Raw genomic sequence first — 101,512 nt, 5'->3', positions numbered from 1 at the left:
GATCTTGTTCATTCCATGTGATTCATTCTTATTTTACTCAGTATGTCCATGTGCTGTACAAACGGCCTTATAGTTGCATTTCAGCTCAAAACACTGGTCATACCTGGACAGAGATAAGGGTAGCCTCTGTACCTGAAGTATATGTAGCTATTTAATATATTGATGGGTGGTGTTGACAGTTACTATTTAAAGTTAAGCTTTCATTTGACAACACAAATGAATAGCCACTTTCATGAACATGCAATAAACATGTTTCCAGGAAACCCCAAAATCTGGGGGCACTGCTAAACTGTAGCTAAAAAATAGAAATGTATTTCACATACAGTAACATAACTACTTGAACCTCATATCATCCTCCTTTGCCTGGGAGAGGGAGGGGTAACACTTAGGGCTTTATTATTTTGCATAGGAGGGAAAAGTAGATGACCTTATAATTGTCCTTATGATACTTCAATGTGCAATAACAGGCTTGGGCAGGTCCTGAAACAAACTGCATTGCTTAAAGTGATCCTGCCACTATACTAATCTCCCTAAGACATAACTTACCTGCCACCTGTGCCACCAAACGAAGCATTGTTCAGTAGAAAATGGTCCCCCGAAGTCTACAGGAAAACCTACATTTCAATTAGTGACAATCTCCTGGGTTCCTTGTAGCTCTCATAGGTTCCTCCTGCTGACCTCCATGTCACTACAGAAGTCAGTAATGACATAGAGGTCAGCAGGAGAAACCAGTGGGAGCAGCTGGAACCCAGGAGATTGACACTCCTGGAAATGTTGTGTTTGTTCCCATATGGATTTCAGGGAACAGAACCGTGTTTGGTGGAACAGGCAGCAGCAAAGTTAGATATGTACTATCCTCATTTACAGAGATATCTTCCTAGGTATTTTAGTATAGCAATAAGGTCACTGTAACTGAATTGTTGTCTGTATATAGATTACGGTCTTGGCTGTGCAGACTGGCAGGGGTGTCTAAATCACAAGACTGACCGAAAATAATTATAAATCATGTAGCAGGTAAAGCAGTTAGCATATACACAACATGTGTATTGCACTGTTTGCCCGGTTCCAGCTTTAACATTCATCCCATCCAAGCTTGGTTAGAGCACCAGGGGATTGATTTACTAAAGGCATATAGACTGTTAACTTTGTAAGAGAAGCTCCACTTTGCAAAGGAATTTTCCCCAGAGCTTAGTGATTGTGGGGAAATCTCACTTTGCAAAGAATACCAAATAACATGCAACGCAAATCAAAAATAGCACATGATTGGATGATGGTAGCCAGCAGGGCTTCACCTCATTTACTAAGCTCTGGGGAAATGTAATTAAGAAAGTGCAACTTCCCTGGCAAAGTGAACAGTCTATTTGGCTTTAGTAAATCAGCCCTTAGACAAGCAAAATATATCCGACCATGCAGAATGGATTTGTGCTAACCATCCCTGCTCTGCCCTTCTTTACAATTCATCTGTCAGTGCCAACATTTCAAGGACATGCCTGATTTGAAATTTCAGCTCATGTGCAGGGAAAGGTGGGACTTATGCCTAGTACACACAAAGTACTGGTAATAATACTGGTTTTGGAGCGATCATCTGATAATCTGAACATTAGCACGCAGCTTTCGAAAGCCAATCACAACAGTTCATATGAAATTATCCGAGGGTACAAGCATGACATTTTTTCTCGTACCATACTAGAACTAACTATTTTTGCTTAATCGGCACAATACAATACATTACATCATTGCGGAAAGTTGTATTCTGTTTTACGAGAATTTTCGTAACTTCAGTGATCTATTTGTTTTCGATATGAGACCGGCATGCAAAAAAAAAACTATTATTCGTCCGATACTCTCATCATGTGTACGAGGCGTAGATACAAATACGAATAACCGAAAACTGCAGAAAGTGATTGTTCTATGAATATTCAGAATACTTTAATACAGAATATAAGAACTAAATGGAGGTTTGTATCTTTGCCTGGAGCTTTCATAATGGAAAAAAACTGAACTCTGTGTAAATAATGGTAACACAGGAGATAACCTGTGAAGCAATGACATCCTTTTTTCTGGGGAAATATATTTACCTATATTGTAAAAGGAAGATATGTTCGTTTTGCATGCATAATTCTAACCTTGTGCAATGTGACTGATTTGGAAGGTTAGGAATGCCTGCTTTCCAAAATACTCGATGGAATCCCTGCAGATCCTTGACCGGCTCTGTTACGTCAGCCGACAGTGGGCTTTAGCCCTCTGTTGGATGAATCCAAGTCACAGGAATGCAGAAATAAGTAAACTCCTGTGACCCAGATGAGATGTATCAGCAAAAGGCTATACTTCTCTTTTAACCTCCCTGGCGGTATGATTATTTCAGATTTTAGGTGCTGAAAGCGGTACAATTATTTTGCACAGAAATATGGCGTTTCATATTGTAGGCCTGTAATTCTTAGGAATAGTTCACTTAAATCTGTCCAAACAAGAGTCTAGTAGACATCCCGGGTATGATAAAGTTTGAAAAACGAAATAAAAAATTATAATATAATAAATAACTATAAATAATTAAAACACATAATAATATAATAATAATAAAAATTATATAATAATGTAATCAAATCAAAAACACTGAAATTTGCACAGTTGCAGAATTTTAGCTTTTATTACTTTTAGTGTTTGATGACGGATCTCCCCACAAATCACTATCGCTCAATTCTGCAAGTGATTATAATTTATTATCGCTTTTTTCTAGCTGGTCTAAAACCACTTTTGATGTAAAGGGACAGTTTTGGTTGCTATGGACAATCTCCAGTTTCCTGGCAGAAAGAACAGTTTTATATATATAAAACTGCATGCAGGACACTGGGCAGACCACTAGGGACAAAGGGGATGTGTAGTTATTTGATACAGTACTGTAATCTGTAAGATTACAGTATGCTGTATCTATACTATGTGTTTCACTTTTGAATTTACCGCCAAACTCCGTCCCCGTGCGTCGCAACGCTCGCAGGGAACGGAGCTCGGCACTGTGAATCGAGCGAGACACAGCGGCTCGCCGATCACAGCGGGGAGACATCGCAGGAACCAGGGGACAAGGTAAGTAATCTCTTCCTGGATCCTGCGATGCAAGCCCGAGTCTGGCTCGGGGATACCGCTTTTGGTATGTAAAATCCACCCCGAGCCAGACTCGGGAATACCGCCAGGGGGGTTAAGGTATTCTACCTTGCCAGTCCTTCAAATACGTTTACAATAAAGAGTTTAAAACTCTTTACTGTAAAGGAATACCTTAAAAAAGAAGTATGGCCAAAGCTTTTTTGGTCATACGTCTCAACTGGGTCACAGGAGTTCACTTATTTCTGCACTCCTGTGACTTGGATTCAAGAATGGGCTTACATTCATTTTCAAGAAGAAATAGTTTGGATACCTGGGACGAAAGTACTCCTAAATAGAGGCCCCACTTGAATTCAGGCCCTTTTAGATGGGGCACAAAAGAGTTAGGAATACATGTAAGTTATCCCATTTATCACTTAGTGGTAGCTAAGTATCTCCTAATTACCCTGTTGCTGCTGAGGAGTGGATGAAAGGGCTGCAAGGAAAGAACCATCTCACCTGACCTCCCCTCCCTGAAACCAACATAAAAACAATGAATTTGCTCACTATGGTAATCTCTTCTGGCCATGCAGCCTCCTGTCGCTGAGATCAGCACAATGTTGGATAAAATCTGCAGCTCCACTTCTTTGAAAGCAGCAACTACGGAGCACCAAGGCCACAACTATTTCCCACTGTGAAAAAATGCCTCCAAGTCAAAGGGTTTGAATCACCACTAGAGCAGGTGCTTTTGACTGGGGGTGAAGGTTGGCATATAGACTCTAGTAAGATGCCAAAATACGCAGCAGGGACTGCACATCATCTACCTGGCTGCATCTAAACTTGAAAGAAAAAACTCAATGCTGGGCGTGTGCGGTTAGTTTCGTTCAGAATTAACATTCAGACAAATTTTTCATTATTCTGAGATTCAGATGTATCCGAATACCCAAATTACAATATAAATTAATTTTACTGAATGTTCCGAATAATGTAATGAAATTCGTCCGAATTTTGGACTGAAATTCGAATCCAATTTTACATTGAACTCCAGTCGAATTCTAACTACACATATTGCTGAAATCAAAGACTGTGTGTGTTATTAGTGTACCATTTCAAAATAATGCTGTTTTTGTTAAGCCAATGGTGATTTAAAGAGTCATTGTAATCATTTGTTGAAGATTTTTCTTTTGTTTGTTCACTTTGCTGCATTTGAATCAAAAACAATATAATATTTTCTCAGACTGAGACAGAAGTACAGTAAAATCTCATTGGTTTAATAATAATAATAAAGGTAAACAGAGTAAACGTAGTCAAAACATAGCCAGAGTTCAGGAACCATAACGGATAGTCAGACAAGGCAAAAAGTCAGGGAGCCAGAGATGAGCGTAGTAGAACAGCAAGCAGGATCTGGAGCTAGAAGGGATGTCAGACAAGCAAGTCTTTAAAAGGAACACAGGAGAGCGTCTCTAGAGATGTGACCAAGGCGAAGGCAGAGATCATCTGGGCTGGACGGCTTAAGTAGGCAGTCACTGTGGAGAGATAGGAGCTGGCAATTAGCTGACAGCTGAGCGGCCAGCTCAGAGAAGGAAGGGCTGAGCCAAGCCCTGACAGTACCCCCTCCTCAATGACCCCACCCTCTTGGAGGACCACCAGGCTTGAGGGGAAAACGTCTATGGAAATCACGGATGAGGACAGGGGCATACGTCCGAGGATGAGACCCAAGAGCGTTCTTCCGGACCGTACCCTTTCCAATGCACCAGGTACTATATGCGCCCACGGAACCTACGGGAGTCAACAATGGACTGCACTTCATACTCCTCATGGTTCTCAACCTGTACAGGGTGAGCACGAGGCCCCCGAGGTGGTAAAGTGGCTGCAGACCAAAGGTTTTAATAAGGAGACATTAAATACATTAGAGATACGCATATTAGAAGGAAGGTCTAATGCGTAAGCCACTGGGTTAATCCTGCTCCGCTGACCACACGGGTGGCCGGTGCTTGCACTGGGAGGAATCCCCGGCGAAGGTGGAGCTTATCTGGCGGGGACTGTAGTTCTGTATCCCCCCCTGGTCCTGCCAGCATGTCGTGGGAGGCAGGATCATGCGGCCGTCTGCCCTGGTGAGGCACCTTCCAGATGGGCGGCCCGTCGAGGGTGAGGTCATTCCTCCAGCGCCGGCCAGTCGGGCAGAGCATCCTGCGGCCCCACACCCACCCACCATGATGGTCGGACACTTAGGTCAGGAGGCAGGGCCAGGCGGGTGCCCCCTTCCCAGGCTACAGCAACTCTGCAAAAGTGGTCTATGAGAGGTTCTGATGGCATTGCTGGCGCGGGAGCGAGGCACGGCCCGGGGGGCTGGGACCAGCACTTCCGGACGCAGTGCCGGGGCTTCTTCGCTGAGCATCCCTTCCGTTGTAAGTCAGACAGATGCGGCCTTCCTCCGGTCTGAGGGTGAGCTGTCCAGCTCGGAGGATGAAGTGCCAGTTTGGGCGGTGGCAGTGGATGCTGGTAGTGCGGCTGTGGGTCCTCTTCCTGTGCATCCTGGTGAGTCCATTACTAATGCTTTTTCATCCTTACAGGCAGTGTTGGGTGGGCTTTTAAGCTCAGGGGTGGGGGGTAGTGGGGAACATCCCCCTGCCGATATTGCCTAATTCACCTTCACCTCATGCAGTGGCCCACGTGGCTGCTGCATCAGAAGTGGGATCTGATTTGCAGCAATTTTTAAAGGGTTTAAAATCGCTGGTCCAGCGCCTTGAGGTAAGTAGCAGTACTCCTTCCCCAGTGTCTGGGTGAGTCCCCTCTCAGTTAGGGTCGGGCTCGTTGTCCGCAGAGGTTACAGGCCCGGGGGCGGTCAGTGGTGTGGTTACAACGGGGGGGGGGGGAGGGGGCGACGAGGGCTACCGTTGCTGACAAATCTGTGGGTAAAGAAGCGACTAAGGTGGTGGACACTGCGTTTGCAGATGCTGCCAAATGTGAGGTGTATGTTTGTTTTGAGGGCCCTTTAGGAGCACATCTCAAGCCCGAAGTAAGGGAAAAAATATGGAAGGATGAGTATGTGGAGATTTTTTCCTTATTGCCACTGGAGAAGTTTAATCTGGACAGGGTGAAACCGGACGAGTCCAAAAAGGGGATGAGGAAAAGCGGCGTTATGGCCTTATTCCCCGCTCCTTTGTGAACTGGCTTCAGGCATTTGCGATTCTGGCAAGTGTGATTGGCGAAAAACAACCAGAGTGCTGCTTGGTGCTTTTTTGCTACTTGGATGCCATTGTGGAAGCGCAATGGGTGTATGGGGGCAGGCGCGGCTCAGATATGATAAACTATTTCATCAGAGAAAAGCTATACGCCAATCCTTATGCTGGGACCATAAGGACATCAGCTTATGGATCAAGCTTATATCCTCGGTGCGGGCACCCACAAAGTTTTTTCCCAACAGGGTCGGTGGTTCAGAAACAACAGGACAGCCGGCCCTAAAACGTAAAGGGGTGTGTTGGCAGTTTAATGAAGGAGTGTGTAGGTTTGGAAACGGTTGCCGTTTCAAACATGAATGTTCCGGCTGCGGGGGTAGTCACACCTTGCCACAGTGTTTTAAGCAGGGAACCCTTTTCTGGGGATTCTTCAGGAAAGAGGGACGACTCTGCTGAGAGTGGAAAGGATGCTTCCTTTTCTAAGTACCCTGTTTCCCCTGAAAATAAGACCTAGCGTGATTGTCGGTGATGGCTGCAATATAAGCCCTACCCCCCAAATAAGCCCTAGTTAAAGTCCTTGTAGGTCTTATTTTCAGGGTAGGGCTTATTTTCAGGGAAACAGGGTAGGGCTTATTTGGGGGGTAGGGCTTATATTGCAGCCATCACTGACAATCAAGCTAGGTCTTATTTTCGGGGAAACAGGGTAGATATCCAGACCGGACGGCTGCCCGACTTTTGGAATCAGGTTTTAGGAAAGGTTTTCGCATTCCATGTTCATTACAGTGCACCCCCCCTGTCTAGAAATTTACGGTCAGCACTGCAACATCCTTCTGTAGTAGCGGAGAAGTTGGAAAAGGGGGTGCCATTGGGCCACTTGAGTGGCCCCTTTTCAACTCCTCCGCTGGCAAACTTAGTGGTTTCTCTATTGGGTGTAGTACCCAAAAAGGAGCCGGGTAAATTTTGTTTGATCCAACACTTGTCCTTTCCTAAAGAGGGTTCTGTTAATGACACCATTGATCCGGAGGCATGCTCAGTATCAAATACTTCATTTGATGCTGTGGTGTGTTGGGTCCGGCGCAATGGTCAGGGTGCCCTTATGGCAAGAACGGACATGGAGGCTGCATTCCGGTTGCTGCCAGTTTATCCGGACAGTTTTTACCTGTTGGGGTGTCAGTGGCTGGACATGTTTTACGTCGATCGGTGTTTAACTATGGGCTGTTCAATCCCATGCTTTCTGTCTGAGACCTTCAGTTCATTTGTAGAATGGGTGGTTAGGGATGTGTCAGGCATAAACTCTATCATCCATTATTTGGATGATTTTTTATGTGTGGGCCCTCCTGCTTCCAGATCGTGCGGGATTTTGCTAGCTACGCTGCAGCATATTGCGGAACGTTTTGGTATACCGCTGATGCCAGATAAAACAGTTGGCCCGATGGTTGAGATCAGTTTTTTGGGTATAATAATTGATTCACTGGCTATGGGGTGTCGATTACCAGAGGACAAGTTACATGGGCTACAGGCGGAGATCGACTTAGTGGTGGAAAACAGTAAAATTCAACTTAGGCAGCTGCAGTCCCTGTTAGGGAAGTTGAATTTTGTGTGCAAAATCATGCCCATGGGGTGGGTATTTTGCCACGGCTTGTCGGCTGTGACTGCGGGCGCTTCTTCTCCCAAGCATTTCATTACTCTGACGCGAGACCACCGGGAGAACCTGCTAGTTGGGCAGATCTTCCTGGACTATTATAATGGTCGCTCTTTATGGATGGAGGGGCCGGTCAGCAACTTTGATCTTGATTTTTATACCAATGCGGCCGGGTCGACCAGTTTTGGGGCTTATGTTGGGGGGGCGGTGGTGTGCGGAGAAGTGGCATGAGTCTTGGCGAGTGGCGGGTTCCTTAAGAACCTGGTATTGCTGGAACTGTTTCCGGTGATTGTGGCAGTGCAGATTTGGGGGTCCATCTTCTGGGACAGGAAGATAAGGCTTCATTATGATAACATGGGGGTAGTTAAGGTCATCAATCACATGACCCTCCTCGGCGCCAGTGGTGCGATTGTAGCGTCATCTGGTGTTGCGTTGTTTGCAATTAAATATTTTTATGTATGCAGTGCACATTACCAGGAATGACTAACGCAATGGCTGATGCTTTGGCTCGGTTTCAGTGGGGCAAAGTAGCTGGTTTACACCGGAAGCGGAGCAACACGGGAGTCCTTGTCCCCAACAGCTGTGGCAAGTCGCATTGGATCTTTTCTTACCTTCTGAAGCTATCGATGTAAAAGCATTTACCTGAATGTTAGCTCACTCCTAGCGCTTCCCGAGAAGCATAAGAGCTTTGGAACACCAACACTACAACAGTTTCATCTTTATGAACCCGCACTTTGTACACTAATATGGACTCTAAATGCTAAATATCATTTCCGTGTGATATTATTTATGTTTTTGACATATATTATCTTGATCATGTGCTGTTTATACTAGCATTTATCTATCCTTGTGCGTCCATTTGGCATTTGGTGATTTTTAAGATTATCCATTTACAGTGAGCTGACCCCCATTTTCTTCTTTTTTACTTAATTTGTATTTTATTGAAGATTTGATACTCACTGAGACCTGGAGAAGTATTATTAAAATACTTTTTTTTGCACATTTGATTTTGAATATTTGCTCCTATATATCACGGTGATTTGTGCGACTTTGTTGTATTGTCACATGAGTGTTTATTGATATATGTTTCACTACATATTTTTTTGTTTTTTCGAGTGTCACATTAATGCTATAGGCACCCTTTCATTTACAGATATTTTGATCATTTTTAGTACAACTGTATTGTTATACTTTATTGGTTTGAATTTTGAACAAGGAACGTCAGTATCATTAATTAACCGTAAGATGGTGGGGTTTGCCTCTTGGTTTAAGTTGACAGGGAGCAGGGATGTTACAAAAGAATTCATGGTCAGGCAGGCCTTGAAGGGTTACAGGACCGGCAATAAGAGACGTGGCAGCGGGCGCCCAGTCACTTTTGCCATATTGTGAGAGTTGATGTTACAGGTGAGTACGGTGTGTACTTCCAGTTACGAGGCCAGGTTATTTAAGGCGGCGTTCCCATTGACGTTTTATGGGGCCTTCAGGTTGGGGAAACTGGTCAATCCAGCTAGGAATGCTACGGGGAATATCCAGGTGTCTGATGTGCATTGTAGCAGTTTTTCGGTGGCCATATTCCTCCGCCGGTCAAAAACGGACCGGTGGGGAAAAGGTAAGTACATACATTTGTACGGAATCTCGGGGGAGGTGGTTTGTCCAGTGGCAGCTGTTCAGGACTTCTTGGTTGTCCGACCATCAAGTGGGGGTTCATTTTTGGTTCATCAGGATGGGATGTCATTGTCAGTATTTCAATTTCGTTCTGTTTTTCATAAGTGTTTGATGGCGGCGGGCTATGATCCATCTGGTTACTCATCTCATTCCTTCCGCATTGGGGCTGCTACTGAGGCAGCCAGATGGGGATTGGATACAGCGGTAATCAAGCGCATAGGGCGGTGGGAATCGGACAGGTTTAGGCTTTATGTTCATCCCCATTTGGTGTAAAGAATGAGTGTAATGTGTTATGCCTTTATGTTGGTTATTGGAGTTATTTGTGCTTTGTGCTGCATTTTTTCTTTGATGTGGCTGGTCTTGTGTGGATCATGGGACACTCTTTTGTCTTTTGGGGGGCAAAGCGGGCTGATGTACGGCTGAACGGCTGTCAGTTAGGTATTCCCAGGGACACAGCTATGGTCCGGTGGATTGGAGTGCCGGGCATGCTGTGGAGCAGGTTGTTGCCTGAAATTCATAAATATAGCCGTTTGGATCATGCCCCTGATGTTCTTCTTTTACATGTTAGGGGTAATGACTTGGGGGTTAGGTTCATGAGGCACTTGATCAGGGACATCAAGTTTGACTTTCTGGGAATTTGCACAGAATTTCCACAAACCGTGGTCGTGTGGTCTGATATAGTTGGCCGCACGTCTTGGCGATGGGCCAGGTCGGTAGAAAAAATCAACAAGACCCGAATAAAAGTGAACAAGGAGGTGGGCAGATTTATTGTCCGGAATGGAGGTTTAGTGGTACGTCACCGGGAGTTGGAGGTTGAGACTAGCCGGTATCTCAGAGGGGATGGCGTTCATCTTAATGCGGTGGGCATAGATATGTGGTGCTTGGGACTGCAGGATGGCATTCAGAGAGCATTGCGTTGTTTGGGGCATCCTCAGGTGTAAGGTGTCACACCAGTGGTCTGTGGCAGTTGGGGATCTTTGGAGGCAATAAAAAGTAAGTACAAGATGGCATATGTGGGGAACCATCATGGTATGGGATCCTCGGGTGATGCCAGTTAACCAAGGTCTAACTGTCATTGGGAGATGGGTGTCAGCGTTGTAAGGTGCAGAGTGGTTTTGTCTTTGAGTGGGCGAGCTGCGACTGGGGGCCTTGTGTGGACACGAAGAAAATTTGGTCTGGGCCTCCAATGATCCTCAACAAAGTTAATATATATATATATATATATATATATGGGAGAGTATGGTTAAATAAAGGTTATGTTGCTATGTTAATAAAATGGCCGTTGATGCCAATTTACTCCAAAATGGGTGTCGTCTGATTATTTAAGAGGTATGCAGTAAGTAATGGTATTTTAGGTAATATGCAGTTTGCATCTGCTTTACCATAGTCATGGACTTGTACTCAAGTTTAACGAAGACCACGGAGATGCTCCTCTAAAGCAGGAATACTCTGCGGAAAACAAATGAGTCAAGCAACATGGAAGGTTGGAAACCATAGTTCGCCATAAACAGTGACTATCGGGAAGCAGAATTCAAGGCACTATTGTGAGCAAACTCCATCCATGGTAAGAGGTCTGACAAGTTGTTATGATGGTCAGAAATATAGCAACATAGGAATTGCTCCAAGGACTTATTGGCTCGTTCTGTGGCCCCATTAGACTGTAGGTGATTTGCAGAGGAGAAAGCAAGCCAAATTCCCAACTGTGCACAAAAGGCTTGCCAGAACTAAGACACAAACTGACTACTCCTGTCCGAGACAATCACCTTGGGTAGCCCATGTAAGCAAAAGATCTCCCGAGCAAAAATGGAAGCCAGTTCCTTAGAAGTGGGAAACTTCTTAAGTGGAATACAATGAGATTTTCGAGAACCGGTCAACCACCATAAGGATAACAGTGTTGCCCTGGGAGTTGGGTAACTCCACAATGAAATTCATAGACAGGTGGGTCCAGGGCCTCTCTCCATTCGGTATGGGTTGTAAGAGGCCCATTGGAAGGTGTCGTGGAGTCTTACTCCGAGCACACATGGAACAGGCAGCTACGAAGGCGGTTACATCAGCACGTAGACTAGGCCACCAGAATTTTTGGGAAATGGCCCAAAAGAGTTGATTCTTCCCAGGGTGGCCAGCAGCTTTGGGAGAATGGTAAGTTTGGAGCATGGCAGTATGGAGACTCTCTGGAACAAAGCAGCAGTCACAAGGTTTCTCAGGAGGAGCATGAACCTGAGCAGCAAGAATTTTGTCACCCAAAGGAGAAGTGAGACTGGTGCGAACCGTAGCCAGAATATGATCAGAAGGAATCACAGAAACTGGAACGGACTCCATCTTGGAAGTGGAGGAAAGTTGTTGTGACAAAGCGTCAGCCCTTACATTCTTCGTACCGGGTAAGAATGAGACAATGTAATTGAAACTAGACAAGAAAAGAGCCCATTGCGCCCTTCTGGGAGAGAGGCATTTAGCCTCAGACAAGAATGTGAGATCTTATGGTTAGTAAGAATGAGAACCGGCACAGTGGTACCTTCAAGGAGATGTCTCCATTCTTTCAGGGCTAAAATGATCGCTAACAGCTCTCTGTCACCAATCTTGTAATTGCACTCCGCAGGTGACAATTTCTTGGAAAAGTAGCCACAAGGAAGCATAGCGCTCTCAGATGTAGGACTTTGAGACAGAAGGGCACCAACTCCAGTCTCAGAAGCATCAACCTCAAGGATAAAAGGTAACGTAGGATCAGGATGTGCCAACACAGGAGCAGAAACAAAGGCAGCCTTGAGATTATCAAAGGCCTTAATGGACTCCGGAGGCCAACACTGTGGGTTACCGTCCTTTCTGGTCATATCAGTCAGGTGCTTGACCAGAGACAAGAAGTTAAGAATAAACTTTCGATAATAGTTGGCAAAGCCAAGAAATGCTGCAAAGGACATAAACCTACAGGTCGGAGCCACTCTAGGACTGCCAAAAGTTTCTCTGGGTCCATCGAAAAACCAGCAGTGGAAATTACATAACCCAGGAATTTACCTTTCATGATGGAATTCACACTTCTCCAATTTACAATAGAGATTGTTTTCTCTTAGTTTCTGAAGCACAGAACAGACATCTGTGTGGTGGCTCTCCAGGGACTTGGAAAATATGAGGATATCGTCGAGATAAACCACCACACATAACTGCAACAAATCTCGGAGGACATCGTTAATAAATTCCTAGAAAACTGCCGGGGTGTTACAAAGGCCAAAAGGCATTACGAGGTACTCATAATGGCCTGTCATACAAAAATATACAGGAGGCTTCCACAAGTGCTCCTTAAAAGAGAGTCTTGGCTGCTCCTTAATATCTTTATAAATGATATTGGGTCTGGGATTAAAAGTAACATTTCTGTCTTTGCAGATGACACTAAGCTATGCAGTGGAATAATATCCTTACAGGATGTCTCCAATTTACAAACCGACCTCAATGCATTGTCTAATTGGGCAACTATGTGGCAGATGAGGTTTAATGTTGATAAATGTAAAGATATGCACTTGGGGGCTAAGATTATGCATGCATCATACATACTAGGGGGAGTACAACTGGGGGAATCGATGGTGGAAAAAGATCTGGGGGTTTTGGTAGATCATAAGCTCAATAATAGCATGCAGTGCCAAGCTGTGGTTTCCAAAGCGAGCAAAGTCCTTTCTTGTATTAAGAGAGGTATGGACTCCAGAGAGAGAGAGATATAATTTTGCCCCTGTACAAATCATTAGTAAGACCTTATCTAGAATATTCAGTTCAGTTTTGGGCACCAGTTCTCAAAAAGGATATCGGGAACTGGAGAAAGTGCAGAGAAGGGCAACAAAACTGATAAGAGGCATGGAGGAGCTCAGCTATGAGGAAAGATTAGAGGAACTGAATGTATTCACTCTTGAGAAGAGGGGATTAGGGGGGATATGATCACCATGTATAAATATATAAGGGGTCCATATAGTGAACTTGGTGTTGAGTTATTCACTTTACGGTCAACACTGAGAACAAGGGGGCACTCTTTACGTCTAGAGGAAAAGAGATTTCATCTCCAAATACGGAAAGGTTTCTTCACAGTAAGAGCTGTGAAAATGTGGAATAGACTCCCTCCAGAGGTGGTTCTGGTCAGCTCAATAGATTGCTTTGAGGAAGGCCTGGATTCTTTCCTAAATGTACATAATATAACTGGGTACTAACATTTATAGGTAAAGTTGATCCAGGGAAAATCCGATTGCTTCTCTGGGATCAGGAAGGAATTTTTTTCCCTTGCTGTAGCAAATAGGATCCTGCTTTTCTAGGGGTTTTTTCGCCTTCCTCTGGATCAACTGTGGGTATAGGATTGGGTATATGGGATTGTATAATATTTTTTATTTATTTTTTTATTTTATTTTTTATGGTTGAACTAGATGGACTTGTGTCTTTTTTCAACCTGACTATGTAACTATGTTGAACTTCCAGTGACCAGTATGAGAGAGTGAGAGCGATAACACAAAATTTAACACACCTGCTCCCCATTCACACCTGAGACCTTGTAACACTAATGAGTCACATGACAACGGGGATGGAAAATGGCTAATTGGGCCCAGTTTGGACATTTTCACTTAGGGGTGTACTCACTTTTGTTGCCAGTGGTTTAGACATGAATGGCAAATTTACACTGTTATACAAGCTGTACACTCACTACTTTACATTGTAGCAAAGTGTCATTTCTGCAGTGTTGTCACATGAAAAGATATAATAAAATATTTACAAAAATGTGAGGGGTGTACTCACTTTTGTGAGATACTGTACAATAATGTGCAAACATGTCTTAGACAGGTGTGAAAAAATGCTGTAAATGAAGAATGCTTTCAGAAATAGTGTGAAGTGTGAATAGATAATTTTTATCATTTAACAATTAAATGAACAAAAGAAAAAGACAAATCAAATCAGTATTCGGGGTGACAACCCTTTGCCTTTAAGACAGCATCAATTCTTCTAGGTAGACTTGCACACAGATTTTGAAGGAATTCAGCAGGTAGTTGGTTTCAAATATCTTGGAGCATTAACCACAGATCTTCTTTGGATGTAGGCTGCGTCAAATCCTTCTGTCTCTTCATGTAATCTCAGACAGACTCATTGATGTTGAGATCAGGGCATGGATTTAGGACATGGAAACAAGGCAATGCAGGAAAACATAGGCAGTGGCACTGGGCTGCAGAATATTAACAGCAGGTGCCGATGAGACAAAATGTGAAATATTTGGTTGTTGTTGGAGGCAGTTTGTTTGCAAAGAGCTGGAGAGCAGTGCATTTCACTTGCAAGGGAGGAAACATCATCTAGCGACATCTTAACATGCAGACAGATCTAAATACAAAATGTGATTTAATACAAAAAAAGTGAATCAAAATATTGCAAATTAAAAAACAAACTCATGTCAAATCGATTTGAGGTTCTCTAAAGTCATCATGTTTGGTGAAATGGATGCTATAAAGGGAATCTAATAGGGGACCAATGCCATCTCAAATCTGGGGGCCCTTTTTCCAAGTCCACTGTATTCTGGCGAGAGATCGATCTCATCAGGGGATTTATCAGAGCGGATGTCAAATTTCTGAAGGATAGACGTGAGGTAGAGGAAAAGCTCCATACGTGCTAAGCCTTCTCCAGGACAAGCCCTCTTTCCTAAACAAGGATGACAAAGACAGTAAGAGATTAAAAGTAATCTTTTTGCCTCATACAATCAGTTCAGACCTGCCTTATTTTAAAATTACCTTAGAAACGCATAATGTATTTTTGCCGTAGTTGTCCTCCTTTTGAAAATGCTAGTCTGATATGAAATCTTCTAACTGAAATAAATTAAAGCCTAACTATGTTTACTGTGACTTTTGGGCCAAGCTGGTTTTCCTTCACTAATAGATGCACCTGATGTCAGCAGTGTATAAACAATACATTGTATGTAGCCTCAGCAACATACACTATACAGTGATGTGTTCCTGCAGTGGGACAGGGACTTTCCGTCCAGCTCCCTGAACAAAGTCGAGTCGGGATGGGTGTTGCTTGTATAGGACCTGGATTGGGCGGCTGTTCATGCCAAGCTTTTCCAGTTTCCACCCCGTTTTTTCCCCAGATAGGATAGTCACATACCTGCCTTTAGGGAGAAGCTCCTCCAATTTGTGTCACTCACTGTTTATGCCTGAAGCCCAATTACTCACATATTCCCGCCCTGAGGCCTGTTAATAAAGTACATCCAGCCTCGATGCTTTTTAATGCATCACGGTTAGCTCATAGCAATACACTTTCTTCACAATACACAATCTCAGTGCAGAATGCTTAGTGCAATTTTACAATACCATCCCGTTCAGCCTTCTTTGCAGTTGTTATCTATCAGTCCCCACCAATTGTTCCACAAAAAAGGTGTTCCTCACTTAGGCCCTGAGGTCATTCTGAACCAAGCCACAGGGCCTGCTAAACAAAGGTCAGAGTGGCAAGGTTCCTCTACCTCCTATGCGTCCTCCTCTAGTCACCCTGGCAGTTCAACCCTGCAGAGGGCTCTCTCTCCAGCCATGGTTCCAAATGCTGCTGGTGAAGGGTATCTTATTCCCATACCCCAAATTTACACAGGCCCCACAGCTGGTATTACAGGGGCATTACCTCTACCCACTGCATCACCACGGGGGGGGGCTACAATTAACGGGCGCTACACCTGCCAACATGTTTAGCCATTTGCAGGAAGCTTTTTTATTTTCTGAATGAATACAAGGGTTCCTTTGATTGATTGAGATGGGGAGGTGAGCAAATGACGTTCCAATTGCTGGAAGCCTTGCATTCATTCAGAAAATACCACATTTCCTATGAATGGCTGAGCCTGATTTTGTTCCAGGAGCAGAACAGGCAGACCCTTTACGGGAACACAGCGCTGATGCTACAAACAGTTTATACAGTGCCGACAGCGAGTGCATCTGTTAGTGATGGAAATAGTTTGGATACCCTTACCTGTAGATGCAACAGGAAACAATAGGAATTCAATTAAAATCTTAGAGTTGTCACAGAAACAGTTGTCTCTATTGGAGGATTTTCTATCACTTCTTGTTCTGGTGACAGTTCAAATTTTGTAGATTTCCCCTTACATTCAATCTCAGTACTAATGGTCACCAGTAGGACAGCAGAAATTGTGGGGACCCTTAGACAGCCTTAGTCGTGGCAACCCCCCCCCCCCCCCCCCCCCGGACCTGAGCCGAGACTGTGAGCTAGGCCTTCATCAGTGCCTGATCTCACAAATGCTCTTCTTGAAGAATGGTCAAACATTCCCATAGACACACTCCTAAACCTTGTGGACAGCCTTACCAGAAGAGTTGAAGCTGTTAAAGCTGCAGAGGGTGGGCCAACTCAATATTGTATCCTACGGACTAAGACTGGGATGCCAATAAAGTTCATGTGTGTGTAAAGGCAGTCCCGATACTTTTGGTAATATAGTATATATACCTGAAATAAGGTAATGCCGAGCAAAGGTTTTGCATACTAATGGTAAAAAAATAAAAAAATAAAAATTATGAAGAAAAAGTTTAGAGAAGGGGATGGAGGTTAGCCAAGGTTTAATAGTAAGCTGTAATGTTGTTTTAAATCTATAAAATGATTGTAAAGGCAGAAGGTTTTTTATCGTAATGCATTCTATGCATTAAGATAAAAAGCCTTCTGTGTGCAGCAGCCCCCCTCAGCCCCCCTAATTCTTACATGAGCCCCATCTATATCCAGCAATGTTGTAGGATTGTCTTGGCTGCCCAGGACTCTCCTCGTCATTGGCTGAGACAGCAGTGTGGCACCATTGACTCTCGCTGGTGTCAATCAAAGTCAGTCAGCCAATGAAGAGAGAAAGGGGTGGGGTCAGGCCATGGCTCTGTGTCTGAATGAACACAGGGAGCTGTGGCTCGACTCTGGTGCCCCCATAGCAAGCTGCTTGCTGTGGGGGCACTCAACAGGAGCACCAAAGAGGGACCCGAGAAGAGGAGGATTATTGGGGCTGACCTGTGCAAATCCACTGCACTGCACAGAGCAGGTAAGTATAACATGTTTTTTTTTTTTTTTTTTTTTAGTTAAAAATAACAAACAAGACTTTACAATCTTTTTAAGACTACAACAGCAGCTTTAATTTCCATATTAACTGGGCAATTTGACAGCTGAGACCTCTGTACTGCATGAGACAGTCAGGATGATGCAGACGCATGAGAAGTTCAGGCCCATCTGCTCATTCTCCACCCAAGACGGATGACTCTTCTGCCTCTGATTTGTCTGAGCCATGAAGACATTTACAAAAATGTTAACGTATATGCTCTGCATGCAATTCTTTTTTCACAAGTCTTGTTCTCCTTAATGTATATGGCTCACTTCACACTCCGTTGCAGGCATGGAGAACTCACCCTATAAAATTGATTAAAATCTAACTTCAATTTGTCAAAAAATGCTTATCCATAAACCAATTTTACTTCTTTACCCTTTCTTTTACTTCCATTTAGATAATGATCCCAAAATGTATGCAGAATAAACACATACTATAGACATATCTTCCATAGTGCAGCAGCAAAATGTATTAAAATTCAGTAAAATTCTTAATATGCAACTACATTACAACTACAGGAGAGAAGTCTCCGCATTTCAGGTGTATGCACTTGGACATTTAGTACCATAAATGATGAGGACATCACCTTTTACGCTCTGTGTTTTTTATCACTCAGGGCTTTTCCATTGGTTTTGAACTACATTTTTATCATTTGTTGATATAGATGGGGCACTATCCTATATACATTAATGGTTAATGCTCTGTCTATATTACTTTCAGAATCATTAACCTGGAACAAAAGTGCAGATCAGGATGATGACTTCTCTCTGACTCCATCTACTCCACCCTCTTTCCTCCGAAACGCTTCAAATGCCAAATGGGGGACAAATAAAGTGGTACCTTTCATAAGGTGTGTTTACTGTCCTTGTATAACCTTTTTTTTTTTTTTTTTTTTTTTAAACAAAACTATGACCTGAAAGCGGAACTACACTGAATCTGATCACCAGAACCCAAAAAGACCATTTAATTCATTTTTAATATTCAGAGCAAACTCACCCATTCATTCATGTCTCTATGCTTTATTTTGCTGAGAAATCACTTTGAAAACACCCCCCTAGCACCACCCCCAACCTACTACTGGCCTTTACAGTAAGGAGCGCATGGAAGGGTGACACATGTCAAAAAACAACAAAGAAAAATTCCCAGCTCACTTACCAGCCAAACCGGCAACATGAACTGTTATGCCGCATACACACGATCGGACTTTCCGCCAACAAAACCGTGTTTTTTTTTCCGAAGTACACTGGCTCAAACTTGTCTTGCATACACACGGTCACACAAATGTTAGCCCAAAATTCCAAACGTGAGAACGTGGTGACATACAAGACGTACGACGAGCCGAGAAAAAGGAAGTTCAATAGCCAGCGCGGCTCCTTCTGCTTGATCCTGAGCATGCGTGAACTTTTGTGAGACGAGCTTGTGTACACACGATCGGAATTTCCGACAACAAAGTGAATTTGAGAACCTGCTCTCAAACATTTGTGGGCGGAAATTCCGACAGCAAATGTTCGATGGAGCATACACACGGTCGGACTTTCCGACAACAAGCTCACATCGAACGTTTCCTGTCGGAAAGTCCGACCATGGGTACGCGGCATAAGACAGGACAAATTGGTTTATTCCGGCTGGCTGGTAAGTGAGCTGGGAATTTTGTTTTGTTGTTTTTTGAAATGCGTCGCCCTTCCATGTGCTCTTTGCTATAAAGGCCAGGTATAGGTTGGAGTGGTTGCCATTTGTTTGTACTGTTGGAGAATTGGTGAGGGGGAAGCACTGGATACCTTCACTGCCATTGTGCTCTTGCTGAGTGTCCAGTGTGTCCCTGTACCTTTAAGGAGGGATGGGCTCCCTCCAGGCATATTTGCTGTTAATCTATCCATTATTATATATGTGCTCCTACTATAGAGGCTTTATAGCATTAGGACTGGAGTGCAGAGAATTGGCCCTTACTTATTGCCAAAAGTATTGTGACTTGTGCATAAACTAACATATTCAATAAAGTGCAAGTGTGTAAAGCAGTAATAAATGTTGCATCAAACATAAATGCTATGCTCACATAGGTGTGTGCAAGAGGTGTGCCAAGTGTGCCTGGGCACACCCTAATCCTGGGCTTGGCAACCTTTCAATTGCAATCTCTCCAGTGATCGTAGGCAGGTGACAGGTAGACTGCAGTCCTTCCTTGCTGACTCCCAGAACCTTGACAGGAGGGGCGGCGGGGAGGGGGGAGTAATTTAGGGGAACCGATCTGTATTTTCCTCCTGCAGGAGATGAAAGTAGGCTTCTCCTCCTCTCCCTCTCGCCAACATTCATCCGCCACAGGAGGAAAATACAGGGGATCTGTACCAATATATGTCACCCCTCCTGTCCCTTCTGCTGCCCGGGTCCCCCTGTGAGCTCCCTTGCCGCCCCCCCCCCCCCCATTGTTTCTGTATGAAGAGCTGGGAAGAGGCTGGTAAATATGCCACACACTTGTGTTGGAGCTTTGAGGTGCACCCCCTAATGCAACAGGCTGCGCACACCTATGTATGTGCAATAAAGTGACATATGAAAATATTCCTTTAAAAACTTTGTGGATAAATATACAACATGACTGCGCACCAGCGCACAAAGCAAGGTCCATAAAAACATAATTCGGTAATATAGTGTATTTGCAAATGAGTACAAACTAAAGCCCTGTTTTTAACATGAATTGTTAGACAGAACAATTCAGTTTGTTGCAGGCTGGCTGGTAAGTGAGCTGGAAATTTTGCTTTGCTGTTTTTTGACTGCAAACCAGGAAGTAAGTGAAGAAATGTAAAAAAAAATAGTGTTAAACAAGTAAATACAATATACTGTAATTTTCTATCTATTTAATAATACTAGCAGCAAGAGGATTAAAAATAGTCAATGTCGATTGAGAGAATGAAGTTCTGCAACTTGCTTGTTACATCATTAACCCTTTCGCTGCCAGGTTTTTATGTTGTACAGACCTGACAGTGGGGGGGGTTACACACACTCCGAAGGCTGCTCCCCTTGCCCCCGTTTCCCCCCTAGAACATCTTGCGAGACAGACATAGTAGGTGCCATAGTAGGGGGGGAGGGAGCTGAATCTGCTTTCCTCCCTTTCTTGTTGCTGACCCTGAAGTGACATGTAAAAGGTCACTTCCGGGTCCCCCTGTCAGTTTCCATGGCCAGGAAAAAATGTACTGCAGAGGGATCTGTACTGCATTACATTTGGTGGAGCACAGGGGAGACATCCAGAGTCTTTTGTACACAGGATATCTCATTAATGAGAATCTGTCATCAAAAATGTATCACATAGGGGACTTTTTTGTTTGACGGGCCTGTAGCTTACACATGTATTTGCAAATGTGTGCAGACGAAACCCCTGTTTTAACGCATACTTTTAGACAAAATAATTTGGCTGTCCGCACGCTGGTCGGTAAGTGAGCTTGGAATTTTCCTTGGCCTTTTTCTAACATATGCTCCTTGCTGCAATGGACAGTTATAGGTGGGGGCAATGGCTTACCTTTTTGTACCATTGATATACTGGTCAGGAAACAGACTGATACTTTTGCAGCCATTGTGCTGTGTGCTGGGTGTTCAGTGTGCCTTTAAGAAGGGGTGGGCTCCATTCAGTCCATCTGCCCGCTATCTATCCATCAGAATGCATGTGCTTCCACTTAAATGTTAGTGGTAGGACTACAGATACCAGGGTACCTTGGCGGGGCCTGTAGCTTACGCATGTATTTGTAAATATGTGCAGACTAAACCCCTTGCTTTTAACGCATACTCTAATGCCACATACACACAACCATTTTTTCCGTCAGATTAAATTCTGACAGTTTTTCCGACGGAGTTCCGCTGAAATGGACTTGCCTACACATGATCACACCAAAGTCTGATCGTTTAGAACACGATGATGTACGACGGGACTAGAAAAAGGAAGTTCAATAGCCAGTAGCCAATAGCTGCCCTTGCGTCATTTTTGGTCCGTCGGAATAGCATAGAGACGAACGGTTTTCCCGACAGGAATTGATTCCGTTGGAAAGATTTAAAACATGTTCTATTTCTAGGTCTGTCAGAATTTTCGAAAGAAGAAGTCCGATGAAGCCCACACATGATCGGAATATACGATGGAATGATTCCGTCAGACCTTTACTGCCAGAAAGTCTGGTCGTGTGTACGCAGCATTAGACAGGTTAATTTGGTTGTCTGCAGGCTGGTCAGTAAGTGAGCTATCCTTGAATTTTTCCTGGGTCTTTTTTATAACTTTAGTAAATCAACCTTATTGGGTTCACAATGCAATTAGGACTTTTATAAGTTCACTGAATATTCACTTATAGATAAAATAAACAGAGAGCTAAACTTCAACTAGCTAAAAAATACACTTCTCTGGCTGACACAAAGGATGACCAGGTACAGCCTGTCCTACGGTGATAGGAAGGGGTGGGGGCGGGGGGGGGGACTGCCCTTAATGCTTAGACTGTGCGTCATTCAGTTTATTAGCATTCCTGACCTAACATCAGATGCTGGGTCTAGAGTGCCAAAATCATTGCATCTACTTTACCAATATACCTGAATCCAGGGAGACAGAGGATATGGATATACACCTGCAATACTAATAGGCAACTTGCCTCTCCATGTGACATCTAAGAATCTGGCAAGAAACTAGGCATGTTGGAAAGGTCCATAGGACCCTACATTTAAATACAGGGTAGGTTCTTTATCACAGCAGGGTCACTTTTCAATTAAGCACATCCCTGAAAAGAAGATTATCTATACCTAACTTTTCAGCTGCCTGTACCTATAAACTCTGGTGATTTGCTGCTACCTGGCTGCTGCAGGTATTTGAGTAAGAGTCAATGGGTGTAGAAGCCACAGGCAATGGCTTTACTGACAGTCTACTGACTGGAATGGTACCAGGTGATTGGAGAAAAGCCAATGTAGTGCCAATATTTAAAAAGGGCCCAAAATACATCCCTGATTTTAGTAATGAGAACGGTATCATTACCAGTAATCAGTATGGATTCATGAAGAATCATTCTTACCAAACAATCTATTAACCTTCTATGAGGAGGTGAATTGCCATCTACATAAACGAAGGCCCGTAGACGTGGTGTATCTGGATTTTGCAAAAGCATTTGACACAGTTCCCCATAAACGTTTACTGTACAAAATTAGGTCCGTTGACATGAGCCATAGGGGGAGTACATGGATTGAAAACTGGCTACAAGTGCGAGTTCAGTGGGTGGTGATAAATGGAGAGTACTCAGAATGGTCAGAGGTGGGTAGTGGGGTCCCCCAGGGTTCTGTGCTGGGACCAATCCTATTTATTTTGTTCATAAACGACCTGGAGGATGGGGTAAACAGTTCAATCTCTGTATTTGCCGACAATATAACTTTTCCACAGGATGTGGAAAACTTGCAAAAAGATCTGAACAAATTAATGGGGTGGGCAACTACATGACAAATGAGGTTTAATGTAGAAAATGTAAAATAATGCATTTGGTTGGCAAAAATATGAATGCAATCTATACATTGGGGGGAGAACCTCTGGGGGAATCTAGGATGGAAAAGGACCTGGGGGTCCTAGTAGATGATAGGCTCAGCAATGGCATGCAATGCCAAGCTGCTGCTAACAAAGCAAACAGAATATTGGCATGCATTAAAAAGGGGATCAACTCCAGAGATAAAATGATAATTCTCCCACTCTACAAGACTCTGGTCCAGCTGCACCTAGAGTATGCTGTCCAGTTCTGGGCACCAGTCCTCAGGAAGGATGTACTGGAAATGGGGTGAGTACAAAGAAGGGCAACTAAGCTAATAAAGGGTCTGGACGATATTAGTTATGAGGAAAGGTTGCGAGCACGGAACTTATTCTCTCTGGAGAAGAGACGCTTGAGAGGGGATATGATTTCAATTTATAAATACTTTACTGGTGACCCCACAATAAGGATAAAACTTTTTTCGACGGAAGGGAGTTTAACAAGACACGTGACCACTCATTAAAATTAGAAGAAAAGAGGTTTAACCTTAAACTACGTAGAGGGTTCTTTACTGTAAGAGAGGCAAGGATTTAGAATTCCCTTCCACAGGCGGTAGTCTCAGCGGAGAGCATCGATAGTTTCAAAAAACTATTAGATAAGCACCTTAACGACCGCAACATACAGGGATATACAATGTAATACTGACATATAATCACACACATAGGTTGGACTTGATGGACTTATGTCTTTTTTCAACCTCACCTACTATATAACTATAATAAAGGATGCATGCACTGTACCTGCACCCTTTGTGGAGGTCACAAGAATGGTGAGCTGTGACAATGCATACATCAGTGACGCAATCCCTGTTGTGGTCTGGAGCAGACTCTGCGTGGTATTATGGACAAAGCACTCGAGGCAGAGCAGCAGGAGGAAGAGAAGGACTTCCTTTCCTCTCAAGGCCACTTTATGCAGATACCATTCTTGCATCGCCACATAACACACAAAAGGAGAGGGAGGAGGAGGAGGATTCTGGCAGTTTTGGAGGCCTTGAAGCAGAAGGATGATGAAATATCTTGAGGACACCTTAAAGAGGAGTTTATGTAATGCCTTTCCATACTCTGCCAGCTTACAGTCTCATGAAAAAAGCTAGTTTTAAGGCTTCTGTTGGTCAAAGGAGGAACGCTGGGGATGGGAAGGGGGCCGCCTCAGTGATGCCTTTCAAAATGTTAGTCCTTCGTGCCTAGGGCTGTCAGCTTCCACATCCCTTTGGAAATGTCTGTATCATATGGTGGAAGAAGTTCTAGGGGTGAAAACCGACATGGAGAGCTTTCCAGTTGACGATCCACTGGTTTACTGGGTCATGAGAACAGACCACTGGCCAGAACTTGCCCTGTATGCAATTGAGCTGCTGGGCTGCCCTACATCCAGTATGCTTTCTGATCAGGCATTCAGTGCTACTGGAGGTTTTGTGACAGATAAAAAAGAGTGCGTCTGTCCACAGACTCCATTGACCGACTGACATTTATCAAAATTAATCATTCCTGGATTAGCAGCAGCTATCAAGCCCCTGATGCCGATGTCCCCGATTAAGTGTTTTTGGGATGTCGAATCTGTGCAAGACTGTTTAGGCTGCCTAGCTTTGTGGGTATTGATTTTATTGGGAAGACATTTTTTGGTATAGGTTTCATGGTCACAATTAACACCCAAGGACTATTTTTTCCGCACCTCTTTGACAGGTGCATCAAATTTCAATTTTTTACAGCAAGGCCAAGTCTTGCTTTCATCAAGAGTACCTCTATAGGGTTACGGTGTGAGGGCACCACCAACACCCAAAGCCCAATTTCTCTGCCACTGTTTGACAGGGGCATATAATTTACATTTTTTACAGCAAGGCCAATTCTTGCTTTCATAAACAGTACCTCTATAAGGTTATGGTGTGAAGGCATTGTGCCTGTAATAAATCTTTTAACCACTGCACTTAGAGGTGCCTTTCTCTTTCCTTTGTGAAGGCACCACCAACACCCAAAGTCATTTTTTCACACCTGTTACTGCTATCCAAAGTCTGCGAAACAGACACCAGACTTTACCCAAAAAATGTCTAATCTTGTTCCCGAGTGCACTAAATTGTGGCTTCATCATACAGATTGGCTCCCCAAGACGTTGTTTGCAAAATAAAGAAAATGTCTTTTTTTTCTTGATAAATGTCATTTTTGCTGCAGCGGGTTCTATACACAGTACAGACGCCTCACTTTACAGGCAGACTAAGGGGACCCCTGGGCACTATATTTAAATACATTTTTCATTTTTATTATTTCACTTTAAGCATCAGTAAATTACTACTCATTTAAAAACGTTTTTTGCATTGATACATGTCCCCCAGGGCAGTATCCGGACCCCCATACCCTTTGTATGCCAAAGGAAATGAATGGTGTAGCGGCACACGAATTGGGACACATAGGAAAAGAAAAAGACAAAGTTTCCGGCAATTCCCTAGTCTATTCAATGCAGGGGCTTAATGGTTATCACCTCTGCCTTGCAGCACTAGGATCCAACCAGGACACTCCCTGAGTGAAGTTTGCATGATCTGCATTTGCTTCCGTGGGTTTCCTCCCCCACTATAAAGATTTGCTAGTACGTTAATTGGCTTCTGTCTAAATTGGCTCTAGTGTATGTATGTATGTATGTATGTATGTATGTATGCATGCATGCACGTAAGGTAGGAATCTTAGACTGTTATGCCCCGTACACACGAGCAGAATTTCCGTCGGAAAAACCATCCAAGATTTTTCCGACTGGAAATCCGCTCAAGCTTGGCTTGCATACACACGGTCACACAAAAGTTCTCTGAACTTTCAACCGTCAAGAACGTGGTGATGTACAACACTACGACGAGCCGAGAAAATTAAGTTCAATGCTTCCGAGCATGCGTCGAATTGTTTCCGAGCATGCGTGTTTTTTTATGCGTTGGAATTGCATACAGCACAAACAGAATTTCCGCCAAGAACTTTTTCCATCGGAAAAATAGAGAACCAGCTCTCAATCTTTTGCTGGAGGAAATTCAGACAGAAAAAGTTGGATGAAGCATACACACGGTCGGAATATCCGAGCAAAAGCTCCCATCACATTTTTTTTGATGGAAATTCCGACCGTGTGTATGCAGCATTAGTGTAACAAATAATCTCACATTCCGCTTGAGTGCTTTCGTCATATACCGCTTCCTCCAGTTTAAATATAGATATCAGATATTCCAAACTGCTGACAACCAAGAACTAGACAGCACTTGTTTTGGCTGCTAAACATGAACTGTTTATTTGAACACAGGCACACAGAGATATTCAAACTTCTCACCAGTAAACTGTCCAATCAGCAGGGAGAGCTGTTGGAGGAATTCCCCCCCTCCCCTCTCACAGCTAATCTACATAGACATGTACATCCCATAATAGGTTGCTCCTAAGGCAGACAGACACAATAGAACTATGGGATACAACCACACCTAACAAACACATAGCAACCCCCACCCCACCTCAAACCATCTAGCAATGGTCTCTGATGAACGGTGGACTTTATCTTCATATATTCTTGAGGTCAGACTAAGATTCTTGGTCACCCTGTGCCCCTAATAGACACAGGGTCACTTACACATAGGAGGGGCTGGGGGAGCTGAACATGGAGCTTCCAGTGCTCTCTAAGGTAACCTGGGTTCCCCAAGCCCCCCACCCAAAGTGACTCCCATCACAGTAAGCTCCTTGAGGGGGCTGATATGAATATACAAAATGAAAAGCACTGCCCAAAATTATTAGCACTATATAAATACCTGTAACATATTAATAACAAATAAAGCTGTCTGTAGATAAATTTTAATGTGCTGGGGCGGACTGGGCCAGGGTGGCAATCACCCCCCCTCCCGCCGGGTTGCTCTGATGCCTGGTGAAAAGGCCACACACAGGGCTGGAATAAAGTAGGGGCCAGATACTATGTATAGCTATCTCCTGCTGCTACACAGTGTTTTGCTTGCAGAGCTGCAGCTGAGCGGTACAAATGTGCCAAGTGCGCTCCTGCATCCAGCCAGCAAGTGTACCTCCAACAAAGTCTCTTCCCTGTCAAGGATCTCCGCCTGACAGGAGCCTCCTAGGACCTGCACGGCGTTACATCATTCAGAGGTCGGGAGGCGGGATGGAAGAGGAGGAGTGCTGCTGCTGTGACATGTGGGGAGAGTCCACTACCATGAGCAAGTGAGTGAGCAGAGGCTGATACACATTGCTGCACTGCTTTGTCTTATCTGTGCGATTTTACTGAAGTGTGTTTTTTTTTTTTTTTTTTTTTTTTTAGGAGGCGAGGGGGTTAATCACTCTACAATGCTATTTGTGCTGTTATATGTAGCATGGAGGGGGGTTAAGGTTTTGCCATTGGTCACTGATGCATTAGTGACCAGTGGCAATTAATAAACCCCTTTGTGCTGCAGTAGTGGCAGTGGCACCAATGGTAGTGATAATTAACTCCTTTATGGTGCTGCAGTTCTTCCACCTAATACTTACCTGATGTATACGGAAAGAGGTCAGCACCAAACAAAAAACATATTATACAAATGTACCAACATCCCTAAAAAATGGTGAAGAAAGGATTTGTTGAGAATGGGACTTTAAAGGTACTTCATATATGAAGCAAAACAATTAATGGGTCCCGGAGTGAGCACAGCCAAGGGGGGGAGGGCACAACCCCCCGCTGCCTGGACCCCAAACTAGTCCCTATAGTGTCAGACTTCCCATAGGGGGGTGTAGTTTTCGATTGGATCAAGCAGGTAAGAAGTGCAGCAGTGTCACACTCTCATATCTCTATAAATATATTAGTGTACACGCCCAGAGCTCATGTGGACAGGGCAACCATTAACGGCATTGGTGAGTTCACTCCATGTGGTAAACTTCACCTTATCTACACAATCTCAAAATGACTAATGCTTGAACTAAACCCATCCTTATCAAGCGCATAAACTGAGAAGATGCATAGGAGTGGCAGAGAGGCACAAAGCCAAATTGCCAAAAGGGAAAAATGGCTGAAGGCGATCTCTTACAAAACCCCGCCGTGTAGTGTCATGAGCTCCTGGGCTGTGCTCACTCCGGGACCCACCAATGTTCTATACAATTCATTGGTTTTAATACTTAGTACCTGAATACCTTCTTCCTTTTCCTGATGAAGCCGTGTCGGCGAAACATGTCAAAATTTTAGGACGCAGGAACTATGTATATACAACTCCAGTTTTCTCATTAGGTCAGGGTTTAGATGATAGGTGTGCATACCCAGGACCATGAATGTAACTGTAGTTGCATATTTTTATTGTGTCTTAAATGTATTTTTTTGAATAAATTATTCATATTTTTATTCAATTAATTGTTTTCCTTCATATATGAAGTACCTTTAAAATCCCATTCTCAACAAATCCTTTCTTCACTAATACTTACCTGAGCCCCATCTTGATCCAGCAATGTGCTTAAGAGACTCGGCTGTCCTGGGACTCCTCATTAGCTGTGACACAACAGTAGGAGCCATAGGAGCCATTGGCTCCCACTGCTGTCAATTACAGCCAGTGAGGAGAGAGTGGGGGGACAGGGGTGAGTATACAGAAGTGCCCCCATAGCAGTCAACTTGTTATTGGGGGCACTGGTCAGGGGGAAGGAGCCAATAACATTGGCAGTGAACTTGGCAGGGGCACTTCTGCTCTTGCACTTCAGCGATTGGCACAAAGCAAACTACAACAGACAGCAGATGACCTCTATTCCAAAATATCTCACCTTCCTCTCTGAAACATGCTCTCTTTACCTCTCCTCCTTTTCACAATTGCTGCCTCTCTCCTCAAACTTTTCTTCACCCCTCTGCTCCACCCCACAATTTGTACATATCACCCTCACTTCTCCCCTCCCCCTATTACTGCACTCATCACCTCTTTCTAACTCTAAGCCCACTTGCTAACATACCCCCCAGGATACTGAAGCATTACCCCTCATACAAATCGTATTCTCATATTACCTCCCTTACTCTTCTGCTTCTCCTAAGAGATATTTCCCCAAACCCTGGGCCTCCCTTATTTAACTGTGCCCAACACACCCATCACCCTACACCCTCTGGCAGTAGTCGCAATCTACACAATTTAGTCTCCAATCCTATTCTTCCCAACGCCAGCCTCCCTCTCTCCTGCGCCCTCTGGAACGCCCGCTCTGTCTGCAACAAACTCACTGCTGTTCATGACCTCTTTCTCACTAATTCCTTCAATCTACTTGCTCTCACCGAAACCTGGCTCCACGAATATGACACCCTTTCTCCTGCTTCCCTATCCCAGGGTGGCCTTTACTGGACTCACTCCCCTAGGCCTAATGGACGCAAGGGAGGTGGAGTGGGATTCCTCCTATCCCTCCAATGCACCTTCCAGGTTATTCACTCTCCTCCCTCTTTTTCTCACTCATCATTTGAAGCCCACTGTATACGTCTATTCTCTCCTACTTCTCTAAGAATTGCTGTGATCTACCGGCCCCCTGGACCATTATCAACTTTCCTTGATGAGTTTTCTGCCTGGCTACCCTACTTTCTCTCTTCAGAAATTCCCACAATCCTTCTCGGTGATTTCAACATCCCTGCTAATACAAACACTCCTGCTACTTCTAAACTTCTTAGTCTAACCTCTTCATTTGACCTAAAACAATGGGTACAGGCTTCTACTCACTCTGATGGCAACACCCTTGACCTTGTATTCTCCTACCTATGCACTCCATGCAACTTCTCAAACAGTCCTTTTCCTCTCTCCGACCATCACCTTATAAGTTTCTCCCTCCCCCTGTCTTCCACCACCTTTCCCTCCAATCGATTAAACCATCACCCGTAGAAATTTTCGCAACTTCAGCTCCTCTCTCCTCTATTCTGCTACTGACCACCTCTATGACAAAATCTCTCCCCTGTCCTGCCCCAACCAAGCCACGTCCATCTACAATAAATCCCTGTCCTCCACCCTGGACAAGCTCGCTCCCCTCACTACACCCAGAATCAGGCCTCGACCCTTACAACCCTGGCAAACAGATGACACTAAAATTCTGAAAAAACGTAGTCGCGCTCTTGAGCGTCTGTGGCATAAGACTAAGTCTCTCAAAGACTTCAACCAATACAAATCTGCCCTTCAAAAATACTATTCTTTCCTCCACACTGCCAAGCAAACCTATTTTACAGCTCTTATTAACACCTTCTCATCTAGTCCCCGTAAACTCTTCTCTACCTTCAACTCTCTACTTTCTCCTCCACCGCCTCCACCCACTGACTCACTCACTGCCCAGGAGATCACTAATCACTTCAAAAACAAGATTGATACAATCCGCGATGAAATCTCCGCTCTACAGGTATCTCCCTCAGCTAAGACCCCATGTCAACAGGTACAACTGACACTTCCCCTATTCAAATTTGCTACTACAGACGAAGTTGCTAAACTCCTTTCTATCGCCCACCTAACCACCTGTCCCCTGGACCCTATTCCCTCTCATATGCTACGGTCGCCCTCTGACTCCATCCTACACTGTCTAACCTACATCTTCAATCTCTCCCTCACCTCTGGCATCTTCCCCGATGCTCTAAAACATGCACTGGTCACCCCCATACTTAAAAAACCGTCCTTGGACCCTACCAATCTTAACAACCTATGCCCTATCTCCTTGCTCCCCTTTTCCTCTAAACTCCTTGAACGCCTGGTTTACAACCAACTGAGTGACCACGTCATTAAAAACAACCTTCTTGATCCCCTTCAATCTGGATTTCGCCCTCAAAACTCCACAGAAACTGCTCTTTTAAAACTCACAAATGACCTACTAACTGCAAAAACCAACGGCCACTATTCTGTACTCCTACTTCTGGATCTTTCAGCTGCCTTTGACATGGTTGACCACCCCCTCCTCCTCGAAAAACTTTACTCCCTCGGTCTCCGTGACTGTGCTCTTCAGTGGCTCTCATCCTACCTATCCCAACGCACCTTCAGTGTCACTTACAATTCTACTTCCTCCACTCCTCTTCCCTTCTCTGTCGGGGTCCCCCAAGGTTCTATTCTTGGACGTCTTTTATTTTCAATCTACACCTCTTCCCTGGGTCAGCTGATAGCCTCTCACGGCTTTCAATATCATTTCTACGCTGACAACACACAAATCTATCTCTCCATCCCTCAACTCACTCCATCAGTCTCCTCACGCATCACTAACTTACTAACCGACATATCTATATGCATGTAACACCACTTCCTCAAACTCAACTTGTCCAAAACCGAGCTTATAATATTTCCTCCCTCACGCGCCTCTCCCCCTGACTTGTCTGTCAAGAGCAATGGCACAACCATCCACCCGTCCCCACATGTCAGGGTACTAGGTGTTATCCTGGATTATGAACTCTCCTTTTGGCCCCACATCCAATCACTTTCCAAAGCTTGCCGTCTCAAACTCTGCAACATCTCTAAACTACGTCCCTTTCTAACCAACAAAACCACAAAGCTCCTGATTCACTCCCTGGTTATCTCTCGCCTCGACTACTGCAACTCCCTCCTCATTGGCTTACCTTTAAATAGACTATCCCCCCTTCAGTCCATCATGAATGCTGCTGCCAGACTCATCCACCTTACAAACCGCTCAGTGTCTGCTACCCCTCTCTGCCAATCCCTCCATTGGCTGCCACTCGCCCAACGAATTAAATTCAAAATACTAACAATAAGTTACAAAGCCATCCACAACTCTGCCCCCAGCTACATCACTAGTCTAGTCTCAAAATACCAACCTAATCACCCTCTCCATTCCTTCCAGGACCTCCTGCTCTCTAGCTCCCTCATCACCTCCTCCCATATCCGCCTCCAGGACTTCTCCCGAGCCTCGCCCATCCTCTGGAATTCCCTACCCCAATCTGTCAGACTGTCTCCAAATTTATCCACATTTAGGCAATCCCTGAAAACTTTCCTCTTCAGAGAAGCCTATCCTGCCTCCATCTAACTGCATTATTTCCTCCATTAGCTCATCCCCACAGCTATTACCCTTTTATATAACTTGACCCTCCCTCCTAGATTGTAAGCTCTAAGGAGCAGGGCCCTCTGATTCCTCCTGTATTGAAGTGTATTGTACTTGTACTGTCCTCCCTAATGTTGTAAAGCGCTGCGTAAACTGTTGGCGCTATATAAATCCTGTATAATAATAATAACCCAGGAAGAGGAGAACTCTTAGTTGCCAAATTTTATAACAGAAACAAAGAAAAAAATTTTTATTATTCAAAAATGTTTTTTATTTGTTTACCAAAAAATAAAACCCCAGTAGTGAATAAATACATACAAAAGAAGGCTTTATCTGTCTCAAAAAATTATAAGAATTTTATTTGGGTACAGTGTTTCAAGACGGCGCAATTGTCATTTAAAGTGTGAGAGCGGTGAAAGCTGAAAATTTGCCTGGGCGGGAAGGGGTTAAAAGTGCACGGTATTGAAGCGGTTTAGAAAAAAATAACAGAATCTTTAACCACTTGGGCCTCTGGGTTGTACTTGCCCCCTGGGCCAAAGGTTGCCTGTCCTCCACTACCTATCAGCCTCTTCTTGATAAACCATACTTCCTCATGACCTGGTGAACATCCTCTCCATGGTGTTGCAGTGGGTGCTGCAAGCTGTGCCACTGTATTACACATGGATCAAGTGTATGACCCCTCATTACTGATACTATAAAGAACACATTACACATTTTATACGGTGCTATACAGCATCTTACCTGTAGAGAATGCAATGAAGGCTTCGTTTCTTTTGAACAATCCTTGCTGGTCTAGAAAATGTTCAGGATAAAACTCCTGGGGCCTTTTAAAGAATGAGGCATCATACAGCACAGAGTGCAGAACAGCGAAAACGATGGTCCCCTGCAAAGAACAGAAAGTAAGTAGGAAGATTGATAAAATTATATCTGAACAGCCAGCAATACATTTGGTTGGTCGGGAGTTTGTGAGTACCTTGGGCAGATAATATCCTCTGAAGACAGTGTCCTCCGTCACTGAATGAGGGGCTCCAAGTGGTAAGAAGTCAGTAAATCGCATGACCTCATGCAATACAGCTTCAGTATATGGCATCTTGGTATGGTCCTCCATACATGGCCTACGGGTTCGGCCAATGACAGTCTCAATCTCTGCCTGGATCTTTTCTGGTAAGATAAAAAAAAATTGCTGTAGAACACAAGGCATGTTCAAAAATTGGTACAGTATACCCCCACAGTGTCAATTTAGAAATTAAACAAAGACATACATTTTATTTAAAGATAATGTTTCTCTTATCTGTTATTTTATGATTTATCTACAGTTCAATGATTTTAGTATTACAAGAGGTGGGCTGCATCGTCATAACACTTTTGTAGTGCAACACACTACGCACAAGGGTCATGTATGATTTATATAATATTGGGGTGCATTGGCAGCCCATTTATTATTAATGGACTGCCTTAACGCACTGCACGTTAAAGCAGTAGTAAACTGCCAAAAAAATAAATAAAACAATGGGCCCCCTTGCAGGTTTAATTCGTAATGTACTAGTATGCACTGCAAACTAGCACATTATGAGAGAATTACCTGTACACAGAGTCCTGCAGACTAGCACTGTCATGGCTCCCCGGCACTGCCACCTTCACCCAGGCTCTGGCTGTAAGAATGGCCAGGGCCACGATGGCGTCACTCCCGCGCATGTGTGTGGGAGCCCTCGGCTCCGGCACAGAGCTCTTTTTTTTTTTTTTTTAATCGCATAAAAAAACCCTAAGGAAAGAACACATTTCTTTCATCTGTCATCTCTGATTAAATAAAAAATAATTCGCAGCTGCTTGGTGTTTGCTCCAGTGTTTCTGGCTGTGATTTTCAGTAACCAGCCTGCAGTATCTCTGAAGTCTGGACATTGGCTTTTTGTTATTGTGCAAGAGAAGCCAGAGCCAATGACACTGATATGTACGTGGTGGACTATACACCTACGCATTGGGTATCAACATTGCAAAAAGTTTGGTATAAATAGGTTGCATCACTTCAGAAGCGATTTAACCCTTTTTTGCGTTTATTGCATACATGTTCTAGGCCTCAAGATTAGCTATAAACCTCAAAACATTATATATTTTCTAAAAGCAGGGACCCTGGAGAATAAACTAATGGTCGTTACAATTTTTTTATGTCACAAGATATTAGCGCATTGGTTTATCAAGTGCAAATTTTCAGAAATAAAATACAATAAAGTTCATTTTCGGGCACAAAAACAATATATTACCCATTTTTTTGGTAAAATATAAAAGATGAGGTTAGGCTGAGTAAATAAATACTGGATGCGCCAGTGAAATGGCAACAAACTTCAGTACCCTAAATTTTCCATAGGCGAAGCTTTAAAACCCCCTATAGGTCAACAGTTTAGAGTTAACCGTAATAATTGTAACAACGTGTGTATGATCTAATACAGTACATATGGATTCTGGCTTATATCTATAACAGGAGGTCTGCTCTGTTAGCAGAGGGTAACAATGGATATTGTCTAGAGGGTATTAGTGATGTACACATCTTACAACTAGGATTTTGGCTTTATCAGATTGGATTTAAACTTGTGTGCAATAAAATGTTAATATTTTTAATAGTGTTGTTGTGAGTCCAGTTCATGAGGTTTGGGGCACCTAAAAAAATCCATTTTTGTTTTTTCTTTTTGTCTTTTGGTATTGTAGATGCCTTGCTTCTGAAAATATACAGTGGTGTAAAAAAATACTTGCCTCTTTCCTGATTTTATATATTTTTTGCATATTTGTCACACTTAAATTATTCAAATCAACAAACAAATTTTAATATTACACAAAGATAACCCGAGTAAATGCAAAATGCGGATTTAATTTAATAATGGAAAAAAAAGCTGTCCAAACCTGCCTGGCCCTATGTGAAAAAGTAATTGCTGCCTGAACCTAATAACTGGTTGTGCCACCCTTGGCGACAACAACTGCAATCAAGCGTTTGCAATAACTAGCAATGAGTCTGTCACATCACTGTGGAGGAATTTTGGTTCATTCTTCTTTGCAGAATTGTTTTAATTCAGCCACATTGAAGGGTTTTTGAGCACGAGCGACCTGTTAAAGGTCATGCCACAGCATCTCAATCAGATTTCTGTCCGGACTTTGACTAATGTCACTTTTTTGAGCCATTCAGAAGTGGACTTGCTGATGTGTTTGTGATCATTGTCCTGCTGCATAACACAAGTGCACTTGAGCTTGAGGTCAGGAACTGATGGCCAAACATTCTCCTTCAGGATTTTCTGGTAGGGCACAGAATTCATGGTTCCATCAATTATGGCAAGTCGTCCAGTCCCTGAAGCTGCAAAGCAGCCCCAGACCATCACACTAGCACCACCATGTTTGACTGTTAATATGATGTTTTTAATGAAATGCTGAGTTAGTTTTACGCCAAATGTAACAGGATGCATAGCTTACAAAAAGTTTTAAATTTGTCTCATTAGACCACAAAATATTTGCCAAAAAGTCTTGTGGATAATCAAGATATTTTTTTAGCAAATGTGAGATGAGCCTTTGTGTTCTTTTTGGTCAACAGTGGCTTTCGCCTTGGAACTCTCCCATGGATGCCATTTTTCTTACTGTTGAATCATGAACACTGACCTTAACTGAGTAAAGTGAGGCCTGCAGTTCTTTAGATGTTCTGGGTGTTTTTTTGACCTCCTGGAAGAGTCGTTGTGCTCTTGGAGTAATTTTGGTAGGCCGTTCACTGCTGGTAAGGTTCACCAATGTTCCAAGTTTTCTCTATTTGTGGATAATGGCTCTCATTGTGGTTCACTGGAGTCCCAAAGCCTTAGAAATGGCTTTGTAACCCTTTCCAGAGAAATACATGTCAATTACTTTGTTTCTCATCTGTTCTATCTTGAATTTCTTTAGATAGCGGCATGAAGTTTTGCTTTTTTAGATATAGAGTGCCTTGCAAAAGTATTCACCTCCTTGCCTTTTTACCTATTTTGTTGTATTACAGCCTTTAGTTCAATGTTTTTTTTAATCTGAATTATATGTGATGAATCAGAACACAATAGTCTAAGTTGGGGAAGTAAGATTAGAAAAATATATACATAAAGCTATTTTTCATAAATAAAAAACTGATAATTGACACGTGCGTATGTATTCACCCCCTTTGTTATGAAGCCCATAAAAAGCTCTGGTGCAACCAATTACCTTCAGAAGTCACATAATTAGTGAAATTATGTCCACCTGTGTGCAATCTAAGTGTCACATGATCTGTCATTACATATACACACCTTTTTGAAAGGCCCCAGAGGCTGCAACACTTAAGCAAGAGGCACCACTAACTAGGGATGAGCTTCGAGTTCGAGTCGAACTCATGTTCGACTCGAACATTGGCTGTTCGCAAGTTCACCGAACAGCGAACAATTTGGGGTGTTCGCGGCAAATTCGAATGCCGCGGAACACCCTTTAAAAGTCTATGGGAGAAATCAAAAGTGCTAATTTTAAAGGCTAATATGCAAGTTATTGTCATAAAAAGTGTTTGGGGACCTGGGTCCTGCCCCAGGGGACATGGATCAATGCAAAAAAAAGTTTTAAAAACGGCCGTTTTTTCAGGAGCAGTGATTTTAATAATACTTAAAGTCAATCAATAAAAGTGTAATATCCCTTTAAATTTCGTACCTGGGGGGTGTCTATAGTGTGCCTGTAAAGGGGCGCATGTTTCCTGTGTTTAGAACAGTCTGACAGCAAAATGACATTTTGAAGGAAAAAACTCATTTAAAACTACCCGCGGCTATTGCATTGCCGACAATACACATAGAAGTTCATTGATAAAAACGGCATGGGAATTCCCCAAAGGGGAACCCCGAACCAAAATTAAAAAAAAATGACGTGGGGGTCCCCCTAAATTCCATACCAGGCCCTTCAGGTCTGGTATGGATATTAAGGGGAACCCCACCCAAAATTTAAAAAAAAAAATGACGTGGGGTTCCCCCTAAATTCCATACCAGACCCTTCAGGTCTGGTATGGATTTTAAGGGGAACCCCGCGCCAAAAAAAAAAAAAACGGCGTGGGGTCCCCCCAAAAATCCATACCAGACCCTTATCCGAGCACGCAACCTGGCAGGCCGCAGGAAAAGAGGGGGGGACAAGAGTGCGGCCCCCCCTCCCTCCTGAACCGTACCAGGCCACATGCCCTCAACATTGGGAGGGTGCTTTGGGGTAGCCCCCCAAAACACCTTGTCCCCATGTTGATGAGGACAAGGGCCTCATCCCCACAACCCTGGCCGGTGGTTGTGGGGGTCTGCGGGCGGGGGGCTTATCGGAATCTGGAAGCCCCCTTTAACAAGGTGACCCCCAGATCCCGGCCCCCCCCCTGTGTGAAATGGTAAGGGGGTACATAAGTACCCCTACCATTTCACGAAAAAAGTGTCAAAAATGTTAAAAATGACAAGAGACAGTTTTTGACAATTCCTTTATTTAAATGCTTCTTCTTTCTTCTATCTTGCTTCATCTTCTGGTTCTTCTGGCTCTTCTGGTTCTTCTGGTTCTTCCTCCGGCGTTCTCGTCCAGCATCTCCTCCGCGGCGTCTTCTGTCTTCTTCTCCTCGGGCCGCTCCGCACCCATGGCATGGGGGGGAGGCTCCCGCTCTTCTCTTCTTCTCTTCTTCTCTTCTTCTCTTCTTCTCTTCTTCTCTTCTTCTCTTCTTCTCTTCTTCTCTTCTTCTTCATTTTCTTCTCCGGGCCGCTCCGCAATCCATGCTGACATGGAGGGAGGCTCCCGCTGTGTGACGGCGCTCCTCGTCTGACAGTTCTTAAATAACGGGGGGGGGGCGGGGCCACCCGGTGACCCCGCCCCCCTCTGACGCACGGTGACTTGACGGGACTTCCCTGTGGCATTCCCCGTGACGTCACAGGGAAGTCCCGTCAAGTCACCGTGCGTCAGAGGGGGGCGGGGTCACCGGGTGGCCCCGCCCCCCCGTTATTTAAGAACTGTCAGACGAGGAGCGCCGTCACACAGCGGGAGCCTCCCTCCATGCCAGCATGGATTGCGGAGCGGCCCGGAGAAGAAAATGAAGAAGAAGAGAAGAAGAGAAGAAGAGAAGAAAAGAAGAAGAGAAGAAGAGAAGAGCGGGAGCCTCCCCCCCATGCCATGGGTGCGGAGCGGCCCGAGGAGAAGAAGACAGAAGACGCCGCGGAGGAGATGCTGGACGAGAACGCCGGAGGAAGAACCAGAAGAACCAGAAGAGCCAGAAGAACCAGAAGATGAAGCAAGATAGAAGAAAGAAGAAGCATTTAAATAAAGGAATTGTCAAAAACTGTCTCTTGTCATTTTTAACATTTTTGACACTTTTTTCGTGAAATGGTAGGGGTACTTATGTACCCCCTTACCATTTCACACAGGGGGGGGGCCGGGATCTGGGGGTCACCTTGTTAAAGGGGGCTTCCAGATTCCGATAAGCCCCCCGCCCGCAGACCCCCACAACCACCGGCCAGGGTTGTGGGGATGAGGCCCTTGTCCTCATCAACATGGGGACAAGGTGTTTTGGGGGGCTACCCCAAAGCACCCTCCCAATGTTGAGGGCATGTGGCCTGGTACGGTTCAGGAGGGAGGGGGGGCCGCACTCTTGTCCCCCCCTCTTTTCCTGCGGCCTGCCAGGTTGCGTGCTCGGATAAGGGTCTGGTATGGATTTTTGGGGGGACCCCACGCCGTTTTTTTTTTTTTTTTTGGCGCGGGGTTCCCCTTAAAATCCATACCAGACCTGAAGGGTCTGGTATGGAATTTAGGGGGAACCCCACGTCATTTTTTTTTTTAATTTTGGCCGGGGTTCCCCTTAATATCCATACCAGACCTGAAGGGCCTGGTATGGAATTTAGGGGGACCCCCACGTCATTTTTTTTTTTTAATTTTGGTTCGGGGTTCCCCTTTGGGGAATTCCCATGCCGTTTTTATCAATGAACTTCTATGTGTATTGTCGGCAATGCAATAGCCGCGGGTAGTTTTAAATGAGTTTTTTCCTTCAAAATGTCATTTTGCTGTCAGACTGTTCTAAACACAGGAAACATGCGCCCCTTTACAGGCACACTATAGACACCCCCCAGGTACGAAATTTAAAGGGATATTACACTTTTATTGTTTGACTTTAAGCATTATTAAAATCACTGCTCCTGAAAAAACGGCCGTTTTTAAAACTTTTTTTTGCATTGATCCATGTCCCCTGGGGCAGGACCCAGGTCCCCAAACACTTTTTATGACAATAACTTGCATATAAGCCTTGAAAATTAGCACTTTTGATTATTCATGTTCGTGTCCCATAGACTTTAACGGTGTTCGCATGTTCGAACGAACTTTTTTCCTGTTCGCATGTTCTGGTGCGAACCGAACAGGGGGGTGTTCGGCTCATCCCTACCACTAACCAAACACTGCCATGAAGACCAAGGAACTCTCCAAACAAGTAAGGGGCAAGGTTGTTGAGTACAAGTCAGGGTTAGGTTATTAAAAAAATATCCAAATCTTTGTTGATCCCTAGGAGCATCATCAAATCTATCATAACCAAATGGAAAGAACATGGCACAACAGCAAACCTGCCAAGAGACGGCCGCACACCAAAACTCACTCACTGGGCAAGGAGGGCATTAAACAGAGAGGCAACACAGAGACCTAAGGTAACCCTGGAGGAGCTGCAGAGTTTCACAGCAGAGACTGGAGTATCTGTACATAGAACGACAATAAGCCGTACGCTCCATAGAGTTGTGCTTTATGGCAGGGTGGCCAGAAGAAAGCCATTACTTTCAGCAAAAAACAAAATGGCACGTTTGGCAAAATCTGTGGTCAGACTTAAAGATTGCTGTTCACAAGCGCAAACCATCCAACTTGAAGCAGCTGGAGCAGTTTTACAAGGAGGAATGGGCAAAAATCCCAGTGGTAAGATGTGGCAAGCTCATAGAGACTTATCCAAAGCGACTTGGAGCTGTGATAGCCACAAAAGAGGGCTCTACAAAGTATTGACTTTATGGGGTGAGGTGTTATGCACATTGACTTTTTCTGTTATTTGGTCCTATTTGTTGTTTGCTTTACAATAAAAAAAAAAAAACATCTTCAAAGTTTTGGGCATGTTCTGTAAATTAAATGATGCAAATCTTCAAACAATCCATGTTAATTCCAGGTTGTAAGGCAACAAAACACGAAAAATGCCAAGGGGGTGAATACTTATGCAGGGCACTGTATTAGCATGCTTCACTTTGTCACACAGCTTCTATTTAGGTGATTTCTTGAATTACCAAGTCTGGCAGTAATCAGGCCTGGGTGTGGTAAGTGAAATTTAACTCAGCTTTCCAAAAAATGGGGTTAATCACAGCTCATTCATGATTTTGGCAAGGGGTTGGGGGGAAATTACTTTTTCACAGCACTGTATGTTCCAGGGCCATCAACCTTATCCTTCCTTCACTACTTCACAATTTTGTTTACCATTTATTCCAAACAAACCTGTACCCAGCGGCAGGTTTGGAGATTTGAAATGCACATGCTTGTTATAAGTCATTTAATGCCCAAATAAAAAAGAAAGGACATCACCTCTGGAACTTTCTCCTTTTAAAACAAGTAAGCAGTGGCAACTTCTAACCCAACAGGTGTCCTTTAAGGCATCCTGAAGGCCTTCCTGTTTTCGGCTTTGCTACTGGGATACAAATCTATATCTTGAGGAGAATTTCTGTTTCATTTACTTAGGTAAAATATTGTAAAGAAAATGATCAAACTGGGTCTCATTCTTATGGGATCAGCAGACCAATTCATTGTTCTCTAACAATCACAATTACTGCCCTGAATCTGGTGGAAATTACACAAAAGTTTGATTCATGTTCTAAGAAAGCTACCTTTACCTTTAATATGAGGGTACTTCAAAAGAATGAGCAGCGTGCTAGACAACGTGCTGGTGGTTGTCTCCTGTCCTGCAAAAAATATGTCCAGTGCACAGGAGAGAAGATTTGGTAGATTGTATTGTGTGTGTGGATCCTTGCTTTCCTGAAAAAAAAAATGGTGAAATAAAGAAAATATCTCATTGATTGATGTAGAAAATTAGTAACTTCCTTCAATAAAGCACTGTCAACTTTGAAACTCTAAAATAAGCCCCACACCTGAAACCCACACCATAATCACACAAATAGAGATACTCAAACATAGAACGGCCCATCTATCTTATTACTTTACTAACATAAATATAGCTACCAAAAATGTTTTTTTTTTTAGTTCTGGGCAAGGTAGAGGACATAAGAGGCTCTAAATCTCTTGTTGCTAGTGTCCAATAACGTAAGTGACCTTCTTCTGGTTTCCTATTGATTAAGCTGAATCACTTTGGTGAGGCTGCTCCCATATACCAAAGTGACCCCTCAGGGAAATTTAAGTATATAGAGAACAATAAGGGTGGCACACCAATGGTTTTTGAGTCTTGAGAGGTCTTCCAGTAAATCATCATTATGACCAACAGTTGCACAGCTTACACATACCAGGGTTAAGATTCTGTTGGTTTGTTCTTAAGCTGAATTTGTATGTAAGTTGGAACTGGTACATTTTTTAAGTGTAGCTCCAGCCAAAAAATAATTTTTACATTTTGGATAACATAGTGAAGTGTTAACACCCTTGTAACGTTTGTTTTGCTGTCTGTACCCCTGTTCAGTAGATTTCACCTCACTTTCTGTCACTGTGACAATTGGATTTTGAAAATTTTGGTTGTGAAAACAAGGATTGGTGATAAAGCTTCAGGGGAGACACCTTTTTCCCCATGGTAACTCAGGCTCTGATTCAGATCTGTGCATGTGCGTTTACGTGCACACGTTATGGGTGGAGCACCCCACTTATTTTAATGGGCTGCCCTATCCACGACAAACTCAGGGAAAAAAGGTCCTTTTTGTTTGTCAAAAAAGTTCCTTGAAGCCTTCACTACCATGGGCTTTAGGGATGAAGAGAAAAAATAAAACTAGAGCCACATAGTGATGACATTATCTCATAGGTTACAAGAATGTCATTAGATGTGGGTTAATGTAGATGTAGGTACGGAGAGCCTTGACAAGCATAGGAACATGGGTTTGCTTCATGGCAAAATATATGTGAAAGAAAAATCTGTGTTGCCCACGTTCTACCTATCTTCTTATCCACTTATATCTACTTAAATCCACATTATGTCTAGTATACGTTTTAGTCTGAATGGTTATAGGCAATATAGCATGTTCTTCCATCGGAGGTTTTTTTACATAAAGCTAATCATTTGGAAACATTAAGATGTGGCAAAAAGAGATTTAACTCAAGAGGACCATCCAGTATTTAACATTTGGATAATCTACATAAGTGAAGGTTCATTTTGCTGCCCCCATTCTCCCGCCACCCCCCACTTTCTACAGTCACGCTGGTACCTCCTTCATGTGGCGATGGCAGGTTAGTAATATGGAATGAGCAGTGGTGGCTGGTGGTCAACATTTTGGGGGTGGGGGTGTGGCAAACATACCTGTCCCTCACACTAGCATTTCACCCCCGTGGCTCTAGATCGATCGATCAGAGGCCTTACCTTATACTGCGGTAGAGGTGCGGGGAGGAGCACTAGGTGGTGACGCACTGCTGAATCCGGGGTAGGCTGCCACCGGGGCTGATGCTTCTCCTCCCGGCCAAACAGAAGGCGGGTCTTGAGACCTGTCCAAAGACTCCCATGCTCTGCACCCTGAGCCCACCCTTTTTTAAGCCAATTAGAGCCTCCGGCTCTAAGCACGTGCTTAGAAAGAAAAACAAAAAACCCTAGAAATCTATGCGTCCGGCGCCCTACATGGACTGGGGGGGTGGCGTCCCTAATGGACGGGCCGCCAATGGGAATGTCCTGTAAAACTTGCTATCTAATATGGAGGCAGGACATTACACTAGAGAAGGAGTCATGGGTGATATATAGTCAGGGCTATAGATACAGTTTTTAGAGTTAGGACCGCAGTATATACAGAGGTCCCATGACACAGGCACTGCGACTTATGCATGTTTCTGCAAATGTGTGCAAACAAAACCCTTTTTTAAGGCTTGCGAGTGTGCTGAGAAATCTTTTGTTTGTGATGTACGTTGCCCTTCCATGTGCACCTTACTGCAAAGGTTAGGTATAGGTTGGGATAGTTGCTATTTTTTTGTACAGTTGGTCGAATTGGGTGCGGGGATGCACTGGATGCCTTTGCTGCCATTGTGCTATTTCTGGGCATCACATGTGTGTCCCTGTGCCTTTAAGGAGGAGTGGGCTCCCTTCAGGCACACCTGCCCTTAATCCATTCATCCTTATACAGTATGTGCTCCTACTATGGAGGCTCTGAAAATTTTTGAGTTAGAACCGCATTATATACAGAGGTCCCTCGACATGGGCCCTGCGGCTTACGCATGTATTTGCATATGTGTGCAAACAATTCCCTCTGTTTTTAATGCAAACTGTTTCTCATTTTACTATGTTGACCTTTTATACTGTACAGAATTATTGTTTTGTGTTCCATAAATACAATCATATGTTTACTCTCTGAGCCTTTAAAGTCCCAATTTGTATGCAATCAGGCAGGCCCTTGCACTACATGGTTTTGGTAATTCTAAAGACAAAAATCTGCAGAAAATCTAATAGTGTGTATGGGGTCTTAGACAGGGCCAATTTGTTTGTTTTGCAGGCTGGTTGGCTAGTGTGTTGGGAAATCTTTTGTTTATTTGAGCTATACATACAAGGCAGTGACTGAACACACAAAAACACATGCCTGGAGTGTCCTCCTGCACATGTCCTCCAAACTTCCCCCGCACACTTCACCCTCTGCCAGGGTTGCCAACCATCAGTAAATTTATGGACAGTTTCTAAAAACTTGTGATTTTAACAACTGTCTGTAAATATCAGGGGCTAATAGTTTGTCATTCTGTGTTGACTTTTTAAGTGTAAACCAGCAAATTACTTGTTATGAGTATTGTCAGTGTTTCTATATCATGTTTATACTGTTTAAATAACGATTGTCTTATGCCACGTACACACGGCCGGTTTTGCCGTCGGTGTGTCGAAGGTTTCTCCGACGGAACTCCGACGGAATTTCCGCTCAAGCGTTTTTGCATACACACGGTCACACCAAAGTCCTACCATCCAGAATGAGGTGACGTACAACACGTACGACGCGCCTAGAAAAAGGAAGTTCAATAGCCAGTAGCCAATAGCTTCCGTCTCATACTTGCTTCAGAGCATGCGTCGTTTTGGTCCGTCGGAACAGCATACAGACGAGCGTTTTTCCCTATAGGAATTGGTTCCGTCTGCAATATTTAGAACATGTTCCATTTCTAGGTCCGTCAGAATATTCGAAAAAAAAAAAGTCAGATGACGCATACACACGATCGGAATAGACGATGAAAAGCTTCCGTCTGACTTTTTCTGTCGGACATTCCGCTCGTGTGTATGCGGCATTAGGTTCTCTCTCTTTCTTCCCCCTCTAGGTCAGTGGTTCTCAACCCTGTCCTCAAGTACCCCCAACAGGCCATGTTTTGGGAATTTTCTCTTAGATAAAATACCTGTCCAAAATTCCAAGACATTGACTCTGATTTACCCTCCCTACCGGTAACCCCGAGCGTGGCTCCTGGTGAATTTTCATTACCAAAAGTGGTAACCCTGAACCACACTCAGGATTACATCGCAGTATCCAGGTAAAGTTACTTACCTTGTCCCCTGGATCCTGTGATGTCCTACCGCTGTATCCACGGGCTGTGTCCTCCGTCCGATTCAACACTGTGCCGGGCTCTGTTCCCTGCGAGCCGCCGGCAAAGTCAAAAAAGGGAAAAATACAGAACACATACAATACACTAAACAGTCTATGCAAATGACATCAGAGAGATACTGAAATCCTTCCAGAATAAACAGCACCGCCACCCTGTATTTTGAAGCAGTAGTGACAATCCACCCTAGTAGTTAAAACCTGCTTACCAGATGGCAAGCGTAAAAGGGCAAGTGGCTTTAGCCCAGCCAAGGCCTTTCAGCTTGCTGGCACTCCCGATGTTCATATGGGGGGGTAAAACTCCAGATTCAATTGCGCTGCCACATATCACCATCACGAAAGCCACGGGTGACCCAGAAGGAAGAAGAACTCACCATAGTGTAAAATATTTCTAGTATTTATTTTAAAACAAGTAGTAACTTACAGTTAAGTTAGTAAAATCGCGTGTACAAAAAGCCGGCCGGCATACAAAAAAACGGAGCCCGTCCTCTACTCCGGAAGCGTGGTGACGTCAGTGCGTACCTTCCCAGACGCGTTTCGTCATCATCTGACGTCAGTTGGACAACATCAGATGATGATGAAACGCGTCTGGGAAGGTACGCACTGACGTCACCATGCTTCCGGAGTAGAGGACGGGCTCCGTTTGTTTGTATGCCGGCCGGCTTTTTGTACACGCGATTTTACTAACTTAACTGTAAGTTACTACTTGTTTTAAAATAAATACTAGAAAGATTTTACACTATGGTGAGTTCTTCTTCCTTCTGGGTCACCCGTGGCTTTCGTGATGGTGATATGTGGCAGCGCAATTGAATCTGGAGTTTTACCCCCCATATGAACATCGGGAGTGCCAGCAAGCTGAAAGGCCTTGGCTGGGCTAAAGCCACTTGCCCTTTTACGCTTGCCATCTGGTAAGCAGGTTTTAACTACTAGGGTGGATTGTCACTACTGCTTCAAAATACACGGTGGCGGTGCTGTTTATTCTGGAAGGATTTCAAGATCTCTCTGATGTCATTTGCATAGACTGTTTAGTTTGAGCGCAGCTTTCCTTTTTCTTGAACTATCTAATTTGGTGTGATCGCACTATATGCTGCTGCTAGTTATATATACATTTGTTGGTCAAGCGCGGTTCTCTCTATTTACATACAATACACTGTAATCTGTAAGAATACATTACTGTATAAAATCATTTCACCTCCCTTTTGTCCCTAGTGCTTTGTCCAGTGCCCTACCTTCACTTTTATATTATATATCCTGCTCTTTCTGCCTGAAAACTTAAAAAAGTCCATGGCATCCAAAAAGCATGCCTTTAGGTCAAAAGCAGTTTTAGACCAGCTAGAAAACAGCGATAGTGAACTAGAAAAACTTGCAGCATTGAGTGATAGTGATTCCTGACGAAATTCGTCAGACACTGAAAGTGATGACAGTGACAATTCTATGACTGAGCAAATTTCAGTGTTTGATTTGATTACAATATTGAATAAAATTTATTTTTATTATATTATTATTTTTTATAATTATTTATAGTTAATTATATTATAATTTATGATTTTGTGTTACAAACTATATCATACCCGGGTTGTCTACTAGACTCTCGTTTGGACAGATTTAAGTGAGTTTTTCATAAGAATTACAGGCCTACAATATAAAACGCCAAATTTCCATGCGAAACAATGTACCGCTTTAAGCTTCAAAAATCAGACATAATCCTACCGCCAGGGAGGTTAAAGCACCTGTGCAAGATAAAGGAAAATCTGCAAACATGGCCTGTTGAGGGTACTTGAGGACAGGACTGAGAACCACTTCTCTAGGTGATCCAAGCGAGAAATAACATTTTGAAGGAGAGCAGCAGCTCCAGGTGTGGAGGGAGAGAAGAGTGTGAATGCCCTCTGTATACAAAACTTGTGGAAGCCGCGGACACCAAATGCCAAGTTACTCACATAGGAACAGAAGACATGTACAGCCATGGCCAAAAGCTTTGAGAATGACACAAATATTAATTTTCACAAAGTCTTTTGCTTCAGTTTTTATAATGGCAAGTTGCATATACACCAGAATATTATGAATAGTAATCAGATGAATTGCTATTAATTGCAAAGTCCCTCTTTGCCATGTAAATTAACTTAATCCCATAAAAAACATTTCTACTGCATTTGTGAAGAAGGCTTCAGGGCACCCAAGAAAGTCCAGTAAGCGCCAGGACGTCTCCTACAGTTGATTCAGCTGCAGGATCGGGGCATCACCAGTGTAGAACTTGGTCTGGAATAGCAGCCGGCAGGTGTGAGTGCATCTGCACGCACAGTGAGGCGTAGGCTTTTGGAGAAAGACCTGGTGTCAGGAAGGGCAACAAAGAAGCCACTTCTCTCCAGGAAACATCAGGGACAGACTGATATTCTGCAAAATGTACAGGGATTGGACTGCTGAGGACTGGAGTAAAGTCATTTTCTCTAATAAATCCCCTTTCCGTTTGTTTTGGGCATCCGGAAAAAACCTTGTCCGGAGGAGAAAAGGTGAGCACTACCATCAGTCCTGTGTCATGCCAAAAGTAAAGCATCCTAAGACCATTCATGTTTAGGGTTGCTTCTCAGCCATGGGAGTGGGCTCACTCACAATTTTGCCAAAGAACACAGCCTTAAATAAAGAATGGTACAAAACCATCCTCCGAGAGCAACTTCTCCCATCCATCCAAGAACAGTTTGAGACAAACAGTTTGGGGACAAACAATGCTTTTTCCAGCATGATGGAGCACCTTGCCATAAGGCAAAAGTGATAACTAAGAGGCTTGGGGAACAAAACATGGCAATTTTGGGTCTATGGCCAGGAAACTCCCCAGACCTTAATCCCATTGAGAATTTGTGGTCAATCCTCAAGAGGCGGGTGAACAAATCCCCCCCCCCCCCCCACACACACACACACACACACACACAAATTCTGACTTATGCAAAAATGGGCTGCTATCAGTCAGGATGTGGCCAAGAAGTTGATTGACAGCATGCCAGGGCGAATTGCAGAGGTCTTGAAAAAGAAGGGTCAACACTGCAAATATTGACTCTTTGCATAAACTTAATGTAATTGTCAATAAAAGCCTTTGACACTTATGAAATGCTTGTAACTTCAGTATACCATAGTAATAAATGACAAAAAGATCTAAAAACACTGAAGCAGGAGATTTTGTGAAAATTAATATTTGTGCCATTCTCAAAACTTTTGGACACAACATTATTTTAAAAACCTGAATCCCCAGTAAGTGGCTGGGATTCAAATTTTTCCACCCCCTCCTGCCTGGCACCCTAAAGCAGCTGTCTAGCTGCCTTATGCTAGTGCTGGCCCTGCACTTAGGTGTCCTTGGGTCTCTGAAACCCAAGGAGTTCTGCATGTTTTAGATTACTTTTAGTAAGCTATGTTTTCTATAATAGCATACAGTAAATACAGTAGATACTTTGATTATGACAAAAGCAAATTCAAACCTGTTGCATTTTTAGTAGGAACACATCAATATAGTCTCGTGGTGAAGAAGGGTCTAGAGTCTTCTCATGTTCTCTTACTATCTCCTCCACATAGTCCAGCTGTGCTTGGTAATTTTCGGTGAGTTTATGGTGAGGTCCCGGAAAATATTTCAGGATGGAAGGTATGAAATTGTACATCTGTGATGGGACATTAATGTAATGCTTTTTTTTTAGTGAGCAGGGATGAGTACAGAAATGAAAATAAAATAACAAGTAAAAAAAGGAATACCTTACTAAAGGTCAGTTTTTGTCTGCAGATTTGCCTCCAGAGTAACACAGAATACCAGTTTATTCAATAGTGTGTATTAAAGTACCAAAATAATTAAATAGTACATATTGTATTTTTGCTACATTATGAATCAAGATGTCCTAAATGTTTGCAATTTTTCACAACACTGTCTGTGAATATTAAAATTACAAAATGCATATCAGCCCACTTTAAAAGAATGCATCAATATGAACTGCGTGTGAATTGGCCCCTAGAAGAGACTCATGGGGGAAGAAAAACTGGTGATATGCGGGAAAATCAGTGTACATTTGCAAGGTTCTAAACCTTCCCTACTCAAAGTATCACTACTTAAAATATTTGGATACATCCAATTAGAGTAGAGATGAGCTCGATGTTTGGGTCGAACATAAGTTCGACTCGAACATCGGGTGTTCGCCAAAGAACGAACATTATGGGGTGTTCTGGGCAAATTCAAGCACCCCATAATGAACTGCAAGATCGCAGTGTATTGCTGTATGATTGGCCAAAGCATGCACCTGACCTGCATGATTTGGCCAATACCAGCACCCTCTGCTAAGAGAGCCATAATTGGCCAAAGGCAGGGTGCCTTTGGCCAATCATGGCTCAGGGGGACCAAGTCCACGCCCCACACTATATAAGGCTGCCTACACGGCGGCCCTGTGTAGTGTTGGTGTGGACGGAGAGATAGCTTGATTTAGATTAAGCAGGCAGGTTATTCAGTTAGTGGCAGTGTATTTGTATATATATATATATATATATATATATATATATATATATATATATATATATATATATATATATATATATATACTCTGCATCCAGTGTAGCCTATATCTACAGTACATTCCGTGGTGCACTGTTTTTACTACACTTCTGGTGGTGTACACAGTACACAATACAGTTGCTACTACTTTTCTGGTGGTGTAAACAGTACACAATACAGTGCAACCGCAGTGCAGTTGCTACTACTTTTCTGGTGGTGTAAACAGTACACAATACAGTGCAGCCGTAATGCAGCTGCTACTACTTTTCTGGTGGTGTACACAGTACACAATACAGTGCAGCCGTAGTGCAGTTGCTACTACACTTCTGGTGGTATACACAGTACACAATACAGTGCAGCCATAGTGCAGTTGCTACTACACTTCTGGTGGTATACACAGTACACAATATGGTGCAGCCGTAGTACAGTTGCTACTACTTTTCTGGTGGTGTACACAGTACACAATACACTGCAGCCGTAGTGCAGTTGCTATAATTTTTCTGGTGGTGTACACAATACAATGCAGCCATAGTGCAGTTGCTACTACACTTCTTGTGGTATACACAGTACACAATACAGTGTAGTGTGGTGTTGCAAAACAAAATATACATCATGTCTGGAAGGCCACCAAGGAGAGGCAGACACTCACAGGCCACTAAAAGAGGGCAAGCAGCCTCTGTGTCTACAGTCAACAGTGCTGGTCATGGACATGGTGCATCCTCTGCAGGTGGCCATGGGGCACGCTTGTCCTTTTTTTCTGCTGTTGGCCGTATTATTGAGCCAGAACATGCAGAAGAGTTGGTGGAGTGGATAACAAAGCCGTCCTCCTCCTCCTTATCCTCTGTCACCCAGGCTCAGAAAAGTTTGCCTTCCAATGCAGCTGCCAAAGCAGCCTATTCTACCGGTTCCTTGTCCACAGTCACTCCTTCCATAGCCCCACCATTACGCACGGTTGAGGAAGGGAGTAACATGAGCCTAAAGAGAGGGGGTGCCCAAGAAGGACAAGAAACTGGCAGTCATGTTCCCGCAGCTGCAGCATACTGCCAAGTTTGCTTCAGTGATGAGGAGGGAGGGGATATTGAGGTCACTGACTCTACTTGGGTGCCTGATAGAAGAGGGGAAGAGGAGGAGGTGGCACAACTCCAACGAGGCAGGATGTCCTCTAGGGGGCAGCTTAAGGGTAGCCACCCTACTGCAGAGCTCCGCAGGTGCAGGGCGCTGCTGACTCCCCGCTGATTTTGAAAAGTTCCTTGGTATTGGCCTTTTTTGACATGTGTGCAGCAGATCGCACCGTTGCTGTTTGCAACCTATGTCTGAAGCGGATCAAACGTGGCCAGAACAGCAGCCACTTGGGCACTACATGCTTGACCAGACATATGACGAACTCCCATGCAGTTCGTTGGCAACAGCACTTGTAAGACCCACATCAAAGAAAAAGGTGGACTTCTCCTTGCTCCTCATCTGGGATCTCCAACCCCACTATACCTCCAGTCCTCTCAAAAACCTGCACTGAGAGGAATGAAGGTATAGCAATAGGTGTCCCAAGTACTTGCAGCCAATCTGCTATCAGTACACCACCATCTGATTTTAGCAGGCAAAATTCCCTACCCCAGTTGCTAAACCGTAAAAATAGGATTTTTATTACAGATTACCTGTAATAAACCCCTCCTCCTTCCAGGAGCACATCAGTTTTTGTAGCAAAGCAATATACTTAAAGTGGATGTAAACCCAATTTTTTTTTTTTTTTTTGATGTCATAATGTAGAGTATAAGATTTCCTATCATTTGAGCCCAGTCTTGCCACAAAGCATTAATCCAGCTCTGAGCAATCCTCTTTTAATGTTCAGTGAGATAAAACTTGACAAACAGAGAAAAACTTTGTCAAATCCTCCCCCTTGCTGTGAGTGACAGGTGATTTACATATCTCGTGCACTAGCCTAAGACATGCATTATTTTTTAATTCCCACCCCCACTCCTTTCTTCAGCAGCTCTGCAAGGATTGGCTGTTCCACACCTCAGCATGATTTGGCATGCTGAAGTCATGTGGTTACTTTCCTGTCTTTTCACTGGATGTTAGAGATCATAGTAGAAGTTCAGTGTAAGAAATACACAGGAGAAAATGCATATTGACAAGGGGAGTGTAGAGGTGGGCGGGGAGTGTACTGACATCCCGACTCCACCCACCAAGCTCCAGATAACAGACCCACCCACAGAATCTGCAGTTTTTCGGGTCTCATAACAGACAGAGGGGAGACATTTGACAGGTAAAGATACATGCAGGAGGCATGTATATCCTTATAGATAACCCCTGTGGCAGTAGTTTAGAAAGGATGACATTGGGTTTACATCCACTTTAAATCCCAAAAGAGGGGAGGGACCTCTGTGTCCCATGATGTACTCCAAGAAAAAGATTTTACAGGTAAGCTGTAATAAAAATACTATTTTCTTAATCGTACATCATGGGACACAGAGCCTTAAGTAATTACTTAATGGGACGTCCCATAGCAATGCTAATTGAGGGGAGGGAGAGACAACCCGCAGGGTACCCCCAGACTTAAGGACTTATACTGCTGCCTGCAGCATACTGCGCCCAAAGGCGATATCCTCATACCTCCTTACATCCACCTGATAAAATCTTTTGTGAATGTATGCACTGAAGACCAAATTGTGGCCTTACAGATCTGAGCCAAGGAGGCCTGGTGATGCACTGCCCAAGAAACACTAACTGCCCTGGTAGAGTGCACCTCTTACCCCTTAAATTATACGTTTGAATTATAATTTGCCGAATCTACTTAGCGACAGTGGATTTCCATGCTGCCTGTCCTCTTAGGACCCTCTGGCAGAATAAATAAGACATCAGTCTTAAGAATCTGAGCAGTTGCCTTTAAATAGATTCTCACTGCTCTCACCACATCAAGACAATATAGTGACTTTTCTTTCCTGAAACATGGTTTTGGAAAAAACAATGGCAGGACAATATCTTGGTTCAGGTGAAAACCTGAAACCACTTTTGGCAAAAATCCTGGATGAGGGCGTAACACCACTCTGCCCTCATGAATAATCAAATATGGCTCTTTACAAGAAAGAGCAGCCACTTCCGAAACCCTCCTTGCTGAGGATATAGCAACCAAAAATTCCAGCTTCCTTTTCAGAAGGACTAACGGAATATGCTGTATCGGTTCAAATAGCTGTTTTTGTAACACTGACAAAACTAAATTCAAGTCCCAAGGGCTCAAGGGTGATTTAACTGGCGGATTAATCCACATCATCCCTTGCATAAAACCCCAGACAGTGGCGTCACTAGGGTTGGTGTCACCTGGTGCAGTAATACATGGTGTCACCCCCCACCCCCCGTCACTAAGCAGGCTAGTGGGTAACCTACCACAATAGATGGAGCTGGGATGTGATTGGGGGGATGGATGGAGCCGGAATTGGATCAGGGCGGATGGATGGAGCGGGGATGGGATCAGGGGGGGTGGATGACGTGGGGATAGGATCGGGGGGGATGGATGGAGTGGGTATGGGATCAGGGGGGGGGGGGGGATGTATGGAACCAGGATGGGATTAGGATCAGGGGGGATGGCTGGAGCGGGTATGGGATTGGGGACTGGGTGGAGCTGGGAAGGGATGGGGGGAATGAATGGAGCCAGGATGTGATCAGGGGAATGGATAGAGCAGGGATGGGATCGGAGGAATAGATGGAGCTGGGATGGGATTGGGGATGGGATCAGGGGGGATGGATGGAGCAGGTATGGGATCAGGGGGATGGATGAAGCCGGAATGGGATCGGGGGGATGCATGAAGACGGGTTGGGATCAGGGGGGAAGGATGGAGCCCGGATGGGATCAGGGGGGATGGATGAGCGGGTATGGGATCGGGGGGATGGATGGAGCCAGGATGGGATCAGGATCAGAGGGGATGGATGAGCGGGTATGGGATCGGTGGGTGGGTGGAGCTGGATGGGATTGGGGGGTGGATGGAGCCAGAATGGGATTGAGGGGGTGGATGGATCCGAGATGGGATCTTTGATTTGGGGGGGGTGAAAGGATATGTGCTAGAGGTGCTTTGGGAGGGGAGAGGAATTGCGCTGGGGGAGGGGGGTCAAACTTCTAGTAGAAGTCCTCTCCAACCCAAAACAAAGAGAACCCCCTAGCACCTTTTCTCTAACCCCCCTAAAATCACTCCTGGCAGCATAATTGTTACCTGCCAATGCCCCCAACCACTATGTCCCCCTCCTCTGCAACACTCCTGTTGCATACCTCAGGGCAGATGCTGTAGCGTGGATGGTGTCCCTCCACATGCTCGGGTCTTCCTCCCTGCCTGTGTACATGTCAGAGCCAATTCAGCCAAGGAGGAAGCTGCAGTGAGTGCAGCCGTGGCCGCGCCGTGTGGAGGTGTGTGTGGGGACGGTCGAATACCGGGCACCCAGTCTATCTCTGCTTCACTCCCTCCTCCCCCACTCTCCCCGCAGATGGCATGGAGCAGAGGAGAGGAGATCCCGGAAGGGAAGGAGGGAGCCGCGGCACCCCTCTCAATGCGCCACCAGTGCCAGTCTGAGCCGGGTGTCACCCGGGTGCGGGCCGCACCCCCCGCACCCCCATAGCAACGCCACTGACTGTAAGAAGAAGTAATCACTGCTCCAGAAAAAAGTCCAAACAGACCAAAATGAATCCTTCTTGGTTCGGAGGTTAAAGTTGCTAGCTATTGCTGGTAGCAGTAAAGGGGAATGAATTCTGGACAGCCACACTGCTGTTATCTTGTAATAGATGTGCATCTTCTTAATAAACAAGGCTAATTTATGAGTGCGGCTGTCCAGAATTAATTTCCGTTTACAGCAATGCCACTGACCCCTGACTAAAGAATGCGTAACAAGCGGTCTTTGAAATAAGATCAATAAGGCTGAGACATGGCCCTTAATAGTACTCAGGGCTAAATTCATCTCTACGCCTAATTGTAGAAAGGCAAGAATTCTGCCTATGATATATCTCCAAGGGTGCCAACCCTTGGATTCACACAGGGAAACATAAGCCTTCCAAACTCTAGAATATATAGCAAAATATAGAATAGGCAGCAATTGACCAGGGGGAAATGCATAGATCAGTGAGAACTGATCCCCCGATTTTACCAATGCATCTGCTCTGCATGCGAATGGATCCTTTGTTCTGGAGACAAAGTTGACTAACTTTATGTTGAACTGGACACTAGAAGATCTACATCCGGAGTACCCCATCTTTGACAAACAACCCGAAAATATGTTGGGGTGAAGAAACCATTCCCCTGGGAATAATCTGCTGGTGACTTAAGTAGTCCGCCTGCCAATTCTCTATTCCCGGAATGAAGACTGCCGATAGGCATGGAATATTTCTTTCTGACCAAGTTAGAATATGGTTCACCTCTCTCTGCGCTGAGAGACTCTTGGTGCCCCCTTTGGTGATTGATATAAGCCACGGATTGGATCCTACCCGAATGTTAATGGGCAATGCTCTTTTGGTTCTTGAACACTGTCCTTGGACAATTGTTTTCACTGTCGTTACCACTTTCCAGATAAGTGGTCTGAAGGATTTACCTTTTAGCAGATTTTTTAGTAACCACCAATTGAGGCTTTGGGACACCCTTGGGGACAGCTGCATTGGCAAGTCCAAAACTTTGATCGTTTTGATAGAATACTGTTTGGCAACAGTCTCGAATGGAACTGGGCATAGGGAACTGCTTCGAATGAAGCCACCATCCTTTCTAACAAACTCATGCAAAGGCGAGTGGAGGGATCTCCTTTTGACCTGACCATCCGCACCAACTCTCTTATGGAGTTATCTCTTGCCTGGGCAAGAACACCCTTTTCTGGGCTGTATCTATGATCAGACCCAAATACTCTAGCTTTTTTAACGGTTTTAAGGGAGACTTCACTAGGTTGAAAAACGCAACCCAGACTTTTCCAGGTAACTGGTTGTAATGTGTACACCTTACTCCAAACACCAATTGGTCTATTAGCAATGGATCGTCTAGGTATGCCAAGACTGTTTATGCCTTGTTCCCCAAACCTGGCTAGAGGTGGGGCTAGCATTTTTGTGAACACTCGAGGTGCTGTAGCTGGCCCGAAGGGCAAGACTACAAACTGACATGCTGTTGTTCTACTTCGAACCGCAGAAACCTTTGGTGAGCGGGAAATATATGGACATGCAGATATGCATCCCTGATGCCGATAGACGCCAGAAGTTTTCCTCCTTGTAGGAAGGAAACTACTGACCTGATTGACTCAATAGAAAGGAGCAGATCTTCAGGAACTGATATCTGTTGAATTCCTGCGTGGATCTGTACATGTAAAGGCGCATGAAAAAGGCAGTGAAGGTTTTAAGGAACCTAGAAAGAGAACTATCGGCTGACTCTACTAGAGGTAGCTTGAAAGAGGCACGAACCATCTCTGTAGGAGATTTGCACCAGCAATCTCCAGTTGTCTCCTCCGCAGAGGAGTAATCGGTTTGCCTTTCTTCCTGATCACCTGAGGTTAACACCTCATCCTCTACCCACTGTTAATAAGGGATCTAAGGTGGGGGAGGGGGATCTAACACGATTCCTTACCTTTTATAGCGAATGCGATTAAAGTAGCTAATTTTCCGTCTAGGCCCTGCAGGGCGGAGGAAAAAAAGTGTTTTCAATCAGCCTGACCCTGAGGCTTTCCTCCAGAGTCTGACGGTGGAAGCCGTCGCCACTGCCTAGAGGCGGATGCCCCAGGCGTAAGAGAAAAAAATCCATTTACACTTTCTTTCCACTAGAAATCGTCTGGATGTGTTTATTCAAATCATCGCCAAATAATCGCTCCCCATGAAAAGGGAAACTAGTCAGAAGCTCTTTGCAAGGTGCTTTGGCTGACCAATTTTTTAACCAAAGGCTTCTACGCATGTGTATTAGCATAAGCGCAAGGCAGGACGCCTGGTGAATAAAATCTTTCATAGCGCCTATAGCAGAACATAATGCCTTGGTAATTCTGCCAACTCACGGGCCTGTTGCGCAGGGACCTCTTTAAGAGCCTCTGTGAAATGGTCCTTTAAGGACTGACAGATGCCCATTGCAGTGACTGCAGGCTGAGTAACGGTACCTTCCAAGGAAAAAGAGGATTTTAACAGGAATTCCAACTTCTTATCTGTTGGATCTTTAAGCATTTGTGCATTGTCTACTGGACAAGTTAGACTTTTATTCACACTGGAAATCGCAGCGTCAACTGCTGGAACCTTCCATTTTTTTTGGTGAATCTTTCCTCCATGGTATAGAGAACTGAGAATCTCTTTGAAAGGAAAAAAATGCTTATCAGGATGATCCCATTCAGTATAAAAAGCTTTTCTCGTAATGTATGGACAGAAAACGCATACAAAGGCTGTAAAGGTTTCAAAGAACCCAAGGAGGAAACCAGACTTTCAGCTAACTCTGTTAGGGGTAGCATGAAAGTAGAGTGAACCATTTCTGTAAGGATTTGTACCTCAGATTGAAAAGCTGAATCACCAACTGTTGTTTCCTCCACAGAGGAATAATCGGCTTGTTTTTCCTCTCGATCGTCTGAGAGTAACACCTCATCCTGTCCGCACTGTTCCCTTGGTAAAGGGTTTGGAGTGGGAGAGAGAAATCTAGCACACTTACTATCGCCTTGGATGGAGGATGCAATTAAAGCCACTAATCTTCCTTCTAAGCCCTGCAGGGCAGAGGAAATGCATCTTTAGTCACTTTTACAGAGGCTGAAGTGTGAGAAGCAATTGCACCACCAATCGGTTCCAAAGACTCACCCTGGCTTACCATATCTGGTATCTCCGGAGAGGATGACAGTGTGAAGGCATAGCTGGAGTTTCCAGCGCCTGGGGGTGGAACTCTTGGTGCCTTAGTAGTAACCTTGGAAGCCATAGTGCTAAGCACAAAAGCAGAGTCACTCTAAGAAATGTTCTATTTGCTGAGCAATAGAAAGAAAAAAACAATGGCAGCATAGATTAATCTGATGCTAAATGTCTTTTCCTGTACGGAAAATGCCTGTGTACACCCCTCACGTGCTCCAGTTGGTTGGCAGTTTGTCAGCATTTTAGTGTCAGACTAGCATTTCACAAAACTGTTTAAAATTGTAATGTGCAATAGTACATGTACCCCCAGCCACTCAATTTCCCCAATTGGGGGGGAGAGGAGAACCCCCTCCAGCTGCTAGGACACACGCTGTAAGTTAGCACAGATTGACAGGGTATATGCATTCTTACTCCCTCTAGAGGAGTTTTAAGGCATTACAATATTACATATTGAAAGAAAAGTCATAGGTGGACTTTGCAGTTCCTAAGCTTTTCTCTTACCTTTTCCTTGCTGCAGGATACTGCTGAAAACAGAAGATCCAAACTTCACCCATCACAGCAGGCAGCGTAATTAAACCTTCAAAGACCGGGTCCCTTTTAATAGGGGTTCCACTCCTTTGGAGCTGTATAGCACCCCTCAGGACAACTTTAGGTAATGTAGCAAGACCAAAAAGAGTCCTAGTTCCTAGGGTTCAGACCTCAAAGAGAAGCGTTACAGGCAAAACCTCATTCCTCTATGCGAGGAAACCTCATTCTTCTATGCGAGGCCCGGGTACCATCCTGTGGCCGCAGTGGCGTGGATGGATCCGGTAGTGGAGGTTTTTTTAAATCCAGCATGGATCCCTCCTGGAGCTCCCCAGAGCACATCTTCACTCGTGACCAACACCTTAGACACTGGCCAAAAAACTCATGTGCTCCTGGAAGGAGGAGGGGTTATATAGGGAGTGAACTTCTTTGATTGGGTATACCAGCGTCAACACCTGAAGGTGGCCCATAACCCATTAAGTAATTACTTAAGGCTCTGTGTCCCATGATGTACGATTAAGAAATTTGGCCCCAGCCATCTACATGCTCAGCGTCTGAATGCTAACTTGGCCAAATTGCTAGCATTGCAACTGCTGCCTTTTCAGCTGGTAGACTCTGCCCCCTTTCGTGAATTTATGGAATGTGCAGTACCTCAGTGGCAGGTTCCAAAACACCAGTTATTTTCACAGAAGGCCATTCCGGCTCTCTACCGGCATGTGGAAGGCAATGTTTTGGCCTCGTTGGACAGGATGGTCAGCAGTAATATGCATATTACCGCTGACTCATGGTCTAGCAGGTATGGGCAGGGACTTTACCTTTCCTTCACGGCACACTGGGTAACTCTGCTGGCAGCTGGGAAGGATGCAGGACAGGGTTCAGTATTGTTGGAGCTTATTCCGCCACCATGCCTCCAAAATGCTAATGGTGATTCTGCCACAAGCTCTCTCCTCCTCCCCCCTCCTCTTTTTCTTCCTCTATGGCCTCTTCTGCAGATTTGTCCTCTGAACCAGCGGTGCTCCGTAAGTGTTCAAAGGGCTACGCAAGCACTCAGGCAAAAAGATGCCATGCGGTGCTTGAGTTGATCTGCTTAGGGGACAGGAGCCACACTCCGGCAGAGATTCTGGCAGCTCTGCAGGGGCAGGCTCAGAGGTGATTGACGCCATGCCAGCTTCAGCTAGGAATGGTTGTATGCGACAATGGCACCAACCTTCTCTCCGCCCTGACCCATTTCCCATGTTTGGCACACATCCTGAATTTGGTGGTGCAGCGCTTCTTGAGCAGGTACCCAGGCTTACAGGATCTCCTGAGGCAGGCCAGAAAAGTCTGTGGTCATTTCCCCCCGGTCATACAATGCCAGTGCTTGGCTGGCTGACATTCAAAGGGAATGCAACCTGCCCACCAACCGCCTCATTTGTGACATGCCCATCAGGTGGAACTCAATGTTGGCAATGCTGCAGCGGCTGCACACACAGCAGAGGGCCATCAATGAGTACCTGTGTGAGTATGGCACCAGGACAGGGTCAGGGGAGCTTGGCTTCTTTTTGCCACGACAGTGGCTACTGATCAAGGATGCATGCACTGTCCTGTCACCATTTGAGGAGGCCACGATGATGGTGAGCAGTGACAGTGCAAGCATCAGTGATACTGTCCCTCTTGTCTTCCTGTTGGAGCACAAGCTTCATGGAATCATGGACAGGTCACTTCAGGCAGAACAGCGGGAGAAAGAGAAGGACTTCCTTACCTCTCAAGGCCCCCTTTATCCAGATAGTATTCCTGCAGGGCCCGCCAAACACACAGGAAAAAGAGGAGGAGGATTGTGTCAGCATGGACGTGGAGGATAACACTCAGCAGCAGTTTTCAAGGGATGGTTTTCAATCCCCATAAACCCAAGGAGTTGTACGTGGCTGGGAGGAGTTTGTTACAAATCATGTGATCCTTAGTGACCCAGAGGACTAAGAATCAAATTCCTCTGCAAACTTATGCTGCATGGCCTCCCTGATTCTGCAAAGCCTGCGAAAGGACCCTAGGATTCGTAGTATCAAGGAGAGGGATCATTACTGGCTGGCAACCCTTCTTGATCCATGTTACAAGGGTAAGGTTGTAGAACTCATCCTGCTTTCGCAGAGGGAGCAGAGGATGAAACATCTTCAGGAGGCCTTGATGAAAGGTTTGTGCAATGCATTTCCAGACCCTGGGAGGTTACACTCTCCTGGTGCTGGACATCGTGTTGCTGAGGCTTCGTACAGTCAGAAGAGGAGCGGTGGAGAAGGTGACCGGCTGACCGATGCCTTTAGACAATTTTTCAGACCTCAGCACCAAGGTCTGATCGGTTCAAGCAACCATCGCCAGCGTCTGCACTACATGGTGCAGGAATATCTATGGGCAAAAGCAGACTTGGAGACCTTTCCAACAGACCATCCACTGGGTTACTGGGTCTTGAGGATGGACCACTGGCCAGAACTTGCTCAATATGCAATTGAGCTACTGGCCTGTCCTGCATCCAGCGTTCTTTCTGAACGCACATTCAGTGCTGCTGGAGGGTTTGTAACGTATCATAGAGTGTGTCTGTCCACAGAGTCCGTTGATAGGCTCATATTCATAATCAGCAAGCTATCAAGCACCTGATGCTGATGTAACTGATTGACTTTTCTATGGATGTGGGATCCCTTGAAGACTGCCTATGCTGAGTGACTATCCTATTCCTCCTCAATCTTAATGATGCTAGCTTCCAACAATATTTTTGGTTTAGGGCACCACCACCACTGCTGAAGGCCCAATTTTTCTGTCCCTGTTTAACAGGGGAATGCAATTACAATTTTTGATCTAATATTTCACAGCAGGGCCCGTTCCTGCACCCACCAAGAGTAACTGAGGGCTTGCAGTGTTGTGGCACCACCACCACCAAAGGCCCAATTTTTCTGCCCCTGTTTAATAGGGGCATGTAATTTCAATTCTTGATCTAATATTTCACAGCAAGGCCCGTTCCTGCACTCACCAAGAGTAACTGTGAGGGCTTACAGTGTTGTGGCACCACCACCAAAGGCCCAATTTTTCTGTCCCTGTTTAACAGGGGAATGCAATTACAATTTTTGATCTAATATTTCACAGCAGGGCCCGTTCTTGCGCCCACCAAGAGTAACTGAGGGCTTACAGTGTTGTGGCACCACCAAAGGCCCAATTTTTCTGCCTCTGTTTAACAGGGGCATGCAATTACAATTTTTGATCTAATATTTCACAGCAGGGCTCGTTGCTGCGCCCACCAAGAGTAACTGTGAGGGCTTACAGTGTTCTGGTATCACCAACACCTAAGGCCCAATTTTCTGCAGAGTATATTGGGCAGGCCATATAGTATATATACACTTATGTTCAGAGTATATAGTGCCTGGGGGGCCCCCACATCATTTAAAAAAAAAAACCCCATACCAGACCCAAAGGGGGGACCCATGCCGTTTTTCTCAATGATTTTAATCTATATTGCCGGGACCTAACAATACAAATGTCATTTTGCTGTGGCACTGTTCTAAGCACAGGATAAAAACTGCGCCACTTTACAGGCATACTATAGACACCCTCCAGGCACTATATTTAAAGGAATATTTCATTTTTATTGTTTCACTTTAAACATTATTAAAATCACTGCTCCCGAAAAAACGTCCGTTTTAAAAACTTTTTTTGCATTGATACATGTCCCCTGGGACAGGACCCGGGTCCCCAAAAACTTTTTATGGCAATAACTTGCATATAAGCTTTTAAAATTAGCACTTTTGATTTTTCACGTTCGTGTCCCATAGACTTTAACAGTGTTCGAACAAACTTTTTGCATGTTCGCATGTTCTGCTGCAACCTGAAACAGGGAGGGGGGTGGGGTTGGTGTTTGGCTCATCACTATTAGAGATTAGCAACAAAAAAACATGAATTTTGTAAAAGCTTATCACAATAAATCTCTGTGTCAGGAGCTTGTTAAACGCTCATGTTCTTTGACAGCTGCTGGCCTCATTCCAGCATCCTGATTTTGGCTATGATGCATCCCTCTGTCTGTCCACCTGCAAGGTGACTGATGTGGTCAGTCTCTAGGTGAGGACCAAACCCGATTTAAGCCAGCTAAGCCTGCAGTCTCATGCTTTTGATAGCGCTAGTTACATGTGCTCAAGCTGCCTGTTTGTCTGTCCTGCTCTGCTGTTTGGATTCCCCCTTGTTGACGACATTGGATCGGATATCGAACTATTCTTTGAACTCTGCCTGCCTTTTGACTAGGGATTGACCCTGACTATTCTGAACCTTGCCTGCCTTGTACCTGGACTGTCATTGAACCACTCTGCCTGTCTGCCAACCGCAAGTACCTGTTTGCTTTGCTTAGTAGACCTGCTTGCCTTATGGGAAAGGGGGCTGCTATAGGTGAAAAACACAGGAGCTAGCTATAGTGTCTGACCACTTACGTTAGGACACTTTGTGGTACATTGATGATTCCTTAGAAAAGAGAATAAAGCCTTTAGAGTGCACATTCCACATCCACACTTCAGCTGAGTCATAAAAAAAGACAGTGGAAGGTCTTGGTGTTCCAGAGTTTCCACTAAGGAATTACCAGCCACTATTCTATTGGCCTGTGTATAGTCAGCTCAGTTGATTCCAAGGACTTTTTTGACACCATCACAAATTTTACCTGAACCCAGATATTGTCTACCCGCCGGACATTCTCGGCTATCAAGTCCAGTAGTGTCTGCAGCTTTGGATCTGTATATTCAAACCTTCTCCCAAAGAGGACTGAACAGATGACATTAGAAACTGATCGACGGATAAAGAATGTTGGATCGAAGACAGTACCTAAAAAACATATAACTAGAATGTGAAGATCAAGGCTAATATTAGGACCTCCAAAAAGATACCATAGACAGCAATGAGTAGCAATGGATAGATTATCAGGACACGGGACAGTTCAAATACCCAATGAGTCCAAAGATGCAATGAGCTAATCTGTCTACATATGTCAGCAATGCAAAGAATTAGATATATTCAGTTTTAGTTGTTAGTCATTTACTACTTAAGTAACAATACCAATCAGAGGCAGCCTCGGAACAAAAAAGTTGCGCCCTATAAAAAGGCCATGACATTGGCTGACTTCAAGGAAAATCCCTTTGCTTATTAAATCATTTAGTTTTAGGGTTCATTTATTTTACGCCTGACTTTTTTTTACTTTGATGGAACTGCAGTGCCAACAGCCATGAGAAGTTACCCTTTACTCCTTCTTGGCTCTGGTCACATGACAAAGCCAAGGAGAGGACTTCCCCTCACTCTGAACTGCTGCTTTGTCTGAGGTATGGTAAGTGAACTTAAGGAAGAGGAGGGGGAAATGTGTACTGGGGGAGGTCAGTGCTAGGGGAAGGGGTGTTTTTTTCATTGGGAAAGGGGGGGGGGGGGTTTAGGGCTGTGTTGGAGGTTTGTACTGGGGGGGGGGGGGGCTGGGCTGTGGGGGAGATGTAAGTTAAGGAAGGATATTGTACTAGGAGAAGGGGGTCATTTTGTCTGTACTCTATATACTGGACTTTGCACCCCATATTCTTGACCCTGCACGTTATGCAGATGTGACCCCTGCACTCTTTAAGCTAAGCACTCATTACACTCATGTGCCCTGTGAGATACCCACTACTGACACCTAAACACTGTTAAATATTCACACTCCTAACCCCTTCTCTCAGTGATACTCACTCCTTGCCCCTGAACTCTGTGTGATACGCACTCCATGGGTGTCCTGCGTGATACCCACTACCGACACCTGAATACTGTTAGATTTACACACCCCTGACCCCTGCACTCTGTGATACCCACTCCTGACCCCCACACTTGGTGTGATATGCACTGCTGGTCTCTGTACTCTGTTGTTCCCTGCTGAGTCCTGAACTTTGTCTGATGCACACCCTGAGGGGCTATACTGGGGGGGTCTGTATTGTATTGGGGAGTGGGATCAAATTGTGTTAGGAGTCATATGTAACAATTTGTCAAAGTTTGAATGGTATAATATACATTTTGTAACATATGTAAATTAGGGTGGTTATGATGTAATGGAGTTTTTTGGCTACTTTTGGTCATTTATAGTATTAGCCTTTGTGTTTTATGGAAGTTCTTATGACATTTCTAATACAAATTTGTTTTATTATTGTTTTTTTTTTTTTGTGCACCTGAAAAATCCCAGTGTGCATTCTTTTTTGTTCTCTTCTGAGTGCTCACAGGTATCCCCAGTTCTTTACAATCCTAGCAAATATTTGAATATTTATGAATCTTCTGTAACATAAGTGATAGGTTTGTTCTCATGGCAGAGAATCAGAGCAGTTGACACATGGGTGACACACGTAAACAGGAACACCACATTGTAGGGCTTGCAGTTGGTTCAGATAGCAGACAAATGTAATCAAGCATCCAGACAGAAATTCAAGGAAGACAAACAACCGCAACCAAGATACAATGTCATTTCGGTTGTGTTTTTTTTTTTTCATTTATTATCATTATTGTAACCAGTTCAATTTCCTAGTCTATAATAACTTAGGCCGACCCAGGTGTCTTGTCATTGCAAAAGTGAACATTTTGACCAGTAGGTACCCTCACATTGGTAGGTAATCAGCAGAGAAGACTTCTTGTTACCCACCTAGAAGGGATCTCTTTGAGACACTCATAGAAAGTTTTTTTCAAATTTTGTAAAAAAATTATATAGATTACAGTGTAATATATTAATATAGCAATATTTATTTCAGATGCTCAGCACATACAGTATAGTCTAATTCAAGACTCTTCAATCTTTTCCAGACCACAGGGTCTTCACATCTGCAGAATTTTGATCTCCTAGCAACAGAGACCCTTTTATCTGATTGGGTAAGACAGGGCCAAATCTTGAAAGAACCCCTTATGGCTCATTTAAGACCTTCTCTGCTGGTGATTTCCACTTAAATCTCATATTGCAAGGAATGTATTAAAGGGCTGCATCAAAATGTTTATGTGGTCCTCAACCAATATTTATATTGTCCTCCAGCATAATACAGGTGGTTAACTCCATCCTGGATCACCCATATCTGTTGTAGATTGAGGCTCCTGCAGCCAAGTCATAAGCGACCAAGTCTTAAGGCAAGTGCAAATCACCAGACACAGTCTACCAAACATTGCCTGTAGCAACTGTACTTTACACCTAATGTGAAAGCTGTTTGCCCACCTTTGGTTTCCTGGAAAAACTCCAAAAGATTCTGGACTTCTTCTTGTATACGTTCCTCAATGCTCCTTTTACCCATTCCAAAGTTGCGCAAGGTAGTTAAAGAGAATCGCCTGAGTTCCTTCCAGCGTTCACCATTGCTAAAGAAAATTCCTAGTACAAAGCAAAAAATATATGTCAATCCCAGCGTTTATATCTAAATATTGCCTTTTCTTAAAGAACTCAGAGAGCTGAGACAGATAAACTTGCCCTTTCTAGCTGACCTGCTGAAATAATGTAAGCGGCAAGAGACACAAAATGAAAACTTTTGTCTTTTTATTTATTATTTTATTGGGGGGTGAAATGTTTCAGTGAATAGAGTGGGTTTTGAGGGCCAGTGTTCACGCTGGAACTTAAACAAAAAAATGTTTTTTAGCCCAAAGAAGAACAGAGTGCAGCTTCCTATGTGCTATGTGAGAAAAAAAACAGCTTATTGTAAATATCCGTATCAGCGTAGCACAGTTGTTACTACTTCCACCTGGTAGCATTATGGTCATCAGTTCAAATCCCAACCCCGACAATACCTGCCTGGAGTTTGCATGTTCTCCCTATGCCTGTGTGGGTTTTAGACATGTGCACACTGAAATATTTCGTTTTGGAATTTCGTTTTAGTCTGAAAAATAAATTTATTTAGTTACTCCCGAAATTCGTTTTTATTTATTTCGTTTTTCGTTAAAAATTGCATTCGTCCGAAAATCCAAATTAAGGTCGAATCTGTCATTGAAGGCTTATGGTGTCTGTCGAATGTTCAAAGAAGATTCGACGGAGCAGCTAAACTGTACAATGCCATATAGTTTACCTGCTCCGTCGAATCTTCTTAGAACTTTCAACAGACACCATAAGCCAAAGTACGTGTGTACTTAGTTCTAGCTATTTTACTGCTCCACCTCTTTGGTTACAATCAGCCAATAACATTCATCATCATCATTATTTTTATTTATCTTTCCTCCCCTACGTCGAATCTTTCCTCCCCTACGTCGAATCTTTCCTCTCTACGTCGAATCTTTTCTCTCTACGTCGAATCTTTTCTCTCTACGTCGAATCTTTTCTCTCTATGTAGAATAATCGTGGACTAATAGAGCTAAGGTTAGGCACATTCGACCACAGGTTTGATGGACACAGATTGTTATTGTCATCATCATGTCGAATCTCCTATCTATATCGAACTGTTGTAGCAACGAAAACGAAAATAAAGCATTTGTTTATGTCGGATCTTTCGTTTTTCGGACTCTGCACTTTCGTTATCGTTTGTTAAAACGATAACGAAAATACCTGAAATTCGGACGAAAATGCATTCGGACGAAAACGAATGCACATGTCTAGTGGGTTTCTCCCACACTCCAAAGACATGCTGATACGTTATTTGACTCATGTCTAAGTTGGCCTTAGTGTATGAATTTGAGTTTGAGATGAGATGAATTTGAGACTCCAGATTGTAAGCTCCCTGGGGACAGGGACTGATGTGAATGTGCAATGTAAATTGCTGGCACTATATAAATATTTGTATTTAGAGCTTTATTTCTCAAAGAAAAGGTGCAGGAACTCCCTCCTTTTGGGTTACCCCTTGTCTCCGCCCCCTACCCACCTTTGAGTACTGTTCCTTAGTTTCACCTATTTTTAAAGAATACAGAACCAAGTATTATTTTGTGGTGTTAAGTAATTTGTATGGAATTTGTTAATGATAACAAAAAAAAGCAGTAAAAATTTTACTGCAACAATAGACACCACCTCAGCAGCAAAAGATCCCCCCAGCAACAACAGACCCTGGTCCCAGCCATGTGAGATCTCCCTAGCAATAACAGATCCACCCAGCAACAATAGATCTTCCCTCAGCAACAAAAGACCCCACCCCAGCAACAATAGTTTCCCTCAGCAATATTAGATCCCCCCGCAACAATATATCCCCTGAGCAAAAAAAGATTCAACCCCAGCAATAATAGATCCCCCCGCAACAATGGGCCCCCTGTTACAAAATACCACTGCAATAACAATAGATACACCCCCGCAACAATAGACCCCCATCTTTCGGCAGCAAGCAAGAATAAACTTCTCCCTCAACAGTAGATTCCTCCCAGCATCAACATAAGATGCCCCCTAGCAACAATAGATCCCATGCAAAATAGATCCCACAGCAGCCAGCATCATAGACCCTCTAGCATATGTTAGCTTTAAATGCATTCAGTGCTGGAGGTATAAAATATAAATATAAAATATAATTTCTACTATGCACATGGAGGCAGCCATATTTCCTCATTACAAACAGGTTCTGCTAATCCTCTTATCCCAGTGCTAATAAAAAAAAAATAATAGGCTCTCTGCCGTCTCTTATGATGTCAAACACCCACCGTGCCACAACTAATAGGATCCTTGCCTTGCTTTAGGTCACATGGCACCCAATCTGCCCAGCAGCAGCAGTTTATTCATGGCTAAAAAAAGAGTGACTTTTTTTACGCAAAATAATACTTTGAATGCATACTGATGACCTATGTCTAAATGCTTCCTGTTGAATTTGGGTATACCTAAGTTAAAGGGGTTAATCCAGAAGACAACAGCAAAAAAGCATTAAATGAATTGTTTCTTGCATCACATTGTAATAAATATAAAGAATAGGATAACGATTGACTTGTAAAAGAACTGACCATATCCTTTGCTGGTAATATCTACAATTGGGACCTCTGCTCTGCCACTGAATTTCTCTGCATGGTCAACTAAAGCTTCCTTCACAGCCTTGTATCCGACCAGCACCACTGCAGGCTGTGGCCCGATGTACAACGTGTAGACAGGTCCATATTTCTTACTGAACTATAAGAGGAAGAAAGTTAGTTACATATCCATTTACCATTCTAATTTTCAAAATGTTGCATTTTGTATGGGGACATCTGTCTCCAAATGGAATCTTTAAAATGCAATGCTACATTTTTGTGTTTACAGCTAAGGGCTCTTTCACATGGACGATCCGTTTTTGGATGAAAAATGGACATACATGTATCCCTATGGAGCGTCGGATGTCAGCGGTGACATGTCCGCTGACATCCGACCCGCTCCGATCCGAAAAGTGTAACGGAGGAAAACCCTACTTTTCCATCCATTTTCGGATCAGATCGGGTGACGACGGACTCTACGGTCCGTCACCATCCGATCCCCCATTGGTTGAGAGCGGCGCTCTGACAGGTCCGTCGCTGCATCTTCCTGCTCAGCGGGGATCGGCGGAGCGATCCCCGCTGAACAAGCGGGTGTTCACGGGGCGCATCATCACTGATCCGCCCCGTGTGAAAGAGCCCTAACAGTATTCTAGTAGTCAACCAAATTCAAATAGACATTTTCAGCACAATATCCTTCACTTGGGAATATATGAGTTTTTCACCTCACCCAATGTTTGGCAGCTCCAGTGGCTTCTCATTGCCCAACAAATAAAATTTAGAATACTAACAATAACTTACAAAGCAATTGACACCCACCCCCCGCCTTCTCCAGCTAGATCACCAACCTCATCTCAAAATATCAACCACACCATTCTTTCCTCCCAAGATCTCTCAGTATCTAGTTTTCTTGTCATACTCTCCCATGCTCAGCTCCAGGATTTCCCTATAGCCGCTCCCATGGGACCGGAGACCAAACTCAAACACTATTTCTAATATATAAACTTTAAATAAGGACGACTAGACCCAATTTTGTGGTATGAATGGTGGCGGCCCTTTATTATTGGCATAATAAATACATTTTACCAATAATAATTTATTATTTATAACAATAACTATATTTATTCTTAACCAGACCACCAAATAAGTACATGTTAGCCATTAAACCTCAAACCAATCAACTATCACACCATTACAACCTACTGTCCCCTTCTGCAGAAGGGACAAAGCTACACAATGAAGGACTGTGACAAGGGGGAGGGAGGGATGTTTCTTCTTCAGCTGCTGCCATTGGTCTGACGTTTGTTAAATTTCTTCTTTAATCTCATAGGTCCATTGGGTCTTCTGACAAGCTGCAGAATTTTCCAGAAGATTTAAAAAAGTCACATGACATGTAGATTTTAACTGCCCATTTGAGTCAGTCCCAGGTCCCATAGGTAGAGGTCACTATTGTGTCCCCCCCCCCTTTTATTCTCTGGAACGCCATACCCAAATCTGTATCCATACCTTCTTCTCCGTCCACCTTAAGCAATCCTTAAAAGCTCATCTCTTCAGGGAAATCTATCCCGCCTTCAACTAAACATTGTACTTTTACTTTCTTCATTGGTTTATCCCTCAATATTAACGTCTTTTGTATTTCTTGCTTTTTGCTTTGAATTCTAAGTTCCCACAAGCAGTTTCTCACAACCCTCCTTTGCCACTGTGACCACCAAAAGGAGCATTATTGTGGGCCCTGGTGCTCCAGTAATGGGGATGTCATTCATTACAGGCTGTGCTTTGTGAACTGCTAAGCTGAGGGAGGGGGATGAAGACAACACCGAAACTGTTGTCTGTAATAGACACTAATCCGTTGCGGCGGGAAGCTCTTACTGTTTGAAACTCAAGCTTAGAAACACCTAATAAAGTAAGAGAACACTTGCCAATTTTAATGTAGGTTATAAATAATATTAAAAGTTATATATAAAAAAAAACAAAAACATTAAGCACCACTGGACCTTGGCTTTAATTATTAGAATTTGCCAACAATCATATAATGCACAATGAAATGTCCATGAACCTGATCAGCCACCTTGATATAGGTTTCCAAATTACATAATGAAGGGAGAAACTTTTATTGAATGTGCAAACAAGAGGTGTAATTTTACAATCAAAATAAAATCAGTCATTGCTGTTACAACAACTCCTACTCGATAGTAGAGGTCGACCAATTATCGGTGCGGCTGATATTCAATTTTTTTGAAGCATCGGTATCGGTCACAAACTTACCGATGTTACCGATATTGCTTCAAGGGTTGTACTGGGATGATGCCTTCAGCTGCTGGCATCACCCAGGTAGCGTTCTTTAGAGCGGACGGTCGGCTTTTTTGTAACAACCAATGTGGCTCTGTTATTATAAGCAGCGGGAGGGGACCCCCCCCCCCGCTGTCTTCTGTCGCTTTCCCGGACTCTCCCGTCCCACTGGGAGGCCGAGTGACCTGCCTGCACATCTGACGGCTGGCCGAAGACCCGAACAAAGCAGATCGGCTTTGTTCGGGTCTCAGATCTAGTAACCCAGAAGCAATGTCATGACATCACTTCCGGATTACTGACATCCTAAAGGCGCCAGTTTTATAAAATAGAAAGTATTCAAAAACGCCAATCTTGGCGTTTTGAATACTTTCAAGTGCAGAGGAGGGGTTTGGGGTCTTATAGATCCCAGACCCCTCCATAAAGGGTACCTGTGCTGCCTAATACTGTCACAAGGGATGTTGGCAATAACAGTGATTAAAAAACTAAATAACCAGTTAGACATCTTAATTGTTTACTATATAATCTTGCTTTCTCAATTATAGGTGTGTGTAGGTATGGGGCTGATAACGCTGTCCTTCCCCATGACACAGTTTGCTCCCAATGGGGTGTATGGGGGAGTCCGAATAGTGTCAAACGCCCTGTACTCAACAAGCGGCTCTTATGCATATGTGTCCTAGTACACTTGTTTCTTCTCTCCTGTAGTCTGTATTCTCAGTTCGATTGTATTTACAAGTTTGATTGTACTCACAATTTTGATTGTACTTGATCTATGCCATCTTATAGCTGATAATGTCTATCACTTGTTTATTCTACTGATAAACCATAATAAAAACGTTTGAAAAAAAAAAAACTAAATAAAATTTAAAAAGGACAGTGTGAAAATAAAAAAATTAAATATACAGAATATCAGCATCTGATACTGGCTATCGGCCTGAAAGGCAGCCGACAAATCGGTATCGGCCCTGAATAAAACGATATCGGTCGACCCCTACTCAGTAGTACTTTTAGCAACAAGAGCAAATTACAGAGATAATTACTTTATGTAACACGAACAAAAGCCACCTTTGGAGCTGAGTCAGTCATATCACTCTCTATGTGATAATTGCTGAGCAATAAAAAGTATGCGCCAGTTATATGTATAACATATCTGCAAGGTCATCTAATCAAGTGTTGCTATATTTAGCAGTCATTCTTTTTCTAAGCCTATAATTAGAACAGTTCCGGATTTAGACTACACATGGACAAACCTGTTCTGGTCATCTCCAGAGGAAACCTTTTGCACAGAAAGGAGATGTAAACAATATTGCTGGAATCTATAAAGAGCATGGCTGGCCTGGCTGGAGTCCGGGCTGATTCTGCCATTCATCTCACTTCATGGGTCTGCTTTGTGATGTGCAGTTTATTTATCTTTTCCTTTGACAATGAAATATCAAGTTTCAAAGATGTAATAATAATGATGGGTACCTAGCATTCTAATAAAAAGCTAGAAGAGGATTAAAGTCCAAAAAAAATATTTTTGGGATCTACAGAGTATCCGAAAGACAGAAGCTTGCTAAGAGTTAATGTTACCATAAAAATCATTCATTGACTTTTGGAACGCCATTTTGTCAAGATGTTGTCTTGCTCTGCTCTCTTTCTCTTTGTAATTTCTCCCATTTTTAACCCCTTCGCGCCTAAGGGTAAAACAAATCATAATGCCTAAGCCCAATTTTGCAACTTTGGCACATGTTAGTAAAACTGTACATATCATCACACAACTACTTTGTGCATCTAGGTGATTTATACCATGTTTTTTTCAAGACAAATTAGGCTTTCATTTGGTAATAAATGGTAATGGATATCTCCTGATTTATTTATTTATTTTTTTTTTTTTTATTATCTAAGGAAATCTGGCCTAGAATAGTACAAAAATAGCAAAAAAAAAAAAAAAATAATTAAAAAAAAAAAAAAAAAAAAAAAAAAAAAAAAATGTACCTGTATATTTCTTGCTACTACCATAACCTACCACCAAAGAACAACCCAAAATAAATTCTCCTGCTCATGACAATTGCAGCAATACCACATATGTGTATGATAGTTGTCGTTTGTACCCGTAGTAGTACAGCCCAGAAACAATAGTGCACATTTTGCTTATTTTTTTATCCTACCTAAAACACACCGACACTGACACTAATGCCGTGTACAAGTTCAACGGAAGCTTTTCATCATCTATTCCGATCGTGTGTATGCCTCATCTGACTTTTTTTCGAAAGTTGGAACCAATTCCTATCGGGAAAACCGATCTTCTGTATGCTGTTCCGACGGACCAAAAATGACGCATGCTCTGAAGCAAGTACGAGACGGAAGCTATTGGCTACTGGCTATTGAACGTCCTTTTTCTAGTCCCATTGTACGTGCTGTACGTCACCGCGTTCTGGACGGTCGGACTTTGGTCGGACTTTGGTTTGACCGTGTGTAGGCAAGACCGCTTGAATGGAATTCCGTCGGAGTTCCATCAGAGAAACCTTCAGAATTTATTCCGACGGACAAACCGGCCGTGTGTACAGGGCATTACTGACACTGATACTAATTGAAAAAAAAATCCTGTCCAAAAAAATACTGACCCTGTTCTCGACCTTTGACCCTGACCTTGACCCAAACACTAACCCTGGGGCTGACATAGATCAAACCTTGATCTAGGTATTTTTTAAATTTTATTATTATTATAAAAAATTTTTTACACACGCTATTTTTTTATCCCTGCAAGGACAGAGAAATATACAATGTATCTGTCTCATCCATTCACAGAAACAGAAGACACGGGTCAGGCTTCACAGTGACTGATAACTGTGATGAAGTGAAAGTAAAGGAGTGGCCGGTATCCAGTAGATGTAGGTTTAAAAGACGTTTTATTTGAAATCACAATAGAATGAGGTCAAAGACTCCCCCTTCATCAAGGCTGCTGTTTATAGTTAGTAAAAATCCTGTTGGGGGCTGCCTTTTGCACATGGAGTGCGGCGCCGTGCGGCGTGCTCCCAGCACAAAGGGAGATACCAGTTTGAATTTCAATCCATATACAGTGTCTTCATACCCCTTGAAATATTCCACATTTTGTCATGTTACAACCAGAAACAAATGTATTTTATTGGGATTTTATGTGATAGACCAACACAAAGTGGCACATAATTGTGAAGTGGAAAGAAAATGATAAATGTTTTTCAAGATTTTGTAGAACCACCTTTCACTGTAATTATAGCTGCAAGTCTTTTGGGGTAAATGTTTGCCCATTCTTCTTTAAAATAGCTCAACCTCTGTCAGATTGGAAGCAGAGCATAGGTGAACAGCAATTTTTAAGTCTTGCCACAGATTCTCAATTGAATTTAGGTCTGGACTTTAACTGGGCTATTCTAACACATGAATATGCTTTGATCTAAACCATCCCATTGTAGCTCTGGTTGATTAGTGCTGTTGTCCTGCTGGAAGGGTAATCTCTGCCCAGGGGCGGACTGACAACTCATGGGGCCCCCCGGGCAATAGGAGATTATGGGGCCCCCGGGCAATAGGAGAAGATTATGGGGCCCCAGGGCAATAGGAGATTATGGGGCCCCCAGGCAATAGATTATGGGGCCACACAGTATACACACACAGACACACAATCACACACTGAAAAGGTACTGGAGAGGCGGGGCAGCTATAATCTTGGGATTTAAAAAAAAAAAAAAACACAGATTTTTTACATACTGTCCCTGGTTTTATTGAGGCTGGCAACCCTGATGGGGCCCCTTAGTGGTATGGCCCTCGGGCAGTGCCCGAGTGCCCTAATGGTCAGTCCGCCCCTGCCTCTGCCCCAGTCTCAAGTCTTTGCAGACTCTAACAGGGTTTCTTCTAATGCCCCGTACACATGGTCGGACTTTGTTTGGACATTCCGACAACAAAATCCTAGGATTTTTTCTGACGGATGTTGGCTCAAACTTGTCTTGCATACACATGGTCACACAAAGTTGTCGGAAAATCCGATCGTTCAAAACACGGTGACATAAAACACGTACGTTGGGACTATAAACGGGGCAGTGGCCAATAGCTTTCATCTCTTTATTTATTCTGAGCATGCGTGTCACTTTGTCCGTCGGATCTGTGTACACACGATCGGAATTTCCGACAACGGATTTTGTTGTTAGAAAATTTTATAGCCTGCTCTTAAACTTTGTGTGTCGGAAAATCCGATGGAAAATGTCCGATGGAGCCCACACACGGTCGGAATTTCTGACAACACACTCCGATCGGACATTTTCCATCGGAAAATCCGACCGTGTGTACGGGGCATTAGATTGCCCTGTATTTGGCTCCATCCATCTTCCCATAAACTCTGACCAGCTTCCCTGTCCTTGCTAAAGAAAATAATCCCCACAACATGATGCTGCCACCACCATGTTTCACAGTGAGGATGTGTGTTCAGGGTTAGGTGCAGTGCTAGTTTTCAGCCACACATAGCGTTTTGCTTTTAGGTCAAAAAGTTAAATTTTGGTCTTCTCTGACCAGAGCACCTTCTTTCACGTTTGCTGTGTCCCCCACATGGGTTCTTGCAAACTGCAAACGGGACTTCTTATGGCTTTCTTTCAACAATGGATTTCTTCTTGCCACTCTTCCATAAAGGCCAGATTTGTGGAGTGCACGACTAATAGTTGTCCCGTGGACAGATTCTCCCACCTGAGCTGTGGATCTCTGCAGCTCCTCCAGAGTTACCATGGGCCTCTTGGCTGCTTCTCTGATTAATGCTCTCCTTGCACAGCCTGTCAGTTTAGGTGGACGGCCATGTGTTGGCAGGTTTACAGTTGTTCCATACTCTTTCCATTTTTGGATGATGGATTGAACAGTGCTCAGTGGGATGTTCAAATGTTGGGATATTTTTTTATAACCTAGCCCTGCTTTAAACTTTATCCCTGACCTGTCTGGTGTGTTCCTTTGCCTTCATGATGTTGTTTGTTCACTAAGGTTCTCTAACAAACCTCTGAGGGCTTCACAGAACAGCTGTATTTATACTGAGATTAAATTACACACAGGTGGGCTCTATTTAGTAATTAGGTGACTTCTGAAGGAAATTGGTTCTACTAGACTTTAGTTAGGGGTATCATGGTAAAGGGGGCTGAATACAAATGTACGCCACACTTTTCACATATTTATTTGTAAAAATTTATGAAAACCATTTATCATTTTTCTTCAACTTCACAATTATGTGCCACTTTGTGTTGGTCTATCACATAAAATCCTAATAAAATACATTTACGTTTTTGGTTGTAACATGACAAAATGTGGAAAATTTCAAGGGGTTTGAAAACATTTTCAAGGCACTGTATGTATTTCATCTGTGTATTTATTCATTTGCCTGGAGTTTATCTTTAAAGCAGAAACTCCTAATGACTACAAAAAGCCAAGAACATACATTATTCTGTGCTCCATCACATTTTAGCTTTGTAAACTCTGTTACCCAGAAAAGCATATTCTAATGCGCTTACAGTATGCATAAAACTAGGGAATAATGTCTGGATTGTGTATACCAACCCATTACATCCTGACTGTCATTTTTGACTTTTTTTCCTCTAAATAAATCATCCACAGTGTATTAAATTAGGAAAGTCATGCTTTTTGCTACATATTGACTGATCAGGCATCATGAATCTTGCCATTGCTCACCTCTAGTATAGGCTTGTGAGTCTCTCGGCTCTTCAGATGTAGAAGATTTCCCAGGACAGGTAGAGGTGTGGGTCCTGGAGGGAGATGACCTCGCCTACCAAATACCTTCCTGACAAGGAACAGTATGAGTACAGCTATAAGGAGGTACAGGCTCCACGCCATGTCTGTCTGCTCACATACAACACACTGCTAGGCAGGGCTGTAAACTCAGGAAGTATATATATATACAGCAGACCAGAAGCATATAGGAATCTGGAGGGTAGGAAGGAGTGTTTCCTACAAGTTGTCACACCCTCTATTAACTCTTAATTCATCACAGTGCTGTAATTCTAAGTCTGGGATATCTTCTGTGTTACTATTTGACAACTTGTTATTTTGCGTTGGCGTTATTGTATATAGCAGTATCTTATCTCGGCTGTTCCACCTTCTGCTCCTTGTCCTCTCTTTATGACTTCTTCCGGTTACTATAACCATTTCCTTTAAAGTCTTCTGTATCACCGGGGCAAAAAAAAAAAAAAAAAAAAAGTTAGTACTTCTGAGATGCTGTCTTTAAAGTCTGAGATAATATGTCAGACTTCTGTGTTATTATCTCAGAATGCTGACATATTATAACAGAGTGCTCTGAGTTAATATGTCAGAATTCTGTGTTAAATGCATCAAAATCCTGTGTTATCTCAGAATTTTGACATATGGGACCATTCACTAAGGCATATTGCATGCGGTATTTGGGCTACATGACACATTTTAACCAAACACCGCATGCGATATTGAAAATGGCAGTTCCACATAAAACAGAATTAAAATCAATTCTAGAAAAAAAGAGAAAATAGATAAATGAATGCATGTGTTAAATAAGCAGTTGTCCAGACATGCAATACTGAAGGAATTATTATTATTATACAGGATTTATATAGCACCAACAGTTTGCGCAGGGCTTTACAATGTTAGGAATGTAAAAATATAATAGGCAATTTGGAGTAGTCTCTACCTTTTTAGATAAGTAGTCTCTCAACAGCATGGAAACCAAAATATGGATAAAACCACAGAAATGTTGCATTTAGTGAAATAGATTTATTTTCTCCTGTCAATTTGCCAGATTTTTTTAGAGACATTTTTTGACTATACAAGCATATACTGTACATAATGTGCTACATAAACCTCACAATCACTCCAAACATAATACAATGTACCTGCATATCACAATGGTCTAATCCCTTGGTAGACACCCCCCAGGTACGAAAATTAAAGGAATATTACACTTTCATTGTTTGACTTTAAGCATTATTAAAATCACTGCTCCCGAAAAAACGGCCATTTTTAAAAGTTTTTTTTGCATTGATACATGTCCCCTGGGGCAGGACTTGGGTCCCCAAACCCTTTTTAGGACAATACCATGCAAATTAGCCTTTAAAATGAGCACTTTTGATTTCGAACGTTCGAGTCCCATAGACTTCAATGGGGTTCTAACATTCGTGCGAAGTTTTGGTCTGTTCGCAAGTTCTGGTGCGAACCGAACCTGGGGTGTTCGGCTCATCCTTAATTCTGACCCTACCATCTGAATGTCACAGCTGTAATAGAGACTCATCAGACCAGGCAACGTTTTTCCAATTCTCTATTGTCCAATTTTGGTGAGAATGTGAAAATTGTAGCCTCAGTTTCCTGTTCTTAGCTGACAGGAGTGGCACCCGCTGTGATCTTCTGTAGCCCATCTGCTTCAAGGTTTGATGTGTTGTGTGTTCAGAGAAGGTGTTCTGGATACCTTGGTTTTAACGAGTGGTTATTTGAGTTACTGTTGCCTTTCTATCATCTCAAACCAGTCTGCCCATTCTCCTCGGACCATTTTCGTCCACACAACTGCAGCTTGCTGGATATTTTCTCTTTTTCGGACCATTCTCTGTAAACCCGATAGGTTGTTGTGTGTGATGTAACAGACCTAACCGAGACAGGGGCTTTTGGAGAGGACTGGAAAACCTTTGTTTTAGCTCCCCTTTTCCCTCTTATGTATAAGTTACCCTGTGGCTATTAGGGGCACAGGGTGACCGAGCAAATAATGGACAACTACTTAACCACTTCCCGACCGGCGCACGCCGATGTACGTCGGCAGAATGGCACGGCTGGGCAAATGGGCGTACCTGTAAGTCCCATTGAATTTCCCACCATGCCATTGCGTACACGCTGGCCAGGAGCTCCGTGAGTCAGGTCGCGGGTCCTGCGGACTCGATAGCCGCGGGGATACCCGCGATTGCCTCACGGAGAGGACGAACGGGGAGATGCTGATGTAAACAAGTATCTCCCCGTTCTGCCTAGTGACAGTCTTACTGATCTCTGCTCCCTACAGTTAGAAAACACTCCCTAGTACTGACTTAACCCCTCCCCGCCCCCTAGTGGTTAACCCCTTCACTGCCAGTGTCATTTACACAGGAATCTGCATTTTTATAGCACTGATCGCTGTATAAATGTCAGTGGTCCCAAATATGTGTCAAAAATGTCCAATGTGTCCACCATAATGTCGCAGTCACAATAAAAATCGCTGATCGCCGCCATTACTAGTAAAAAAAAAAAAATTATTAATAAAAATGCCACAAAACTATCCCCTATTTTGTAAATGCTATAACTTTTGCGCAAACCAATCAATAAACGCTTATTGCGATTTTTTTTTTTACCAAAAATATGTAGAAGAATACGTATCGGCCTAAACTGAGGAAAAAAAATGTTTTTTTAATTATTTTTTGGGGATATTTATTATAGCAAAAAGTAAAAAATAATGCATTTTTTTCAAAATTAACGCTATTTTTTTGTTTATAGCGCAAAAAATAAAAACTGCTTAGGTGATCAAATACCACCAAAAGAAAGCTCTATTTGTGGGAAAAAAGGACATCAATTTTGTTTGGGAGCCACGTCGCATGACCGCGCAATTGTCAGTTAAAGCGACGCAGTGCCGTATCGCAAAAAGTGCTCTGGTCAGGAAGGGGGTAAATTCTTCCGGGGCTAGAGTGGTTAATGGACACTAAGAATTTTGTTTGTATTACTTCAAATGGGATAGTAAAATTTAGGGTTGTCCCGATACCACTTTTTTAGGAACGAGTACAAGTACCGATACTTTTTTTCAAGTACTCGCCGATACCGATTACTTTTTTTTTAATGTCACGTGACAGTGTTTTTTTTTTTTTTTTTTTAACAGTGCTTTTTTATTGGGGGGGGGGGGGGGGGGGAGGGGGTGAACGTTGTATGTGTGTGTGTGTGTGTGTTTTATTTTTATTTACAATTTTTATTTTTTACAATCATTTTTTTTTTTTTCTTTATTGCAATATGTGTTTTTTTTGGGGTTTTTTTTTTGTTTTTTTTTTAATCAGCCCTGTTGGGGGGCTTTGGTGAGATATCAGGGGTCTTAACAGACCTCTGATATCTCCCCCTTGAGACAGAGAAAGAGACAGAGGATAGGGATTCCCCAGTCCCTTTCTCTGCAACCTCAGCTGCACTGAGAATGAATGGAGAGAAGACAGCTGCTCCTCTCCATTCATAAACTGACACATTGTAATCACAGGAGATTACAATGTTTCAGTTATGTGAATGGACAGAGTCAGCTGACTCTGTCTATTCACAAAGGAAGGAGGAGGGGGACTGGGAAACGGAGGGGGAGAGAGAAGGAGAGGGGAACGGAGGGGACAGCGGAGAGGTACAGCAGAACGGAGGGGGACAGAAAAGGAGAGAGGAACGGAGGGGACAGCGGAGAGGCACAGATAATGAAAGAAGAACGGAGGGGACAGCGGAGAGACACAGATAATGAAAGAGGAACGGAGGAGACAGCGGAGAGACACAGGGAAGGAGAGAGGAACGGAGGGGGACAGCGGAGGGGGACAGATAATGAAAGAGGAACGGAGGGGACAGCGGAGAGACACAGGGAAGGAGAGAGGAACGGAGGGGGACAGCGGAGAGACACAGATAATGAAAGAGGAACGGAGGGGACAGCGGAGGGGGACAGAAGAGGAGAGAGAAACAGAGGGGGCATGGAGGAGGATGCAGTGACAGTCAGCGGTGAGCTCCCCCACGCGCCGATCACAGCTGTCTTCTAGGTATCGGTGGAAGCATCGGGAGCATTTGCCCGAGTACAAGTACTTGGGCAAATGCTCGGTATCGGTGCCGATACCGATACTAGTATCGGTATCGGGACAACCCTAGTAATATTTATCAACAATATTCCTCAAGAAATCTATGATAAATTAATTCCACTGTATCAGAATGATGGAACCTTGTATGAGCTTTGTCTCATATGCTATTGTAGGTAGGAGCCGGATAGTCTGTTACTGGGGTCTCTTGCTATTATCTGTTAATTCAGGTGTTCTGTGTTTATACTTATCATAAGTTGTATTGTACTTTGTGAGCTCGGTGTCAGAAAGTCTGGCCTGAAGTGAAGATCTCTGATTAATCACAACATTGTCCAGGTAGCTAATTAATGTAATGTTTATAGTATATATTGGTTGTTGTCATTATATTCCTTTGTGCAGTTTGTATTGTTAGGGTAATATGATCAGGAGGGGGATGTCCTCTTGTGGGGTATATATTTTGTGTGAGTTTGTTTAAATAAAACAGTTCCAGTTTTGCAGCCAAAGGAGTCCTTATAGTTCTTGGTTGCAGGTGTCTATAATATCTTACATCTATGTTCAGATCTATGACTGGAGGAGGCAGCATACTGACGGAAGCACTCAATCGGAGTGTGGAACGAGTCCATCACAAGTGAAAATCCCAGTAGATCAACAGTTTTTGAAATACTCAGACCAGCCAGTCTGGTACCAACAACCATGCCACATTCAAAGTCACTTAAATCCCCTTTCTTACCCCTTCTGATGCTTGGCTTGCATTTTAGCTAGTCATCTTAACCATGTCTAGATGCCTAAATGCATTGAGTTGCTGCCATCTGATTGGCTGATTAGCAATTTGTGTTGCCATGCAATTGAACAGGTGTACCTAATAAAGTGGCCGGTGAGTGTACTGTATGTCATATGTAGTGGGAATACTTGAATTTTTCACAAATATCTTTGGAGATATTTTTGACAAAAAATATTTGCAGTACAGAATTGAATTAGGAATAGACAAGTATTGTTACAAAGGTGTGGAACTCGAGCTGTTAGGAGAGGGGTGTCATCCATTGGAAGGTTTGACAGAGGGATACCAGAGTTAAACATTGAAGAACATATCCAAAGATATAGCAATGAATTTTGCCAAAAATCACAGCAAAAATGATTTAAAAGTGTAACTAATAGAAAAGGGAGGGTTAGAACCCCCATCAGTTTTTGTTTTTACCATCTGTGTCCCATTGGGGAGAGAATTCTTCTTTGTTATTATTCTGATTCTGAGATTGTGCTCGATTAGGCAGGCAGGTTAGTTAGTGGCAGTGTATTTGATATCTATCTATCTATCTATCTATCTATCTATCTATCTATCTATCTATCTATCTATCTATCTATCTATCTATCTATCTATATCTATCTATCTATATATATGCACAGTCAGACTAGTATATATATATATATATATATATATATATATATACACATACATACAGTATCTCACAAAAGTGAGTACACCCCTCTCATTTTTGTAAATATTTTATTATATCTGTTCATGTGACAACACTGAAGAAATGACACTTTGCTACATTGTAAAGTACTGAGTGTATAGCTTGTATAACGGTGTAAGCTTGCCGTCCCCTCAAAATAGCTCAACACACAGCCATTGGCAACAAAAGTGAGCACACCCCTAACTGAAAATCTCCAAATTGGGCCCAAAATGTCAATATTTTGTGTGGCCACCATTATTTTCCAGCACTGCCTTAACCCTCTTGGGCATGGAGTTCACCAGATCTTCACAGGTTGCCACTGGAGTCCTCTTCCACTCCTCCATGATTTTTTGTTTAATAAGTTTTTATTAAAGACAAGAAAAACAATACAGATGCTTTTACATGAAACTGCAAGTAGGCCTTGCAACAGTATAACATTCAGAGTCCTATGGATTACGTATAGGTGCTTTGAGTTGCCTTAACTTAGACCATTCTATGACTTCCATTGCGGCCTAACTTTGCGTCAGTACCGTATCATGTCATTTACATTAACATACATTATAATAAAAAAAAAGAACAAAAAGAGAAGAAAGTAGGGGGAAGGTAAGAGGGGGGGGGAAAGAGAGGTTGGGGGAAGGGGGGTAGGAGGGGAGGGGGGGTGTTGGCCTCAGTCAAATCCCTCTCATCAAATGTTCTAATTATTAATACTTTACGTAGCTGGAGCCATGATTTCCGCATAGGCGGACGTGTATTTGAAGACAAACCAGCAGGACCATATTTTCTTTGCTAAATCGCCTTTGTTTCTAAGGGAGTATGTTAAATCCTCCATATAGTATATGTGGTCTACTACCATTAGCCATTGACGTAATGTAGGTGTAGTTGATTTTTTCCAATACCGGGGGATAAGAGCTTTAGTTGCATTTAGTAAATGTGGTGTTATAGATTTCTTATATGATCCTATTGGTTTGTCTGTACAATGCAGTAATACGATCCAGGGGTCATTAGGAACCTCAAAACCTTGAATCTCTTTAATCCAGTAAAGAATAGTCAGCCACTAAGTTCTAATAAGTGGTCAGTACCACCAAACATGAGCATGTGATGCTCGTTCCCCACATCCACGCCAACAGAGTGGTGTTGTTTGTGGAAATGTTTTATGTAGAACCTCTGGGGTGTAGTGCCATCGTGTCAAAAGTTTGAAGTTAACCTCCGCCAATTTGGAGGACAACGAAGATGAGGGAGACAGAAGGAGAATTGTAGATCTTTGAGTCTCTGTAAGCTCCTTGTGGAGGTCCTTCTCCCAAGTGCGAATGAAACTAGGGTAACCAGTGGAAGCAAGTGATCATAGCGCTTGATAAAAGTAGGAGAGCGGCTTCTATTGGAGTTATGTCAGAGGTGTCCCGTATAGGTTTTGGAAGAGAGTGAATAAAGGCTGATAGTTGGTGGTATTTCCACTCCTCCGTGATGACATCACGTAGCTGGTGGATGTTAGAGACATTGCGCTCCCCTACCTTCCATTTGAGCATGCCCCACAGATGCTCACAAGGGTTTAGGTCTGGACTGGAGACATGCTTGGCCAGTCCATCACCTTTATCCTCAGCTTCTTTAGCAAGGCAGTGGTCATCTTGGAGGTGTGTTTGGGGTCTTTATCATATTGGAATACTGCCCTGCGGCCCAGTCTCCGAAGGGAGGGGATCATGCTCTACTTCAGTATGTCACAGTACATGTTGGCATTCATGCTTCCCTCAATGAACTGTAGCTCCCCAGTGCCGGCAGCACTCATGCAGCCCCAGACCATGACACTCCCACCACCATGCTTTACTGTAGGCAAGTCTTTGTACACTTGTTTTTGTACTCCTCACCTGGTTGCCACCACACACGCTTGACACCATCATAACCAAACAAGTTTATCTTGGTCTCATCAGACCACAGGACATGGTTCCAGCAATCCATGTCCTTAGTCTGCTTGTCTTCAGCAAATTGTTTGCAGGCTTTCTTGTGCATCATTTTTAGAAGAGGCTTCCTTCTAGGATGACAGCCATGCAGACCAATTTGATGCAGTGTGCAGCGTATGGTCTGAGCACTGACAGGCTAACCCCCACCCCTTCAACCTCTGCAGTAATGCTGGCAGCACTCATACGTCTAGTTCCCAAAGACAACCTCTGTATATGACGCTGAGCATGTGCACTAAACTTCTTTGGTCGACATGGCAAGGCCTGTTCTAAGTGAACCCTGTCCTTTTAAACCACTGTATGGTCTTGGCCACCGTGCTGCAGCTCAGTTTCAGGGTCTTGGCAATCTTTTTATAGCCTAGGCCATCTTTATGTAGAGCAACAATTCTTTTTTCAGATCCTCAGAGAGTTCTTTGCCATAAAGTGCCATGTTGAACTTCCAGTGACCAGTATGAGAGAGTGAGAGCGATAACACCAAATTTAACACACCTGCTCCCCATTCACACCTGAGACATTGTAACACTAACGAATCACATGACACCGGGGAGGGAAAATGGTTAATTGGGCCCAATTTGGACAATTTCACTTAGGGGTGTACTCACTTTTCTTGCCAGTGGTTTAGACATTTAATGGCTGTGTGTTGAGTTATTTTTAGGGGACAGCAAATTTACACTGTTATACAAGCTGTACACTCACTACTTTAAATTGTAGCAAAGTGTAATTTCTTCAGTGTTGTCACATGAAAGGATATAATAAAATATTTGCAAAAATGTGAGGGGTGTACTCACTTTTGTGAGATATTGTATATATACTCTGCATTCAGCCTAGCCTATACATACAGTGTAAACTCTATATTCAGTCAGTACAGGCAGTGTACAGCCACACCACTTGTTTTCAGAGAGTCCTGTATTTCACCTGAAGTTATTTGTGGGTTTTTCTTTGCATTCCAAACAATTTTCCTGGCAGTTGTGGCTGAAATCATAGTTGGTCTACCTGACCGTGGTTTGGTTTCAACAGAACCTCTCATTTTCCACTTCTTGATTAGAATTTGAACACTGCTGATTTGCATTCTCAATTCCTTGGATATCTATTTAAATCCCTTTCCTGTTTTATACAGTTCAACTACCATTTCCCGCAGATCCTTTGACAATTCTTTTGCTTTCCCCATGACTCTGAATCCAGAAACGTCAGTGCAGCACTGGATGAAAGATGCAAGGGTCTGTCAGGAGTCCAGAAACTCATTTCTTTTATTTTATACGCTCTCTCCATCTGTCTCCATCTGTCTCCTCACGCATTACCAACTTACTAGCAGACATATCAGCCTGGATGTCACATCACTTCTTCAAACTCAACCTATCCAAAACCGAGCTCATGATATTTCCTCCCTCAGGTGCCACTTCCCCTGATTTCCCTGTCAATATCAATGGCTCAACTATCAACCCATCTCCCCACGCCAAGGTCCTAGGTGTAATCCTGCACTCTGAACTAATCTTTCGACCCCACATTCTATCACTATCCAAAACTTGCCGCCTCAATCTTCGCAACATCTCCAAGATACGCCCCTTCCTAACCAATGTCACCACAAAGCTTCTAATCCACTCCCTGGTCATCTCCCGCCTCGACTACTGCAACTCCCTCCTCATTGGCTTACCTCTAAATAGGCTATCCCCGCTTCAGTCCGTCATGAACGCTGCTGCCAGGCTCATCCACCTCCCAAACCGCTCAGCATCTGCTACACCCCTCTGCCAATCCCTCCATTGGCTGCCACTCAGTCACCAAATTAAATTCAAGATACTAACTATAACTTACAAAGCCATCCACAACCTGGCCCCCCAGCTACATCTCTAAACTAGTCACAAAATACCAACCTAATCGTTCTCTTCGCTCCTCCCAAGACCTCCTGCTCTCAAACTCCCTTGTCACCTCATCCCATGCTCGCCTTCAGGACTTCTCCAGAGCCCCTCCCATCCTCTGGAATGCTCTACCCCAATCCCTCAGATTTTCTCCTACTTTATCCACTTTCAGACGATCCCTGAAAACTCATCTCTTCAGAGAAGATTATCTGGCCCCCACCTAACAACTGTACATTTATCTTCTCAATCAGCACATCACCCACAGTTATTACCTCTTGTATCTCTTGACCTTCCCTCTTAGATTGTAAGCTCTAAGGAACAGGGCCCTCTGATTCCTACTGTATCAAAGTGTATTGTATTTGTACTGTCTACCCTCAAGTTGTAAAGCGCTACGTAAACTGTTGGCGCTATATAAATCCTGTATAATAATAATAATAATACACACACACTAATTACAAGCAATTAGATCACAGGTGAGGATGGCTACCTTTAATAGCCATTCAAACCCCTTTGTGTCAACTTGTGTGCATGTTATGAGGCCAAAATCACCAGGGTATGTAAACTTTTGATCAGGGTCATTTGGGTAGTTTCTGTTGCCATTATGATATAAAAAGAGTAACCAGAGTTGATTGATAATAAATTGCTTCAGCCAAACACTAACCATGAGTGAAAGAAATGGTTTTGTGTTATCGTTCATATTTTTTTTTTTTTTTATTGTATAAAAGCTTAAAAAACACCTCCACCATTAAGCAATTAAAAAATGACAACATTAACCACTTGACCTCCAAAAGATTACCCCTTTGATGACCAGGCCATTTTTTTGCGATACGGCACTGCGTTACTTTAACTGACAATTGCGGGTCGTGCAACGCTGTACATAAATTTAATTTATGTTCTTTTTTCCCAGAAATAGAGCTTTCTTTTGGTGATATAAAAAGTAAAACCGTGCTTGATAAGTAGTGTAATAACAATTGTTGATTAAAAAAGAAGAAAAGAAAAAAAGTCCAAAGAGCAGCAGCTTATTGCGAGATACACAAAACAAATTATGGAGAAGAGAATCTGCGCTGTTTAAAGGTACAATCCAAACAATAACTTGTAGGTGTCAGGATATTAAATAAGTGACAGTTCAAATTCAGATCCAAACAAAACACCCAAGTGAGCCTGATCAGCGAACAAGTGCTGCCCACCACCTTAAAAAACATGCTTACCAGATGGCAAGCAAAACCCAGCCAAGGCCTTTGCTTGTGTGGGAAGATCGTCTAGACATGTGTAGGGTAAATTGGTTGCCTGTATTCTCCAAGTGCCCTGGCACCGTGGCACTCCGATGGAACTCAGTATCTCAGCGGGGCATAAGAGAGAAGACCAACCATAGCATAATATTGCTTCAACAGGTTTATTAAAAAAAAAAGTATTGCACTTACATTTAAAACGAATAAAATTTGCGCATTTTCAACAGAGCCGGCCGCCTACAAAACAAATCCTGTCCTCCTAGTGAGACAGCGTGGTGACATCAGCACGTATCCTCCTCCAGACAAGTTTCGTCATAGAATGATCACCACTGCGTTGTTTTTTTTTGCGCTATAAACAAAAACCGACAATTTTGAAAAAAAAACAATATTTTTTACTTTCTGCTATAAAACATATCCAACAACATTTTAAAAAAAAATCTAATTTCTTCATAAATTAAGGCCACTATGTATTCTGCTACATATTTTTGTAAAAAAAAAAAAAATCTCAATAAGCATATATTGATTGAGTTTGTTTGTGCAAAAGTTATAGCGTCTATAAACTAGTTGATCTACAGTGGGGACGGAAAGTATTCAGACCCCCTTAAATTTTTCACTCTTTGTTATATTGCAGCCATTTGCTTAAATCATTTAAGTTTATTTTTTTTCCTCATTAATGTACACACAGCACCCCATATTGACAGAAAAACACAGAATTGTTGACATTTTTGCAGATTTATTAAAAAAGAAAAACTGAAATATCACATGGTCCTAAGTATTCAGACCCTTTGCTCAGTATTTAGTAGAAGCACCCTTTTGATCTCATACAGCCATGAGTCTTTTTGGGAAAGATGCAACAAGTTTTTCACACCTGGATTTGGGGATCCTCTGCCATTCCTCCTTGCAGATCCTCTCCAGTTCTGTCAGGCTGGATGGTAAACGTTGGTGGACAGCCATTTTTAGGTCTCTCCAGAGATGCCCAATTGGGTTTAAGTCAGGGCTCTGGCTGGGCCTTTCAAGAACAGTCACAGAGTTGTTGTGAAGCCACTCCTTCGTTGTTTTAGCTGTGTGCTTAGGGTCATTGTCTTGTTGGAAGGTAAACCTTCAGCCCAGTCTGAGGTCCTGAGCACTCTGGAGAAGGTTTTCGTCCAGGATATCCCTGTACTTGGCCGCATTCATCTTTCCCTCGATTGCAACCAGTCGTCCTGTCCCTGCAGCTGAAAAACACCCCCACAGCATGATGCTGCCACCACCATGCTTCACTGTTGGGACTGTATTGGACAGGTGATGAGCAGTGCCTGGTTTTCTCCACACATACCACTTAGAATTAAGGCCAAAAAGTTCTATCTTGGTCTCATCAGACCAGAGAATCTTATTTCTCACCATCCTGGAGTCCTTCAGGTGTTTTTTAGCAAACTCCATGCTGGCTTTCATGTGTCTTGCACTGAGGAGAGGCTTCCGTGGACCTTCAGTCATTTTTTCAACTTTCCATCTATTAAATCCTCTACCCTCGTTGTTTTAACTCTGGATAGTAAAACGTTATCTTTCTGCCAGTAAATACCTTATACAGCCCACTTCCTGTTTCTTGTCTGGTAAAAAGCCTAGGCTTATTACATCATGCACAGCTCTTTCTCTCAATCTAGTGAGAGTTTGCCAGGAAGGGAGGGGGGATGAGTCATAAGAGGGCCAATAAGAGCTGCAGGGATGCAGAGCTGGAGGTGTGCCTCTGTGTGTCTGTGTAAATCCAGGAAGTGAACAGGCAGCAGCTTCAGCTGCCCACAATTAAAATGGTTGCAGCCAGACTTAGTGGAGGGAGATTTCTGCAGCATATTTGGCAAGTACAGAATCACAGTATATATAAAATAATATGCAAAGTGGTTGGAGGGAAGCTTCAGAATGGCAAATATGTTTTTATTACAAATTATGTGAGCAGACTACAGTTCCTCTTTAACCACTTGAGCCCCGGACCATTATGCTGCCTAAGGACCAGAGGTCTTTTTCCAATTTGGCACTGCGTCGCTTTAACTGCTAATAGCGCGGTCATGCAATGCTGTACCCAAACGAAATTTGCGTCCTTTTCTTCCCACAAATAGAGCTTTCTTTTGATGGTATTTGATCACCTCTGCAGTTTTTATTTTTTGCGCTATAAACGGAAAAAGACCGAAAATTTTGAAAAAAAATGATATTTTCTACTTTTTGTTATAAAAAAAATCCAATAAACTAAATTTTAGTCATACATTTAGGCCAAAATGTATTCGGCCACATGTCTTTGGTAAAAAAAATGTCAATAAGCATATATTTATTGGTTTGCGCAAAAGTTATAGCGTCTACAAACTAGGGTACATTTTCTGTAATTTACACAGCTTTTAGTTTATGACTGCCTATGTCATTTCTTGAGGTGCTAAAATGGCAGGGCAGTACAAACCCCCCCAAATGACCCCATTTTGGAAAGTAGACACTCCAAGGAAATTGCTGAGAGGCATGTTGAACCCATTGAATATTTATTTTTTTTTTGTCCCAAGTGATTGAATAATGACAAAAAAAAAAAAAAATATTTACAAAAAGTATATGGGCCTATGTGGAATTGCACCCCAAAATACATTCAGCTGCTTCTCCTGAGTATGGGGATACCACATGTGTGGGACTTTTTGGGAGCTTAGCCGCGTGCGGGGCCCCGAAAACCAAGCACCGCCTTCAGGATTTCTAAGGGTGTAAATTTTTGATTTCACTCTTCACTGCCTATCACAGTTTCAGAGGCCATGGAATGCCCAGGTGGCACAAAACCCCCCCAAATGACCCCATTTTGGAAAGTAGACACCCCAAGCTATTTGCTGAGAGGCATATTGAGTCCATGGAATATTTTATATTTTGACACAAGTTGCGGGAAAGTGACACTTTTTTTTTTTTTTTTTGCACAAAGTTGTCACTAAATGATATATTGCTCACACAGGGCATGGGCATATGTGGAATTGCACCCCAAAATACATTTAGCTGCTTCTCCTGAGTATGGGGATACCACATGTGTGGGACTTTTTGGGAGCCTAGCCGCGTACGGGGCCCCGAAAACCAAGCACCGCCTTCAGGATTTCCAAGGGTGAAAATTTTTGATTTCACTCTTCACTGCCTATCACAGTTTCGGAGGCCATGGAATGCCCAGGTGGCACAAAACCCCCCCAAATGACCCCATTTTGGAAAGTAGACACCCCAAGCTATTTGCTGAGAGGCATGGTGAGTATTTTGCAGCTCTCATTTGTTTTTGAAAATGAAGAAAGACAAGAAAAAACTTTTTTTTTTTTTCTTTTTTCAATTTTCAAAACTTTGTGACAAAAAGTGAGGTCTGCAAAATACTCACTATACCTCTCAGCAAAAAGCTTTGGGTGTCTACTTTCCAAAATGGGGTCATTTGGGGGGGTTTTGTGCCACCTGGGCTTTCCATGGCCTCCGAAACTGTGATAGGCAGTGAAGAGTGAAATCAAAAATTCACGCCCTTAGAAAGCCTGAAGGCGGTGCTTGGTTTTCGGGGTCCCGTACGCGGTTAGGCTCCCAAAAAGTCTCACACATGTGGTATCCCCGTACTCAGAAGAAGCAGCAGAATGTATTTTGGGGTGTAATTTCACATATTCCCATGGCATGTTTGAGCAATATATCATTTAGTGACAACTTTGTGCAAAAAAAAAAAATTTGTCTCTTTCCCGCAACTTGTGTCGCAATATAAAATATTCCATGGACTCGACATGCCTCTCAGCAAATAGCTTGGGGTGTCTACTTTCCAAAATGGGGTCATTTGGGGGGGTTTTGAACTGTCCTGGCATTTTATGCACAACATTTAGAAGCTTATGTCACACATCACCAACTCTTCTAACCACTTGAAGACAAAGCCCTTTCTGACACTCATTGTTTACATGAAAAAGTTATTTTTTTTTGCAAAAAAATTACTTTGAACCCCCAAACATTATATATTTTTTTAAAGCAAATGCCCTACAGATTAAAATGGTGGGTGTTTCATTTTTTTTTTTCACACAGTATTTGCGCAGCGATTTTTCAAACGCATTTTTTGGGGAAAAAACACACTTTTTTAAATTTTAATGCACTAAAACACACTATATTGCCCAAATGTTTGATGAAATAAAAAAGATGATCTTAGGCAGAGTACATGGATACCAAACATGACATGCTTTAAAATTGTGCACAATCGTGCAGTGGCAACAAAATAAATGCATTTTTAAAAGCCTTTAAAAGCCTTTACAGGTTACCACTTTAGATTTACAGAGGAGGTCTACTGCAAAAATTACTGCCCTCGATCTGACCTTCGCGGCGATACCTCACATGCATGGTGCAATTGCTGTTTACGTTTGACGACAGACCGCCGTTTGCGTTCGCCTTAGCGCGAGAGCAGGGGGCGACAGGGGTGCTTTTTTTTTTTCTTTATTATTTTTTTGCTTTTTTATCTTATTTTTAAACTGTTCCTTTCATTTTTTTTTTTTTTAATCATTTTTATTGTTATCTCGGGGAATGCAAATATCCCCTATGATAGCAATAGGTAGTGACAGGTACTCTTTTTTGAAAAAATTGGGGTCTATTAGACCCTAGATCTCTCCTCTGCCCTCAAATCATCTGATGACACCAAGATCGGTGTGATAAAATGCTTCCCCAATTTCCCAATGGCGCTATTTACATCCGGCGAAATCTAAGTCATAAAATGATCGTAGCTTCCGGTTTCTTAGGCCATAGAGATGTTTGGAGCCACTCTGGTCTCTGATCAGCTCTATGGTCAGCTGGCTGAATCACCGGCTGCATTCTCGGGTTCCCTGTTGAGACAGGAGAGCCAGAGAAAAACACGGAAGACGGTGGGGGGGGGCATTCCCTCCCACGGCTTGTAAAAGCAGTCTAGAGGCTAATTAGCCACTAGGATTGCTTTTACATGAAAGCCGACCGCTGGCTGAAAAGAATGATACCAAGATGATACCTAAACCTGCAGGCATCATTCTGGTATAACCATTCAAAGTCGTGAATGGTGTACCTGAAGACAAAAAAATGGTTAACAATAAAGCACAGTACAGGGGGTCCCCGGGTTACAAACAAGATAGGGACTTTAGGTTTGTTCTTAAGTTGAATCTGTTTGTAAGTCGGAACAGGTACATTTTTTAAGTGTAGCTCCAGCCAAAAAATATATTTTTAAGTTTTGTAGATAGCATAGGGAAGGGTTATCACCCCTGTAACATTTGTTTTTCTGTCTGTGCCCCTGTTCAGAAGATTTCACCTCACTTTCTGTCCCAATGACAATTGGATTTTGAAAATTTGGGGTTATTAGGGAAATAAGGATTGGTGATAAAGCATCAGTGGAGACACCTTTTTCCCATATTAACTCTTACAGGAGTGAATTTCCCTTCCTAGGGGTAGATTTCCTCTCACTTCCTGTTGTCTCCTGCCGTTTGTAAGTAGGAGTCGTTTGTAAGTCGGATGTTTGTAAGTAGGGGACCCCCTGTAAACGGTAAAGTATAAAAAATTGCATACCTGAAAAGCAAACATGATAAAACATAATAACAATAAAACATTGCAGAATAGAATACAGTAAAAAAGAGCAGAACAAGAGAGAGAGAATAGAGAGAGAGAGAACAATAAAACGACAACTATTTTTTTTTATTTTATATATATATTTTTTTTTTTTACACTTTTTTTGTAACTAACTTTTATAACGGTAACCGGTTCCAGGTTCGGGTCTCTCAAAATGCGATGGCATCTTGGGAGACCCTGTGAAAGTGTGCCTAGTCTGTGCAATGCTGTACCCTACGCTAATACTCAACTAGTGTATGGTAGCGTTCAAAACATTCACCAATGCAAAGACCAGGATTGTCAGGACAGGAGGGACAATAATAGCGGGTGTCACGCCTATATCCGCGCTTGCTGCAGACACGACATCTTTTTTGGGGGGGTTCGTTGGGTAGGGGTACTCGGGAGGACATAAAGAAAATGCCTCTCATGCAGCCGACTGCATTTGGTTGGGGATGTGAATGGGGGAAGTACGGGCGCTGCAGAAGCGGTGGGTTCCCAATTAGGATTGGCGAATGCAGCAGGAAGGGCATTATGGGCACGACGGGCCTGTGTTTGTCTTCTTGGTGGCAGCGGGACACTACTTATGCTTGCCACCTAACCAGCTTGAACTGCACTTATGGGACTCGCCACGTCACCAAGTGTTACTGCAGTGCTGGTTTGACTACGACCGGGGTGTACTAGGCCGCTGGCGCTTGCCAGTTCAATAAAAAGCTACCAAAAAAACTGTTAGCGATCGCAGGGATCAGGCCTGACTCTGCGAACGCTGCAGTTATGCGTTTAGTGTTTTGTAAGTGTCAGTAATCGATCGATACTGCACTTGGGTGGGCTGGGCCGGGCCGGGCGGAGGGGCAAAACGCAGGTGCTAGCAGGTATCTGGGCTGATCCCGCTAACACCGCGTTTTTGGGAACCCTAAACTGCTGGGGACGCTAGTATAGATCTGATCGGACCAGATATTGATCCGATCAGATACTATACCACTAAGGGAGCTGTACGGTGCGTGCGTGGGTGTTAGCGCTACTGGCGCTAACCTGACGCTGACTGGGGCTGGTGCTTGCCAGTTCACCAAAATGCTACCAAAAAAACTGTTAGCGATCGCAAGGATCAGGCCTGACTCTGCGAACGCTGCAGTTATGCGTTTAGTGTTTTGTAAGTGACAGTGATCGATCGATACTGCACTTGGGTGGGCTGGGCGGAGGGGCAAAACGCAGGTGCTAGCAGGTATCTGGGCTGATCCCGCTAACACTGTTTTTGGGAACCCTAAACTGCTGGGGACGCTAGTATAGATCTGATCGGATCAGATATTGATCCGTTCAGATACTATACCACTAAGGGAGGCGTATGCTGCGTGCGTGGGTGTTAGCGGTACTGGCGCTAATCTGACGCTGCCTGGGGCAACGCATATCACCGCCGGGCGATCAGGGGGCTAAACCTTTATTCGGTAATAAACGGCGGGTGCCCTGACACTATAAAAAATAAACAAACTAACCAGCGTCACCCGTAACAGTTATACGGTGATCAGTGGTGAAAGGGTTAACTAGGGGGCAATCAAGGGGTTAAAACATTTATTAGGTAGTATATGGGGGTCCCTGTCGCTATAAAACGCTGACGGCGAACCTAAATATTTACCTCACTAACTAGCGTCACCAGCGACACTAATACAGCGATCAGAAAAATGATCGCTTAGTGACACTGCTGACAGGGGGTGATCAAGGGGTTAAAACTTTATTAGGGGGGGTTAGGGGGGTACCCTAGACCTAAAGGGGGCTAACAGTACCTGTCCTAACACTGTAACTGTCATAAACTGACACCAATGCAGTAATCAGAAAAAAAAAAAAAAAACTGCTGGTGTCAGTTTGTGACGGGGGGGGGGGGGGGGTGATTGGGGGGGGATCGGGGTGTTTTGTGTGCCTGGCATGTTCTACTGTGTGTGTGTAGTGTTGTGCACTCACTCACTTGTCTTCTCTCCTCGGGCCGGAACGGAAATTACCGAGCCGAGAAGAGATGACATCATTTCCTTTGCTGCTGTTTAGCATACAGCAGCAAAGGAATGTTCTCATTGGCCGGCGGCGATCGCGAGGGGGGGCCACGAACGGATGGCCTCCCCCTCATCTCCGATCGCCGTGGGAGAAAAGACGACTTCCTCGGGCACCCGCGGAAGGCAAATCACGTATATGTACGTGATTTTGCCTGTCCGTGCCACCTTGCCGACGTAAATCGGCGTGAGGCGGTCGTCAAGTGGTTAAGTTCTTTTGCCTGCAATATCAGATTTGACCACAAGATGGAGGCAGTGGGGAAAAATTCCTTACCAATCAAGAGAAACATCAAATTAATTGAGGGGAAATTCTTATAACTGTAAACCATGCATGTGCACTCACCATCCAGCCACAGCAAAAGGATAAACATATTGCCCTTACATGCTTTATGTAATCATTACTGAACTACTGAACTGTATACACATGCCCATAATTATGTATTATACACACTGTACTCTGCTGTAACTCAGTATTAGAAATTTTCCTACTTAAGCAGGTTTGAGATCTTTCTAAAAGCAATACACAGTATGGTGTATGGGAACATCCCTACCCGTAATACAAAAAGAAAGAGCCGGGACATGCTGTTTTACATCATTGTGTGAAACAAGTAAATGTTTGGGGACCCGGGTCCTGCCCCAGGGGACATGGATCAATGCAAAAAAAAGTTTTAAAATCGGACCTTTTTTCGGGAGCAGTGATTTTAATAATGCCTAAAGTGAAACAATAAAAATGAAATATTCCTTTAACCAGTTACCAACCGGCCCATAGCCGAATGATGGCTGCAGGGCGGTTGGATAACTCTGGGAGGACGCACTATGACGTCCTCCCAGAATTTCCCTCTCGCGCGCCCCCTGGGGCGCGCACCTGAACACATCCGTGACGGCGCATCACGGATCCCGGTAAATAGCCGCTGATCGCGGATGTTTACCATGTGATCGCGCCGTCAAATGACGGCGCGATCACATGTAAACAGACCGGCGTCATCTGATGACGCCGGTTCCTCTCCTCCCCTCCTGTGTACCGATCGGTACACAGTGAGCGGGGAGGGGGATGGATGGATGTCTGCAGCGCTGTGGGCTGTATGTGTAGTGCCCACAGCGCTGCACAGAGACATCCATCCATCCATGCTCAGCCATCCCTCACTACTATGCAATGCTGTGCAATACTCTGCAATACCCCCACAATACTCTGCAATACCCCCACAATACTCTGCAATGCTGTGCAATACTCTGCAATACCCCCACAATACTCTGCAATGCTGTGCAATACTCTGCAATGCCCCCACAATACTCTGCAATTCCCCCACAATACTCTGCAATGCTGTGCAATACTCTGCAATGCTGTGCAATACTCTGCAATGCCCCCACAATACTCTGCAATGCCCCCACAATACTCTGCAATGCCCGTGCAATACTCTGCAATGCCCCCACAATACTCTGCAATGCCCCCACAATACTCTGCAATGCTGTGCAATACTCTGCAATGCTGTGCAATACTCTGCAATGCCCCCGCCATACTCTGCAATGCCCCCCGCCATACTCTGCAATGCCCCCCGCCATACTCTGCCATGCCCCCTCCATAATCTGCCATGCCCCCGCCATACCCCGCCACACTCCGCAATACCCCGCCATACTCCGCCATACCCCGCCATACCCCGCCATACTCCGCAATACCCCGCCATACCCTGCCATGCTGAGCCATGCTCAGCTGTACTCGGCCTCTGTATGTGGCCAGGCTGTGGAAGTCTCACACATGTGGTATCGCCGTACTCAGGAGGAGTAGGAGAATCTATTTTGGGGTGTCATTTTTGGAATGTACATGTTATTTGGTAGAAATATTGTATAAATGGACAACTTTGTGTTAAAAAAAAAAAAGCGTTTTAACCACTTCCCACCCGCCGGCCGTCATACAACATCCTTGACTTTGTGCGGAGATATCTGAATGATGGGTGCAGCTACAGGCATCATTCAGATATCAGCTTTTTCAGCCGGCGATTCCCTACACCATAAGAATGATCATAGCAGCTGTCCCACTGCCTGATCATTCTTACGGGAGGCGAGAGGGGATGACCCCCCTCCCGCGCTTCTACCGACTTACCGCTACGATCGAAGCCAGGATCGTTTTTTTTTTTTTTTTTTTTTTAATTTCAGGCTTCCCAGCCTAGAGGTGAGATGTGGGGTCTTATTGACCCCATATCTCACTGTAAAGAGGACCTGTCATGCCATATTCCTATTACAAGGATGTTTATATTCCTTGTAATAGGAATAAAAGTGGTCAAAAATTTATTTTTTTGGAAAAAAGCATCAAACTAAAATAAATAAAGTAAAATGAACAATAAAAAAAAAAAATTTTTAAAGCGCCCCTGTCCCTGTGTGCTCGCATGCAGAAGCGAACGCATACGTAAGTCCCGCCCACATATGAAAACGGTGTTCAAACCACACATGTGAGGTATCGCTGCGATCGGTAGAGCGAGAGCAATAATTTTGTCCCTAGACCTCCTCTGTAACTCAAAACATGTAACCAGTAAAAAATTTTAATGCGTCGCCTATGGGGATTTTTGAGTAGCAAAGTTTGGCGCCATTCCACAAGCGCATGCAATTTTGAAAGGTGACATGTTGGGTATCTATTTACTCAGCGTAACTTCATCTTTCACATTATGCAAAAACATTAGGCTAACTTTACTGTTTTGGTTTTTGTAAAGCACAAAACAGTTTTTTTTCAAAAAAAAACGCGTTAAAAAAATTGCTGCGCAAATGCAGTGCGAGATAAAAAGTTGCAACGACCGCCATTGTATTCTCTAGGGTCTTTGCTAAAAAAACATATATAATGTTTTGGGGTTCTATGATGATTTTTACATGTAGGAGAGAAATGTCAGAATTGGCCTGGGTGCTCCAGAACGCCTGAAGGTGCTCCCCTGCATGTTGGGCCGCTGTATGTGGCCACGCTGTGTAAAAGTCTCACACATGTGGTATCGCTGTACTCGGGAGTAATAGTAGAATGTGTTTTGGGGTGTAATTTGTGGTATGCATATGCGGTGTGTGAGAAATAACCTGCTAATATGACAGTTTTGTGGGAAAAAAAAAAAGTAAAAAAAAAACCTTGATTTTGCAAAGAATTGTGGGAAAAAATGACAACTTCAAAAAACTCACCATGCATCTTTCTAAATACCTTGGAATGTCTTCTTTCCAAAAAGGGGTCATTTGGGGGGTATTTGTACTTTTCTGGAATGTTAGGGTCTCAAGAAATTAGATAGGCCATCAGTAATTCAGGTGTGATCAATTTTCAGATATTCGCACCATAGCTTTTGGACTCTAACTTTCACAAAGACCAAATAAGGTTTAAGTGCCCAGTTGTCAAGTGGTTAAATATCGTGCCTGGGGGGGGGGGGGTGTCTATAGTATGCCTGTAAAGTGGTGCAGTTTTCCCGTGTTTACAACAGTACCACAGCAAAATGACATTTCTAAAGGAAAAATTGTCATTTAAAACTGATCGTGGCTGTAATGAATTCGAGTCTCTGCAATATAGATAAAACTCATTGAAAAAAATGGCATGGGTTCCCCCCATTTATCTTGAACTGGTGTGTAATTTTTAACCCCTATGTTGTGCTGTGGTGAATTATCAGTAGGTGTTGGCCAACCTCCCCAAGCACTTTCTATACCTCTGCCTTTAAAAAGAGACAAATATGTAAACTATAGCATGATTATATATATATATATATATATATATATATATATATATATATATATATATATATATATATATACATATATTTTTTTTTTACCTATATAAATTGCATTATGTTTCTTAGTTAAAAGAACAATACAAGTTTAATTTAGTTTATTGCAAGAAAATAAAAAAGGTAAAACTTTAGTTTGAAATGTTAGATAATAAAGTGCCATTGCGGGGAATAACACACATTTTGTAAGCACGAGGCAGGTGTCCAGCACTGCTGACCTCGGGGGTTAGGTCCAGATCTTTTCGGGGCACTGTTGTGGTCAAGGTGAACTTCTGCAGGAGGGTGGTGAAGAACAGAAAGAGCTCCATGCGAGCCAGACTTTCTCCTGGGCAAATCCTCTTTCCTGTGGTAAAGGACACCAAAATTAAATTGACACAACGTGAATTTAGAAAGAATATAAAATATTTTTCAGTTGTAACTAACATGGTGATGTTTATTTGAAAACAAGGGTTGTAGATCCCAACCACAGACACCCTATAGATCACATGTGTCAAACACAAGGCCGTGGGCCAAATCCAGCACGCCAGTCCAGTTCATGTGGCCCTCGCACCCAGGGCTATTTTTCAGCAAGTGGTGGAACTCTGTTTGTCTACCTCCAGCTCTCTCCCTTTGAACCCCTCACCACTGTCATTTGTAAACAGAGAAGCCTTCTCTATTTACAAGAACAGCTTTCCTCTCAGCGGCTCTCACAGATCTCTGCCTGCCCTGCACTCACAATGGGGACAAGGGAGATGCAGGTGCAGTAAGCTGCACAGTGATCCCCATCTATGCCTTGGTGCACAGATGCTGACCAATAATCTCCCTCCATATGAGAGAAATAGAGGCAAAGCCATCTACACTACCAGGAGGTACTTGAGTCGGGCTGGGTAGGTGAGATGCGAGGAAGCTTTTGGGGAATGGGGAGTGCTGTGAATGGAGATCTGTGCAGAGGTGGGGAATGGGACAGAGTGGTGCAGAGGTCAGAGCCAAGGAGGGGTGTAAGTGAGATGTGGACAGCCTATGAAAGAGAGCTGAACCCCTAAACCCTGCACTCTGTATATATAGCACACTGCTCAACCCTTCATTCTGTACACACAAACCCCTGAACTCTGCGCTCTGTACATAGGGAACCCCTGTATTCTGCACTCTGTACATAGTGCGCACATAACGCACTTCTGGTATTTATTTTTCTTTTATTTTTGTATTTTTCTGGTATTTATTGTCCCTTTAAGATCCTCCCACTGTTGCAATGTGGCCAAACCCACCATTTGGCGGGGGGGGAGTGTGGTTGAGTTCTTGCACCTATTCCCTGGATAAATATATATAGTCTTACAGATATAACCGTTCCTTTGAGGGCAACCATAAGGCTGATGTGGCCCATACTGAAATAGAGTTTCCCCTGCTATGGATAGATCTTAAAACAAATCTGACATTAAATTTACATAAAAAAAGGCTTTCCAGCAAAAACAAGAGTTAATTCTTACCAATCCTGCTACCTATGGAGTTGATCTTTTCTCTCTTTTATGCCCTGTACACACGACACAATCGGTTTTGCTGTTGGAATAAACTCTGAAGGTTTCTCCGACGGAGTTCTGACAGAATCCCGCTCAAGCTGTCTTGCATACACACAGTCACACCAAAGTCTGACCGTCCAGAATGCGGTAACGTATAACATGTACGACGGGACTGGAAAACGGAAGTTCAATAGCCAGTAGCCAATAACTTCCGTCTCGTACTTGCTTCAGAACATGCTTTGTTTTTGGTGCGTCGGAACAGCATACAGGCGAGCGTTTTTTCCGATAGTAATTTGTTCCGTCGGAAAAATATAGAACATGTTCTCTATCTAAGTTTGTCTGAATTTTCGACGGAAAAAGTCCGATGGGGCATACACACGGTCAGAATATACGATGAACAGCTCCCATCGGACTCTTTCTGTCGGAAATTCCGCTCGTGTGTACGCGGCATAAGTGCTATGGTGGCTGAAGCATCTTCAGCATTTGACATAATTTGGAGTATGCCGGGTGCCTGGGCCTTCACTGTGCTCAGTGATTCTATACAACAACAACTACATCACTAGAAAATATAGTAAAGTTCTTGCGAGCTACCAAATCAAAGTTCCCCTATCTTATAATAGTATAATGACAGCTGCCAGCAATAATCACGTCCCATACTAATGTGTAAGAATCACAGATAAATAAATAAATCATGTGCTGCGCTATCCCCTTAATGATCTGATGAACCTGCAGCAAAAAATCTAAAAAACAAAATTGTTAATTAAAGTGATGTGTCTATAAATCAAATCCAAGAATATAATAATAATAAACGACTAAAGTCATCATTCAGCTTACAACATCATATTACGTGAATATACATACTTTTCATAAAATATAAATATTGATACAAAAGTGATCCATAAAGTGCTCAAGTGCATATAGGTCCGTGATACTCTGACCACCCAGGATCAGTTTTCAGTGTCCTTAATACAGCAATAATAAACATGACTGGATAGGTGACTGTGAATATAACGATCTGCAGCAGTGATTACACTTGGGTGCTCCCCACCCCAAGGCAATGGCCGCTCACCTCAGAGCGCGTGACCTCGCAATTAAGTTTGGTCAATACATGTTTATGTATCATCAAAACGGATTCCAGGCCAGGTTGCAAGGTCCAAACATTGCTCAAAGATGTAGCCTCCTCACATATAAATATCAAAAAGAAACTCCATAGTGTGATACCGTTTTAAAAGATTTTATTTACTGCAAACAAAGCCCTATTATAGGGTACTCACATGGGTCTGGTGCGTTAGTGCACCACTCTATAGCATGCCTTAATAGCGCCAAGCTGTGGATGAGATAGTTTGCTCCTACTCCATAAGGTAGACCAGCTGTCTCCTGCTGTATCCTGATTGGTAAAGTCATGATGACAGTGTCCAATCATGACTCTGACAGTGCTCTGTGCCATGATTGGCTGAAGCTTTCACTGCTTTAGCCAACCATGGGCTGCAATGCACTGTTCAGTGCCGCAATGCATTATGGTCGGTTCAGAGGGCTGAACAAATGGTCTAACGACCCGTTTGTTCGGCTGTTCCCTGAGCGACCAAACAACGAAGGTTCGGCCCGAACTTATGCTCGAGCCGAACTGTTCGCCCATCCCTAGTGATGGGTAAGTCAGAGCATGGCTGTAGTTTGCATAATAAAGTTCACAGAGTGCTCCCAGAGTGTACTGAGAAACTGGATAAAGCCACAGGTACACTTTCTATAAATTGGACAATCAAATTATTTATACAGTAGATGCCCATGGTACAATATAAAGTGAACTTAGTACCTGTAGAAAAAGACAGCAAAGCGGAGTGCTTCTTTAGGTCTCCATTATTGTCCAGAAATCTGTTGGGGAAGAACACATCTGGATCTGGAAACTGCTCCAGGTCCTTTAGTAAGGTGGTTTGTAATGGGAATACATCTGTGCCCTAAGATAATTTATAAAATGTATAAAAGCAATATTAGCACACTGTGATCATAACTGCAGACAAGGCTTTATACACAGGTAACATAGATACCTCAGGATATGTAAATTGACAGCAATGTGCACTGTTTTGTACATCTGTTCTGTTTTGCTGACAGGTTCTTTAACCGGTTTTAAAGTGTATGTATAGTCAAAACCTTTTTGTCAAGTTTTGGATTCAGTGGAGAAGAGTCAGTTTATTTGTGCTGTTTCTGTCCTGTTGAAAATTTCCTTCACTTTCTGTCCCTGAGACACAGAAAAAAGTAGAAGGAAATCTCTACAAAGTAAGGAAAATCTACAAAGACGGGTCACCAGGGCAAATGGAAAGGGTATCTGCAATAGACACAGACAGCAATGAAAACCTAAGCTGGGTTTCAACCCTTCCCCACTCTATCCCAGAAAATGTTTTAGCTATACATCTACTTTAAAATGCTTACATTTTGTGCTAATGCATTTATCTTAAAAAACACCTGTGCTGAGTGGACCACACATTGCCATTTCTGACTTCCATCTAAAAAAGGCTAGCGGCTACACTTTAGGAGACCCTGACCCTTAAAAGAAAAGCATGAGTTTGTTTGTTTTTTCAG

General features: G+C 43.4%; 1 protein-coding gene across 1 annotated transcript; it reads right to left on the bottom strand.

Annotated features, from left to right (window-relative positions):
* Positions 1–14,411: 14,411 nt before the first annotated feature.
* Positions 14,412–76,012, bottom strand: LOC141107728 (cytochrome P450 2G1-like). Its single transcript, XM_073598653.1, has 9 exons — positions 75,538–76,012; positions 67,579–67,741; positions 64,904–65,053; positions 62,369–62,529; positions 48,316–48,492; positions 40,985–41,126; positions 33,094–33,281; positions 32,862–33,003; positions 14,412–15,210 (listed from the first exon to the last, which is right to left on the bottom strand). Exons 1-9 carry the CDS (start codon positions 75,697–75,699, stop codon positions 15,029–15,031), a joined length of 1,467 nt encoding a protein of 488 aa, XP_073454754.1. The 5' UTR covers positions 75,700–76,012; the 3' UTR covers positions 14,412–15,028.
* Positions 76,013–101,512: the final 25,500 nt, after the last annotated feature.

Source organism: Aquarana catesbeiana, linkage group LG09 (assembly GCF_042186555.1).
Source record: "Aquarana catesbeiana isolate 2022-GZ linkage group LG09, ASM4218655v1, whole genome shotgun sequence".
NCBI classification, from domain to species: domain Eukaryota; kingdom Metazoa; phylum Chordata; class Amphibia; order Anura; family Ranidae; genus Aquarana; species Aquarana catesbeiana.
This window is presented reverse-complemented; position numbering and strand designations above follow the sequence as displayed.

What these genes read in the sequence shown, in the direction of transcription:
- LOC141107728 (XM_073598653.1), bottom strand. Translation starts at nt 75,699, where the DNA reads ATGGCGTGGAGCCTGTACCTCCTTATAGCTGTACTCATACTGTTCCTT. An exon ending in CTCACAAGCCTATACTAGAG is followed by an intron (nt 67,742 to 75,537) that starts GTGAGCAATGGC and finishes TTCCTCTTATAG; the next exon opens with TTCAGTAAGAAATATGGACC. An exon ending in GTTTTTCCAGGAAACCAAAG is followed by an intron (nt 62,530 to 64,903) that starts GTGGGCAAACAG and finishes TATGTTTTTTAG; the next exon opens with GTACTGTCTTCGATCCAACA.